A 130538-nucleotide genomic window follows, 5' to 3' on the forward strand; every position below is an offset into this window, starting at 1 on the left:
TGAACAGGTTGTAGTATCCTTTGCCCTGCCTTCATGGGCAGTGATTTTAGAAGGATTTAGAAATGCTTGTACTGCCTGGCCAGTTGAGCATCATCCCATGCACCAGAAGGTTGCCAGTTCAATTTCCAGTCAGGGCACGTGCCTGGATTGTTGGCTCTATCCCCGGTAGGGGTTGTGCAAGAGGCAGCCGATCCATGTTTCTTTCTCTCTCTCCCTTCTTCTCTCTCTAAAACCAATAAAAACATAAAGAAAAAGAGAAATGTGTGTACTATTTAGGGCGCAAGAAAGTGGAAAGGTAAGGTGGGGAGGCTGTTACAGAAGCCTCATGAACAAAGATGAGGGCCTGACCTAGGGGTGGTGGGGATGGGGCTGAGGGGATATGTTTGGAAGGTATTTAGGATAAGGGACTGGAGGACTTGGGGAACAGTTTGATGTAGGGAATATGGGAGAGGGGAAGCGTCTGGGAAACGCCCAAACATTAGTAAGAGGAACAGGCTTATGTCATTCAGCAAATACTAGTGGGGAAGGTGGGCAAAGGGTGATCAACTCTTTAAACAGGCAGAACAGACGAAGGGCCTATTTTAAAGGCATAAGAGGGCAAAAGGACAATTAATTTTGACTGAGGGGACCAGGGGAGTTTTCTCAGTGGTGTGAATACATAAAGCCAGCCAAGATGAAGCGATGTGGCCATAGGCACACGTTGACTTGTTCTACCTCTACATGCAGAAGTCCAACTGCTTGACAGGGCTGGGCTTGGCACACGGGGCCTGGAAGGCCAGGCCACGTCTGCACTGTTGTTGGCACTGGGGGCCACTGAAGGCTTCTTAGTTAGAGGGCTAAGATCACAGAGGGTTTAAGTGGAGTCATTCCGTCTGAAGATTGAGGAGTCAGGAGGTTGGAGGCAGGAGGCTATATGGGGAGAGACATTGAGGACCTCATTGAGGGCAGGGAGAGCATGCAGGCTTGGAGTTCGGAGTGCATGTGTGTCTGCAGCATTTATTTCATCGGGAGGTAGGGTGGGATGTGGAATCTGGAATCGGTACAGAGGGAGAATACAGCCCCTAGAATGGGGCTGTGGTGGGTAAGTAGCGGGGGTGGCAGGTGTAGTGGTGGAAGGCGGAGTTGAAGGTGGCTCGGAGACCCCCTCTCAGAGGGGCCATTGCGTGACTGGGTTTGCCTTAGCAGCAGCAGTGGTCTTCGGGACCTAGCTCATTGTTGACCTGGGGACTCCCTGGGCCTGGCAGAATCAGTCGACCTTGTCTTCAGTGGTCAGAAGCCTTCTTGTTCTGTGCCCTTTGCCCAAACCATCCATATGTTTGTTCCGTTTGGTAAACCTAGCTTAAGTTTCAGCAAAAAGAGGTGGCATTGAAATAAAAGCCACATACTTACCACTCAGTGACAGACTCAATTTCAACAGCCAAGTGCATTGTCTGATGGGGTGCTTCTCCTTCCCTTCCCCCAAAATCCACCCAGTGGAGACTCGAGAACAGAGACAAGCTGCTGTGTAAGTTCGGATTTGATAGCAGCTCAGTTTACTGTCTGCTTTTTGCACAATATTTTAATTTTGGCAGCAGTCAAGGTCTGTGGTAGAAGCTTTGAGACATTCGCCGGTGGACTGTAGAGTCCTTTTCGGAAGGATCTCCTGGCCTCCTCTGCTCTTCTCTCACTCGCTGGACATGAGCAGCATGTCCCAGTCGGCCGAGGGCCCCTCTTCCCCTCGTCTGCTCCAGGCTTCCTCCTGCCTTTCCTTCTGGCCTCTGCTCTCTAATAAGAGATGCGGTCCCTTGTAACACTCTCTGTATTACAGTCACCTTATGCTGCTTTGTGTTTCTTCACAGCACTTCACTCCTTGACATACTACATATTTATTCGTCTCTGCCCGTCTCCCTCTGCTAGCACGCGTGTTCCTTCAGAGCAGGGACTCTGTGTTGTTCATTATTCCATCCCCACTGCCAGGACAGCCCTCACGCATCACAGTTGTCCTGTATTTGCTGAATCAGTGACTGACCTGATGGAGCCATCGGTTGATCAGTCTGCATATTCACTGCAGGTTCGTCTGTGCCTGGCATGTGGTCGGCGCTCTGTGGGTGACTGAATGAATGAATTGGCGTGTGAATGACTGTGTGATGAGCTAGTCCCAGCATTGTTGAATAAATGAATGGATGAGTGAGCGTGCCCGCCTCTTTCTGCGACTGACCCTTGCTCTATGGGGGTGTCCCCAGCGTCCTTGTTTGTGAAGGCCCAGATGTATGTTCTTGAGTGCGTGAGGTGGTGGCTTGTGTTTGATGATTCAGCCATTAACTTACTCTTTCTCCGTATGTCTGCCAACCGCCAGGCTCTGTAATTAACTTGCTGTAATTGGGCTTAGAGCTGAATTTTTCATTTTAAAGATGCCATAAACAGCCGCCACTTGTGATATCTTGGTTTTTAATGACGACCCTGCCAAATAGAACATGAGGACGGAGGTACGTGTCTGGGAGCAAAGGGGCCGTCAGCTCAGGCCTGGCCACAGCAGCGAGGTCAGGTGGTGGGGCCTGGGAGAGCAGTGGGTCTCTGCTCCGGGGTGCCCACCCTACGCAGGCAGAGCCCCGGCGTGAGTGTGCGCATCTTCCTCCAGGGTCGCGTTTCACCCAGCGATTTGGGGGAAATAACCCTTATATTGAAACAAATGTGAGTGTTTGTTAGAGGGGAATCCGACAAAGCTTGGTGGCTAAGCGGAGGGCTCTGGAACCAGACTTCTGGGCTTGAATCTGTCCCACACTCACTTGCTTTGCGGTCCTCGTTCCTTGCCTTTTAAGCTGGGAGCCTGTGACGCAGGAGAGCCTGTGGCACGGGGACCATGTTGTCAGCATTCAGTGAGAGCCGCGCAGCCTCTGTCACCGTGCCAATCACACGGAAAGCAAACAAGGGCTAATGTTCTGTGCCGTTGCTTGACGTTTTTAAGATAAAAGAGGAGGCAAATGAAACTTTATTCTTGCAGTGAAACTGCTTCAGACCTGGCCTCCAGGGATGAGTGTCACTCACTTCTGCCATATTTGTGATGGAAAAGTTAGCAAAGCATCACCTTAAGAAAACCAGCACATACAATTGCCTAGTGTGCATGTTTTCACCAGATCGCCACCCAACCCTGTCTTGGTCTTGAGCTGTCACAGAGTTGAGCTGTTGTTAATGACGTGCTAAATTAACGACGCTTACTTTCAGTACCTGCTGTCTTAAATACCTAACTGAATAGCAGGTGGACTTGAAGGAACCTACAGGTTTGGATAAAGGATTGCCATTTAAGGAATGCCAGTCCTTAGAAAAGCTTGTGACTTCTCTGAGCGCGTTCACATACATTCTTTCCATTTCATCCTCATAACAGCCTGTTATTCATCAAGGTAGAGAAGATGTCAGAGTGGAAAGAATCTTCAGTAACTCTTGGGTCCACCTCTTCCCTCTGATTCCTGAATCCCTTTTACAGCATCCCATTAGTCTCTTGGTTTCTCCTAGAGATGGGAAGCTCCCTACCCAAAATGCAATCCAGTCTCGCTCCCTGTAACTTCTGCCCCCTTTGTTCACCTTGTCTTCTGAGCATACCTGATCTGAACACTTCTTCCGCATGTGATTAATGTTCTTTTTGGTATGCAGACCTTGTGACTGAGTGTTTCTACAGTTTTTTTTTCTGGGAACATGACTTAACCATTTAGTAGCCCTTCATGGGGGTAAGTCTTCTTAACCCAGTATTTATCAACTGCAGGTCACAGCCCATCAACTGATTGTGAAATCTCTTTTAGTTGATTGCAACTGGCAATTTTTTCCCCCAGTGAAATAAAATAGAAAAGATGATCGGAGTGTTGCGCATCGTCAGCTTGCATATTACCTTGGTAAAACATGGGTTTCGGTTCGTGTGGTGTGTGCTACTGTTAACTTTATCTGTGCATTATAACTGTTTAAAAAGCCGCTGTTTTGGACCCTCTCACAGGAATTTCAAGTTGCTTCATTTCTGTTTAGTCGTCATCTTTGTCCTTTCCATGGTTGAACTTGCTTCAGGTCAACTAATTAAAATGAAGTTGCTGTGCTGGGGGTTGGATCACTATTCCTTTAACTCTGAAACGCCTCTATGAGGAAGAGCAGTGGGCTGTTGGGGTTAAATAACAAGATCCATCAAAGGCCCTGCCCTGTCTGCGTCCCCACCGCTCTTCAGTGCCAGGAGCTGGTGGTTGAGCACCTCGGGAGCTCTGTGCAATTGCAGGGCAGGTCCCTGGAGAGCAGGGTTTCCTGGAAGTTGGAAGGGCCTCCCTCCTCTGCCCGGGTTCTTGGGAGGAGCGTGGAGTGGGGACCAGCCTGCACTCACACGGCTTCTTTGTTCTCCGAGACAAGCAGGAGAGGTGTCATCTCGTCACATCTTGGCCTGAGAAATGTGACAGTAACCAGAACTGAAAAGGGAGGGGCGGAAGGAGCAGAATTGAGAGTCCCGCAGAGTTTCAGATCCTGAAGTCCCTGTGTGTGTTGGGGATGGGAAGGTGGCTGTGGGGGGAGGGGATTCCTGGGACAACAGCTGGGCCTCAGAGCCCCGGTCCTGTGCCAGGCACTTTTCTTTTGTGACCTCATGCAATCCTCACATTGTGTTTCTCTCACTTTGTCATCCGGGCCTGACGGAACCCCTGCACTAGTTAAATCCGACATCCCCAGCCCCCAGCCCTGCACCTGCACCTGCCTCACCTCCCTGTGAGATCTGTACCGCTGACCACAGGTGGGCTGTGGTCCTGGGGTTACTGCTGGGGTGACACAGTAGTCCTCTAATGGATTTGTTCTCCCCTCCTGGACAGCTATTTAATAGCTTCTCTCTCTTAGACTTCTCCTCCCTCCACCTGCATCCTTAGTTGATGACACTCTTCCCATTTCCCTGCGAACCTCTGAGAACTTGCAGAAACTCCTGCCTCCACGTCGGGCCCCGGTGCAGGGCCAGTCCCAGCTGGTGCTTCTCTCCCCATCAGTTCCTTCTCCTGGTCCGTTTTCCCTCCAATGCACACGTTCTGTAACCGCCCAAACACACAAAAACACTTGCCCTCATTTTCTGTGTCTGAGCCTATTTTTATAATAGTGTGATGCATTACCCAATAATGTTTTGATTAGTGAGGGACCACGTGTACAACGGTGGTCCCATATATTATAATGGAGCTGAAAAATTTATGTTGCCTGGTGATGTCACAGCCTTTGTAATGGTCTGCAACGCATTGAAATTGCTTACAGTGTTCAGCACAGTAACATGCTGCACAGGGCTGTAGCCTAGGTGTATAGCAGGCTACACCATCTAGGTGTGTAAGTGCACTGTATGGTGCTCACCCAAGGACACATTTCTCAGAACCTATTCCCATCATGAAGTAACGTGTGATTGTAATGGTGATGGTGATGGGTGATGATGGTAATTAGCACATAGTATTTCACGTGTACCAGGCGTTATTCTCATGTATCATTTCACTAGGTGTGATTATTGTCCCCATTTCTCAGATGAGAAATCTGAGGCACAGAAAGATGAAGTAACTTGCCCAAGGTCACAGAGCTGATAGATGGCAGAACTGGGATTTCCGTGTAGACTCTCAGCCTCCGAGTCCTGTCTTGAGAGGAGTTGCCTGCTTGTGGTCTCCATTCTGTCTGCTCCTTTCCACTCTAAGACCTACTCACATCTTCCCCTCCCTCCTCTCCACCAAGCTGTTCTCTCAAGTCACCCATCACCCGCACGTGGCCATGTCCAATGGCCAGCTCCTTCTTCCGTTCATATCTTTTTAGCCTCTTCTCCTGACTCCTCTTCACTTCCCAAGATCTAAACGTTAGATTGCACCAGGGCTTTGGGCTCCGCCCCTTTCTCTGTCTGCATTCACTCGCCGGCCTGGGCTTTCAGCATCCACAGCTCCTACGTTCCTGCCTGCAGCCCAGCCATCTCCCTGAACCAACTCCATCTTCCAACTGCCTGCTCAGTGTTGGCTGCTCTGCTCAGGACGTCCAATAGGATCTCACACCTGACGTGTCCATGCTTCCTACCCCGCCCCCTTCACCTTCCCTGGCTCCCTGAATGGCACCTCCAGGCTTCCACACATAGAGCCTTTCAGCACACAGAGCCTTAGTCTGCCTTCCTTTTTCACACTCCAGTTCCAGCCTGCTGGCAACTCAGGCTGACTCTGCCTTCAGCGTGCACTCAGTCTCTGACCATGTTTCACCATACCTGCCCCTGCCCGACACAAGCTACCATATGTCACCTGAGTCATTCATTCATTAGCATCTTCACTGACTTCTGGCCTCAGCCTTGCCCCTCTGCCATGTATAGTCTTGACAATGTTCAGTTTTAGATACAAGCAGAGCCCTCTGGTGGCCACCATCTTGCCCTCCGCCTGCTCCCACTGTCTTCACTTCTAAAGGCTGCCCTCTGCCCTCTCCAGTGCTGCCTCTCAGATGTGCTGGGGCTGGAGTGGGGCGCTGCCTTAGGGCCTTTGCACATGCCCCGCCCTCCTGGAAGATCTTCCTAGGAATCGGCACCTGTCGCTTCCTTCGAGTCTCTGGTGCAGTGTCACTTTCTCACGAAGCCTTCCTTGATTGATTGCTGTAAACTGACAGCCTCTGGAAGCGCCCCCCTTTCTCCGCAGCACACAGCGTCATCTGACACGTATTCTGTTCATTGGTCAGCTGTCCGTCTTCCCCCATTCCCTGTAAACTGCACGAAGGCAACCTCTTGCCTGTCTTGTTCATGGCTGCATCCCCAGCACGTTCCCTGACATAGACGCTGAGAAAGTGTTTGAAGGATAGGTGTTTGCACAGACAGAGGCTACGAAGGTCTGAGAGGTTGAGTTACTGACCTGGGGCCCAGATCCTAGAAGTGCCAGGACGGGGATTGGAGCCCCGACAGGAGCTTAATTGCTCGGCATTCTCCTTTTCCTGTTAAATAAGGACAACAGCACGTAACAAGCAGGGTTGCTGTGAAGATGAAACGAATGCACGGGAAGCACTTGATAAACCCCAGTGTGCCGAAGCGATGCGATCTAACTTACTGAGAACCTTAGCTTTTGATGTGTAATTAGCAACCTACCCAGAGGTTCTTTCATGTTCTCGGGTGTTTCACTTAGGAGTAGCTGGTTCTGCTGACACGACATTACCCGTTTTCTTCTTCCTTCTGCCCGTGGTGAGAGAAGTAAGTGCACGAGTGTTGGGGTCCGTCGGCTTCTGTCTGTCTGTAGCTCTGATCCCCCCACTAGCTGTCAGTTCGTGAGCCCCCGCCCCCACCTCTGAGGCTGGTCAGCAGGGGGCGGCCCTGGAGCTGGCCTGCCTGTGGCTGTCATTGTTTGTTCATGTCTGTGTTCCTGGGGAAGGCGGTCATGTTATCAGCAGGTGCTTAGCGGGTGTCAGGAGTCCCATCTTGCACAATTTTCCCGGCAGCCTGCCCGCCCCCTGCCCCCACGCTCTGCGGCAGACTGGAGCGAAGTGATCACAGCCCCATTAGGGCCACATACCGGGCACATACAGGGAAGCCAGCACACTTGATGAACCGCAGAGCCGCCGCTCTCTCTCCAGCACACGATTTATGTTTCCCTGAACCCAGGGCAGCTTCCCAGGCTCCTCGCACGGAGCGTGGAGCAGTCCAGCCCTTCGAACGCTCACACTCTGATGATGCAGCTACGAGAAGAGAAGGGAGAGACCCTCCCACATAGACGTTCTTGTGCGGTGTTTATTCCTTTGAGTTCCTGATTTGGAAGTATGAGAAAAATGCCTGTTTTCTTGGAGCACCTTCAGCTGCCTTTTCCGAAGACAGGCGAGCTGTGGCACTTTGGGAGAGGATGGCAGGGAGAGTCCGTGGGCAGCCTCCGTCCTCCATCCCTGGGGGTGGTCTTCTGGGGGAGCTGCCACCTGCGTCTGGTGTCTGTACTTGCTTTGATTGTGCGGGGAGGTGGGGGTGCAACTGACACAGTCCACAGCCGCTTAACATCGTCACCAGGCCAGGCCACACTGTGCTCGGCGGGCACCGCTTCAACAGCCTGTGACCTCCTGGGGCCTTTCGAGTAGCCTGGCCCACCTGGCAAGTCAAGCAGGTGGCTCAGTTGGTTGGGCATCCTCCCATGCATTAAGAGGTTGCCAGTTCGATTCTTGGTCAGGGGCACATGCCTGGGTTGCAGGCTCGATCTCTAGTAGGAGACCTGCAGAAGGCAGACGATAGATGTTTCTATCTCTCCTCCTCCCTTTCTCTAAAAAAAAAAAAAAATCAGTAAACTATTCTTTAAAAAAATAAAATAAAAATAAATAATAAACACAGGGCTGATGCACAGCCCAGGTGGGCATGCAAGAAAACCTTCCAGGAATCCGGGCAGGGGTGTGGGTGTAAGGACCAGGCTTTGCATGCTGCTAAGGGAGACCGGCTCAGGAGGGCCTGGGCTCCCTCTCACACACTTTTCCTGTGTCTGCAGCTTCCTGAGCTGATGGGCTAGAACCAGGTATGGACTCTTAATTCTTAGTCCCGTCATTTCCAGGGGATGTGTTCCCAGGGACGGCCTGGCCACCTGGAGGCAGCTGTGTGGTGTGGGAGGAGGAGTTTCTGAACTAGATTTAAATCCCAGCTGGGGCCTTCTCTGAGCCTCAGTCCCCTGGTCTGCAAAATGGGATGAAGGCCACGGTCAGGTTTGCGTGTTTGTAAGGGCTTTGGGGCGGTAGCCTGACAGGTAGTGAGTGAGCCATCCAGAAGTGATAGCTGCTGTTCTTAGTTGTGGGGTGACTGGGAGGTACAGTGGGGTCACACAAAGAGGAGTGCTGGGCTTTGGAATTTGGTCTGAGTTCAAATCCTCATCTGTTCATTCGTTAAATACTAGATGAGTGCTTATGATTTTACACCGGGGTTGAAACTGTGCTGCTTTCCTACTAGTCTTTGATCACAGGCAAGTCACCATACTTTTCTGAATCTTAGTTTCTTCATGTAAAATGTGGGTAAAAATAACGATCTTGCAAAACTGTTATTCCTTCTGTGTTTAGAGTGAAATGAGCATAAGTGGTAGCTGGCTACTTTATAGTTTTTTACTATAACTTTTTCTACTCTACTATAGAATTTCTTCTATAACTCTACAGTTTGTAGGTAAGATAACTTGCCTTTAATTTAAAAAGACATATGCAGCATTACTAGTAATAGCCAAGATATGGAAACAACCTAAGTGCCTATCAGTAGATGAATGGATGAAGAAATATGGTACGTATATACAACGGGATATTACTCAGAAATAAAAAAATGAAATCTTACCATTTGCAACAAAGTGGATGGACCTAGAGGGTATCACGCTAAGTGAAATAAGTCAGAGAGAGACAAATACCATGTGATCTCACTTATATGTGGAATCTAAATAAATTTAAAAAATAAATAAACAAAACAGGAACAGACCCATAGATACGGAGAACAAGTTGACAGATACCAAAGGGAGTGGGGGAGAGGAATGGGAATTTTAAAAATTAGGATCAACTAGCAATTCCTCTTTTGGGTACATACCCAAAAGAAGTGAAAACAGGGTCTTCATGAGACATATGCCCATTTAAAAAAGGGGGTGGAACAGGTTTTGGAATGAGATTTTCATCTTAGTTCCATTATGTGCTAACCTGGTGACTTCAGAAGTTACCTAGACTTTAGTGTGCCTCAGTTTCCCTATGCACAAAGTGGGGGGGGGGGGGGGGACACAGTAAAACCAAAACAGGTGAAATTAATTTAACAATATGTTTTATCTCACCCACTATATACCCAAAATAATTATTTCAACATGTAATCAGTATAAAAAATATAACGAGATATTTTACATTCTTTTTCTTTTTGTACTAAGTCTTCACACCGCAAAACAGCTCAGTTTGGACCGTGGCCACAGCATAAATGCCACCTGTGGCTTGTGGCTGGTGGCTGCTGGGCAGTGCTGGGTTAGCAGGTCTGGGATATGGGAGCTGGGTGGGATGTGCAGTCCTGGACCTTTCCTCCATAGCTGGAACCCACCTTCTTCTCCCATCGGACCCGTGAACAAACTTGCCCAGCAGCAGACTGGTGAACCTGCCGCAGGAAAGGAGGAAACACGGGGGGATTTCATTATCTGTGGGTCATGTGGTGCTTCTCCACTGGACACGTCTTCCTGGATAGCAAGTTGCTATGTGCCACTTATTTAGTTATTTTTAAAAATGAGAATTTTAAAAAAATTACCATGGACATACAATATTGTATTAGTTTTAGGTTCACAGCAGAGTTGTTAGACATTTATATAACTTACGCAGTGATCCCTCTGATAAGCCTGGTACCCATCGGCACCATCCGTGTGCCATTTATGGAGCATCTGGTGTGGCCTGGTCCACAGAGGTTACTAGATGCTTCAGATCATACGTGTTTTATAATTTTTTCAGTTACTCCACAAGCTGGTTTTCTCACTCCATTTTGCAGAGGAGGAAAGTCAGGACATGAGAGATTAAGTGCCTTATCCAAGGTCATACAGCTAGACCCAGCAGAGCTGAAGCACAACCCTGATTTCAGACCCTGTTCTTACCTCTGCGCCTGCTGTTTCCCTAGTAGGACCCATCCCATTATAGTCCCTAATTTGAGAAAAATACACATAAAGAATTTAATGTATGTGTATACACACACACACACACACACACACACACACACATCAGTATTTATACATACACATACACATATATAGAAAAAAAGACTGGAAAGCTATAATCGGAGAAAAATTATGACGTTAACAACAGTTCCATCAGAAAGGATGTGTTCCCACACTTTCTCTCTGCCTCCCTGCCCCCACATACTGGGGACCAGTTGGAATGTCTAGGGCTGACTAGTTGCCATGAGTGTTGATGGGGGAGGGGGCAGAACAGGTGGAGTTTCCTTAGAACTCAGCTGTCTGTGACATCTTCCGTTTCCCTGGTTAGGGACCCAGAGGCAGTGGGGTGGCCAGATGGCGGCTGCGGTTGGGAAGCTGGGACTCACCTAGGGTCTTCTCCAACCTGCCTGGGCTGTTTGGTGGGAAAGAAGCCAGGCTGTGCTGGGTGAGCCTCACCCTTGCCTTCCTCTCTGCCGGGGCCTGGTGAGCAATGACGTGGCCCCACAGTGGGTAAAGGGCTGGGAAGGTATGTGCAGCTGGCACAGAAGGATGGGACTATTTAGGCTTGGGGGTCAGGCAGATGTGTGTGTGACCTTTGACCTCGCCACTCGCTCATTTTGTGACAGTGGCAAGGCTATGGATTTCCCATTTGTAAAAGCGGATTCATCACGTTAGCCTGGGCTCTTTTCATTGGACGATACAGAGGTCCACTGGCGCCACAAGAAGGTATCGTGTGAGACCTTTCCCAACTCTGTCTTCCTCCTCCCACAGTCAGTCAGATGTCAATGTCATCTTCCTCATCGGTGGGACAGGCCCCCCGCTGCCCTTGGGAGGACAAACGGGGCACACAGCATGCTGTTACAAAAGCCTCGTTGTTAGAGGCGTGGTGGCAAACACTGCTCTTCTGCCTCTGAGAGCTCCTGACTCCATGCTAGTCTCCCGGGAGAGTAGGACGAACATTTGTCTTCATTTTTCTGCCCCATGTCCAACACCCACTCCTTCTTTGTGATTAGAAAACACTCCACCTACGATGGAGGTTGGAAGGCTGGGCTGGGGGCAGCTGGGCCTCGGCTCCGCTGGCCAGGTGTGCATGGGAGCTGGTGATGCTGCAGAATCCATCCTGGAGGCAGTGACAGCCGCTGCGTCAAGTTTCCAAGGGTAGAGGCGGTGGCCTCAGGGCCAGCGGCTCCAGTGTCCAGCGTCCAGGTGGTGCTACAACCTGTGGCATCCTCGTGGCCTATGGTGTGAGTTGGGCCACTCAGTACACACACACACACACACACACACACACACACACACAATTTATTTTTCCTCTAATTGATTTCAGAGAGAAAAAGGGAGAGGGAGAGAAACATCAATGATGAGAGAGTCATTTGATTGGCTGCCTCTTGCATGCCCCCTACTGGGGATCGAGCCTGCAATCCAGGCATGTGCCCTGACAGGGAATCGAACCGTGACTCCTGGTTCATAGGGTGATGTTCAACCACTGAGCCACATGGACTGGGCGAGCACTCTGTTGCTTTTTAAAGCTAAGAGTCAGACTTGTATAGACCTGTTGCTCTGTAGTTATCCTGGGTTTTATTCCTCCCCAGACCCCTGTCTGCACTGCTTCACCACCCAGGCACCCTCCCGGGGCCACAGAACTTACGAGAACCCTGAGCTGAGAACCCTAGGTTAGGTGGGTGGCAGGACCACAGTCTTCGCCGTCTCCGTTCATTGACTGACCCAGAGTCCACTCTGGAAGGCTGGTGTGGGTGGTAAAGGAGCCAACAGAAGATGGGAGAAGCTGGTGCCCCCAAGCCCTCTTCAGGCCCAGGGAGGCTGCCCTGGCCTGAGAGCAGGCACCGGGCAGGCGGTCAGCCACGGGCCTGAAGTCTGCAGGTTGCCTGCGGTTTGATCCTGGAGCTTGGCTGGGGAGACTGGAATCTAGCACAGCAGCCTAAGCAGTTAGAGCCTCGGAAAGGAGAAGTGTGCCCCCCTCCGGGGAATGGAGGCAGTGAGGTGAGTGCTTTGGCAGCGATTGTGTTTCTGTGGAACTCAGGGCCTTGCTCAGCCGCCAGCGGGGCTGAGAGGCGCTATCTCAGCACAGCTGTGACCCATTCGACGGCGGTGTTACCCTGGTATGTCCAGCTCCCCGCCCGCCCACACTTAGGGGGGCTGAGGCTGACCTCTGCTGTTCTTAACTCCTTATAAGCTGCAGATATTTTCCCCAGCTTAGCGTTTGCCTTTAACTTGACGATTTCTCTTTCCTTTCGCTCCATTCGTTCTTGATCGTTGTTCTCTCTGCAGGAGGTTCTGTGCCTTGACCGGAGGAGTGTGGCCCTCTCTTCGAAACCCTCTCTGGACACGCCCGCCTAGCGTCCCCTGGGAAAGATGCGGCAACTCAAAGGGAAGCCCAAGAAGGAGACGTCCAAGGACAAGAAGGAGCGGAAGCAGGCCATGCAGCAGGCCCGGCAGCAGATCACCACGGTGGTGCTGCCCACGCTGGCCGTGGTCGTGCTCCTGATTGTGGTGTTCGTGTACGTGGCCACGCGCCCCACCATCACTGAGTGAGCCGGCGGCCGGGAGAGCCGCGGAAACGTGGCTGGCGTCAGCGGAGATTTTCCCGATGCTGAGCTCTGGGCAGGAGCACCTGTCTTCTCTGCTCTTTGACTTGATTAAAGTTTTTCCACTTTTCTTGGGAGGGCATAGGGAGCGTTTTATCAGTGAATGTGCCATACACCTTATGGTCCACTTCATGTGCCTTTCAGACTTCAAAGCGGTGTGTGTGTGTGTGTGTGTGTGTGTGTGTGTGTGTGTCTTTTTCTCTCCTAAAACCCATGTGCAGCTCCCCCTGGTGAGAGGAGGGGCGTCGGGATCATGAATGAGTTGGAATCAGTGCTCACCCCACCCCCATTGTTTCAAACATGACTCTTCCGACATGTGTCCACAATTTCCAAAGGGACTGTATTTCTTCTCTGTGCTTAATGTGATTTTAAAGATGTCGACTCAAAAGTGAAATATTTATTTTTCGAATAAAGGAGATGATAGCCTTTAACCACTGGATGTGTATCTGGTTTTGCCAGAGGCGCTGTCTGTCCCCGCGGCTCCTGCTCTGGGCCTCAGCCCCGTCCCCTGCACACCTCCTCTGAGGCTTTCTCCCCCACCCCACCCCCCCTCCCTGCTGTGAATCACTTCCAGGAAAATTGTGCATTTTGACCACATCATTTTAAGACAGAGAATCTGGAGAGGGCAGCAAGGGTGTGTTAATTGGTCTGTCTCAGCAAAATAAGAGTTCTAATTGGAATGGTGCTTTTTACAGCACATAGCAAACAGCGAGGAAGCGGTGCCTGGAGGGGAAGGTCAGGTTGGGTTCTGTTCTGGCTGAAAGGATGCAAATTGTTGGGTGGGCCACTGAGTGTCTGATGCAGCCTGGCCATGCTGGCAGGGGGGGTCTGTGTTGTATCCTAAAGACATGGGTAGCTCTGTCCTGATTGCTGATGGAGCAGCCCCTTTTTGGAAGTCAGATTTCCCGGACTCTGCTGAGTGCCGGTTCTCCTGTCATTGTTGATTACAGAGAGATCCGGGGGGGGAGGGTGTGTGTGTGGCGGGGTAGGGGGGGCGCGAGAAGAGCTGTTCTAATTTCTAATCTCGGAGGCTGCACGATGTGCTCACTGATGGCCAGGCTGTTCCTGAGAACGTGGGGCCTCTCCGAGTGGGTCTCAGGAAGACAAAGCAGCTGTTGAAAGGAAGGACTCCAGCTGATACTCGGAGATCCTGGGCCTGGCAGGGCTGACGGGCTCTTGGGCCTCCCAGTGGGAGACACCGTGCCACCTTGCCCTCCCTCAAGTGCCCGTAGCCCTGGGAAGAGAGTTATAAAAATGATTGTCAAATGCGAAGCTGATCGCATAAAGTTCCTCTTAGATTTCTATTTCCATCCCCTTTATGTGGTTCTCTCAGGAGCCTCAGGGCTTGTTGGTTTCATTCAGCAACACACACAAAAGTAGCGTAATACGGTATCTGGCATGTACCCCTTGACCTGCTTCAGCAACCCCCCCCCCCCCCCCCCCCCCCCCCCCCCGGCCACTCCTGCTCATTCACCTCCACTGCCTCGCACACCCAGACACTCACATGCATACCACATTGGGTTATTTTGCAGCAAAACAGGAGATGGGACTTAAACCCAGCCAGTCTGGTTTCCGAGTTCATGCTCTTCATCATTAAGATCTACTACCTCTTCATACTGACTTTCTCTACTCCACTCTCCCAGTCTACAGAAACCTTTCCTGTCCAGGTGTGAATGAACTCTTTTGTTTGGGGATTATGTATTCCCAAATTTTCATGGGCTTTTAATGGGCCCACCCCCTCTGGCTGATGGCTGATCTCTGTTCCCAGGTTTGACTGGCAGCAAGCACGTTCCCGATGTCACCCTGACTCACTGTGCATGCACCCATCTTCCCCTCGGTCCAGTTCCCTCCCCCAGTAATCTGCAGGAAATGGACCTGTGGTTCCCCTGGGGAGTGTGAAATGGCAGCTTCCTGGTGAAGCTGCCCAAATGACATGCCTGTAATGTCTGGTCTTCCCTTTGCTCCTTTCTTATTATTAATAACTAGCTAATTACAATGGTATCAGTATCATGCCTAGTACATTTTAGGTGCTCAATAGCCATTCCCTTCCTCCTTGTCTGTGTGTTCAGCTCACAGAATGTGCATACAGGCCTGCCTCCGGAGGCTTTACTTGCCAGGCTCACACCACACCAACCACACCGCACAGCACCGCACAGCACCGCACCGCACCGCACCACACACCACACACCACACACCACACCGCATGTTGTATCATAGACCCTTTAGGTGCCTCTGGGTCTTACTTTCACCTCCCGTTTTTCCTCTTCATTGTCCATCAGGAGGCCTAGGGGATTTGAACTGGGTTTTCAGAAGGCAGTGACTAGATGGGCTTGGTGAAAGCAGGCTGAAAATGGACGTTTAAAAGGAATACAACTTTGACATGAGCCCCCACCTCCTGGCGGGGACCAAATGCCAATTTACTGTGAGCTTGAGTTTAACAGTTCTCAGGGTAAACAGGAGTCCCATGTGGATTGACTGGGTAATTTTTTTTTTTTTTGAGACATTAGCTTTCAGATTGGTCCCAGTTATTCAATGGCTTCAAGCAAAACTGAATAATTTACTAGCAGTTTCACAGGGAGTCACGCTGGGTTCTGCTGTAGGCTATGGGGCTCTTGGCTTTCTGAGTCCTCATTAATGAGCCTAACATTTCGTGAAGAACAAATTCCAAAAGAAGAATCAGGTTAGAAACAGGAATAGAAACCATTGTCATTCATGTAAAAGGTGTCACCTGATGTGTTTGTGTGTCTGTTGGTTCTGAAGCCAGCAGCTTAATTTCTACCTTTCAGTTCAAAGACAGAGCAGCACACGCCCATCATTCCTTCCTGCCTCCTTCCTGAAGCAACAGGAAGGAACCTGCAGCCAGACTCACCTGTAAACTGGAGACCGTAACATCTGCCTCTGGGTTGTGAGAAGGATTAAAGAGATGACTGTCAGTCCCTTTTCCCCAAAAGGATTTCACATCAATATTTACTCACTAGAGTTAGAAAAAGAAGGAAATTTCTTGAAATTGTGGCTTTTAGTTGTCTTGGTGGAAGTCTGCCATCATATGCGTGTGTATGTATGTCACACACACACACCCCTTATAGCTCTGTATTGAAAATGTCCCAGGTGGTCTGACACCTGAAGGCGTCTCCCTTGCTTTGAATGCACTTTATATTTTAGGAACCATGTCTAATTCTGTTCTCTACAATATTTACCACAGACTTGCTTAAGCTTTAAAAGTGAGACACAGAATCTTCGGATCAGGGAAACATAAGTAGCTTCCTCTCAGTCCTTCCAGAATGTATGTCCTAGAATTGCATAAGGGTTTGCACATCTGGATTCCTGTCCTGCTCTCCCCCATGCTTCAAAGTAAGTTTTGCCTCCCTCACTCTATCAGGCCTGATTTTTTCTTATGGGTCTTTTTGTTCTACAGTAGCCAGTCTGTCCTCGTCTGTTCTGAGTATTTTCTCATTATTCTGCAAGCGTATGTCTCTGACGTACCTGTAGCTCAGTGGGGTCATCTGTATTATCCCCCTGCCTGCCAGTTCCGTGGAAGGGAGCCAGTCTTTTGAAAAAGCATTTAATCCCTTGAGCTATTGGGTAATAGCAAGGAATGGAGACCAGAGCGAGCATGTGGATGCTCAGTCATGCCATGATGAAGGCTCTCTCCTTTGTCGTTCCCTTCCCTATGGTAATATGAAGGTTGTCTGTCTTGGAACTGTTATGCCCAGATTTCAAAATCCCCCAAGACAGACCACTAGGGAGCCGAGTCCAATGCAAAAGCATAGAGTTTTTTATTCAAGCTAGCTTGGTCTCTCTGCCTCCATTACTGGATGCAAGAGAGCCCGGAGTCTTGGAAGAACAAAGAATTTATAGGGCTCGGGGTTGGGGGGTAGGGGGTGGGGGCACACTCTGACCACTGATTTGGCCAATTCCGGGGGCTAGTGACGCAAGGGCAGGGTGCAGCTAGGATCTGGTTACACAAAGACAGGGGGGGTAGCCAGCATACTTTTGGCCTTGGGCTAGTTTCCCCCGCTTTCCCATTGGCCGAGATAAGGGCAGGCTGAGTAACTGATACATTCTGCGGCTTTTTCTTGGAAGAGGGGTTAAGGACACAGCTATCAGTCCTGTTCTGTCCTTTCAGAACCCCCTCTAGGACTGAAACTTTTCCACAGCCTGTGAATATTCCTTTTTGATATAAGGCACAGCTGGCCACACACTGAACACCTCATCTCTTTCAGAACGTATATTAACCTTTTGGGATTAGGCCTAACTCCCAGGGCATAACTCGTTTGGATTGGAATAAATTAACACCCACTATGAAATTCTTTTGCAGTCTCCTCACCTTGAAACCCCTGTACCTCAGCTGCACTACTAGCTCAGGGGAGGGTCTGCCCATTTATGTCATCTACCCAGATTCACCAGAGCCATTGAAATTCCCTGCCTCACGCAGTCCTCTAGGTTGGGTTTTAAAAGATGTAGCAATATATGTAAAATATATATTTAAAGCAAAGATGTACTGATGACTGAACATTTAAGAGATGGAAAAAGATATGTCAGGCAAATTGAACAAAAGCCATGGTGGCAATTTTAATATTAGCAAAACAATTATAAGATGAACATGTCATCAGGGCAAAGGGTGACATATACTAGTAACATAATAATACATGATCTTATGATCGTGGTTATGTACGTTGCTAACAATACAGCCTCAAAATATACAAAATAAAAGATTATAGACAGACTAGAAATAGATCAGCACTTTTAGTTGGAGGTTTTAAGATACATAAATAGCCGAGAAGAGCAAAGATTAGAATATTTGAATTATAAAACTAACTTGATCTAGAATATAGATATAGGTCTTTTTACTCAACAGAATAAACATTTTTTAAGGGCATACATGGGCTAAAAAATAATAAAAATTGGCTTAACCATTTTTTAATTTGATGAAAACTATAAACTCACAGATTCAAGAAGTTAAACAACCCCAAGCAAGAACACACACACACACACACACACCCACATCTAGATACCTCAAGGTCAAATTGCTGAAAATCAAAAATAAAATGTAGTGGAGGTAGAAGTTAGGCCTCAAACTTCTCTTCTATAGCATTTAGCACTAGAAGAACAACGCTGACAATTCTCAGGAGGGAAAAGCCTGACCCAAGACTTCTTTTGTGTTTTAACTTTGTATATTGTTTATTTATTATTTAGAGTGCAACTATGTGCCAGGCAGTGTTCTTGGCATTGGAGATACACCAATGAGCAAAACAGACACACATGACAGAAACATAATTGAGACTTTAGTTCACCATTTTCAGCAAATGAAGAGAAAGTGAATAAAGGATACATGTTTAGAAGACCCAAACATCATAAAAGAGATCTGACTCATAAATGTCCAATTATGTCCTTTAAAACATGTTTTTTTTTCAAGCTCTAGAAACATCACAAAAATTATTTATTTGCTTATTTAGTGTTTGCCTACTTCCTCTAAATTATGAGCTTTATGAGATGGGAAGGGACCTTGTCTGTCTCATTAACCCCATTTCCCCAGGGCTAATAGTGACCCATAAATATTTCTGAGTAAGTGAAAGAACACATTCATAAAAGGGAAATACAAATGGCCAGTAAACCCATGGTGGGGAAAAAGCACAACTTTATAAACAAAGGTATTTCTGTTCAAATAGTAATAGAAAACCATTTTACCTATCAAATTGGCAAAACTTTCAAAAAGTACCATGCTCTCAATCCTTGGTTTGTATATATAATTGCATACCTAGATAAGGTGTCATCTCCGCAAAATGTCAAGCAACACAGATAACACAAATAGTTCTTTCCAGTTCCCAATCCCCACATGCAAACATCCAAGATGAACCATGAACATCAGGAAATATACTACTTGTGTATGTCACACCCTAGCTACCTCTCTACTTCAGTGGCCTGGCCCCAGGCAGATGGCATATCATCCTGATGGACCCACAGCAGAGGTTGACCTCCTCCTACATGGCCCCGGGGCGCTCTCTGCTTAGCTGTTCTTGCCCGTAGCTGAGAGTCTGCCCCACTCAGCAGCAATCAATGGAGTATCTCCTCCAGCCTGGCAGTTGTAAAGTTGCTACATGGGACTCAAAGAACATTTTTACATAGCAATAAAAGTGCATATTTTATGGTTAGAGTTACAGATTGTTCCAGGATTTTAGAACCTCGGAGTCAGTCTCTTGAACTACTGGTTCAATCTACCTCTTCCTGCAGCACCCTGGTAGATTCTGATTAAGTATCTAGGATTAGGAGAACCTACAACTATCGACGATGGGTCCTAGATGCTAGTATTAGCAAAACAAAAGTCAAGGGGGGAAAAAGGAGGGACGTATGTAATACTCGTTGTAATACTTTAAGCAATAAAACAAAATTTAAAAAAAAACAGGAGAAGATTCCATATCCGAATAAGGATATCTTACTGTACTTCTAAGCTAGGCTCGGGATCTGACCCCCTGCCCACTAGAAAGTAAAGCATCTGCAATAATGACAAGAATTAATCTCAGCTACACCCAGAATGAGAATTTGAGTCTATGGGCATGAAGTATATACATCAGATGCCAGGGATATATCATCCCAGCTCTTCACTGGATAAGAATGATGACCAACCCAGATGTCATGTTAAACCCTTGACATCATGACGTGTTGGCTCAGACTATGATTATTTGAATAAGGATCCCTGATCAGTGATAGAGAAATGAACGCATGACACATGCTCCTTGCTGGTGATACAACAATAGTAAAGGAAAAGGAACTGAATTCCCAGGGGTCGGCGTGGGCGGGGGTGGGGGGGTGGGGTGGTGGCGGGTTGGCGTGGGAGCGGAGAGAAAATAGAGAGGTGTCATCTCCGCAAAATGTCAAGCAACACAGATAACAAATAGTTCTTTCCAGTTCCCAATCCCCACATGCAAAAATAGAGAGCAACAACAAAGGTGGAAAGTGAGTGAGTGGTAACTGGCTGAGCATACTTGAGAATGTTGAATTATAAACTCTCAACAGAGCATCTAAGAATCAACCTAACTTTAACTCAAAGCTCAAGAGTTGATACAACCAGGTTCTTCTGGAAGGAATTGTGAAGGTGGAGCTAGAAAAAAGGAGATTGGTTGAAAGTTAGTCTACACAAAGAACCCAGACTTTCCCCCTAAACCTGGCAAAGGCAGGTGATTCTTAGGAGAAGGTATCTTGGCGGGGGCACCAGGTGTAGTTGGAGGAAGAGGTCTTGTACTAAAAGTCTGAGGCTTTGGTGATATACACATCAAGTGCTGAGATCCCAGCCTGTTCCCACACCTAGCCCCTGAAGGATTAGACCCTTCAGGTAGAAAGTAAAGCACCTTCTGCAGATAATTTAATAGGCCCGAGGGGAAAGACCTGGAGACACTAACATTGTGGGCTACCCAAAGAAATGATCTATTGGGTTAGCCTTCAGGAAAGACCTGGACAGTAAAACTCTACCAAGCCTTACCCACCCCTGAGCACAGAGCTTTTGAGTGCCCCACCCCTATACAATCAGCTAAGGATCACAACGCATTTTTTTAAGAGGCCAAAATAAAGAAATAGTTTAAAAGCAATGCAAAGGAAACAGAGACTGCACCTAATGACTGAATGATAATTATCATATTGGATCAATGTAAGGTTTCTAATATGAATGTGGGAATATAGGTGTTTTAAAGATGGTTAAAAAAAATTTTGTGCTGCACGGTGGACAAAACTGAGATCGTCAGTGGAAATACTGAGAAAGTTAAAATCAATCTTTACAATTCAAACAGAGACCTGTTCAAGAAACAATCATATTGATTTGACCCACAACAGAGTTGATTGAAACAAATACCATCCTGGGAGTGAGAATCCGGGATGTAGGAAGGTAAGAGCAGTGCACAGCTGGAGAAGATGAGCTCACGGTGCTGTTACGGAAGCAAAAGAGAGAGAGGATGTAGCAGATTCCGAAGGCAGAGGAGTGACATCCTCGCTGCTCTTAGCCCCTTCATGTTAGTATTGGGAATGGACACGTACCCTGCAGAAAGCCACGGACGGCATCATTATGAGAACTAATGACTGAAAACACAGTGCAAGACCTCTGAGTGTGTGTAGATCTCTGTATATTTTTAGCTTCTAAAACACCATTGAACGAACTCACAGTGTTCCTTGGTGTTTGCTTTAGCCTATAAAACTACGACAACCTGTGGGCCAAATCCAACCTGGTACCTGTTTTTGAACAGAAAAGTTATTTTTAAAATGAACCTTTTCATTTTGAGATAATGGTAGATTCAAATGCAGTCATAAGTCATAAGAGAGATCCTGTGATCCTTAAACTACTTCCCCCAATATTAACCTCTTCAAACCTATAGTACATATCTTAGTACAACCGGGATATTGACAGGGGCACAGTCAAGGTACAGGATAGATTGCCACCAGGACGCTCCTGTTTCCCTTTTATAGCCACAGCCGCTTCCCTCTTGCACCCACCCACTCATGGTCCATAGCAACCACTAATCTGGTGTCCATTCCTATAATTTTGTCATTTTAAGAATCCTATATAATAAAAGCCTAATATGCCAATTGACCAAATGCTGGAATGGCCAGCAGAATGACCAGTTGCTATGACAAGCACTGACCACCAGCGGGCAGATGCTCAATGCAGGAGCTGCCCCCTGGTGGTCAGTGTGCTCCCACAGGGGGAGTGCCGCTCAGCCAAAAGCTGGGCTCATGGCTGGCGAGCGCAGCTGCGATGGTGGGAGCCTCTCCCGCCTCCGCAGCAGTGCTAAGGAGCAGCAAGCAGGCGGGCGGTAAGGAGCGAGGTCTCCCGGACTGTGAGAGGGCGCAGGCCAGGCTGACCCCCCCCCCCCCCAGTACATAAATTTTGATTTTGTGCACTGGGTCTCTAATATTATATAACAAAATGTGATCATTTGGGCTTAACTTTGTCCACTCGGCATAATTCTCTGGAGAGTCCTCTAAGTTTTGTATGAATTAATTAGTTTCTTTATTAATGAATAGTATTCCATAGTGTGATGTACCATTTTTTTTTAACCATTCACCTTTTGAGTGGTTAAAACTCTCCCAAGCCTCACCAATAGGCACAGGGACATGTGTTTTGTTTCCCAGTTTGGGGCCACCATGAGTAGAGCTGCTATGAACATTCACATACAGGTTTTTGTATGTGTGAACACGTCTTCACTTCTCTGGGATAGATGCCAAGTGCGATTTCTAGGTCATATGGTAGCTGCCAGACTTCTCCAGAGTAGCGGCACTGCTTTACATTCCCACCAGCAATGTGATCCAATTTCTCTGTGTTCTTGCCAGAATTTTGTGTTGTCATATTTTCAATTTTTAGCTATTTTGTAGATGTGTAGTAATATCTTATTGTGGTTTTAATTTGCGTTTCCCTAACATCTTTTTATGTGCTGATTTGCAACCTGTATATTCTCTTCAATGAAATGTGTCCTCATGTCTTTTACCCATATTCTAATTGGATTATTTATTTTTTGCTATTGTGCTTTGAGAGATTTTTATACATTCTGGACATATAGTTTGCAAATATTTTGTCCCAGTATCTTTTATCATTCTGCTAACAGGGTCTTTTGTATAACAAAAGTTCTCAATTTTGATGACTTCCAATTTATCAAATTTTCCTTTTTACGAATTTTACTTTTTCTTTATGTTTAACAACTCTTTGCCTAGCCCTTGGTTCCGTAGCTTCTCTCCTATGGTTTTGTCCTAAACATTTCATAGTTTTACATTTAAGTCCATGATCCATTTTTTGTATAATTGATTTTATAATTTGTTAATTACCCAAAAAGGTTAATTTTTCTATAAAGTATGTGATTCATGAAGAGGCTGGCTATACAGAGCAGCCCCCAAATACTGAATGATCAGAGGGGACAAAGAACGAAGCGGAAAAGTCCAGCATGTCAGATTAAGGAGTTGTGATGGGGAACTTACTTGCAGGAACGCATTCTGGTAACCGCAGGATAAAATGGATACCTGCACCATTCACAACCTCCCCCACTCCCACCCTCAAGACCACTGTTTTATTCCCCTAAGACATGCACCTACCTATTCCTAAAGGGATGCAGGGGTGATTGAGGAGAACAAAGGGAGAAGATGCCCGGGCTCTGGTGCCAGGGAGAGTTAAAAGATAACTTTGAAGGCGCCTTTCCCCAGAGAAAGGACTGAAGGTGTAGGGAGGATTAATGGGGTAGTTCTGATTAACCTGGAGTCTTTCCACATCTTTCAGAGTCTACCTGTGGAGAAGGGGAGGGCAGCAAGGGTTCAGGTGGATTAGTTTTAAAAGGGAATCAACTTTTGAATATGGAGTCAGATCTATCTACACAGGATGATACTGATATGTCTTATGTCTTGCTTGCTTTCCCTATATATTAAGTCTTAAAATTGGGTAGATTGAATCCTTTTTATTCTTTTTCAAAAAATGTTTAGCTATTATAGTTCCCTTGCTTTCCACATAAACTTTAGAATAATCTTGTTTACGTGTTCCAAAAAGTCCTGCTGAAATTTTGATAGGAATTGTGTTAAACCTATATGTTTATTTTAGGAGGACTGAGATCTGTTCTATATTGAGTCTTCCAATCCATGATATATCTCTCATTTATGTAAATCTTCTTTGATTTCTTTCGTCAGTGTTTTAACATACAACTCTGCACATGTTTTGTTTGATTTCCACCTAAGTATTTCATTTATTTGCATAATTGTAAATGGTGTTGTACTTCTAACTTTAATGTCTATGTGTTCATTGCTGGTATATAGAAATACAATTGATTTCTGTATGTTTACCTTGTATCCTGCCAGCTTGCCAGACTAATTAATTCTAGGAGTCATCTGAAAATTCATGTCATCTGCAAATAGGGAAAGTTTTATTTCTTTTTTTCTGATCTGGATACTTTTTATTTCTTTTTCTTTGATTATCACACTGACTGGAACTTCCCTTACTGTATTGAGTAAGAGTAGTGAGAATGGACATCCTTTCCTTGTTCTTGATCTTAGGGAGAAAGCACTCTATTTTTCACTATTAATTAAAATGTTATTCAGCCCTGGACAGTGTTGCTCAGTGGTTGGAGTATTGTCCCATAAACTGTAAGGTCGTAGGTTTAATTCTTGGTCAGGGCACATACCCAGGTTGCAGGTTTGATCCTCAGCTGGGACATGTACAGGTGGCAACTGGTCAGTGTTTTTCTCTTACATCGACGTTTTCTCTCTCTCTCTCTCTCTCTCTAAAATCAATAAACATATCCTCCGGTGAGGATTGAAAAAAACCAAAACAAAAACATGTTATCCATAGTTGGGTTTTTGTTGTTGTTGTTTTTGTTTGTTTGTTGGTAAATGTTCTCTATCAAATTGAGGAAGTTTCCTTCAATTACTATTTTTCTAAGAGTTTTTAAATCAAGAAAAGGTGTTTAATTTTGTCAAATGCCTTTTCAATAATTGATATCATCAGGTGATTTTCTTCTTTAGTCTTGTTAATGTCTTTAGGTGGATTAAATTGATTGATTTTTTAATTTTGAAATAGTCTTGTATCTGGAATAAATCTCACTTAATCATGGTGTATAATTCTTTTTATGTATTACTGAATTTATTTGTTAATATTTTGTTAAGGATTTTTACATCTATGTCTGTGAGGGATATTGGTCTGTATTATTATTATTATTTTATTATTATTATTGGTATTGTCAGTCTAGTTTGGTATCATGGTAATTTAGCGTCATAAAATGCATTGAGAAGTCTTCTATTTTTTGGAAGAGATTGTATAGCACTTATGTTAATCCGTATTTAAACATTTGATAAAATTTTCTAGTGTAACCATCTAGGCTTGGGTATTTCTTTTTTTAAAAAATTATTGTTTAAAGTATTACATATGTCTCCTTTTCCCCCGATTGACACTCCCCCATCACTCCCACCTCTGAGGGCAAGCCCCCACTGCCCCAGTGTCTGTGTCCTTTGGTTATGCTAATATGCATGCATACGAGTCCTTTGGTTGATCTCTAAACGCCCTCCTCCCCTGCCTTCTCTCTGAGGTTGGATGGTCTATTCAGTGCTACCATGTCTCTGGATCTATTTCTGTTCATCAGTTTATGTTGATCATTATATCCCACATATGAGTGAGATCATGTGATATTTATCTTTCTCTGACTGACTTATTTCGCTTAGCATAATGCTCTCCAGGTCCTTCCATGCTGTTGCAAATGGTAAAAGCTCCTTCTTTTTTTATAGATGTGTAGTATTCCATTGTGTAGATGTACCACAGTTTTTTAATCCACTCATCTGCTGATGGGCACTTAGGCTGTTTCCAAATATTAGCTATTGTAAATTGTGCTGCTATGAACATATGGGTGCATATATCCTTTCTGATTGGTGTTTCTGGTTTCTTGGGATATAGTCCTAGAAGTGGGATTACTGGGTCAAATGGGAGTTCCATTTTTAACTTTTTGAGGAAACTCCATGTTTCCCACAGTGGCTGCACCAGTCTGCATTCCCACCAGCAGTGCAAGAGGGTTCCTTTTTCTCTGCATCCTTGCCATCACTTGTCATTTGTTGATTTATTGATGATAGCCATTCTGACAGGTGTGAGATGGTACCTCATTGTTGTTTTGATTTGCATCTCTTGGATGATTAGTGACTTGGAGCATGTTTTCATATGTTTCTTGGCTTTCTGAATGTCCTGTTTGGAAAAGTGTCTGTTTAGGTCCTTTGCCCATTTTTGATTGGATTGTTTATCTTCCTTTTGTTAAGTTGTATGAGTTCCCTGTAAATTTTGGAGATTAAACCCTTATCTGAAATAGCATTGGCAAATACGTTCTCCCATGCACTGTGCTTTCTTATTGTTTTGTTGATGGCTTCTTTTGCTGTGCCGAAGCTTTTTATTTTGATGTAGTCCCATTTGTTTATTTTCTCCTTAGTTTCCATTGCCCTAGGAGCTGTATCGGTAAAGATATTGCTACAACATATGTCTGATATTTTGCTGCCTATGGAGTCTTCTAAGATTTTTATGGTTTCCCATCTGACATTTAAGTCCTTTAACCATTTTGAGTTTGTTTTTGTGTATGGTGTAAGTTGGTGATCTAGTTTCATTTTTTTGCATGTATCTGACCAAATTTCCCAGCACCATTTATTGAAGAGACTGTCTTTACTCCATTGTATGTTCTTGCCTCCTTTGTCAAATATTAATTGAGCATAGTGGTTTGGGTCTATTTCTGGATTCTCTGTTTTGTTCCATTGGTCTATTCTTGTGCCAGTACCAGGCAGTTTTGAGAACTGTGGCTTTGTAATATAGCTTGATATCTGGTATTGTGATCCCTCCAACTTTGTTCTTCTTTCTCAAGATTGCTGTGGCTATTGAGGGTCTTTTTTTATTCCAGATGAATTTTTGGAGAGTTTGTTCTAGGTCTATGAAATATGCCATTGGTATTTTAACGGGGATTGCATTGAATCTATAGATTGCTTTGGGTAGTATGGACATTTTAATGATGTTGATTCTACCAATCCATTAACATGATATGTTCTTCCATTTGTTTATGTCTTCCTCTATCTCTTTTTTCAATGTCCTGTAGTTTTCCAAGTAGGATATTTCCTTTTGTTTTTTTTTTGGTAGTTTTTAAATTTATGAGTTCAATATCCTCAATAGTTTTAGGGTTATCCAAGTGCTCTATTTGATGTTGAATGGGTGGTGGTAACTCGTATTTTTCAAGGATTGGTCCATTTCAGCTATGTTGTCAAATAAATATTTGTTTTCATAGCATTCATAACAGTGTTGTTCATAGCATTCCCTTTATTATCATTTTGATTTTTTTATTTCTGCAGGTTCTGCAGTAATATCCCCTATTTCATTCCTGATATTGGTAATTTGTGTCATTTTTTTCTTTGTCAGTCTTGCTAGAGATTTGTCAATTTTATTGATTATTTTTCAAAGAATCAGCTCTTTTTTTTAATTGATTTTCTTTATTGTTTTTCTGCTTTCAATCTCATTGATTTATTCTCTTTTTTATTTCTTTTCTTATGCTTACTTATTATTTTGCTCTTTTTTTCTAGATGATTGAAATAGGATCTTAGATTATTGACTTGAGACTTTTAATCTTTTTTTACAATATTTTTTTTTATTGATTTCAGAGAGAGGAAGGCAGAGGGAGAGAGAGAAACATCAATAATGAGAGAGAATCATTGATCAGCCCCCTGCATGTCCCAACTGGAGATCAAGCCCACAACCTGCACATGTGCCCTGACTGGGAATGGAACCATGCCCTCCTGGTTTATAGGTCAATGCTCAACCCTTTATATTTATTTATTTATTTATTTATTTATTTATTTATTTATTTCTCTTTTTTAATTAAATCTTTATTGTTCAGATTATTACATTTGTTCCTCTTTTTTTCCCCCCCATAACTCCCCTCCTCCCAGTTCCCACCCCACCCTCCGCCCTCACTCCCCACCCACTGTCCTCATCCATAGGTGCACGATTTTTGTCCAGTCTCTTCCCGCATCTCCCACACCCCTTCCCCCCCCCAAGAATAGTCAGTCCATTCCCTTTCTATGTCCCTGATTCTATTATAATCAACAGTTCATTCTGTTCATCAGATTATTTATTCACTTGATTCTTAGATTCACTTGTTGATAGATGCATATTTGTTGTTCATAATTTGTATCTTTACCTTTTTCTTCCTCTTCCTCTTCTTAAAGGATACCTTTCAGCATTTCATATAATCCTGGTTTGGTGGTGATGAACTCCTTTAGCTTTTCCTTATCTGTGAAGCTCTTTATCTGACCTTCAATTCTGAATGATAGCTTTGCTGGATAAAGTAATCTTGGTTGTAGGTTCTTGGTATTCATCACTTTGAATATTTCTTGCCACTCCCTTCTGGCCTGCAAAGTTTCTGTTGAGAAATCAGCTGACAGTCGTATGGGTATTCCCTTGTAGGTAACTGAGTTTCTTTCTCTTGCTGTTTTTAAGATTCTCTCTTTATCTTTTGCTCTTGGCATTTTAATTATGATGTGTCTTGGTGTGGTCCTCTTTGGATTCCTTTTGTTTGGGGTTCTCCGTGCTTCTTGGACCTGTAAGTCCATTTCTTTCACCAGGTGGGAGAAGTTTTCTGTCATTATTTCTTCAAATAGGTTTTCAATATCTTGCTCTCTCTCATCTTCTGGCACCCCTATAATTCTGATGTTGGTACGCTTGAAGCTGTCCCAGAGGCTCCTTACACTATCCTCGCATTTTTGGATTCTTTTTTTCATTTTGCTTTTCCGGTTGGATGTTTTTTGCTTCCTCGCATTTCAAATCATTGACTTGATTCTTGCGCTCCTCTGGTCTGCTGTCGGGAGTCTGTGTAATATTCGTTATTTCAGTCCGTGTATGCTTAATTTCTAGTTGGTTCCCCAATATAAGATCGAGGGTCTCATTAGTTTTCTTGTAGATCTCATTAAGTTTATCGGCGGCTTCTTTTTTTTTTTTTTTTAATATATTTTATTGATTTTTTTATAGAGAGGAAGGGAGAGGGATAGAGAGTTAGAAACATCGATGAGAGAGAAACATCGATCAGCTGCCTCCTGCACACTCCCTACTGGGGATGTGCCCGCAACCAAGGTACATGCCCTTGACCGGAATCGAACCTGGGACCCCTGAGTCCGCAGGCCGACGCTCTATCCACTGAGCCAAACCGGTTAGGGCTATCGGCGGCTTCTAAACAGTTCTTGAGAGACCTTAAAAGTGTGGTTCTGAACTCTATATCTTCCATTGACAATTTTGTCCTGTTTCTTTGTCTCCGCATTTTGTTATGCTTCCTTGGTGCACCCCCTAGTGGTCTTTGTTCGCAGTCTTATAGTTAAATCTTGATTGTTGTAGCTAATTCCAGGGAGGGTTTGACCTCCAGGCCAAGTGGCTATGAGAATCAGCTGTGTCAGCAGTGAGAGAACTTCTGTCCTCTAGGGAGGTGCTAATCTAGCCTTTGCCTGAGGCTATCCGGCAAATGCCTCTGTGCAGGGCTTGGGCGGGGCGGGTCGCACAGGATCAACAGCGTGGGCCTGAGAGAGCAGTTATGGCGGCTCTCAGTCCTGTCCCCAGGGGCTCTGCCTCTCTGAGTTCCAGCAATGGCTGCAAACCTAGGAGAGAAAGCTGCACTCGCTCTGACCGAAGCCAGACAGTCCCACTTCTCCCGTTTGAGTCTTGGTCCCCAAAGACTCGCCCGGATCTGGAGCTCAGAGTCTGCGACTCCCTCCCGATTGAAAACGCCAACCGCGCCCTCCGCCGCCAGCCCGCTCCGCGCACTCCGCACCTCAGAATTTGACTTCAGCACTGCGCCTCCTCTGAGTGTCCATGTGCGTTTCTCTTTCCTCCTAGTTGTAGGACTTCCACTCAGCCAGTGTTCCTGTGGTTCTGGGTGATGTCCCTTCCGTCTTTTAGTTTCACTTTTGAAGTAGTTGTTCAAGGCAGCAAACTCCGGCGTTAACCTATGCCGCCATCTTGGTTCTCCTCCCCTTTATATTTAATATAATTATTAATCAGGGCTTTAAGTCTGATATTTTATTTATTTTTATTATTTTCGTTTTTAATTTTTCTGTTTAGTTTTTTCTGCTTTCCTCTTGGTTACTTAAACATTTGTAGAGAATTCTATTTTGACTTATCTATAACATTTTTTACTGTATTTTCTTTTGTAGAGCTTTTTTTATTGGTTGTTCTAGGTTACATTACATACACATAACTTATCACAATCTTTTAGTGTCATTTTATCAGTCCCAGTGAGGTGTAGTAACCTTACCTCCTTACTGTCCCTTTACCCATAATTGTAATTTAAAATTATGAAATAATTATAAATTAAATATTAATTGTACATACACTTAGAATCACATAATAAATTTTCCTTAACCAACTAGCATACTTTAGAAAACGAGAAAGGCAGTGTATTGTATTTAACCATATTTTTATTCTTTCTTGTGTTTTTTATTTCTCCTGATGGTCCAAGATTTCTTCTTTTATTTATTTACTAGTGACCCAGTGCATGGATTCGTGCACATTGAAAGGAAATTAATTAGAAGGTGGCTAGCAGGGTGGGACTGGGTGAGATGGGCTGGACACGTCCTGGAGCCAACCTCCCGAGGTCCCTTCGCAGGCATCTGTGGAGTGAGTGAGGTCCCTCTGGCTCTCCAACATCCCCCGAGGGGTCCTGGAGTGAGAAAGGGCACTCTGCAAAGTTGCTGTCATACAGGGTGTGGAACACAAATGCAAGTGTGCAGTGAACCAGATTTGGAGCCTACAGTGCCCCAGCAACAACATAACCCATGGCCGAAGGAGGAATTGCATGGCCCTGCGAGGAATTGGGCTCCCTCCTCTCTGGTTTTGGGGTGCATTGCCTGAGAACCGCAGCTGCCAGTCACTGCAGCTCGGCAGCTCCTGTGTTGAGCATCTGCCCCCTGGTGGTCAGCCGGATGGTTGGACACTTAGCATAGTAGCCTTTTATATATGTAGATTTTGTTTAGAGAACTCTTTTAGCAGTTCTTTTAGGGTACATCTAATGGTGACAAATTCTCTTAGTTTTCCTTCATTCAGAATGTCTTGACTTCCTCTTCATTCCTGCAGGATATTTTCACTATGTCTAAATTCATGATTATGGTTCTTTTCTTTCGACATTTGAATATATTGTGCCATATACTTCTGGTCTCCATGGTTTCTGATGAGAAATCTGTTTTAATTAAAACTGTTTTCTCTCTATAGTTAAGGTGTTGTTTCTCTCTTGCAAGTTCCAAGATTTTTTTCTTTGTTTTAAGTTTTTAGAAGTTTGACTGTAATATGTCATAATGTGGGTTTCCTTAGGTTTATGCTACTTAAAATTTGCTTAGCTTCTTGGGAAGTTTTCAGGCATTATTTCTTTGAGTACTTCTTTACCCCTTCCCTTTATTTCCTCTTCTTCCAAGGCTCCAACGATGTAATTGTTAGGTCCTTTGTTATAGTTTCATGTGTTTTTGAGATTCTGTTGATCCCCACCCCGCCCCCCGCCATTCTATTGTCTCTTGCTTGTTCAGATTGAACAATTTCTATTGTTCACTGATTGTTTTCTCTGTCTCCTCCAGTCTATTGTTGAGCCTATCCACTGAGTTTTATTTAATCTTATAGTTTTTAGCTGTAAGATTTTCACTTGGTTTTGTCTTCTATTTCTTTGCTGAAACTTTCCAGCGTGTTTACTTTTTTCAGGCATGTTTCTAATTGCTTGCCGAATCATTTCATGGTGGTTACTTTAAATCTTTGTCAGATAATTCTAACCTCTGTGTCATCTTAGTGTTATCCCCTATTGATTGTCTTTTGTCATTCAACCTGAGATCATCTATATTCTTGGTATGACCTATGAGTTTTGTTTGCAACCCGGGTATTTGGGGTATTATATCATGAGACTCTGGATCATATTTAAATTTTGTGTTTTAAGAGGCCTAGTCTGATGAAGTTCAAGCAGGGAAATGGCGAGTAGCATCATTACTGCCAGATGGTAGTGGAAGCTGTGGTTGGCATCTCATTACTGCAGGGATGGGGTGGGAGTTCTAGCAGCCCAGTAGTAGATATTTTGCTAATATCACCCTGGCTGAGAGGGGCCTCATTACTGTTGCCTACGTGGACTGTGACACTGTGATGGGTCGGAGAGGTGGCCTCATTTCCACTGTGGGGAATATCCTGATTCTCCACTAGGCCTCCACTGACACGGCCCTAGTGGCTGCCTTGGTATTGCCCCGTGGGGGCTCCATGCAGTTTCCACCCATATCACTGAGTGTGATGCCTCATTATCTGCGGGCAGGGATGAAGGTTCTGCTCCACTCAGCCTTTGGTGAAGAGTTTGGGATGAGGGTGGACATCTGTGCTGGTGTGGGTGGGAGCCACATTTTCTTTCTGTGGTATTTGGCTGAATTAGTGTGGTTATTGTCTAAACGTTTTCTGCCTTGTTATGCTGCCTCTTTCCTTGTCTTTTGTCTAAAGAGTATGGGCTTTGCTGGGGCTTTTTGTTTGTGCCCATTGCAGTTTCAAGGTGATCAGCATTTTCAGCTTCAAGCCTAGGACATGTGAGTGTATCAGGGCTATGGTGACGAAGTATTGCAAACTGGGTGGCTTACACGACAAACCCCAAATTTGAGTTGCCTTATAGTACGTCTAGTGTCTTCAATGGAATAAAAGTATTCCTTCCAAATGAAGCTATATGTTTGGCCATTAAATCCTATATTCTCTTAATTGATTATATTTTAATATGAAAAATAGTACTCTGTATTTATTTTCCAAACTCTGAGACTGCTCTTGACTCCTGCTTGTTTTTTTTTGTTTTGTTTTGTTTTGTTTTTTTGTCTTTTTGGTTTAAAAAACACACCACTATATCACAATACATATAAAGGGCTGTATATACTTAGGTATAAAATTTAATGAATTTGGAGATAAGTATATACATTAATGAAACTAGGACCACAATCTATGCTATAAACATATTCATTACCTCCAAAAGTTTCCTCCTTCCCTCTTTACTATTTTTATTGATGATTATTTTAGAGTTTCATGTGTGTGCATGTATACTCACATATATGTACACTTATTCCCCCAACATTCTTGGGTGTAACTCTTGTTAATAAAAACCTTTGGTTATAAACTAAACTTTGTATATAGCAGACTTTTTGTTTGAAGCTAAAGAAGTGTTTTAGTTTAGTTACTCATAATTTTATAATTTATCTCAGCCAACATATATGTTTCAGATTGAAAATGGTTTTAGCTCAAACAGAACTTACTTTTGGAATATTTTCCTCAAGCTGATGAAAATGAGAAATTTCAAAGCTGCAATGTTCTTGTCTTTAGAAACAGAAAAACAAAAGAAATAATCCCAAATAAGGAGAATGTTAGCTCAATTCCATTCTGTTTTATCATTTTAATGTAGAAAATTTTCTGATGAAGCGAGGTCTGTTGTGCCTACCTCAAGTGCAACATAAAGCCTACTTAGTGTGAGCCCTTTGGCCTCATATAATAATTTTTTAGGCAGTTCACCATACCTGATAGAAGACATATGGACCAGTTAATTAAAAAGCCTAATTCTTGATTTTGTGTGAAGCACACAGAGCCAAATAAATTTTATCTCTGATGGGTTCTTCCTGTTTGCGGAGCAACCATATCATTTCTGTGTGAGTAAAAACCATTTCGGAAATCGCACACCAGGCTCTTCCCATCTAGCAGAGGTCTGGATTATCAGCTGTCAGCTGCGAGTGTCAAAACAAGTGTGGTTCATTCTAACCCCTTAGGTCCTTGGGCTTTTGGTTTTCTCCTTGGCAGCGAGGGAGGAAAGTGTGCGCGTTTAAATTAAGGGCAGAGGCTAAGGGCAGTCTCTGTCATTGGGTGCCTTCCCAAGAGGGTTTCTCTGTGAACACCATGCTGAGTTTTAAGGCAGCGATTCTTTTAATATATTTTATTGATTTTTTAGAGAGAGGAAGGGATAGAGAAAAACATCGATGAGAGAGAAACATCGATTCAGCTGCCTCTTGCACGCCCCCTACTGGGGATGTGCCCGCAACCCAGGTACATGCCCTTGACGGGAATCCAACCTGGGACCCTTCAGTCCACAGGCCGATGCTCTATCCCCTGAGCCAAACCAGATAGGGCAAGGCAGCGATTCTTAATGGGGCTGTTAAAGAAGGAGAATGTTGGTCTGTTGGCAGCATCCCTTGTCCCAGCAACTCGGACTCCAGGGAGGGATAGGTCTTTGAGAGGAAAAAACTTTGATGGGCTGTGGAATAAAAAAGGAGGTTGTTTTTAGTGGTGACTTTCAGGAGGTGTGCGCGCGCGGGGGGTGGGGGGTGTACACTTGATTTTTATGTTATTTTTTATTTTTTGTAATTTTAATTTTATTTTTAAAATATTAAAAAAATAATACTTTATTGTCGAAGGTATTACATAGGTCCCTCTTTCCCCCCGAGGAGTCACTTTAAAAGCCTGTCTGTTTAGAGGCGGTGTGGTTTAATATTAGGAGCATGGACGTTGGAAGCCCACAGATTGGCCCTTTTCCACATAACTGACCTTGAGATGAATCACTCAGTTTTTTGAATCTCAAAATAAATTGGGCCTACTTCTTTAAGGGATTATTATAAATACTAACTTGAATTTAAAAGCCACAACTCACTGAAACTGACTAAAGAAGAAGTAGGAATCCAAATAGGCTTATAACAAGGGAAGACATTGAATTGATAATTAAAAGTTTGCCATGAACAAACATCTAGGCCCAGATAGCGTCACAGGGGAATCCCACCAGGCATTTGAAGAAGTGATGCTAGTTCTTTAGAAACTTGTTCAGAAAATAGAGGTGTAGGGCAAAGTTCCCAGTTTATTCTGTGACAGAAGAATTAATCCTGATATCAAAGCCACACAAAAGCATGACAAGAAAATTACTGACCACTATCCCACAGGAATATAGACACAAAAATCTTCAACAAAATATTAGACTTACGAGGAGATCACTCTATAAGTTATGTAAATGTCTAACCTGTGTTGTCCACCTGAAACTAATGTAATATTGACTATCAACTGTCACTGAAAAAAAATTTTAAATGTAATAAAAATAGTGCATCTCTTATAAATAGCAAAAAAAGTATTAAACTGAACCCAGCAACATTTAAAAAGAATTATACATCATGATCAAGTAGGATCTATCCCAAGAATGTAAGATCAGTTTATACTAAAAAATAAATTAATGTAACATACTACATTAATAAAGGATAAAAACCACATGATCATCTTAATAGATGCAGAAAAAGTAGTAGACAAAATCTAACACCCAATCATAAGAGCTCTCAACAAACTAGGCATAGTAGGTGGCAACTTCCTCAATCTGATAAAAAGCATCTACAAAAAACCTACAGCTAATATCTTTCTTATTGGGAAAGACTGAAACCTTTTCCTTGAGATCAGAAACATGATTGCTGTCACTGCTTCAATTTAACATTTTATTGGAGTTAATTAGCGCAATCAGGTAAGAAAAAGAAATAAAATGAACCTGAATGGAAGGGAGAAGTAAAAGCTATCTTTATTTAAAGACAACATGATCCTGTATGTAGAAAAATTTTAAGAAACATACACTAGTAGAATAAATGAGCTCAACCAGGTCACAGAATATAAGAACAATATACAAAAATCAATTGAATTTCTGTAAATTAGGAATGAATAATCCCATAATGAGATTAGGAAAGCAATTTCATTCCTAATAGCATCAGATAGAATAAAACACTTAGGAATAAATTTAGCAAAAGAACTGCAAGACTTGCATATTGAAAACTGTACGGTATTTCTAAGAGAAACTAAGGAAGATCCAAATACATGGAGAGACATTTTACATTCACTGATTAATTGGAAGACTCAATATTATTAAGATGTTAATTCTCCCCAAATTGAGGTTCAAACTGGAGAGAATGCTATTTTGGAGAGAATTGCCATTCTTATCAAATCCCAGCAGGATTTTGTTTTGTTTTGTTTTGTTATTATTTAGTTTTGTTTTTGTGGGTTTTTTTGTTTGTTTTGTTTTTTGCAAAAATTGAGATGCTGACAAGACGATACTAAAACTTATGTGGAAAAACAAAGGGCCTTAATTAGCCAAAACAATCTTGTAAATTGGAGGATTTACACTTCCCAATATCAAAACTTACTGTGAAGCTACAGTAATCAAGACTCTGGGGCACTGGCATAAGGGCATACAGATCACTGGAACAAAATTAAAAGTCCAAAAATAAACCCTTATATTTATGGTCAATTGATTTTTCAACAAAAGTTGAATTCAACAAGACAATTCAATGGGGAAAGACTAGTCTTTTCAAGAAATGGTGCTGTGACAATGGAATAGCCACATGTAAAAAGATGAATCTAGGTTCATGTACCATACAAAAAGCTTCACTCAAAATGGATCATTAACCTAATATAAAACCTAAAACTATAAAAATTCAGAATATAGGAGAAAATAATTGTGACCTTGAGTCAGGGAAAATGTTCTTACATACTATGCCAAAAGCATAATCTATAAAAGAAAAAATTGATGAATTGTGCTACAGCAAAATTAAAAATATGTGGCTTCAAAAGATACTATTAAGAAAATGAAAAGATAAGCCACAATCTGGGAGAAAATATATGCAAATCAAATACCTGATAAAGGACTTATTTTGAAATGTATAAAGAATTATTTTAACTCAATATAGAAGAAAAATTATTATAAAATGGGCTAAAGATTTGAATGGATATTTCACCAAAAAAGTTTGGTGAATGGTAGATAAGCATACATAAAGATGCTCAACATGATTAGTAGAGAAATACAAATTAAAACTAGGATGAAATATCACTTCACACACACTGAAATCCTATCTAATAAAAGAGTAATATGCAAATTAACCATCACTCCACCACAAAGATGGCGGCGCCCAGTCCCCTCAGCCCTGCTGCTGAAGTGTCCAGGCCTGTTGGCCAGGCAGGTGGTGGGGGAGTTAGTGGGGGGTGCCGAGGGGTGGAGCCGGCGGTCAGAGGGAGCAGGGGCAGAGCCAGTGATGGAGGGAGGTGGGGGTCTGCTGCCCAGGCCAGAGGCCTCAGGCCTGGGCAGGGGTGGAGCCAGCGATGGGAGGGGGCAGGGGCAGAGCCGGCTCCAAGGGGAGCAGGGAATGGGCCTAACCTGTCAGTAGGACATCCCCTGAAGGCTCCCAGAATGTGAGAAAGGGCAGGCTGGGCTGAGGGACCCCCAGTGCATAAAAATATTTTTTTTAAAAAAAGAATGACCCTCTTAAAAAAAAGATAACAAGTACGGGAGAGGATATGGAGAAATTATTACCCTTATACACTGCTGGTGGAAATGTAAATGGTACAGTTATTTGGGAATACAATTTGACAGTTTCTTTTAAAAGTTAAACATAAATTTACCACGTAACTCAGAAATTCTGCTCCTAGGAATCTACTAACAAAAACAAAACATCCACACAGACTTGAATATAAATGTTCCTAGCAACTTTATTCATAACAGCTGCCAAGCTGGAAACAAATGTCCGTCAGCTGCTGAAGTGGGTAAATCAGATGCCTTTTACTTGTACAGCAGAGTACTATTCATCCACAAAAAAGAACAAACTGTGTATACATGCTACAACCTGAACCACAAAAACAAGCTAAATGAAAGAAGCCAGATGCAGAACCCTACATATTACAGGAATCCATTTATATGAAACATCCAAGTAACTCAGAGAGACAGAAAGTAGCTTAGCAGCTGCCTGGGGTTGGGCATGGGAACAGGGAGTGACTGCAGATGGGCACTAGGGGTCTGTTTGGATGATGGAAATGTTCCAAAAAAGTGTTTGCACAACTTTATAAATTTAGTAAAAGTTATTGAATCATACCCTTGAAGTGGGTGAACTTTATGCTATGTAACTATTTCTTAATAAAATTTTTAATGATTAAACAAGTTTAATTTCTATTATAGTGGCTGGCACATGGTCCTTCAATAAATGATAATATTATTCTTTGAGAATGTGTTTCATTCTGAGTTCAGATCTGATGCCTCAGAGGGCAGTTCTCATTGTGTTCTGGTCGCCTTACTAAGGGCTCTATGTTCATTACCTCCTTTCATCCTCATAACAGTCCTCTGACGCAGGTCATGGTATTATGCCTGTTCTACAGATAAGGAAATGGAAGCTTTGTTTAGGTCACAGGCTAAGGCATGGAGAACCCCTTACCGCCAACTGAGCTAACCTGTTCAAATGTATGAGAACCTTTAAGACCTAACAGTTTCTAATCTGGCCATGGGGCCAGCTCGGTGGCTCTGAGCATCTCCTCACTCTATGCTTGGCCCTGCTGTTTGAAACCTTGCTATTGGAGATGAGCTGGCAGTTCAGCTGTGTGATCAGATTCTTGGTCACCGTAACAGGAATTATCTGCCTAACTCAGACTCATGTTCATCCTATTATAAGACTGTGACCGCTCTTGCCCATGTTGGGGGATGGTGATGTGCACCACTTCTCAATACGGCGTGGTTGATTCCTGTGGCGCCGGCCAAAGTTTCTGCCTGACCTCCCCGTGGGAGGTCCTGGAGGACATGAAAACTTTCCCCTCGGTTTTCCCTCAGCCAGAGCTCAGGAGGCTCATGGTCCATTCATTATTATCCTTGTAGCCTCATTATAGGAGGAAAGAATTTGGAATGTTTTATCACTTAGGATCTAGCTCCTGGTGATGCTCCAGTCTGTGGGGTTCAAAGGGTTGGACAGAGTTGCAGTTGCTAGGTGGGCTTTAAGTCCTTGGGCCCGAATCTCTATTACGTTTCTACCACATTGCTCTAGCCCTGGGGTTCTTATGGTTTCATTGGCTCTAACCAGTAAGCACATGGCTAATGTTCTATAATAGATTCCTATTAGACATTAGTTGAAATGTATAAAAGGACTGTGAAGATGCTCAGATGGTCCTATGTGAGGTCAAGTATGAGTGAAAACCTCCCCCATACCCACCAGCATTCAGGCAAATTCACAGTTTGTGCACCTTTCTGCAGCTGACAATTTGCTACATCTAGTATTTTGTCATTGTACCCTAAACTACCTCCAACTTCTACTCTTGCCTTTGCTAGAGGCATCCCCCATGTCTGGATTCAATCCACTCACCGATTGCTATTTATCAAATAGCTCCCATGGCCAGGACCTGGGCGAGGTGCTCAGGGGAGGCATAGAGGCCTAAGAATAGCCCTCTCTTCTAGGAGCTTTCAGATGGGGGGAGACAGGGGTCACACATATAAAGAGGAAATTTACGTTAATTGAGATAACGGGGTGGGGAGGGGATCACTCCACATCATTGTTAAAACTGCATTTGATTATAGATTGCTTGGGTCAGATGAATGTTTGAGGCATAGCAGGGACCTAGACAAACTCATCTCCAGGGCAGGCCTCCATAGTTAGGCAGTGGAAGCTGCTTAGCTTGATGACAGTCCCAGAGCGGGAGGTGATGGTCAGAGGCAGGTTGTGCTGAGTGTCCAGGTGATGTTAAGCGGGGGCGGGGGGGGGGGGGGGGCTCTGAGGTCCACTTAGGCAGAGCAGCTCTGTTGACAGATAAGAAGACTTGCCTGTCATTTTAACTGAAATTTGGGGATTATCTGTGATTTTCCAGCAGCCCCTCTCCCAAATTTGCTTAATTCCTAAACCAGTTAGTATGTTCCTGGGTCACTGAGAAGTAAAGGTATACACTGAGTGGCCAGATTATTATGACCACCCCATTGGTACTTCATTGGCACTTCCAAAAATACTGAATATTGACAACTTCCTAAGCAAATATTCTCAAGGTTTTATTGTTGTTATTATTTGCATAACTAATTCACTTCATTGTACTGATGGGGTGGTCATAATAATCTGGCCGGTCATAGTAATCTGGCCACTCAGTGTATATTTAAGCCATTATGAGGCAAAAGTTAACTCAGGGCACACTTCCTCTTTGAATTGACATGCAGTGTTCAACGGCCTGATTGGGCTTTCTCCTGTTTCCCTCCTTCCACTCCTTCCCTCGTGTGGTAGCTAGACTGGCTTTTGTGGTGTGCAGGAGGCTATAGCCATTGGCATGGTTTCTGTAGGAAAATGAGTTCTGTGCTAATAACAGCAAATCTGCTTCTCCTTCAGTCCCTCCCACAACGACGTCTGGGCCAACTGCTCCATGGAAGCCCTTTGGTCTGTGGAGGGCAGGAGAGGGGAGTGAGTGGGGATGGACAGCAAGGAGGCTTCCCTCCTCTCCTCTCACAATTCAACCAGAGCTGCTTAATTTTTATCTTCATTATAGGTTGGGCTTCGGCATATAATTCCTTTGGAACACCAAATCCTATTGTTAAGCAAAACATATTGAAAACCCCTGTTTTGAGAAAGCTGGTGTGAAGTAGAATCTAGTGATTTCAAAGAAGTTTGCTGTGGGCTTGAAATAATAATCCAGAGGAGCAAATGTACTGTTAGTCCTGGACAGCCTGCAGGGTCATGCTGTCTTGACTGCTAAATTCTAAGAACCTAGTAGCCTGGATCTTTATTTCACCACCCAGCTTTCAATCCTGCCTTAGTCCTGAAGAGGGCGCAGTGACATCCAGATTGAGGGGATTATAAAGATAGACGTATTTAAACTTTTGCCTTGTTTACATTTGCAGGAAGGATACAAAGGTTTTAGACTTTGTTTATGGGACACCCTTTCCCCTAGACGTTTCCCCCCCCCCCCCCCCCCCGTCTTCATAACACTTTGTGGACGGATCACGAGAATTCTCGCTTCATATTACAGTGTTTTACAAAGTATCATACTTTAAAACGATATTAATTTGTAAGAACATGTGATAAATAACTGCAAAATGCAATGGGTATTTAATTTTAAAGCGTGCCTTTAATATTTAGGTAAAACGTTTTTTTTGTACGCATTCAATAGAAACTTATCTGGCCACTGGGTAAAGCTAGCAATAAAACTACTGGTCTTAGGATAACACTGAAAATTATTTCCTTTGTGTCCAGGCTAGAAATGACTAAATAATTGAAAAAGTATGTTGATTTTTCTTATTTTTCTCACGGGGAGCTCTTTTGGGCACACTAAAGGCTTTGTACTCCTCTGATGTTTTTGTTGTGAAACATGGCTCCTGTAGGTACAGCCTTTCCACCATCTGCTTGCTGGTGACAGCTGGAGCCAGGCGCCAGAAGCCGGGCATTTCTGCCTCCCTTGCTGACCACGATTTCAGAGGGTTTCTTAACAGCTTGATTTCCAGGAGGAAGGACACTAGCCTTGCTGAGTCACAGGCTTGTTTTGGGTTGAAATGAACAATGCCATGTGAAGGCTTTTTGCGGAGATCAAGAGCTATACAAATCCACACGGTCGAGTCCCCTGAAGTGATCAGGGCTCTGCAGTTTCACACAACAATGACGCCTGTTATCTAAAGACGTCTTGACTTACTTTTCAGTACATTGAGGCTTAATTTCCTTTAAGAGAAAAAAAAAACCCCACTATAAAAGCTATGGGACTTACCTGGAGTAACTACATAGGGGTTTTTTCATCTTTATATAAATGTCATTTTAAAGAAAGAATAATGGATTATCATGCGCGCATATATGTAATGGGAATTTTATTGTTCACGACCATGCTATTACTGTTCTATAAAGATTTGACATTTGGGTTTCAAGTCCATGGAATTTTGCATTCTTTTATTAAAAACAGAGGTATTATAACAACAATGCTTTATATTTCCTTTATCTTGTTCATGTCCATGAAGCACTAGTATTGACAAGAAAGCATTAATATTTGGCACACATATTGCAGGTGTGTGGACAGCACATTCTATTGTGTTGAAACAGAGACATTACAAAGATGAGTGCAGAAACAGTAAAGCTAGGTTTTTTTCTTCCTAATAGAGGTTTTAGGATGTTTACATACCTCAAAATACTTAATATTTTTCATTTTCACAAATTCTTGAGTTTTCAAACTAGTCCTACTGGGCTGCACTTGATTTATTTACATTTGGAATAAATATAGTGCTGCCCTTTCCCTCCTTCCGTGTGGGTTCAGTGTACGTGATTCAAGTGGGAATGAAACTGCAGATTTAATCCCAAAATATTCCTAGACTGGAAAAAAAGTGCTCTTATGGAGTAGTGATGTTTCTTTTAGAGTAATTCTATAGCCAAACAATTTATTATGTGAATGCAGATATACAAATAGCGTGATCGAACAAAATACTTACTATTTTCTAGCTGCCTTACAGAAATGATTTACTCAAGAAAACAGAACAAAATTTCTCAGTTTCATTAATCAGCTTCGTAAATATTTTGCCAGAGCTTTTTTTGTTGGGGTGGGGGAACAAGTAAAAAAAGTTTGAAAGCTCATATGTGTCTATTTTGTTTTAGCTTGGTGTATTTATTGAGAGTAAATTCTGTATGTCTTTGCAGTTCATCAATATGTGTATTTAGAAGTTTTTCAAGTTCTTTTGCTCGCTTCTCTTCCTCCATGAGGAAATGCTGCGTGGCCAGGGACGCTGGGAAGGACGTGTCTGGGGGAGACTAAAGGAAGAAAGACAAGTTAGCCGAGGAGCACAAAGCCTTTTTAAATCTTCATACTTCCAGGCATTCTTCAGTCCTGGCATATTGTCCAACACTGCAACCCTTAATGAAAGAACATACCTTACGCTGAATTCCCTCTACCAGTGTAAAGCAGTCCCTAATGACATCGGCGAGGAGCTAAAACATCACAGCTCCGATACATAAAAAAGCTCTAGAAGTAAATATTACAGTGTCCAACTGCAGGTGCAGAGAGAACACAGTTACCATGAAACTTACCTAAAACATACTCCACTGATTTGCAAAGCCAATGATTTTCATCTGAAAATAGGCAACCCTAAAAAGGCTGAATAAGATTCTAGTAGAATGGGACGAAGAAAGCTTATAGAGGAAAATAATTAAGGATTACTTTAAAAGGGGGCTGACTGCTGCTAGGGAGTTATTTAGGTGAGGAGGGCGGAAGAGTGGGGAGGGCCATAGGCTGGGAGGGATCTTGTTTGTCCAATTACAGCTGAGAAAGCCTCAGTGCTGGGTGCCCAGTTCCATCCTTCAGGTAATAAGGAAGTGCTCATTTAACTGTTTGTGGCCTGTTTAGTGCTTACTCTTATCCCCTACCACACGCACAGTATCTGTGGCTGAGGAATAAAGGGTGATATTAAGTAATTTTATAGTGCTCATTAAAAATAATTTTTAACTTAATTAAAAATAAATTGGGGAAATTTGTACTCCAACCTTCTAGTTCTGTGGTCAACTTTTGTTTTATTAGGAAGAATGGGACTTTATGAAGAGTTTGGAGAGTCAGCAGTTTGAATGCAGGTGAACTTTGTCACAGAGGGGAGGGAGGGAGGTTTAGTTCACAAGTCTGGCCTCCGCCAAAGTGTATGGGTCGTGGCGGACGATAGTGAAGTACCACAATCTTATCCAAGAAATGGCCCCAGCTGTAGCTGCTGGGCCAGACACACAGTATCTTTACTGCAATAGAATATCACAGCCTTGGGTATGTGGCATGCTGCTGTTCATCTGGCAAATGCATCCTTTTAATAATAAGGAGCAGGGCCAGCAGCATTAGCACTCACATGGCCTAGCCTAGACAACAGTGCATGTCCATGTTTTTGCCCCACTATTGTGTTATGTTAATGACGCTGTTACAGTCAATTCTGAAGGATCCTGGGCCACCTGAACATTCCAAGGACTACAGACTATAAGACATCAATCATATATTAACATTAACATCATGCTAAGACCCGATGAACAAGAAGTGGTAAGCATGTAGAAGGCTTGGCAAGACAACACAGACTCCAGAGAGTGAAAGACAAGCCTTGCCAGGAGCTGGTCCATCCTTGCTGTTTCAAGGGACCTGGCATATATGGCATACGGTTCTTAATATGTTTGCTCACCTTCTTGGCGCTGTGTTTTAACCAAGGTCACCTCTCCGAGAAAGGTTGTTTCCCCACGTAGGAATTTTTCCCTGAAGTCAAGGAGGGGATGCCTCTCCTAGAAAGGTTATTTCCCCAGGTAGGAATTTTTCCCTGAAGTCAGGGAGGGGATAAAACTCCTTAACTAAGTGCCAGGCGGGTAGTTAATCACTACAAACAATCATGCTTAAGCTACATAATCTTTACTCCCTGGAATGGAGATAAGAAACGCCCTAACCTTTGTAATAGAGATTGATAGGATTGAATCAACTGGTATAAATACAGATGTAACCAGACAGAAGACAGAACTTCAGAGACAGAACTCAGGAGACAGAATTCAGAAGACAGAACCTACACGGAGCCTGGAGACAGAAGAACTTCGTTGGAGAGAACATGGCAAAAGATCCTGGACTGAACCTGACTACAGAAATTGGCAAGAGAACCTGACTAGAACCTAGTGACTGAGCCTGGCTGGAGATCTCAGACAGAACCTGGCTGGAGAACCTAGCGAGGGAACATGGCCACAGAACCTGGCTGGAGACCCGAGGCAGAACCTCTCTGGAGCTCCTAGACAGAACTTGGCTGGAGATCCTGGCTGGAGATCCTGGCTAGGCTGCTGATCAACTGAACGCTGTCTCCGTGTCATTCCTTCTTCGCCGACTCCGTCTACGCCTTTGGGAACCCCTGGACCTGCTGGGGTTGGACCCCGGCAAAGCCTCATAAGCAATTCAGGGGATTCACCCGGTGTTTTCAGGTGTCCAGCATAGCCACATATCTCCTCTTCAGCACAAACTAATGCACCTTGAATTTTTATCACTACGAGAGAAGCACAAGGAGCAGGGAATCTAGATGGATGAGGAGATGGTGCGTATCAGTTAAGTCCTTGAGACCAATTGCAATTTACTCAAGGAAAGTAGTTTATAGCTCTAACCAGATATTATGATCATCCAGAATCTTGGAGAAGCTATGCCTGAAAAGAATGAACAACATGGAAAGGATGCTGAAGGCTCCCCTTCACCAGGTGGTGCATCTACCCTGCAGCACTGTGGGTGTTGACTGCTAATAGCTCACAGCTCGCCACTTCTCTGGAGACCTGCCCCCAGTTGCACTGGACCCTCCTGCCTCATTGCAATCCCTCCTTCAGCGCATTCCCTCTCAGAGGCAAGCCTGATTGACACAGGGGCACAAAACACCAGACTTCTTGTCCTGCCGGGGAATCAACTCTGTCGTGTAATCCATGCTCCAAGCTCCTGATGAGATCAGGCTAGACCAGTGGTCGGCAAACTCATTAGTCAACAGAGCCAAATATCACCAGTACAACGATTGAAATTTCTTTTGAGAGCCAACTTTTTAAAACTTAAACTATATAGGTAGGCACATTATTATTAACTTAATTAGGGTCCTCCTAAGCTGGCCTTTGCTAAAAATGTCCTCAATCCGATTGAGGTACGTTTGCTGAGGTTGACCCCTTCCAACTCTCCCATCCACACTCGTCTTGTATACTTGTTTCGTCTATCTCCTTTCGTTCATCCTCTCTATATGTCCAAACCATCTCAACATACCTTTCTCAATCCTCGACACTACATCTTCTTTCACTCCACAGCGTTCCCTAAAATTAACTTAATAAACTTTACTGAAAGTTTTAAGTCAACTTTGCACTGTACTTGCGCGCCTGCACAAGGTATTTTGTGGAAGAGCCACACTCAAGGGGCCAAAGAGCCGCATGTGGCTCGTGAGCCGTGGTTTGCCGACCACTGGGCTAGACCAATCTTAACTGAGACCTCATTCTTATTTAGCTTTCCTTCCCTCCTCTCTCCTGCTGAGAATACTCTCTCAATAAATCACTTTCACAAGAATCTCCATCTCAGATTCTAGGGACCCTGACTGACCTCAGGCAGACAACATCCTAGATTCTCGCATCAGTGACTAGGTGACATCAATGCCATATACAGTGGGGCCTTGACTTACGAGTTTAATTCATTCCATGACAGAGCTCGTAACACAAATTACTCGTATGTCAAATAAAAAAGTGAACGAGTGAGACACGTGATGCTGGGCTGATGTTGTGGCGTTCACTGTGACGTTCGCTGCGCCAACTAGCGGTGGGGTATTTGAAGCTGGCTCATAACCCGAATTTTAGCTCACAACTCAAAGCAAAAATTGGCCGAGAGACGGCTCGTATCTCGAAAAACTCGTTAGTCAGGACACTCGTAAGTCAAGGCCCCACTGTATTGAGAAAGGAAAACAGCAAAAGGAGCCCATTAAGGATAAGGTCTTACTTATTTGTGATTCCCCAGGTTCTAGCACAGATTCTGAATTTTGAATTAATATATGAATGAAAACAATGCATTCTATTTTGAACAAAGCTGAGCTAGAGGTGACTAGGGACTCAGATTATCAAGTAGACAGTGGATATATCAGACCAGATCTCAGAAGGTAGGTCTGGATCAGAGATATAAATTTGGAAATTATAATGATTAAAGCCACGAGTTTGGTTGAAATCATCCAAGAGATGCAAATAAAAGAAGTTAAAAAACAGAATCCTGGGGAACACTTCATTTCAGGCACCCACTCCCATGGTCATGTTCTGGACATTGATAACTGCATTGTTTACTAATCAATATTTTAAGCAAACCACATATTATCCTTCTGCCTTACTTAGTCTATAGCAAATACCACAATGGTGCAATATTGGAAACTTTCCCTTTGCAACTGACAATGAGAGAAGGGTGCTGGAAATACCAGTTTTACTACTCAACATTTACCCAAGGTCCTGATCAGTACAAAAGGCAAGAAAAAGAAAAAAGTATAAAGATTTGAAAGTAGGAAAACAAACTGACATTATTTTGATTTCAAATACAAATAAATTAGAAAGAATCTCCAGGCCTGGATTACTTGTATATATTCAAGTGAGTATTTACCTGGGGAAAAAGATTGAGAATCCTACCTTGAACCATTTGTAAAAATTAATTCCAGATGTAAATCTAAATATGAAAAGTAAAGAGCCAAAGCTTCCAGAAGGAAACATAGGATAATCCTATATAATAAAAGGTGAATATGCAAATTGACAGAACAGCAGAATGACCAGTCGTTATGATGCACACTGACCACCAGGGGGCAGACGCTCAACACAGGAGTTGCCCCCTGGTGGTCAGTGCGCTCCCACAGGAGAAGTGCCACTCAGCCAGAAGCCGGGCTCACAGCTGGTAAGCAGAGACGCAGTGGCAGAAGCCTCTCCCACCTCCAAGGCAGCGCTAAGGACCCATCGGGGGATGTCCACCTGCTGGCTTATGAATATGATGTGCATGAATGTCATGCACAAATGTTGTGCACCAGGCCTCTAGTATTTTTATAACTTTGGGACAGGCAAAATTTTTAAATAGAACATCTAAAAATATTAACTATAAAGAAAAAGATGCATAATTTTGTATTAAAATTAAGAACTGTGCTCATAAAAAAAATAAACAAAGGAAAAATAAACAAATGGGATGACATCAAACTAAAAATGTTTCTGCACAGCAAAAGAAACCATCATCAAAATGGGAGAACATATTCACCATTTTACATCTGATAAGGGGTTAATTTCCAAAATATATAAAGAACTCATACAACTTAGCAAAAGGAAGACAAAAATGGGCAAAGAACCTGAATAGACACTTCTCCAAAGAGGACATACAGATGACCAATAGACATGAAAAATGCTTAATGTCACTAATCATCAGAGAGATGCAAAGTAAAACTACAGTGAGGTATCACCTCAAACAAATCAACAAGTGACAAGTGCTGGCGAGGATGTGGAGAAAAGGGAACTCTAGTGCACTGCTGGTGGGAATGCAGACTGGTGCAGCCACTATGGAAGACAGTATGGAGTTTCCTCAAAAATTTAAATATGGGACTGCCGTTTGACCAGTGAACCCACTTCTAGGAATATATCCTAAGAATCCCAAAACACTAATTACAAAAAATATATCCACCTCTGTGTTTATAGCAGCATTATTTATAATAGCTAAGATCTGGAAACAACCCAAGTGCCCATCAGTAGATTAAGAGATATAAAAAGGTGTGATGCCCTAATCGGTTTGGCTCAGTGGATAGAGTGTCAGCCTGCGGACTGAAGGGTCCCAGGTTCGATTCTGGTCAAGGGCATGTACCTTGGTTGCGGGCACATCTCCAGTAAGGGGTGTGCAGGAGGCAGCTGACCGATGTTTCTCTCTCATCAATGTTTCTAACCCTCTATCCCTTTCCCTTCCTCTCTGTAAAAAATCAATAAAATATATATTTTAAAAAAAGGTGTGGCACGTTTACATAATGGAATATATGGTGCTATAAAAAAGAAGGATCTTCTACCTTTTGCAACAGCATGGATGGACCTGGAAATTATTATGCTAAGTGAAATAAGCCAGTCAGAGAAAGACAAATATCACATGATCTTATTTGTGGAATCTAATGGAAAAATAAATTAATGAACAAAATAGGTCCTGCCCTGCTAGCGAGGCTCAGTGGTTGAGCATCCACCTATGAAACAGGTCATGGTTTGATTCCTGGTCAGGGCGTGTGTCCAGGTTGGGGCATGCAGGAGGCAGCCGATTAATGATTTTCTCATCATTGATGTTTCTAGCTCTCTCTCCCTTCCTCTCTGAAATCAATAAAATATATTTAAAAAAATATATTAAAAAACAAAAACCCAAAGAAACCCAAAATAGGTCCAGAGGCACAGATGTATGGAACAGACTGACAGATCTCAGAGGGGGAGGGGAAGAGATTAACCAAAAAACTTATATGCATATATGCACAGCCCATGGACATGGACAGCAGTGAGTGAAGGCCTGGGGTGGGCAAATTAGGGACATCAAAGGGTGGGAAATTGGGGACATCTGTAATACTGTCAACAATTTAAAGAAAGATTAAGTGAAGAGGCAAGTAAGAGCGAGAGAAGATATTTTCAGCACACACAATCAACAAAGGGCTTATATCTAGAATATATACGTAAAGAACTTCTACAAATTAATAAGAATAAAGATAATCTAATAGAAACTTAGGCAAGAAAATTGAACAGACACTTTACAGTGGAAGATATCAGAATGGACAGTAAATAAATGAAAAGGTGCTCATCCTCAGTAGTCACCAGAGAAATAAGAATTAAAACAACAATAAGATGTTACTAATCACTGACCATAAAAGCTAAATGTAAAAAGACCAACCACTATCATATGTTGGAAAAAATATAGAACAAAGAAAACACACATTATCTCATGTGTTAACTCAAATAGTTAGGAAAGCAGCTTGGCAGTACCTCTTAAAGCTGACCTTATGGATATCCTGTTACTTAGCAATTCCGCTCTTTAGGTATACACCCAATGGAAATTATACACTTGTGCAACAAAAGATACATACAGTGTTTTCAGTAGCATTGTTGTAATAGCCCCACACAGGCTATAAATGTCCATCAACAGTAGAATCATTGTCGTATCATTGCATGCAGAATTTATATACAATGGAATACTATAGACTAACAAAAATAGATAAACTATAGTATGTAAAACAACATGGATGATGAATCTAATAAACAGTGTTGAGCAAAAAAAGCCTGAAACACAAGAACATACCATTTATATAAAATTTACAAATGGCCACAACTAACTTATTATATTACAAGTCAGGATAATGGTTATCTTGGGAGCAAGTTGAAGGTGTGACTGGAGGGGGGCTTCTGGAGTGCTATGGCTGTCCTATTTATTACCTGGGTGGTAATTACATTGATGTCCCCCTTAGTGACAATTCATCAAGCTGTCCAGTTCTGATTTGTGCATGTTTCTGTATGCATGTCAGAGCAACAGAAAAGATTTTTAAATGGGCACAAAAGATCACCTGTAGCTCTTTAAAATATAGAGATCCTTGAGGACTCATGGAATGTCCAGGGGTGAAGTCACAGTAATTCTGGCCTGCTCTAGAGGTGAATACCATTGATTGACATATTTCATGGAACATTATGGCTCTCTTTTCTTTTGTAGATAGGCATGGCCAAACCACTCAAGCAGCAACGCCTTTTTAACAACTATGTACACATCAGTATATCGGTATCAGTGTAAGCGTAATCACCTCTTAAAGAAAAAAAAAATCCAGCACCTGCAACTCACCAGTGGGAATACTTCTTCATCACTAACCAAAGGACTTGTCATCTCTTTAATTTGAAACGGCAAAGGTGGCAACGGAGGCGTTGCACTTCTATTTGGCTCGCAGTCTGGGCTAAGCCTAAGAAAACAAGGAATGGTTGTCAATGTTGCTACCAAGGGCACCTGTTTGCTTATGTAGCTAAGGATTTTAACTTCTCTGATGTCTAACTGGAGGAAAATACACCAAATGTTTGGTCTTGTTATCTGGGTATTTCTTTGATAAAAAGGCGAACAGATTAAGCAAACAAAGCAAAACAAAATTTATAGACCCAGACAACAGTATGGTGATTACCAGAGGGAAAAGGGGTTGGGGGCAGGTAGAAAAGGTTATAGGAGGGATAAATAGTGATGGAAGACTTGACTTGGGGTGGAGAACACACAATACAATATACGTATGATGTATTATAGAATTTTACAGCTGAAACCATATAATTTTATTAATGTTATCCCAATAAATTCAATTAAAAAAAATAATTCCAAACTGGGAGCAGACAGAGGCAAAGGGAGATAAAGGCAATGGAAGAGGTGTGGAACCGGAGGAAGGGGGGCCGAAGACAGGGACAGATGGGAGGAGTGTAACCAACAGCAGATGGAAGGGAAGGGGCTGCCAAGATAAGGGCCCAGGACAAACAGAAAAATAATTAAGGGCAATAAAAATAAAAAATATCTATACTAATAAAAGGGTAATATGCTAATTAGACCAGACGTCCTTCCGGACAAAGCCGCAGCTGCAGATGGCGGCTGCTACTGTGAGGGCCTGGTCAAGGCTCAGGCAAGCGGCAGATGGCAGCTGCTGCGAGGGCTGGGCTGAGGATCAGTCAGCCGCAGCAGCCAGCAGTGGCAGCAGCGGCAGCAGAGTGATGGGGGCGGTGCCTTCCCCTGATCGGCCGGTTGCCTCCCGCAGAGGGAGGCCAGACTGCAGTTTAGGTCCGCTCCCCATGGGGAGCCATCAGTAGGACATCCCCTGAGGGCTCCCGGACTGTGAGAGAGGGCAGGCCGGGCTGAGGGACACCCCCCCACCCAGTGCATTAATTTTCATGCACTGGGCCTCTAGTATAAAATATAAAAGGTATTTCTTTGAAAATAATTTTCCTGATGAATAATTTCTACTTAACTTAAAAGACTTAGAATGATTAATAATGAAGCAGAAAACTTTGTACCATAATCGATAAAAATATTCTGTCATCCTTATTGCCTACATTGCTTTCCTCTCTGTTTTACTTTTGTATCTCTTTGCCACTTAATTAAATAACATGGAAACCAGTTTGAGAAAAATCTCAAAACAGCTAACAATACTGCCCTTGACAGTTCTAAATAGATAATTAAATTTTTTATTTTATTTTACGTAACCTCACTGGCTTTTTAACAGAATTATACTTTTTAAAAATTCTAGAACAAGTCATTCTCATTCCTTTAGGAAATAATACTTTAGAGCATCTTTTCAATTTAAATAGTCTCCTAAACATCTCCACACTGTTGACCTTGAGCAGGTGCTTTTATCTGTTAGTTGAATGTTTCCACGTATAAAAAAAGGTGTTTATGAGAATTGACCTCCACAATTTGGATGAAAGGCACAGTGCAGAATTTGCTGCTTGTGTTAAAATATACGGTTGAAAATGAAACTGAATAAAATACCAGTGGGGTTTTAAATTTTGGTATGCTGACTAAACAAATGAATAATGAAACAAAGAAACAAACCAATTTACCCTAAAATTTTACCAAAAAGGTCTTAACAGTATGGGCTGTTTGGGACTAAATAAATATATTTCTGAGTGTTAACTCATGAAAATGGGGTTTAAATTGAATAAAAATCATCAAAGACCATGAAAACATAAAAATCCCCTCAACTTAAAATTATTTTCTTTTACTATTAATTCAGTCTCTCCATAGGTATTGATGAACCATTTTCAAAGCTTTCGTATTTTAATTTCACACAGTTCAAAAAAAATGTACATCATTTTTCCCTGTTCTCATCTAAAGACCATCTATATAGACTTGTTTCTTATTATGCAAACAGCAAACATTTTCAAAGCTATGCAAACAAACAGCAATAAAAGTTAAGTGAGGCATCTGTAAATTAGTCCATAAAAACAAACACAACATGTGTCCCATTTTTACTTATCTTGAAATACATCTTTTTTAAAATTCATTCTCCCAAACCATAATTACCATGGAAACAAAACAACAAATGAAGCTGAAATAACATGGTTTATGATGTGCACAATCAGATGAAACATCCCACAGTCAAACAGAATTATAACAATTGCATAGTACATCTGCATAGAACCTTCAGCTGCACCATTGGACTGAGGCCACCATTTATACTTCAAAGCACAGTGGCAAAAGTGAGATAATTATAGAAGTGATTCAAGAAATCTCTCTCTCTGTAATCTCAATTATACAGAGATTTCTGGGAAAGTATTATTTGTCCTAAATTATCTAAATAATTATCTCAATTATCCATTTTCCTTTGGATGCAGAGATACAGTTTGATGGTGTTAATGACTAAAATTGATATAGGAACATTCTTTTTATTGTAAGATCAATGAAATGCAGAGATTGAAAGGAAAGATTACATTATGAAGTAAAGTGCTTTTGCTTTAAATCATCTTTATAAGGGACACGTTCTTCTTCTAGAATCCAGCTATTCAAATACTTCATAAAACCACCTGGCATAAAATGCTAAGTAGATCAATGTAATAGCCATCTTAAAAATTATTTCCATTATCGTCTCCACTGGCCCTCTTTAAGGCCTCTGCCTGCAGTTCCCAGGAGGGCAGGATCTGATCGCTCTGTTGGGGAAAACTGGACCCGCTTGAGAGTTGGAGAGTTGAGTCAACTCGCGGCACAGTTTTCAGAGCTGTCTGACTGCTCATCCAATCCTGGCCCTGCATCAGTGTTCCCCAGGCTACAGGATAATGTGCCCAGCGTGGGGCAGGAGCCCTGCACAGCTACGCTGATTACCTGCTTCCCGCCTCACCTGCTCCCTGTTCTATGGACTCCTCATTATTTCCTGGCCTAGAATGGCTCAGCCTGCTATGTTTTGCTTTTATGAGTAACACCATGGCACAGAATTTTCTCACCTTGCTTCGCCTCTAAATGACTGTTTCTTGACAAGGGATCCTGTGAGAGTGGTTATGACAAACCTGGTTATATGGGTTTTTAGTTTTAGAAACTTTTATTAACTAGACTTGAAGCTATCTGAATGGCTAATGTTTGTTGGTTACTAAAATTTTTCCAGTACATAATTTCACTTGAAGTATATATATATCTTAGAGATAAAACTCCACTTATTACAAAATTGACTTGCCATTAAAACTAGTTACATATTAATAGCTCTGGATACCACCCATGACTCCAAATTAGCTTATAAATTATTCTAAGCTTCAAACTCTAACTTAAAAATTAAAAAAAAATTCAATACATCCTCACCCAATTAAATTACATTTTATTTATAAATGTTTTTAAAGTGCCAAATTACTGTGTTATTGAAAAGAAATTCCTTTGGAATATCATAAAATGCTTCACGTTTTAAGTGGATTAGCATGAAAAACGTATTACTTCTAATAGGGGTGAAAAGCAACAACAAAACCTGAGCTGCCTGAATACATTGAAGTTTATTTTCATACTGAATCATACAAATCTTTTTAGTTAAAAGCAGGAAGTGGCTAAAAATTAGAGTACAGGCTTTAACATTTTGTGGAACATTATCTTCCTATATTTTTACCTAAAAGCCTTTTCCTTTCTCAACTAGTTTAATAAGACCTTTTTGCATCAGCCATTGATATGTAAATATAACATGAATTTTTGGATTTTTTAATGTCTAACAAATAGATATATAGCTTTTACTCTTTGACTTGGCTGAGCTGAGCTGTGAGGAAGAGAAAGAATACTTCATGTTTCACTTGCTAACTGTAATGGGTATGTGCTGTACAGTTCTCCACTGGTGAGTTCAGTGTCCTTGCATCGCAACAGCTCTCCCCACAGTGCCTGTTACATGGCGATAATTTATTTGGAACATTTGAAATGCTGTTTCTGTTAAAAACCAGGTCACTGGAGAACACTGAAATCAGACAAGGCATTAAAACAAATTTAATGAAACTCGCAGCAAACGAGAATGGCAGGACGCAGGCTTTGCAGCAGGCACGCTAGTCCACACTGCTTATTAAATCATTTCCTGCTGAGCACTTTACCTCTTAGGCTGCTTTCTACGTCCCCTACTGCCTTGTTTTTGTCAGGACCTTTCGCACATTCTGTACCGCTTGACAAAGAGAAAAAGGGGGCAATCCAAACAATAGAAAACTTTAAAAAATAATACAAGGCAGAGGACCTGTCTTTTTGTTTAACTAACAACACCTGGTACCTTCATCTAAGGCTTTCGAAGTTTTTTCCAATGAACAAGGTTAGGAAACAATGTCTGCACCTAATGGGTGCTCTAACATACCTAGGGAGACCATTTATAATATCTCTAGGGGTCTGCTTTTCTCTCACAGTGAGAAAACTATAGACATGGGTCATGATGACACCCATGGAAAAATGAGTCCACAGATTAGGGAAGCACTTTGCAAAGGGTTTGCTCTATATTAGAGACTAGATTCTTCCACCCAAAGCAAGATGTGCCCATGTCAACTGGCCACCATAACTGAAAATCAGTGCTGTCTTGGAGGGGGGGGAGGCATGCCAGGTTCAGCTTTGTAACTAATTTACGGTAGCAGTCTACCCGTTTCACTGTTATATTTTGAAAGCTTTTGACAACACAGAATTTTATATAAAACAATGGACCGACACTATTGTTTTATCACTATGAAATAAGATGTAAAATGAAGAGGAAGTGTGTAAAGTTATAATTTGAATTGTTTAAAGATAAATTTCAATGCCATGTTCATACATTCATACCCTTATACAATGGAGCCAGCATACCTATATTCATTTTTTTCTATTTTTATTTGGTTTTGATAGGCATACTGCACCGGTTCTTCGTAGGTGCTGTGGTTAGCCCACACTGGTTTTCCATTGGCATGAAGTTTTGCAAGATCACTCCGGAGCCTTTCATTTTCATACTCCAGTTTGTTAATGGACGTGTACCTTGAATGTTCCCTGTTAACGCACTCCATGCTCTAAGAAGAAAAGAAACCATCACTGAGAAAAGTGTTCCTCGTAAGTGATGCATATTTTCTGTGCGTTTGGAAAGACCCTTTCATTTGAGTCAAGTGATGTGGCTGTATTCTGTGTCCCTCCTCAATGCCATTTCCCACCCTCACCTCCTCATGACACAGATACGCAGTGACAGCTGCGGCTGAACACATTGCAATAAAAGCAACACATGCACTACTGCCCATGTTCCAATAGAGAAAAAGGCTCACTCATGCACCGTATTCTCTGTCTCTAGAACAAGTTGGCTAGATTTAAGGGTTTTGTGTTTATAGGGTGTTGATTAATAATGAACATTAGTAGTAATGTTCCATTATTAATTGACACATAGATTCAATTTGAAAATTTTTTCTGATTAAAGTAACACATGTCATAGAAAATCCTATATTGGTTTCCCACTGTTGGGTGATACAGCAGGTTATATACTAAATCCATACAGACTGGGGTCTGATTCTGGACCACTCTACACCCTTCATCTAACAGTTGAGATTGTGCAGTACCATACAGTATTGAGCAATGTAGTTACATGATCAAGTGTTACTAACTGATATGGGCAACCCAGTTTTAATATGTCTTCAGAAGAGAATAGGAAACATATTTAAATCACAAGATAAGAGGTTGAGAGCAAGAAAAAAAAAGATTTCTGATGCTGTTTGAATTAAATGCTGTAAGAAGTTTCCTAGCCAGGGACTAAATTTTTCTTCTCCCAAAGTTTTAAAAAACATTATATATTCTCACATAAACATGCTTTAAATGACTCTACATTGTCCTTTCTGGTCCTGTGATTCGAATGTCTGTAAATTGTGCAGTTGCTAATTAAACAAGAGTTCTCTACTGTTGGAGTATTTTAGCATAAAAAACGTACCGTGTATGAGACATCTGTTCTGACGCTCCCAATTCCTATGGTTAAACGCCTATAAGACTATAGATGAGTAGTATGGCTTAGAACTTTCATTTAGAAGTTTCTAAATTTAGGCTTTCAGTGCATTTTGTGGCATGACACCTTAGGTATTAAAATCAGTACATATTAGGTATTCGAAATATTTACCTACTTGTTTTGGTTTTTGTTTCAAAGGATAAGCCTTCCTACTACAGTTTCTGTTTACTACCTAATGGATGCAGTGGTTCTCAACCTTCCTAATGCCGCGACCCTTTAATACAGTTCCTCATGTTGTGGTGACCCCCAATTTCATTGTTACAAATTGAACATAATTAAAGCATAGTGATTAATCACAAAACAATATGTAATTATATATGTGTTTTCTGATGGTCTTAGGCGACCCCTGTGAAAGGGTCATTCGACCCCCAAAGGGGTTGCGACCCACAGGTTGAGAACCGCTGGATTAGAGCATCTTATAAATATGCATAAAGGTCTCACTTTTAAATGAAAGGAAACACTCCTGAGGGCAAACTTCCCCAAAACAATACAGAAAGGGGATATGCTTACATGGCTTTCGGCTACGGTGCCCTTTGGGAAGGAAGGTTATCAGAGATATTTCTCTGATTGTTAAGCCCTTGCCTATAGTATGCTTCCACAGAGCTATACCAGTGCAGATAAGAGAGTCATGTGAGTCTGCTTTAAGAGAGAAAGGATTGTGTGTTCTAAAATTAGAGTACATTTGTGATAAATATAAAGGAGGCAGAGTCCTATATAATGTTGCAATTCACAAGGGAAATATTCATCTGAGCAGGTCTGGTTGGAAGAGGTCATGGAAAAGATTCAGAATGTTGCTCCTAAAAAGATAGCTACTATTCAAAATGTATAATCCTTCATGCTCTGCTGCTCAATTATAATTTTCTTCAAGTTTTCTTATTAAATTAGATTTTATCTGTGACTCCTTTTGGCCCAGTATTAAGCTAATTAAGGATAATAATAATGATTTATTAAAAAGCCCACAATTTCTAAATGTACCATATTTAAACAAGTGTTGTGAGCGTGGCCTGGAAGAACTACACAGCTAATGCATTTACATGATTTATATTTAAAAGCATATTCTGCCCTGGCCAGTGTGGGTCAGAAGTTACAGCATCAGTTTGTGGGTCTTGGGTTCGATTCCTGGTCAAGGGCACATTCCTGGGTTGCAGGTTCTATCCCAGCCCCAGTTGGGGCATGTGCGGGGGGCAACCAATCGATGTGTCTCTCTCACATGGATGTTTGTCTCTCTCTCTTTCTCCACCCCCCCTTCCCTCCTGCCTCTCCTTCTCCCTCCTTTCCTTCCCTTTCACCCCTCTCTTCCACTCTTTCTAAAAGCCAATGGAAAAATATCCTCAGGTGAGGATTAACAAAAAAGTAAAATAAATAAAAACATATTCCATTTTCCTTGACAACAATGGTTTTTGACCTCTCTCATTTCATGTGTTTCTTAAATACTTCTCTGGCAATTTCAGGAATATATCCTTCACTAGATGGTTATCATGTGAAAATAGGCATTGCTTAAATTCTACCTCTGTATTTCTGATGGCTTATTTTTAAGCCCCTTATCTCAATTTCTTTTTTCTTCTTCAAAAATTTAGGATTCTACAGTTTTAATCCATTTCTTTATTCTTGAAATGGTGAAACCCCTGGTGCCTACATACTCTCATTAGGCCAGTTGAATTCACGAGGTGTCTGAATAATAGTATTTTGTATGCGCACTTATTTTAAATTCATGTATGTTCAAAAATAGTAGTTAGGCTAACAAAGAATTTATACAGAACTGGCTTTAGTCATATTTTATGGTTAGTATGCTGGTTTTTCAGGCTGTTTTAGGTACTTCTGAGGGTTCTCATTTGTTATGCTATTATTTTATTTAGAAAATTTTATGGGTAGTGAAAAGCAAATTAGTCTTAAAAATTACCCTACATTTTGAGTCCTGATTAAATCTGGTTTTATGACACTTTCTTGAAAAGAGAGAAACTTTAATAACTATAAGTACAGGTCAAGTAAATATGGAATCACAGACATTACCATGATAGACTTGATTCTTTGTTAGCTGCCCTGGAGCAGAATAAAGCTAAACACCTCCCTTTTCTCCATGCAGTTAAGTTTTTGCACAAATTCCAAGAATCTCACTGAGGCCTGAGGAGAACCTGCAGACCGGGTGGTCCATCCATCAGCACAGCCTCCAGAGGAGAGGGGCTGCCCGGCCCCAGCATGCACGGGGCAGTGCTGGCGCAGGCCTGCTGTTCCTGCCACCGTGAGTGCCTTTCTGAAGTCCTTTTCCTGAGCGTAAATTAGCAGGGACCTTCACAGTCAGTCGAGCAGGAAAGCTCCCAAAGCTCCAGCTATTTAGAAATAACTTACCTTAATATCAGTAACTTCACTTGTCTAGAAAGGAAAAAAAACACTATTTTAATATTATCCAAAATACCACATATTTTAAAAGACATAAAAATGATGATGTACATATTTTTTTCCTTGTCTGATGTAAAATTTCAGCACTAATGATTTAATTCTGCATTTACTTGTTCATTTCAATTATTTCAGAAGATATTAACTAATATAACAGTGGAATGAATTTAACACATAACAGGAGTTTTCTTCATGACATCTTTAAACTGAGTGCTAAGTAAGTGACATAATAGGTTGTAAACTCTTAAAGAGCAAAGAATTCTACTAAACTCTTTTTTTAAAATTTAATAGACACTTGAGATTTTTCAAAGTCGATTCTAAATCTTCACATACAAAGAATAGGGAGCAGTTATAAAATCAACTTCTTTTATGAATTATAGTCATACATAAAGTATATACAACTAACTACTATTTTAATAAGTATCACACTGAGTGCCATACATCCATGGTATTCCATTTTATGATATCCAATTAACCAATCTTTAAACACATTTATATTGTATATGTATGTGCTAAGTGCTACAGAGGTAATTAAATATGAAAAAGAGACCTTCCATTCATGGAGAATACAATAAAAAATTGAGTCGTTTAAACTAACATGTATGAAAAAATAGTGAATGATATAAAGTGTAATTGTGAGTTAAATTATGTTTCGCCAAGTAGGAACTCAAATGCTTTTTAATCAAGGAATAGCAACAACTATTTGGACTGAGATCACGTAGGAAGTGAGATAAAATGAGGCTCTTCTAATCTCTTTAATTATATTAGCAATGGTTTCCATGGTAATTTATTCATGCTTCTTAGACTACAGGTGAGATTCATAAATCCACAAATATTTATTGATCCCTAACTATATCAAACCCTCTATGAAGAAAAAGTATTAAATATAATCCACTTCATTTCTAAAGAATTCTATGGCTGAAGAGACAAAAATACATGTAAATACAAATTTTTTTTTAAAGAAAGATAATTCAAAATATTTTACAGCTAAGAGTGCTAAAGAAAGTCAAAGAAAGGAGAAATAAATGGAGCCTAGACTGGTAGGAGACAAATACATGGAAGAGTTAAAATTTAATCTAAGTTTATAAATCCAAAAGCTATTAGTTTAAAATACTAATAAAAGAAATAATCCCATTGTGTGTCAGATTTAAGAAAACAGAGGGAGAGACCTAAATTGTACAAGCTGAGGAATAAGAAAGGAACATAAACACAGAATGTAGAAGAGATGAAAAGAATTGTAGGATATTATTACCTTTGATAATAAGGAAAAAAATTGGAATAGATAAAGATTTCCTAGAAAAATACAAATTTCAAACAAAAAAAACCCCACCAAGATAAGAAACCTAAGAAGAAGGGAAAATTGAATACAACAAGTATCTTAAAAGAGAATGGAAAAGTAATTGAAGATTTACTGCATTGAATGTCCAGATGGTTCCACAGCTAAATTCTTTCTACCTTTTAAAGAACTGATATTTCTAATATTACTTACACTATTTTAGCCCACTCATAAAGATGGAAAGCTCCCAATTTATATTATAAAGCCCACATAATGTTAAAACAAGTAGAAAAAAGAGAACTATATACAAATATCATTTATACATACAGATCTTAATTTCTAAATAAAATATTACCACATAGAATCCAGTAATACATCAAAATGGTTGAAGTATAGCTTTTAAGGGTTGTATTTTGTCAACCCCTCATACCTCAGAATGTGACCTTATTTGGAAATAGGATCTTTACAGAGCTAAGCAAGTGAAAATGATGTCATTAGGGTAAGCCCTAATCCAATATGACAGGTATTCTATAAAAAAGGAAAATTTAGATACAGAGAAGGACATGCTAGGAGGGAAGATACAAAGACATGGAAACAGGACAGCCATGTGAAGACAGCTGACTGGAGAGATTCATTTGTAAGCCAAGGATTGCCAACGATTGCTGGCAAATCACTAGAAGCTATAGTCAGGCCAGCAAAACTCTCCCTTCCACGTTTCAGAGGGAGCATGGCCCTGTGGACCCCTTTGGATTTCTAGCTTCCAGAACTGTACAATAAGTTTGAAGCACCCAGTTGGAGGTACTTTGTTACAGCAGCCCTAGCCACTGAATCCAATGACCAACAATGTTTACTCCAGGAATGCAGAGGTGGATCAATATTAGGAAATATCTGCCAACCATAGTCTGTGACATATCAACAAATTAATGAACAAAAACCACATCTATACTAATAATAGAGGAATGTGCAAATTGTCCGGGACATTGTCACAGTAACAGTAACGACCAGCAGGCTGCCTGGGGCGACAAAGCCGGCAGTGGGGGTTAGTGAGGGATGACCAAACAGCTAAACAGCAGGCTGCGTGAGGCAACCAGGCCAGCAGAGGAGTTAGTGAAGGACGATCAAACGACTGAACAGCAGGCTGCATGGGCGACTAGGCCGGCAGGGGGAACAGTTGGGGGCGACCAAGCCAGCGGAGGGGGCAGTTAGGGGCAATCAGGCCAGTAGGCAGAGGCAGTTAGGGGTGATCAGGCTGGCAGGGGAGGCAGTTAGGGGTGATCAGGCTGGCAGGGGAGGCAGTTAGGGGTGATCAGGCTGGCAGGGGAGGCAGTTAAGGGTGATCAGGCAGGCGGGCAGGTGAGCAGTTAGGAGCCAGCGGTCCCAGATTGTGAGAGTGATGTCTGACTGCCAGTTTAGGCCAGGATTGGGCCTAAACCGGCAGTCGGACATCCCCCGAGGGGTCCCGGATTGGAGAGGGTGCAGGCTGAGCTGAGGGGACCCCCTCCCCAATGCACGGATTTTGTGCACCAGGCCTCTAGTGATGTCATATATACTGAAGAGGCATTTAATAAAAACTAGCAGCAAATCTTAACTCTAAGTTAAGGATAAAAAGATATAATAAGAACCATAAATCAAGAACAAATATTATCTTAAACAGAAAACACTAAAATAATTTCATCTAAAATCAGGAATTAGATTAATTTGTCAGTAATCACTATTATTATTATTTTTAAAAAATATATTTTTATTAATTTCAGAGAGGAAGGGAGAGGGAGAGAGAGAGAAATATCAATGATGAGAATCATTGATTGGTTGCCTCCTGCACGCCCCACACTGGGGATTGAGGCCGCAACTCAGGCATGTGCCCTGACTGGGAATCAAACCATGACCTCCTGGTTCATAGGTCAATGCTCAACCACTGAGCCATGTCGTCTGGGCAGTAATCACTATTATTTAATATTAATTTGCAATATGACAAAAATAATTGATGTGAACAATAGAAAAGAGATAAAACTTTTGTTGATACAATTGTATATATCTTAAAAAACAAGAATCTCAAGGAAAATGCCTACTAAAACTAACAGATAATTTGGCTTTTTATTTTTTTCTATATTAGCAATAAGTTCTTATGTGTGGAAAAAAATGTTCCACTTACAACAGTGACAAGATTTATAAAATACTAAGAAATAAATTTAAAATAAAGGCACAGAACCTATACAAAGAAAACTATAACATCTTATTGAAGAGCATAAAATAAGAAGTGAAAAAATGGAAAGCCATGTCATATTCTTGGATGGGAAAATATACTATCATAAAAATACCAGTTCTTTCAACATTAATATATAAACTTAATTCCAAACGGAATCCAACCGGAAATTACCAGGAGAAACTAGATAAATTGAACTTAACATTGATATAAAAATTTAAATTGGGTTTCTGTTTTCTGTCACATGCAAAATTACAATTCAAACGGATTAAAGACTTAGATGAAAAATGTAGATACTGTGTAGTCATTGGAAGAACCTTGTTATTCAAGAAAGGAAATTCAGAAGTTAGAAACAAAAAGATAGACATGAGTGACAAATAAAAGTTTAAAACTTATTGTATGGCAAAAGGATTTGTAAAAAACTTACAAAAAATACATTTAGAAAAGTGTTACTATTGACAAGAAAAAGACAGCCCAACAGAAAAATGAGCAAAGACTATAATTAATTTACAGTACATTGCCAAACAAATATAAAAAAATATGCACACTGTAGTTAGGGAAATGCAAATTAAAGTTTTATTGAGAAATCACTTTACACCAATCAGACTGACAAAAATTTAAAAGAGCTATAACATATACTGCTGGCAAGGATGAAAGACAAAGGTAAAAATATGATTTGACAACAAATGTTATTTTTAAAAATATATTTTTATTTATTTCAGAGAGGAAGGAAGAGGGAGAGAGAGATAGAAACATTAATGAGAGAGAATCATTGATTGGCTGCCTCCTGCACACCCCCGACTAGGGATTGAGCCCACAACACAGGGATGTGCCCTTGACCAGAAATGGAACCATGACCTCTTGGTTCATAGGTTGACACTCAACCACTGAGTCACGCCAGCTGGGAAACAAATGTTTTAAAATTAAAACACACATCCTTTGATTTAGCAATTCCATTTTTACGGAGTTATTTCAAGATATATGCATAAGGATTTTTTTTACAGTATTGTTTGTGCAAAAACCCAGAAACAGATTTAAATTAATTATGAATTAATTAATTCTGAAAAATAGTTGAATAAATGTTGATACATTCCCATCATGGGATATTGTTAAGCTGTTATACAGAATGACACAGATCTAAACCAGTAAGGATTTGCAAAGGATATTATTGTTGAGTGAACAAAAAAACAAGACACAGAAAAGTATGTGTAATGTAATCCAATTTTTAAAAAATGTTAAAAACCCTAAATAGGTATATGTATGTATATATATTTACACACATATATGAATTCATATATATGAAAAAGTATAAAATAACACCTACTGAATAGTTAACATGTGTTATCTGGTAGATGGAGTATGAGGTGGCATAGAGACATGAAAGGAGAAAGGGAGAAGCAAGAAAAAAAGACTGCACTAGAAATCATGAGTATATAAGTTATGATTCACTTTATTAAAATTATATATTTTACAAATAAGTATGTAGTTTTTTCCTAAGAAATTAGAAAAAATCAAAAGATGTTTTTCTACTCACTTGTAGGATGTTTATGATATATAGTCAAAAGGCAGAATAGTGTATAGTATACATTTATTTCTGTAAAAGAACACTCGACTCATCCCCTGTATATGTGTGCATGAGCAAAGAAAACGCTACAGAATATTACACTGGATCTCTCAGGAGTCGACACTAGGACTGGGTATAGAAGTAGGAATAATTAACCTCTTCTCCGATTTATTTCATTTAAAAAAACCAAACACAAATAAATAAACTGTACAGGAGTCAGAGTGAAGCAGACTCAGTGGGGGCTGTAAAGACACTTTTTAAAAGAACACAAACCATTTTGTGAAAGAAAAAAAAGCAACACTCATGGGGGCAGGGTACAATTTAACTTGTGTGTCCAGTGTTCAGAAATAAAAGTCCTGGGTATCACGAAGATTTTATGTAACAGCTAGGGAAACCACATACACTTTACTTTTATCCATCTATAGTACTCTAATCACAGGACCCAAAACCGGGCCCAAAGAGGGGGGCGAATGCTTCCAGAATGCATCTACTCTTTGCTGCTAGAATATGGACTATTTATTATGAGAGCAAATACCTACTACTACAGAAATACAGCACCATGACTTAAGAAGGGACCATGGGCAATGCCTAACCCAACTTCTTTATTTCACAACTGAGAAAACTGAGGCCAGGTTAAGCAATTACCATACTCATCTCTTATCTTCCCCCTTCCCTGAACAGTAGAAAAATATTCTATTTCAGAATTTTCCTTTAGAGCAAATTAGTGGTAAATAAGTAACAATGATATTTCATTAGTTCAATAAATAAGCGTTATCCTATCTCTCTCTATATAAAAGCCTAAGTGACCATTGCACCCGAATGGATGAGTGAACAGGCTTGCATGGGGCGACCAGGCCGGCAGGGGGGTTAGTGAGGGGCAACCAAACAACTGAGCAGCAGGCTGCAAAGATGGTGGCACCCATAGCCAATAAGGAGGGAATATGCTAATTGCTGCCACGCCCTCAAAGAAGGCGATGCCCACAGCCAATAAGGAGGGAATATGCTAATTGACTGCCACACCCTCAAAGAAGGCAGCACCCACAGCCAATAAGGAGGGAATATGCTAATTGCCATGCCCTCAAAGATGGCAGCGCCCACAGCCACAAGATGGCCAACAGGAGAGGGCAGTTGTGGGTGATCAGGCCAGCAGGGGAGGGCAGTTAGGGGCGACCAGGCTAGCAGGGGAGCAGTTAGGTGTAGATCAGGCTGGCAGGGGCGTGGTTAGGGGGTGATCAGGTTGGCAGGCAGAAGTAGTTAGGGGCAATCAGGCAGGCAGGCAGGCGAGTGGTTGGGAGCCAGCAGTCCTGGATTGTGAGAGGGATGTCTGACTGCTGGTCTAAACTGGCAGTTGGACATCCCACAAGGGGTCCCAGATTGGAGAGGGTGCAGGCTGGGCTGAGGGACAACCCCCACACCCCCAGCACGAATTTCATGCCTCTAGTTTACATATAAAAACCAATCCTCAAATGTTATATTAAACAGTTGAATTGAAAGGCACAGAGACTATTTAAGTTGCCTTGTGTAAACCTGTGGAGCCACTGGTTAAAATCACAAGGTCAATTATCAATCATTCACTTACTCATCCTTTTTATGCAACCAACATTCCCTGAACACTTACTATACCCCTGATGCTGTGAGGTGATGGTGATACAAACGTTAATAAGACATGATCCCTATTCACAGTCCAGTGGGGAAGTGAGAAACTGCAAAACAAGTCAGACCAAAACACAAACCAGTTTTGGATGGAAACTCATTCTGACTGGAATTTCAGGGGCGGCTTCATCAAGGGGAAAGTTGATGCTTGAGTCAGGCCATATAGGATATAGGATTTCAGAGGCAATGGCAAGATAAAAAGCAAGGAAGTTTGAGGAAATGATCAGAATTGAGCCCAATCCAAGAAAAGAATAAGGGAGAAACCAGACATTTAACTATTTTGGCCTGAAGATAAAAGTAAGTTTAATAGGTGTGCAAGATATTTGCCACCCTGCAGGAAGTGCTCAGCGAGTAATGTGAGTAAACCCTGACCAACCAAGTCATCTCTGTTTAATTTACTGAATGATTTCATCATATTACCATGTACCGTCCAGGGTCTAAATCTCCCATCATTCCTTTCAGATGTGTGTTTTCAGTTCTGACAGCTTTATATTTCATATCTGAGACCTGAAAAGAGATTAGTAGGTAAAAGTGAATGTAAACTTTATAATGAAAGCTCATGATTCAATTACGATTAATTTTACATTGTTAATATGAGTCTTTCCTACGTGGAGTGAAGGGAACACTTCTTCGGCAAGATTATCATAAATCAGGAACTCTCATTTGGTTCTCCTGTGTTTGGTTGGCTCCACTTTACACTCCTTTTCTGATCAGTGCTAAGCTAAAAATAGATAACTTACAATAATGATTCATTTACATTTTTCTTTCCAAGTCTCAAATTCCTTTCCTCACGGCTATTTTCTATTGTATGCAAATTACCAACTGAAAATCACAATTTTAAAAACATGTTTGAATAACTGTCTTCACCACCTGATTTTTACAATATGCAAATATGACTTACATGGTTAATTTTGTTTGTTATGATATTTCTGCCAACTTTCCTTTTTTTTCCGGGTGGCTACTTCATTTTGTCTCCTAATTTAATTTTTCCTCAGATGTCTTCCTACTTGACAATACTTAGAACACAATATATACCCTTTTATTTATCTAGAATTCATTTCTATATAAAACAATTCTTTTAAAAACATTTACTTCTGTAAATTACAAAATATATTCCCCTTGACAAAGCCTAAAAAAATATAAGAATATAATGGTGAAAGTAAAAATTCATAATTCAATGATCCAGATCACTGATAACATGTGTAAAATATCCCAGGTACAAGCAATGCTACTATCGCATCCATGCTTTTTTCCTGCATATTGTACAAATTAATCAGTTTAAGGCTTATAATTGGGCAGAGGCTGAATCTTTTCTTGATTTTATAATACACAGGTTTAAATCGCCATGCTATTTCTGAAGTGACCCTTAAATGCCTTGAAAGTTATTGAATGGGTCTCTCAAATCCTGTAGACTTGGGGTAAAAAAAAAAAAAGGCAGATAAATCCTATGCTTGGAATAGCAGATTATCAATTTGATGATGAATAAGGGGTTAAGGGAATTTCAAAATAAATAGGATAGAAGGGAGGGAAAGAGGGATGACAGGAGGGAAGGAGGATTTGGAAGTTACTTGCAGAGTTTTAACAGCAGAATGTTATAATTGCTATTCCCCCGCCCCCCATGAACCATACTGTACATTGAGTAGATGTTTAGTAAATATAAACTAGTTTTCATGTTTCAATATCCATTTTTTAAAACCTTAAAATAAGTTACATAAAATGGGGGTGAGAAGTATACAGGAAATACTGAAATAGAGGCTTTTTAGAAAGATAAAAATGTTAATGGAAGGAAACTATAGAAAAAAATTCAGAAAGAAATCTTGGACTAGAGCATACTGTGGGAGGTGATCAAACTAAGGGCCACAGAAAAATTTAGGATGAGGTTTAATGAAATTATCTTGTGCTGTTGCTTATTTCCCTGGTTGTTCCCCCCCCCCACCTAGATTTTGGGTGTCATGTTCTCATTTCATTTGCCTCTAGGTATCTTTTGATTTCTTCCTTGATCTCATTGTTAACCCATTCACTTTTATTTTTAAAAAATATATTTTATTGATTTTTTTTACAGAGAGGAAGGGAGAGGGATAGAGAGTTAGAGTCACCAATGAGAGAGAAACATGGATCAGCTGCCTACTGCACACTCCCTACTGGGGATGTGCCCACAACCAAGGTACATGCCCTTGACTAGAATCGAACCTGGGACCCTTGAGTCCGCAGGCTGACACTCTATCCACTGAGCCAAACCGGTTAGGGCTCCCTGGTTCTTTTTTGATGACACTTTGCATCTCCCAAAGGTTTTATGTGACAGAGCATTTCTGTGATGCTCGTCTCAGAGACACCACCGAGGGATGCAATGCTTCTATCAGTCAATAATGAGGGCCGCTATCTGCCCTGAGCAAGAGAGTGGCCTGGACAGGGCTGTCCTCCGCTCCCATACCTGTTGTTTTGCTAACATTTTTTCCTTGATTTCCAGCTCCATCTTTAGCTGTCTCTCCAGAAGGGCAGCTTTCCTCATGATAGTTGCTATAGTGATCTCCTTCTGATGAAGCTCCTCCGTTAGGTCAGAGATCTCGTTCCGCATTCTTTCCTGCTCACAGCTGTGGTGCTCTCCCTCCTGGCAGAGATGGCTCCTTATCTGCAGCAGAGAGAGTCCAGGGAACATTAACGAGTCCTGTCATTTGTAAAGCAGCTAAAAGCTTTTACTGGTCGCGTTCTGTCTTCTTACCCTACCTTAAAACGTAGGCAGGCCCTCTCCACCCCCATTTTCTGGTCAATGCTAAGTTAAAAACAGATACTTACAATAATGATTCGTTTACGTTTTTCCTTCCAATTTCAAATGTTCATTTCTGACTTCTATTTTCTATTGTGCATAAATCATCACCTACTGCTGACACCAGTTTGATAGGCAGGTGAAGAAAGTAATATCAGACATTCTCCTCCAGCTCTCATTGGTATACAAAAAAACTGCACGATGGATGTGCACAATTTTGTGAGTTTGGACCCACACTCAGGCTACTATCACCACAATCAAGGTAATAATCATATGCATTAACTGCAAATATTTCCTTGTGTCCCTTAGTTATTTAATTAGTGTGTGTGTGTGTGTGGTAACAACACTTAATATGAGATCTATCTTCTTAAATTTTTACCTGCACAACACCTATTGCTAACTACAGGCACTGTGTTGTGCAGCGCATTTTGGGACTTAATTCATCTTGTAAAACTGAATTGTATGCCCATTGAGCAGCCACTCCTGAGTGCTGCGGTAGAAGAGCACTGAACCCACGATCTGGAGCAAGCAGTTTTTAGGGAGAAAAAATTGGCTTAGAGAGGGTGAGTGATTTGCTCAAAGTCACAAAGCTACTAACTGACAGAGCCAGGACTATAACCTAGGACTCCTGGCTTTAAATTCAGTACTTTTTTTTTTTTTTTTTTTTTTTACTAAATTGTGCTGTACTTTTTGTGATTAAATCCTATGTTTTTCAGAATCATGTTATGGTAAATTTCAAACTTAATGTGTCCATGAAAACATATCACCTCCTTCCTTAGCCTGTGGAGCCTCGTATTCTCAATCTCAGCTCAGGATCACCTTGGACTCCTCCCGCCCCCACCCTCCCCAATCCATTCAGGCAGCAAATTCTGTCTCTTCTGTTTCACTCTCTCTTAAATCTCACCCCTCTTCTACCTAGTCCAGCCTCTTACTGTCTTCCTATATATCATTCACTGGCTCTAATTCTTGGTGTTCAGAGATAAAGTACACAGTCACTAATCTCAGAAACCACAGTCCTTTGGGAGAAACAGAAAAATTAACAGTTACAACACAGGGTCACAATAGATATCAGCAGTGTATGGTAGAGGCAGAACGTAGGAGGGGGTGGGTACTGAACCCAGCCTGGGATGTCAGGGCAAGATTCCCAGAGGAGGGACATCAGACTGATATTGAAAGATAAACGGAATCCAGATGGAAGACAGAGATGGAGAAGGCTCCCAGGCAGAGAACGCAGCCCAGGCACAGGGGTGAGTGCACACTCAGAACCGAAAGGGGCGTGTAGCGGCTGGGACTAGGTGAGCTGCCAGAAGTCAGGCTGCAGAGTCACGCAGAGGCCGTCCTCAAGAGACGTAAATGAATTTACCTCAGGGCACTTCCCTTTAAAGTAGATATTCTTTCATTTAGTCTGTAAACATTTCAGGATGTCTCTTTAAAAGAACAAGCGCATCCCCCTATCACTCTCTTTTTAAAACATAGCCAGAATACCACTAGAACAGGGATGGGCAACCCCTGGCACGTGTGCCAAACATGGCACACCAGTAACTTTTGCTGGCATGAGAAACCCTCTCTTACAATCTTCCATTTACAATTTTTTTCTTAATATCAACTCTTTTATTTTTCAGATAAATTCAGTGTAGGTGCATCTTAGATAAATAAATAATTTTACATAAAAAGTTATCTTAAAGACCATAGACATGGATTGATGAGAGCGGGGAAGAGCAATTTCTATGCCTTTGCCTTAACTCTCCCTGCCTTCCTAGATCCGACCAGTGTTTTGGTTTCATCCACATACGCTTGTGAATCTTTGTTCTCAGTGATGAATTTTGTTAAGTCTCGTAATAGGAGTAGCCTGACGGATGAAAGTAGTAGCTCGTGCATATCTCTGAAGGCCACAAAATATAAACCTGATGTAAAATCTCTGTCATCAGTGATGCAGCAGCAAAAGTCCCACTGATAATATCAAACGGAGTCATAAAGTTTTCTGTCGGACTATCAGTGCACATGTATACATTAAAAAGTAAATGTATTTTTCATCATCATATACTACGTTTTTGTCACTTGAATGAATTTTATTATTTCTTCAAGGTTCTTCACATATGTACACCTTAAGAGATATCAAGTAGGCGTAACATGTTCTCAAAAAATTAGGGTTGGCATGCAAAAGAATTTTGAGTCAGAGATTTTGCTGGTTTGGGCATGCACTCACAAAAAGATTGCCCAACCCTGCACTAGAAAGTCTTAAAAATATTAGCAATTCCTCAATATCATCAAGTACCCAGGAAGTACTCAAATTTAAAATTATATCAGAAGTGTAATGCACTTTTAAAAGTTTACTTGAGCTGAAACCGGTTTGGCTCAGTGGATAGAGCGTCGGCCTGCGGACTGAAAGGTCCCAGGTTCGATTCCGGTCAAGGGCATGTACCTGGGTTGCGGGCACATCCCCAGTGGGGAGTGTGCAGGAGGCAGCTGGTCGATGTTCCTCTCTCATCGATGTTTCTAACTCTCTATCTCTCTCCTTTCCTCTCTGTAAAAACTCAATAAAATATATTTTAAAAAAAAAAAAGTTTACTTGAACTGAGATGTAACTATGAGCTGCGCCTTGCCACTGGGTCCTCTCTTTTTAAAGCCTCTCTTTTTGTATGTGTCTGTGTGCGTTCTAAGTGCTCTACATACATCATCTCATTTAATCCCCACACAGCTCTCTATTTCGCAGATTAGAAAATCAAGTTCACATAACTGCTTGCAGTCACATTCTGGTGACAGGCGGTCTGATTCCAGGAGCGACACTGTGCTGTGGACCCTCTGGGAGCGGAGCCCTGGAAGGTGGTCCACACACGGAGAGCTAGAGTGGGGTGCCCTGATGTGGAAAGCAGGCATGTCCCACAGGCAAACCCGACCCAGCCCCAGGCTAAGCTACCAGCCCTCATATGATTCTATTCTTATCACTAATGCTTTCCGAATTTCAGAGTTGGATGTGACCTGAGAAATCACATGGTCCAACCCCATCATTTAACAGATAGAAAAAGAAGACCCAGAGGGCAAGGAACTGACTGAGTCTACGTTATCCAGCTCCCAGGAGCAGAAGAGGAGATGAGGAAAGGGAAGGACAGGTGCCTCATCCTGAGGACGATGTTACAAGTCTCCTTTCATCTCCCGTCTTCTCTCTCCAGGCTTTTCCTTACAATTTTTTTTTTTTTAAATAGGTTGTTCTGTAGTTGGTCCCAGTTTGAATTTTGCTGTTTGCATCCCTGTGGTGTAGTTTACCTGTTTGTTTTTTTAATGTTTGAAAATGAATATGCTATAGTGAAAGTGGAGTAAACTGTTTTTCCCACTTAGTTATTAAAACAACACGCTGTACTGCAAAACACCCCTCTAAATGAGATTAACTTGCCTAGCTATAAATAATTGTTGGCTTTATTAAAAATGTCAACTTTATCACAAATAAATGATTTAAACTAGTTCTATGTTAAAAAGTGAAGATACATAATAGATGGCCCTTGTTGGTGTTATCACTAGAGAATGAAAATGCTCTCCACAATCACTGCCTGGAAGCTAGAGCTGTTTATGCACAACTCCTCTGCTACCTTTTCTGCATGGCAGTGCATGATCTACAGGTCACCCAGAGCCTAGGAAGAGATTTGTGCCTTGTATTCTCTCCTTCCATATCAAAACAGTGTAAAATCAGTATAGTCCTTATATTACTCAAAGTTTTATTACTCTTTCTAGATCTATGAGGTCAAGAAGAGTGTAACTACACTTTAGGTGGCTTTAATCAATTATCATAATGTATCCACTGGAGACACCAGAAGGAACAGTGTTTTAAAGTTATAGTTTTACCTGCCCGTAAAATCGGTTGGGAATATGTGAAAAATATAAGGAAATAGTCATTAATTCACATCACCTTTCCTACACATCATAGTTGCCTCACAGTCAACTCTCTGGGAGACAGGATTTATCTTTAACATCATCGTATTTCCTACAGAAATAAGCAGAATAGCTAGTAGTCCTACTAGATGCTCAGTGAGTGTTTATTGATTTTATACAAACAATAATTGAAGTTATGACCCCCATACAATGATGGGAGATCTGAGCCTTAACATTAATGAATTCATTCTCAAATAGTTATTTTCACTTATTGTGTGTCCGGCACTGTGCTGGTAATTCACAACTACACCCAGGTTTTTCCTACTTTTAGCAATTGTTTAGATTATACAACACTGGATATTCGGTGTGATCGTCAAACCTAAATAAAGAATCAGAGGAGTGAGTAGTAGCTGTGATAAACTCATGGAAGAGAGCCACTACTGGATTTTCCTAGCGGGAGAAGAGAATATACGTTTTGTAGGAGTTAAGAACCACAGTGCCCAGGTCTTATTCATCCTTGTATTTTTTTCTTTTATTGACTTTTTACAGAGAGGAAGGGAGAGGGATAGAGAGTTAGAAACATCGATGAGAGAGAAACATTCATCAGCTGCCTCCTGCACGCCCCCTACTGGGGATGTGCCCGCAACCAAGGTACATGCCCTTGACCAGAATCAAACCTGGGACCCTTCAGTCTGCAGGCTGACGCTCTATCTTGTTAGAGCCATCCTTGTATTTCTAGCTCCTGGGAGAGCACTTGGCACATGGTAGGTGCTCAGTGACAAAATGTGGGTGTAACCTGATACAATAGCAGCCAGTGTCTACCAGGTGCTTCCTCTGAGCTAGGCAGACCCTGTTCTAAGCATTTCACATGTATTACTTCTTTATGGATTTTAACTTAGGGAAAGAGTATGAACTCTGAGACAGATCACCTGGATTCAAATCTGGCCTCTGCCAGATTAGTCGTATAATATTGGGAAAAATTACCTACCCTTAGCTTCCTCCAATATTAAAAGAGAATAATAGTAGTACCTACCTTTAAGATGGTTGTGAGGAATAAATGACTTAGGATTTGTTAAGCCTTTAGAACAGCTCCTGGCACCTGGTAAGTGCTATTTAAGTAGCTCATTGGAGCCTCATCACAACCTTAGGAGGTATGTACTTATGATCCCATCCCCATCCTAGAAACGTGGACCCTGAGCAACTCGCATACACAACTCCCACTTTCCTCACTAACATGTGGCTGATGCCCATCTGTGGACTCATACTTCTTGCTATGAGCTCCCTCTCACGGAGCTACAGGCCCTCCACATGACACAGGCAGTCTCCCGTGGCTGAGTGATGTCCAAGTGTTTGTGGTTCTTACAGCAGCACACAGAAGCATGTCAGTGTTAGCAGCTTGGAGAAGAATATAGAAGGGAAAAGAAGGGAATGACGGCCTGGAAGAACGGAGCTCATTATTTTCCATACCTTAGTCAGTTCTTTCTCATGATTTGGTTGATCCGGGGTCAGTGAAAACAGTTCTTTCCTTTTCCTTTCTGGTTCTTTAATAGAAGGTGAATAAGATGATTCAAGTCTACAAATCCAAAGGAGGAAAAATTAAGCTAACTTGATAAATTGTTAGCATTATGTTGTTAATTTAGACCATCACAGATAGATTATTAGTTTATTGGGATCATTTCTAGGTACGGAAATTGCAAGTTACATTACATTCAGATCTCATAAGTATTTACCTATTTAACTGAGTGCAAATGTTTTTAGTTGAAAAAACAAACAAAACAACCCAGCTAGCAATTAATATGGAATTTTAATTGTGCATTAGAAATTAGCAGAATACTTGGTTTACATATGGAGATAAGATTTTTGGATGAGAAAAAAAGCCTGTCTCCTATAATAAAATAGCTTGAGAACCATCAGAAAAGGAAATACACCTGAGTTGCTTCTACAGCATGGGAAGAAACTATGTCAGCAGGAATCTGAGGGAGAAACCACTCCATAAAAGTGTTCCCAGATGATTGAATCTGGCAGGCTACTCAGAGAGAGCTCAACTACATCTATTCTTTGGCTGTTCCATTTATAAAATGGAATTGCAACCACATACGGATATAGAGAGCAAAAGCGAGAATTGGTATAAAAGGTACAATTTCCACAGGAAGCTTGGAGTAGTATAAGCAGGTAATGTGTACATCAGGGAAGTTGGTAAAATAAAACCATTAAAGCAGAACAAATAAAGATAACTAGGTAAGGAAAGCAGTGTGCGTTCTATTGCCTGACTAATCTGGTAGAGTCCCGGGTTCTGAGAAATGTACCCACTTGTACAATTTTAGATTTCCAAGAACTTTGTAAAAGGGTCCACAGATCAAAAACTTAAATCACATAACCAAAACAAAATCTGAGAAAAATAACTAATGAAGAGATTAAAAATAAAGGGATATTTTAAAAGGTACAAATTAATAGTGATATCCTTGAGATACATGTGTCTAGACTGGATGTGCATTTTTAAAGTCAAATATACAAAGTGTCCAAAAAATGTATACACATTTAACACTGATAGCTCAATTTATGTTTCTCTCTTTTCAGATTTAACCCATTGGAATTAATAATTATTCAATGTATATATACATTTTTGGGGGACATCCTGATTATGTTAAGTGTAGAAAACAGAATATGGAGTATATATGCTGCTATAATGTCCTCCAGGAAAAAAACAGTGTCAACATTTTTTGTATATTTCTTTTTTTACTATGCATTTGTATACATACATACACATTTTCCATACAATTAGAATGTACTGTACATATTATTTTCAGCCTTCTTTTATTTTTCACTCAGTAATATATTGGGAGCATTTTACCCAGTATTCTCCTAAAATGTTATTTCAAGATCAATCTTAAAATTTTCTTATTTGCTATGATTTTCAAATTTCATTTGAAAATGAATTTTCCTTTTTTCAATTCTTCCTAAGGAGTTTTAGGGAGTGGAATGCTAAACTGAATGGTAAAATCCTCATGATGATCTTGTAAATTTGAGTGAATAGAACAAATATCAAACTTCAACGTGGACAAGTTCATAGAAGAGAACAATAGTCATGCTAATGTAAAATGGTAACATAAATATATAAGGGAACTATCATTTGTCTCGTAGGAAAGGAGTGTCAGAAATATATATTTTTTTAAAAATATATTTTATTGACTTTTTACAGAGAGGAAGGGAGAGAGATAGAGAGTCAGAAACATCGATGAGAGAGGATCATCGATCAGCTGCCTCCTGCACATCTCCTACTGGGGATATGCCCGCAGCCCAGGTACATGCCCTTGACCGGAACTGAACCTGGGACCTCTCAGTCCGCAGGCCGACGCCCCATCCACTGAGCCAAACCGGTTTCGGCAGAAATATTTTTAATAACTCTCCAGAACATAGCCCAAGGTGCTTCAACAACTGACAAAAAGAAAAAGCTAACAAAATCTTAGCATTATTGAGAAAAGTTCTGATCATGAATAAAAACATTACAATGCTATTTCTATAAAACTATTGTATGTCTACTTCCAGGGGTTGCTTCACCTTAATACAACTATAAAGAAGAAACAGAGTCCAAATGAAAGAAACCGAAATAATATAAAAATAATATAAAGGGCAGGACCACATTCATATGAGAACAAATTAGGATTAGAAACTTTCAATGGGAACGATGAAGGCTGAGAAGACTATGTTCAAATCTAAAATAAAATAGAAGCTGTGAAAGTTAAATAACTGTTCACCAACTCTCAGAATACTGGAACTGAGTAATACGATCCAAATGAGAAAGATGTAGCTTGGAGACCAAAATAAAACCAACATAAATAGAGGATGGCAACTGGGCATAACAAAAGAGTTGTATTGGCCAAATATGTGAATAATTGCAAGATTTTAGCTTAAATCATGAATTGAAGGAAAGTTGGCTATGCTTGGAATTTAGCACTGGCCTGTAAGATAGCTGCACTTCACAAAAACACGAGACATGGTTGAGCAGTTTGCTGTTCTAGGAAATTTATGTTTTTAGGCATGTACATTCCTTGTGCGAAGACATTTCTCACCAATTCACTACACTGGAACAGTGCCTTGCACATAATATATTTCCAATAGATTTATTAATGATTGGTGATGATAATACATAGCTTGTATACAGAGCACTCAATAATGCTGACCGCCCAATAGGAGGCATTCTACCATCCTTGGTGAGACATACAATAGGTCATTTTTAAGAATCTTAATTTGCCATTTTTGTAAAGGGTAGACCTCAGGCAGGCAAGTACCACAACTTTGAAGAAATAATTGTTACCTTTAAAACAATGTAATCATCTTTCAATAAAATATCCCTCACCATTTGGCTATTCATTTTTAAAAATCCTATCATTGGTCTGGCAATAGCCTTCAGAATTGAGAAGGATTCAAGTTCTAATGAGAATTAGAACATCAATGAATGGTTGGAATCATCACACTGTCTATTCACAAGCATAAATATTTAATAATCTCCAATAGTCCATTTCCTTTGTGGTTATGGAATATGCAATATCTGTCTGATTTTAAAAGGGGAAAAAGATTTCTAACAAAACCCTTAAATGGAACCGATAAGGTGATGAATGTGGATGCAAAATTAAATACAATATTTATAGGTGAAAAAGTTAAGTTTATAGGCAATCAAACTAAAGGCATTTCAAAAATATGAAATAAATCTTATTTATATTTATATATAATTAAATATCAGTTTTATAGTATTGTTTTAATAACATCCTGAAGAATAAAAGTTCTAAGAAAATTTCTGACTCAGTATAACAGATAAGTATCCATAAACCAGAACATGATATATTTTTCTAGGTATTAATTTTGAAGATAAAATAACCATTAATTTTATTCTTAATATCTAATAATTAACAGCATGTTAATACAAAACAAAGAGACTTTTCTAGTTTCAAATATAAAATTCTTAAAAAGTCAAACAGTATATTTTGAGCAGTTTCAGGCTGCTGAATAGAAAGAATTACCTTCTTTTATTTTCTTGAGCATTTTGGCACTCTCCTATTTTTAATAATTCTCTGTGCAACTGCAGTCGTTCCATTTCTATAATCCTCAAGAGATCATCACGTGACTGTAACTCACTTTTCACCTCTGAGAGTCCTGCTTCCATGGCCTCAATAAAAACATCAAATATTTTTAATGCTCATATTTGGATGTCATGATGTATAATAACACACTTTAAAATGTTTAACATCTACGAACCAGCCTAATTTCAAATGAACTGATTGATAGTCCTTTGCTGGCTCTGTCTCAGAGAATTTCATTCCTTCATTAATTTTTTCCAACAAATATTTACTGAGCTCTTATTATGCACTCAACACTGAGGATACAGACAGAGAATCTGTCCTCAGTGAGCTGACAACCCAGTGATAATGACAAAGAATAATAAAATAATCACACAAATATGGTCACACTGTACATTACTTTGAAAGAGGAAATAAAAGTATGAATAAAATATCAATGCATAAAATGTGGATAAATGCAAATAATTCCCAATTTAAACTTGATGATAGCCAAGAAAAACATAATTTTAAAGCTGGCCAACCAAGTAAATGACAAATCATGGTTCCACTGCGGTCCAATGGTAGCCCTACTTTAGCTGGTAGCTAGAAACACCAGCAATCCTGTGCGTCCCGTGTTTTATTTTGTTAGCAGGAGAGACTTGGGCAAGTTTAAAAGCTGTTAGGAGAGAGAAGGGGTAATAGTAATGGTGACAGGTTCCTCAGAAGGTGGGTGGGATGGTTCCCAAAGCACAAGTGGACGTACTGCCTAATGCAAATACTTCCACATTTCCTCTTTTGCAATAGGAAAGAAGGAAGATGGAATCTAGACAAGTTCATGCATTTGGACATGGGGAGATAAGACAGTGGCTACCAGGTGACTTCTCTTTTCCTTATGAAGAAAAAAGGAAGAAGAATTGGAGGTGGGGGTTTGGGAGTTATTTTTATTTATTTATTTATTTATTTATTTATTTATTTATTTATTTAAATATATTTTATTGATTTTTCACAGAGAGGAAGGGAGAGGGATAGAGAGTTAGAGTCACCAATGAGAGAGAAACATCGGTCAGCTGCCTCCTGCACACCCCCTACTGGGGATGTGCCCGCAACCAAGGTACATGCCCTTGACCGGAATTGAACCTGCGACCCTTCAGTCTGCAGGCTGACGCTCTATCCACTGAGCCAAACCGGCCAGGGCTGAGAGTTATTTTTGAGAGTGAGAAAAGTCTGAAACCGTCTGCATTGGGAATGGGAGAGTTAGCGAGCTGGAGCGACGCAGTAGGATTCCTGGTAGCGTTGAGTTCTCACGTGAGGTTGTGACCGTGACCTGCTGGATTTTCTCCAGCAGTACTTGACTGTCCCCTGGGAGAGAGGAAGGGCAGAGTCCTTGCATATCGTCATGTCTCTTCCACTGAATTATACAGGGAAACGAGTATTTATTAAGCATGCCTGACCCTGTTCGTGAAACCCATTGCCATTTTTGTAGATGAGTAAGTTGAGGGCCAGACTTGGTCCAAAGTTACACAGCTCCTAAGTGACAGACTTTGTAATAGAAGTCCAGATTTTTTTGTTTACTACTCCAGCCAGAACATTCGAGACACAAAGATAATTTGTTTTATACAAACTGAATTAGATCTGTAGCTTACTGGTAAAGACAGAGTGGGGTGTTCTGAGGGCAGGAGGTTTTCTGCTAATAAAGGCTGTAGAAAACACTATAGATATTTTTTAAAGTCAGTTGTTCAATAATTCTTAATATATATTTGATAACAGATTTATTCAAATATAATCCACATACTATAAAATTCATCCATTTAAAGTATACAATTCAGTGGATTTTAGTATATTCATAAATTTGTGCAAGCATCACTACTATCTAATTCAAGTACATTTCTATCACTCCCAAAATGAACCTAATACCCATTAGTAGTCACTCCCCTCCCCACAGCCCTGGCAACCACTAAGGTATGTCTGTCTCTATGAAATTGCCTATTCTGGACCTTTCATACAAATTAAAACACACTATGTGGCCTTTTGGGACCGGCTTCTCTCACTTAGCAGAATGTTTTCAAGGTTTATCCATGTTGTAGTACTTCATTCCTTTTTATTGATAAACTAGAGGCCCAGCACGTGAAATCGTGCACAGTAGCCTGCCGCTGCTCGCAGCCCCACCCACCCGCCCGCTGCCGCACTGTGCTTGCAGCACTGCCCACCCACCCGCTACTGCTTGCTGCACTCGCTGCCCTACCCGCCCGCCATCCTCCTTGCTGTGATCAGAGCCTGTGGGCCACAGGGGAGATACTGAGAAGTGCTCAATGCACCTCATGGTGACTGGTCATTGGTCGTGCTGGTCGTCATGGACACTGGCTTTTTATATATATAGATAATATTGAATTGTATGAATATACCACATTTTATTTATTATTCAGCATTTGATGGACATTTGGGTGTTTCTTCTTTTTAGATATTATGAATAATACTGCTTTGAAAAGATATGTACAAGCTTATATGCATGGATATATGTTTTCTTATTCATTAATTTTTATCCAAAAATTCCTAGAAATATAATGGTGTACACAGTATAGAACTTATGCATTCCCAGATAAACTTTTTTACCAAAGCCTTAAAATTTACATTATTTTACAGGAGACCTAGAGACCTGGTTCTGTGAAGGAGTTTATTGCAATATCTTAGCCCCAGAAGTTCCTGGCTGGCTCTGAAAAAAGTATAAGAATATGTTCAAACTAGAGGCCTGGTGCACGAAATTACTGCATGGGGGTGCGGGGGGAGGGTGTCCCTCAGCCTGGCCTGCACCCTCTCCAATCTGGGAGCCCTTGGGGGATGTCCGACTGTCGCTTTAGGGGGCTGAGGCAGAGGCAATTAGGGGCGATCAGGCCAGCAGGGGAGAGCAGTTAGGGGCGATCCGGCCGGCAGGGGAGAGTGGTTAGGGGCGATCAGGCCGACAGGAGAGAGCAGTTAGGGGCGACATCCCTCTCGCAATCTGGCACTGCTGGCTCCTAACTGCTCACCTGCCTGCCTGCCTGACTGCCCCTAACCCCTCTCTCTGCCTGCCTGCCTGATCACCCCTAACCACTCTCCCCTGCTGGCCTGATTGCCCCTAACTGCCTCTGCCTTGGTCCCAGCCACCGTGGCTTTGCCCGGAAGGATGTCCGGAAGACGTTCAATCTAATTAGCATGTTACCCTTTTATTAGTATAGATAGGTGACTTAATAGTCTTATTTGGATAAAGCGCCTGTTTCAAACAGTGGGACTTTTAGATAAGTTTAAAATTTTAAAATAAAAGAAATGTGAAACAATAGATTAGCAAGTAGTAACACAAATTAATCTGATGTGAATATCATCCATTACTTTGCCCAGCTGAGGAGAACTACCTGGGCTCCTTGCTTTGCAAATTTGCCACCAGGGAGCGATCTAACATGAAGCTGCATGTAGAAAAGTGGGCCCGCCTCCACTTGGGCAGTGCGACAGGAGTCTCCAACTCCAGGCCAATGACTGCAGTGTCACCTCGGCTAGAGTTAACAGAAATTCTGTGAAATGTCATAACAAGGGAGTCTATTTGTTCACTGTTAATGAAAATAATACCTGTAAGAGTAACGCTTGGAGATATCATTAAGGGGAAAAATGCTTATTTATTGTGATTTAGCTCTACAAGGAGGGGGATTTATGTTAAAATTGAAATTCTTCATAATACAAATCAATAGTAATGATTTGATACATTTTTCTTATATGATTAAATATGAAAAAGTTTCATTAAAATTGACAACAGTATGGAAATTGACTTAAAAGAGGTCAATTTAACCTCTTTGATAAACTGAGAGTTGTTTTTTGACTTATGCAATATCCCTTTGAATTCAATGTTAATAATATCAAGTTGACCTAAGAATTAGTGAATTTACTTAACTTAGATTTTAAATTGGCATGCTTTTGCATAAAAGTTAAATCAGTTATTTTCAATGTGGATGCAAATATTCAGGAAAGTGCTTTTTTGGTATTTGTTTCAGATATTAGAACACTTCCAAGTCTGTTGGGAACAACTGGGGTACGTAGAGCTACTTTTTTAACTGTAAATTTTATGAAATCTATGTACAGATGAGGTATTTAAAATGAAGACTTAGTATCTAAATTGAGATATGTTTTAAGTGTAAAATACCCATCAGATTTTGAAGATTTAGTATGAAGAGAAATGGGAAGCATCTCATTAATAATTTTTACATTGATTATATTTTGAAATGATAATACTTTAAGTATATGTTTGTTGAAGAAAATATATTACTATTATATATTAATCTCACCCATTTCTTAATAATTCTTTTAATGTATCTACTAGAAAAATCCAAATTATATTTGTGGCTTGTCTTATATTTCTACTGGATAGTGTTGCTATAATATTTGATGACACATTAACAAGCAAACAGAAAGGGGTCCAGTTTTTTTTGGCATAAATATTTGAAAAAATTCAGAACAATTTATTTGTCATTAATCACCAATGGGAAATATTGCACACTTTATAAATGTGAGTGTAGTGCAGCATAGTGATTAAATATATTCAATGAAATTCATATGTACACTCACACATTTCAGTGTTGTAGAAGGACATTGAGAAGATGTGAGTCATGTGAAAATTCAGATCACATGGCTTTAAAGTGTGTTATAAACTAAAGAGAATTTTATATGCAATAAGTGACAGTAATTCAAATTGAAATTATTGTGTTTTTTTTAATTCATGTGCAAAATGTGGAGCACTGTCATATGACAGTTTTGCAAAAAGAAAAACTTCTTTCTAACTACAGCACTGGTTACAGTAATTACTTACCTCTAATTATTCCCATTTCATAAAATACACATTTTGTAAAACAAGCTTAAGGCCCATCTGTTTAGTTAGAAATTTGCCTAATGGTTTGAGAGAAGCTGTGATTTTATTTTTTTTATTATTATTTAAAAAATGTATCTTTGTTGTTGAAGAGCATTACAGATGTCTTTCCCCCCCTCCCCATGTAGCCTCCCTTCCCTCTCCCACCCCCTTCCCCAGGTCTTCACCACACTGTTGTCTGTGCCCATGGGTTATGCATATATGCATATATGTTCTTTGGTTAATCTCTTCCCACCCACCCCCCTTTCCCTCTGAGATTAGTCAGTCTATTTCATAGAGAAGCTATGATTTTAAACCTTCAAATCAGCTACCAAATAGCAAATAATTGATATCTTATCACTTAATATTTATTCTAAAGCAAAAGAATGAAACATAAGTAAAATTTGGAAATAAAACAGAGAAATGTCCAAATGAAAGCATTATTTTCAGCATTTTTCCAAATGCACCAAAAATAGCATTCTCCTGGGAGTAGAGATCTTATCTTGAGTTTTTAAAAACCAAATTGCTTCTCAAGAACTTTTCATTAGAATTAAATTGTGTGTGTGTAACAAATACCCTAGAATAATTTGATTTATTTTTTAACACATGCAATTCTTTTGTAAAATATAAAATGAAAATTCTTAGTTTAAATTTAATAATGTTCCTAGATCCAAGGGTAATTAAATTATTTTTTAATGAATAAATGTTTATAAAAATAACTCTGGTAACGTTCTCATAGAAATTGGTGGACAATAAATCAATAACAGTCACATTAAAATTTATCACAAAGTAGAGTTAGAGAATTACTGGTGAAGAATATGAGAAAACTAACATTTCAAAATTTAAAGCAAAGTTACTCAACCCAGCACTATTTACATTTTGGTCTGTATTATTCTTTGTTATGAGGGTTGTCTTGTGCATTGTACGATGTTTAGCAACATTCCTAGCCTCTACCCACTAGATGCCATTAATAACCCTTTTCCCTGTAGTGACAACCAAAATGTATCCAGGTATTACCAAGTGTCACCTGGGGAGCAAAATCACCCCAGTAGATAACTACTGATTTCAAGGAAAATTATAATGGTTAGACAATTAATACTGTTATTTTATAACCTTTAGTATAAATACCAATAAAACTATATGTCACAATTATATGGACTTCTATGAATAGCTGGGTTTTTATTTTGTTAGGATATATCCAGGGACATTTAATAAATTATTAAGTACATTAACACATGTATACATAAGGAAAAGTCAAAGTGGGTAGCATGGACTTTCCTTTGCCCAGACAACCCACAGAGCCTTCTCAGGAGTGGTGTAAGGCCCTGGAAGTTTGAATAAATCTTAGGTTGAGGGGTGAGTCTATCCTGTTGATCTTGGCTCAGGAGGGCAAGTCAATGGAATGATATTGCTAAAGGCCAGGGTGACATTGGCCATCTGGTGGTTTGAGTTGTCTCACTTCCTCTACCTGTTCAGACTTTCAGGTTGCACTTGCTCTCTCCCTGTTGATAGGTGTGTGTCCGTGTGATAAGTGTGAGAAGCACAGGTTTAAGACAGTTACTTGGAGAGAGGGTTGAGATCATAACCTGAACTGGGAATGTTAATTTATTAGTGTTTCTCAATGGACACTCTTCCGCTCTTTGTAACATATTCTCTTTTACAAGACCCTCCAATGTCCTTTCTGGAGAAGTATAAATGATTGAGTACTGAGATGTAAAAGGGTGGGGTTGCTCAAGGAAAGCATTACAGAAAGTTAGTAATGCTTTCCAGACAGGGCAACAAGAGGCTCTTTCTAGAATATGGAATAAGAGCAGCGACTTTTTTTAAAAATTTGTCTTTATTATTGAAAGTATTACAGATGTCCCCTTTGTTTGAGAGCAGCAATCTCTATCCTGCAAGTGAGTCAAGGCCTGAAAGCGGAACCTTGGCCTACAAGAGGGAATGTTCTGAGATGCTGTAAATGCTGCATCTATTTGTTTAAGAGGAGCTATTGTTAGTGAACAAGCTGAACCTCACCGGAGGGTAGAACCAGAATTATGAAATATGTTCCAGGCAAACTAAAGATTTCTAGGGACCAGCACCCAAAAGGCTTCAAGAGGAGACAAAGAGAACTCTTCAGTTTGTGCGGGATAACCTGAGACCTAGAGGAGAATATTCAGGAAGCACCCAGAAAAATAACCTATTGATTATGATCCTGGTGCAGACTCCTGCAGTACAAAGACAGCTGCATAAAGTAAATTTCGGAATCTCAGAGGGAAGGCAGGGGAAGGTGGGAGGGTGGGAGGTAATCAACTAAGTTGTCTTTAAATCAGGGCCAGAGGCATGAGCAATTGTCCGGTACCCAGGAAAATGAAGGGGAAGTAGCTCTGAAAGGGAGAGATCCTTTCAGAACACCAGCAACCATGAATGCCCAGCTTCAACAGGACTAGGTAGGCTGACTGTGGAGCTAAACACTAGAAACCACCTAGACAACTTCCAGAGCAGGAGTAAGGGCTAATCTCATTTCTATTATAGTGAAGCCAGAGAAAACTTCAGGAATACCCTTTCTATGCCCGGAAAATGTATGGCTTCCTTGGTGTTTAGTATTTGTGGTTTAGCTTTGTTTGTTTGTTTACATCTGTATTCTAATTTGTATTAGAATAACAAACCCCTCCCAAACAAAGCTGGAATTGGGGCTGGGGGAGATGTATTTCTCTTAGAAATGCCACAGAATAGGAGAAGCTGGCAGCCTTGTGTTCTGTCTCCTTGCAAACTTGGGGAGAGGGAACATCAGAAGAGTAGATGCTAGCAGAGAAAGAAGTTGAAGGACTAACGGCTTACATAATCCCCTATATAATGGAGCAGGAGGGGCGTGGGGGAGTGAGGGGTTGGCCCAAGACTAATAAATGACCCTGGGAGTTGAAGCGGCAGGAGATCCTGAGGTGGAGTATCTTAGAGAAGAAAGTGGAGTCTGCTCAGGTAGTGACCTGAAAAAGTATCCTCGGCATGGGGAGGGGATGAAGTGGGACTAAGAAATAGGCTAATTGAGGAAAGAGGCTGAGCATTTGGAGGTGGGCGGTAAGACCTAGAAAGGGAGATAGAACCACAGAATGTCTCATGTACTAGTACATGGGATACCCATGAATAAGAAACGCATATTTAGTCAAATTCGTAATGACCAATTTTGATGAATGCGGTATAACTTCAGTGGTTGCAAAAAGTAGAAAGAAAAGAAAAGAAATTTTTGAGTTAAGAAAATTAATGCTCGGAAAAACCATCAATCACATCTGTCAGTGTGGAAGTTAACAAAAAACAAAGAAAAAACAAACAAATTCCAGGCTACTGTTTGAGAAATGATGATGGTAAGGTTAACGATGATAAATTACAGAGAGTGACCCCTATGCTTCTTAGTAGGATTATTAGAGTATTGCACCCTTCGTGATTTCCTGGATCTCCAACCCAGGATTCCTGTAAGCCAAAGAGGCACAGGGTCAGAGAGTGAACAGGGAGGACAGAGGGTGGTGTGTGGTTAAAGGGCCCTGGTTTTTAGGTCTAAGGTCTGTGAGTGGCCTCTGTTACCCTGCACTGGTAGTAAATCATCATTACCCCTCTGCAGAACCAAGGTGCTCTAGTGGGTAAAGTGCCTATGGGATTAATGAATTTACTCATCAGGTGAGAATTCGTCACTAAGAGGAAATATGAGCTGAATTTACACATGCAATATAAACTTAGCTTTGAGTTATCATTTATATGAATCATGGGTAAGATCAGTTGAAAATAAATATATATTCACCTGGCACTGTCTTTGGTACATTTTCAGTTCCTGTAAGAGCTTCTGATTTTCATCTTGTAACTTATTCCGGCTTAATGCTATTTCACTAACAGCTGATTTTAGTTTTTCAATAATGAATTCATCTCTTCCACTTGTTTCACAACTAGCATCTGGCTCGCATATCAACGGAGGAATTTCAGAGCTGCTGTCCCCTTCCATGCACTGTTTTTTACCATTTAGTTGAGTTTGGTAACTTTGTGCCTGTTTCTGGGGGAGATGAAAATTGTGAAAATTAAATGGAGAATATCATATTTAAGTTTACATAAAGAATGATAGAGCCCTGGTCTGTGAGGCTCAGTTGGTTGGAGGTTGTCCCATATACCGAAAGATTTCAGGTTCATTTCCTGGTCAGGGCACATACCTAGGTTGCGGGTTTGATCTCCAGTCAGGGCATGTATGGAAGGCAATCGCTAGATATTCTCTCACACCAGTACTTCTCTCTCTCTCTCTCCCACTCTCTCTCAAATCAATAAGCGTATCCTCGAGTGAGGAAGCTCAACAATTATTTCTGGAATTTTTATCTAGCAAAAGAATAACATTAGTATCTAAAGATTTTTTTCAAGTTTCAAAAACTTTAATAACAAAAAAAAGACAATTCCAAAAATAAATGCTACACAAATGAAAGCTTATAAAAAAGTGAAGGGTAATCATGAAACAAAACCCCTCACTATCAAAATATACTAACATCTAAAATCTAATGATGTTGAATATTCACATTCTGGGAGAATGTAGCTTATAATAATATAACTAGTGAAGTAGTGTTCTCCATGATAGGCCTGTTTCAAGATATCCCTTAATATAATTACTTTTTAAATCGATATTTTCTTAAACATCCATTTCACAATTCATTTAAATATTTTACATTCATTTATAAAAACACACTTTCTAACAACAGGTTATTCTGGGTTTAAATAATAATGAACCATGGTAAAATGCTTCAGTGATTTAAATGCTTTGCTAATGACTACAGCCATCACAGATTCTTGCACACTTATATAGCTACTGCATAATCAGAAGAGCTAAAGATATTTGTTACAATATTGTAATAGCATAAAAGTAGAAACAACCTGAATGTACATCAATAAGAAAATGATTGAAAAAATATCTATTATATACTAAGGTATGTATGGTATATCTACTATGTACTATGAAATACTACGCAGAATTAAGTAGAATTTTATGTAGTAACTCAAAATAATATCCTTGGATTATTTATTAAACAAAGACAAAAAAATTAAAAGGAAAAAATGTAACTTTCACACAAATACATTTTTTTACATGTTTGTACAAACAAAAGAAAAAGTAGTAAAGATAAATACCTAACTGTTAATAACAGTGTTTATATTTAAATGGATAAAAATACAGTACGAAATGAGGTTTTTTATTTTACATTACATTATTTTGTACTGTTGAATTTGGGGAACATGTATGACATATAATTCAAGTAACTTAAAGAATGAAAAATAAGTATATCAACCAAACAATATCAGCTTTTAAAAAAAATCCTCACCTGAGGATATTTTTCCACTGATTTTTAGAGTGAAGAGAGAGAGAAAGACAGAGAGAAATATCCCTGTGAGAGAAACACATAGATTGGTTGCCTTCTGCATGAGCCCTGTCCAAGGCCCAGGCCAGGGAGGAACCTACAACCGAGGTATTGGCCCTTGACTGGAATCGAACCCGGGACTCTTCAGTCTGCAGGCCAACTCTCCATCTACTGAGTCAAACCAGCTAGGGCCTTATTGGCTTTAATAAAAATGTGAAATTCCTTAGCCAAGCATTAAAGATGTATTACAATCTGCATCCAACTCACCAGGCTTACCACCCGCTACTCTTCACCACCTCCCACATGGACTCCCAGCCAATTAAACCATTTTCCATTCCCAAAATTTGCTTTTTGCTCTCTTGCTTCAGTGATTTTGTCCCTGCTATTTCCACCACCTAGAATATATTCTGTCTTGTCTCAGAACATATCCATTCTTCCAGGTTCAGGCCCAGTCCAACCCCTGCTGGAGGATGTTTCCTGGCTGAGTCCAAATTTTTCTCTTACTCCTTTGACTTCTAAAAGGATTTTGATCCTTTCCATTCATTTGTCATTGTTATCTGTAAATCAGGACATGCATTATCTCTGTGTCTAAACTGTAAAGTTCTTGAGGGCCCGGACAAAGCAACCCTAGACTTTCTAAGTGACTTGTCCACAGGCATGCAAAAACATACCGTAGTAACAATGGGCACTTTTAATAGCACCATCTTTTGAGACATGTTAGACTAAACTCACTGTTATAGATATTTCACGTACTTTAACCAATGTTAGACCTGCTCTGGTTATTTTCTATTAGTTGGCATTTCTACTTGTAAAAAGATTACAAGCTGAATGGCAAAGATAGCAGTATTTAACCTCTAATCTCTTCTCATTTAGAGGATAGTATTAATGTACCTGAAATTGATTGCACTTCTCAGACAATATTTTTTGTTGAGCATCTAAAGAAACCAGATGAGTCTGATATAGTATCTCTTGCTTGTCCCATTCTCTTGATTTTGTTCTAAATTCCTTTAAAAAAAAGTGGAGGGACAAACATAAATTGGAGAAAATTATTCATTTTGAAGCACAATGAACAGGGCTTCTTTCATTTGTACATCTTCATTTTGAGAAAAAAAAAGTGCATTTCCCCATTACAAAAACAGATCAAATCATCCATCTTGGATTTATTGCTAGATATATATTAATTTTTACTAGGACTTTGTTTAAAAATTAAGCATTTTATTTGTTAAAAAAAAAAAGCTTACTAATAAGGAAGTTTCGAGCAACTTTTTGCACCCAGCATTTCCTTTCTATTTCCTGAGCTAACACCAGGAGTGTTTTCCCTTCTTTCATTCTCTACACTCAGTCACCAAACCCGCTCCTTGTTTTTTCTATGGGACGGGGCTTGGACTGATTTAGTCACTGTCCCTGTGGCTTTCAAAACATGAAGCCAAGATCAACTCATCCTTGGGAACAGACTCTCAGGCCTCATTTAGGCAGCACCAGCTGGGCTAGCCTGGGGAAGAAGTGTGGAACCAGCTTGATACAGCAAGCTCAGTTCTTCGAGTTTTTGCTCAAATAGTGTATTCAGGGAGCATGATCATCTGTTCACAACTTAACTCTAGGATATGGCTTTGGGAATGCCAAAGAAAACTTCACTGCTCCTCAATTTTGCCTAGGGTTGGCCTCTGTATCTTATCTTCCTATCCAGGCTGTAAGCAACTTAAGGGTAAGGGCTACTTATTTCATTACTTTTGTATTCCTCATAGTGCCTGACAAAGTGCCAGACACCACTTATATTCCATGAACATACAAACAAAAGCATGGTATTAATAGTTCCTAGAATTTAAGCATGTCTCACTAAATTCTGCAAAGAAAACAAAATGGTTGGAAACAAACTCTATAGCTACTAAGTCTTTGACCATATATTATTGCATATAGATACATGGCATGAATGTATTGATGTTTTCAATGATTAATTCAGTAATTTTTATTAAGCGCCTAGTGCCAACCAGGTACTGTGAAGAGAATTTGGAAATATTTCATGATTACATTTTTTGAAAGAAATCAAGGACTATGTAATAAAGTAGGGAAATATACATGTAAGTAAATAAAAAAAAATACAGTATAAGTACAATATCAGTGGCACATAAAAGCCATGCAGAGGATGTCATGATTATTTCAGCCATCTCCAATAATATGTCAAATTTGAATATTTCATTTGGTCAGAGTCATTGGTGTTATTTTGGAAATTGGCTAAAATGACTGGGTTGGCTATGTTGGAAAGTAAATTTACTTATTTAGAGAATTAAAGCTATATCTTGTTTAAAATGAAAAGGAGATAGCATTTCATATTTTCTGTAGAGATTTGATTTTAAGGGATATTTGGGAAATTTTTTATTTTATAAATCTACAAGTTCCAAAGTAATCGGTGAAGAAAGGCTATAAAGTAGGAAGCTTTTATAGTAACTAAAGGTGACCTGAGATTGAATGGTGGTAATAAGGTTGGAGAAATATGGATAGACCCCCTTTTAAAGTATATAATATTACTTTATGGTAAATAGATGATAGTTGACCCTTGAACAACATGTTGATTTGAACTGCATGGCCCAACTTACACATGGATTTTTTTTCAATAAATACTGTAAATGTATTTTCTCTTTCTTATGGTTTTCATAATAACTTTTTCTTTTTTTAGCTTATATTGTAAGAATACAGTATATAATACATATAACATACAAAATATGTGTTAATTAACTACTTGCGTTATCAGTAAGGCTTCTGGTTAACAGTAGGCTATTAATTACATTTTGGGGAGAGTCAAAAGTACATGAATTTTGGCTGCATGGGGTGAGGTCAGCACTCCCAACTCCCTAGCTGTTCAATAGTCAGCTATATATTAAGGTAAATGGAGACAGTTTATTTAAAGTTATTGACTTTGATTCTGACACTCGACAATTTAAAATTTGGTACATGAAAACAGCATGCTTAGTAATAGTAACAAATTTACAAAATTTGGTTCTAGTAGAAAATAGGCAAAATTTCAAATCAATACAATGCACAAAAATTGATGTTTACTTTTATTCTAGAAAGGAGCCTTTGAAGTCAGAAGTCAAAATATTAGCAAGGATTTAGATATTTCATATCTTTCAGATAATACTATTTAGCATCACTGACCCAACAACCTCAATCTTGGAAATAATTATTTCCTAACATGCTTTAGGAGATAGGAGCAACGACCTCAACCACTTACAAATTCTACAACAGATAGAAGTGAGGCCAAGCAAGGCTAGAAATGTGTCACAGACATGTCAGCTGGTCCTGGCTTCCTTGGTCTTACAGCTGTATTGGTTTCAAGATTAGCTAGTAAGCACCTGCCGGAAGCCGGTCCATCTTTGCTGCTTGACACAGTCGCGGCTTCCAGCAAGCACCAAATATCCAGTACCTATGGGGCCTGAAGAGACCTGGAGAGCTTTATGAGGATTTTTGTAGGGACTGGTGGTCAGTTCAGGTTCCAGAGAGTCTGCAGACTTGCCTGAGCCTTCTGAGGAAGTTCTCTGTGGCTGGAAAGCCTTTTCTAGGCCTTTAAAGTTGAGAGTGGGTCAGGGTTATTAAAATTAGAGTTTCTAGTGGACGCTACATTATTTTATTTATATATTATTTTACATATTTACACACACACACACACATACACACACACACACACACACACATTTAATCCTCACCCGACAATATTTTTCTATTGAATTTTAGAGAGAGTAGAACAGAGAGGGAAAGACACAGAGAAATATTGGTGTGAGAGAAACACATCGATTGGTTGTCTCCTGCAAGTGCCCAGACCAGGGCCCAGGCTGGGGAGGAGCCTGCAACCAAGGTATGTGCCCTTGACCAGAATCGAACCTGGGACCCTTTGGTCTGCAGGCCGATGCTCTATCCACTGAGCCAGGACTATACACATATATTTTAATCCCTCTACTAAACATTGAGAAATGGAACAAACATTTCCTTAGTAATTACTGTATGTCAAGGACTCTACAAGCCTCCACCTATAGGATAGTTTAAACTATTTATTGTGAAAATTTTTATACTTACATAAAAGTAGAAAGTATAACAAACTTCCGTGTACCCTTCACTGGTTTAATTACCTTTGGCTTGGTCCCATTTATTTCACCTCTCTCTTAACCCTTTTTTGTGGGGAGTGTTTAAGACAATATCCAAACCTCATGTATTTTCACCCCTAAATGTTTCAGCACACATCTAAATTAATATATATATTTTCTTGCATAACCACAATGTCACCTGTAAGATATTTTCGGCCCCATTTATTGATGATGAAATGGAATCTCTGAGGTTAACAACGTGCCCAAAGGTCACAGGGCAAACACTAGTCAGTCATGACCTGCTTTAAGCTGTAAACTGTCCTGTTGTACTAGAGCGCACTGCTTCCCATTGCTCTATTACTCGAGCAGCGTATAGATGTTTGTCCCAAAGGAAAAGCTTAGTTGCAGACGGAAACTGGAACAGCCCATCTCCTACATGTTAATTTTTCGCATGGCTCTAAGTAAAAACAGTTGCGTGAAGTGTTTCCATAATTATACAATTAAACTGAAATTAAACTGAATCCACATAGTGTGCCTAAAAATTTTTGTACAAATATAAATGTCATATTTTGTGACTAATTTCCACTATAATTTTATGACATATTTTATGTAAGTATTTAGTTTCCTAAATGTAAAAAGTGTACACATAAAGTAGTTAATGTTAACTTAAGGTTTTCTTTGTCTGAACGAATGTGGTTTTCCCATTAACCCGCATGAGAGTCAGTCAGATGGGTCACCAGTGGCCCGACGGCTGCGTTTTCCGTGAAAGCACCTGTGCAGACGGTGCCCATCTTTAGCCGTCTCCCATGAGACTGGTCTGTTTCTAAAGCCAGTTCAGTTACCCCACTGCAAGCGCCGGGGGTTATGCGCGCTGCATTTTCCTAGAGGGTCAACTGTACTTAGTGGTAGTCATTTCGTATTAAAAGAGTGTGTCCATCATTTAGTAGAATACAAAATTTGCAGGAATTTAAAAACTCAAATCTCAAACTTCCAACAATGTTATTGTAACAGGCTGGTTTTAGGGCTGTGATCCAAGATTTTTTTTTTTCTGCTCTTAAAAATATTTAGGAGGAGCCATGGCCGGCAGTGCTCAGTGGTTAGAGCACCGACCTGTGCACTGGAGGGTCTCAGGTTCGAGGGCATGTACCTGGGTTGCAAGGTTGCAAGTTTGATTGCCCCCCTGCCCCTGGTTGGGGCATGTGCAGGAGGCAACCAATGGATGTGTCTCACATGAATCAACGCTCTCTCTCTCTCTCTCTCTCTCTCTCTCTCTCTCTCTCTCTCCCCCTCCTCCTCCCTCCCTATCCTTGCCCTTCTACTCTCTCTTAAAAAAAATCAATGGAAAAAAATACCCTCACTTCTTGGGTGAGGGTTAAAAAAATATATGTATTTAGGAGGAAAGTTTAAGAAGGATTGGTCATGGAAGAATGAGATGATAAAGTATCAAACCAGGCAATGAAATTTAGATAGAAGGAAGAAGGAGATGAGAGGCACTGGAAAAGGAAGGGGGAAACCTGGGCTGGAACATGAGGAAGAAGAGAAAGGACCAGATGGGAGATTCCTAAGAGTTCCTGCCTGGGTGATTGGGAGGTGCAGAACACCATCCACAAGGGGGAAGGAACTGAAATCGTTGGCTGGGGTTTGGGCTTGAGAACAATGAAAGAAATTGAGTGAGATACCACAATAAGGGTCAACTGGAGGTGAATTAGTAAACAACTGAGCGGCACTGGGAACTCATCTGATGTCAGGGAACAGGACTTTGTAGTAGATTCTCTATCCACTGTTACATGACCTGTAGGCTGAGTGCTCAACAGCACAGGGAAGGAAAATAGCTGGCTAATTTTTCCAAGGCTGGAACGTTAAAGGGATAAGAATGAGTGCATCTGTGACATAGTGACATGTTAGACCTTTCAAGGGACCGAGATTTTAGACATTCTAGGGGGGCAGGGGTTGGCAAACTTTTTGACTCGAGGGCCACAATGGGTTCTTAAACTGGACCGGAGGGCCGGAACAAAAGCAGGGTACGGTCTTTTTTTTCAATAGTTTTATTCATTTCAAACGGGCCGTGGGCCGTAGTTTGCCCACGGCTGTTCTAGGGGATACGTGGTGGCTAAATTGGAGTGGCACTACCTCTTTAAAGAAAAAGTCCTGACACTTCACACTCTGTTCTGAAAACTGCTGTGGGGCTTTACTGGGATTTAATTCCTAATAGTAAAGTAGGAATTAAAAGATTTATTAGATATTTGCTCTAACAGACCCAGGGATGTCCTTCAATTTCACTCAACGTCTGCAGTTTCTTTTAACTTTTTTTTTCTTTCCAAAAATGCTGATATGTGTGAAAGTTGATTAAATCAAAGTGCCTGAGTGGAAGGTACACTATGAAAATGTATTCAATGAGAAGTTGATCTGTAATGGTGTTCATTGCCATAGCTGCACATGCCGTGTGTACATTCGAGACAAATAGCCCTCCCCCCGCCACCACCACCACAAGGAAAATCGATCTTTAATACACGTGAAGAAACTAAGAAAACATAGCTCACCTCTAATTTCTGGTTCAAATTACTTGGTTCAAAGGGTGTTTCTTCTTTGAGATGTGGTAACTCTTTTCGTCGAAATTTATTTTGTTTCATCTGGTGTAATCTCAGTTTTTCAAAGCTATTAGTTAGTTTGGAAAACTGTAAATAATAGAGAATGTTAACATGTTACGATTACCGGTAATTCCTAACTTGATTTCACCAGAGTTCTTTCCTGGTGTACCTCTTTGAAAATTTAAGTCATGATTAGAAAATGCAGTAAAGCTTAAATGTTCCAATTAGTGCAAACAGAACCAGTTATTAAAACTAACTTATTGAAGCTGAACACAATTCAGCTCCCAGGTAAATTTGGGATTTCATTAACTGCACAGTTAAACAGTGACTCACTTGATAAATGTTTTGTTCAGTTTGGCTTATCCATATGTAGTAAAGCTCATAATTTTAAAAAGTCAAGTGTTTTCCTTATTTTTATTTAGTGCCATCTTGTGCTGCCAGCTTTAATTTCAGTGTCTCAGTCTAGAAAATAACCAACTTATACTTTATTCAGGAGAACGAAATACTGAATTTAAAAGATAGAAACAACAGAAATTGTTTACTCATGTTGATATAAAGTTAAGGAAATTTAAATATCAAAATTGATAAATTTCTCTTACCAAGAATTCTTTTTATAATTTAGACTATTATATTTTTGTTTCCTTTTTTTTCTGTCAAATAATAAAAGCAGCATGGTTTATCAACATCTGTGAGCAAATTTCTGTATGTTTACAAAAGATTTTTTTTTTGTTTTTTACTTTTTATTTACAAATAATTATAGATTCACAGGAAGTTACAAAGATATTACAGAGAGGTTCTGAATCCTCTTCACCCAGTTTCTCCTAATATTTACACTTTAATGAACTGTCCTATATAATAAAAGGCTAATATGCAAATTGTCCCCTCATTCAGGAGTTCAACCAGGGGGGAGGGCCGGCTGGCCAACCCCCTGTGGTCCTTCCCCTTGGCCAGCCCCAAACCTAATTGGGGTGGGGCCAGCTGGACCCAACCTGAGCACGAATTCATGCACTGGGCCTCTAGTGGTATAATATCAAACCCCGGAAATTGACATCAGTCCAATATATTTTTATTGCTCACTATAATCCCATGGTATGGATGTAACCACAGTTTCTTTTAATCATTCACATATTGAAACATTTCAGTTATTTCCAGTTTGGGGTATTATAAACAAAGCTATAGACAATGATGCTACTTTATTGATTATTAAGTAGTCACTTCTGCTATCTTTTTTCTCATATAATTAAAAAATTGAGATATAATTCATCTACCATAAAATTCACCCTTTAAACTATATAATTTATTGATTTTTACTATGTTCACAAAATTGTGCAACCTTCACAGTAATTTCAGAATATTTTCACTGCTGCAAAAAGAAATGTCATACCTATTCATAGTGACTACACATTTTCTCCTTCCCCAAGCCCCTGGTAACTACTAAAATCCACTTTTTGTGTCTATAAATTTGCTTGTTCTGATCATGTCATCATGATGGAATCATCCAATATGTGGTCTTTTGTGTCTGGCTTCTTTCTCCTAGCATAATGCTTTCAAGATTCACCCATATTATAACATGGACCAGTAAATACTTCGTTCCTTTTTATGGCTAATATTCCATTGCATGGACATATCACATTTGTTCATCCATTCATCTATTTATGAACATTTGGGTTATTTCCACTTTTTTGGATATTGTGAAAATGCTGCTCTGAACACTTGTACAGGTTTTTGTATGGGCATATGTTTTTATTTCTCTTAAATATATACTTAGGAGTAGTATATACTCCGGGTCATATGAAAACTCTCAGTTTAACTTTTTAAGGAACTGCCAAACTGTTTTCAAAATCATTTTCCATTCCCACTGGCAACATATAGGGTTCCAATTTCTCTATATCCTCATTGCACATGCTATTGTCCATCTTTTTTATTATAACCACCCTAGTGGGTGTGGAGGGATTATTTCATTATGGTTTTGATTTGCATTTCCCTCATGACTAATGATGCTGAGCATTTCCATGTGCTTATTGGCCATTTCTATATCTCTTTTGTAGAAATGTCTATTCATATCTTTGTTTTTAAATTTTGTCATTTGTCTTTTTATTGTTGACAAGTTATTTTTAGATTTTGGATACTGGTCACTTATCAGAAATATAATTTGAAAATGTTTTCTCCCATTTTGTGTGTTGTCTTTTGACTTTCTTGATGGTATCCTTTGAAGCACAAAGGTTTTACGATTTTGATGAAGTCAGGTCTATCAAACTTTTCTTGTGCTTTTGGTGCCAAATCTAAGATACCGTTGCCTAATGCAAAGTTAGAAATATTTACTCCTAATGTTTTCTTCTAAGAGTTTTACAGATTTAATTTTTACAGTTAGGTCTTTGATTAATTTTGAGTTAATTTTGTTTATGGTTTAGGAAGGTTCCAACTTAATTCTTTGTATTTTGTGGATATTCAGTTGTCCCTTTCCTGTTTGTTAAAAAGACAATAGTCTTTTCCCACTGAGTTATCCTGTCACCACTTTTGCTTTTTTTAAATTAATATTTGCCTGGTGTGTTTTTCTATCTTTTTACTTTCAATGTACACACATAGTTCTATTTGAAGTGAGTGTCTGGAATAGAGTACTGTATAGGGTTGTGTCATATTTTTTAAATTTACTCTGTCATTTCTCCATCTTTTAATTGGTATATTTAGACTGTTTTCATTTAATGTAATTATTGATGTTAGGGCTTAAGCCTCACTTGTTTTGTTTCATTTGTTCTCCAGTTTTTGGTTTTGTTACCGGGAAACCTGGGTTTGGACTGCCTGTTGCTATGTCCAATAATGAAGGCAGGGTTGAATCATATAAGGCATTTATTGAGAAGGCTAGCCAACCAAGAAATTAGGGCACTTACAAGCATCAAATCCTGCCTTACAGTAAGGTGCAGGGGACAGGATTATAAAGGGGAAGAGGGTAGGGTGAGGCTGGAACGGGCATCAGCTATTGTCCTTAGTCATTGGACGATGAGCTAATGTTGATGAGATGATGTTTTGACTCCTGGTGGGTCTGCCTGACCATGCTTATCGGTTCTGCTTGCTGGATTCACAGCTGTGTCACTCCTCAGTTGCTTCGCACAGGCCTTGAAAAGGAAACTTAAGAAAAACTTAACCCCCTCTTCACATATGAGAAACTTAACCCCCTATTCACATAAGTATATGTGTTCTAAGATTTAAAATAATATGATTATTTTTCACATTAATTCAGGTGCTCTATATATAATTATAGGGCCCCCCTATTAGTTTCTCTCTTTTAGTTTTCATGTCTCCATCTGGGTTAATTTACATTTTTTAGAATTCCATTTTAAATTACCTATAGTTTTTTTTAATATATCTCTTCATATAGCCTTTTAAGTTGTTGCTCTAGGTATTATGTTATATGTACATTGTTATATGTACATATGTACAATCTCTACTGGTGTTGAGATTTTGCCAGTTCAAATGAAGTATAGAAATGGTATTTCTCTTTATGCCCCTTTACTCTGATCCATTTATAACATTGTTGTCTTAAGTATTTCCTCAACATACATTAAGAACCACATTAGACATTGTTTAAATTTTTGCATCAGCTGTCAAACAATTTAGAAAACTCAAGAAAAGTCTATTATATTTAACCATGTTTTTACTCTTTCCAGTGCTTTTTCTTTCTTCCTGATGTTTCACGATTCTTTTCCATTTCCTTTCTGCTGAAAGAACCTCTGTTAGCCATCCTTTCAGTGAAGGTATATTGGTGACAAATTCTCTTAGTTTTCCTTCATTTGAGAATGTCTCAATTTCCCCTTCATTCTGAGACATAGATTTCTTGGACATAGAATTCTGGGTTGATATTTCTGTTCTTTCAGAAATTGAAAAATATTCCACTTCTTTCTGGCCTCCATGGATTTGGATGAGAAATCTCCTACCTGAATTGGTTTTTACCCTACAGGTACAATGTTACTTCTCTCTTTCTGCTTCCAAGATATTTTCTTTGCCTTTTAGTTTTCAGAATTTTGGCTATGATGTGTTCTTTTGGTGTAGGTGTCTTTGGGTTTATCACGTTTCACTAAGCTTCTTGAGTCTGTAAGTTTACATCTTTTGCCAAGTTTTGAAACTTTTCAGCCATTGCTTCATTGAATACTTTCTCATTCCTACCCTGCCCTCATTTCCTGGGACTCTGATGACACAGATCTTCAATCTTTTCGTATAGTACTACGTTCTGGAGGTTACTTTTCTGTTAATCTATTTTTCTCTCTGTTGTTCAGATTGGGTAATTTCTATTTTGCTGTTTTCAAATGATTATTTTCTCTATCCTCTCCATTCTGCTTGTAAGCCCATCCATTGACTTTTTTTTTTTTTTTTTTAGTTTGGTTATTGTATTTTTTCAGTTATAAAATTTATAATTGGTTGTTCCTTATAGTTTAACTTATTTGCTAAAACTTTCTACTTTATCATTTGTTTCAAGTATGTTTGTAACTTGCTCATTGAAGCATCTTTATACTAGCTGCTTTAAAATCTTTGTCAGATAATTCTAACATCTGTTTTAACTCACTATTGGCATCACTTGATAATCTTTTCTCATCTAAGCTGAGATCTTTCTGGTTCTGGTAAAGTGAGTGATGTTTTTATTGAAACCTATACATTTTTGGGTATTGTGTTATGACACTCTGGATTTATTTAAGTGTTGTGTTTTAGCAGTCCTCTTCTGATAACATTCCAGCAGGGAAAACGGCATGCTATCTCATTACTTCCAGCTGGCAGTGGAAGTCCAGGTCTTGGCCTTAGTTGGTAACCCAGGAAAGGTGCTCCTTATTGATGTTGAGTGGCAGTGGGACTTCAGGTTGAGGCGCGTAGGTGCCTTGTTACTGCTTCTCACACGGCCTTCAGGGATACTGTAGTGAGGTTAGGTAGCCTTGTTCTCACAGAGGGGTGGTGAGCAACCTGACTCCTCATTAGGCTTCCACATACCACTCCAGAGAGGAGGAGGAGGCATGCATCATCACCGGCAGATGAGCATAGGAATCTAGGCTCTCACATGGTCTCCACAGACACTATGGGTTGGGTGGTGGTGGGGGGAGTGGCTTTGTTAATGCCCAGTGGTAATGAAATTCCTGGCTCTTCACTCCATCTTTGATACCTCCCAGGCAGGGGAGGGTCTGGGCTGGGCTAGTCTGTCTACTGAGTCTCTGCTGGTGGGATGGGTTTGGGGTTGTAGTCTTTTTTCTGGCGTGTTTGGCTGCAGTAATCATGTTTAATCTTGCGAGGCTGTCTTTTCATTGGTCTTTTGGCTGAAGAGAGAAATCTTTCTTTGGGGCTCTTTTTGTTTGTTTGTGCCCACTGGAGTGTCTAGGTTGGCGGCTTCTCTGTTACTCAGTCTGGGACATAAGAGGCAAGTAGAGATCCCAGGGGACTCACTCTCATGTTGTTCCTTGGGTCCCATGGTCCTAATTGTCTGTCTCTTCTCTTTACTTCTCGGAGTCTCCTTATACTGTTATAAATAATGTCCAGGGTTTCTAGTTGCATTTAACAGGACAGATAGGGAAAAGTAAATCTCCTCCAGGTTTATAGAAGTGGAAATCTCAAAAAAATTTATATATATAACAATTTTATTATGGTTAGAAGGAAAAGAAAATATCCCCTTGGAAAAAAAAGCAATTTCTACAAGAAAGCTTTGGCAGAGTTGAGCTATTCAAGGCAGAGAGCAGTAAAGTGTATCCTTAATGTATTTTAGAAAAATGAAATTGTAAATAAACCAGGAATTTCAAAGAAGGAAGCAGTAGAATAAGCTAGCAAGAACAAAAGCATGTTTGCCACAAGACAGCATTTTCTGGTTAAAAAATGACATATTACTAGCTATTATACAAACCAAGTCAGTACCTAGTACTTTCTTCTCTTTGCCTTTTTACTTCCTTCCCTCTTTCTTTCTCTTCTGTTCTCCCTCCCTAATTCTCTTCTTTCCGTTCTTTTAACCAGAGAAGAAAAGAGAAGCAGAAAACAGCAGTGGAAGCAGATGGTTCAACAATAATGTAATGTTTCCAAAGTGTGTTCTTTGAAACACCTGTTGACGGTGTTTACCTTGTAATACTGTACTACAGTATTAGCAGGCTTGGGTTTAAAAATAAAAAGGGTTCCATGGTCAGATATGCTTAGAAGATGATGGATTTAAAAGGCTACATGCATGTGTTTAAAGCAGGACTTCTCCCAGCATCTAATATGCTAATATGCACTATGACTATCCAGGAGCAGAGTAGTAGACATTTCCTACACTCTCAGTATTAGCCTTTCACAGGACAAAGTTCTGGAAATTGCAATGAAGATATTTGTTGGTTAGTCAGCAGCCAGGCAAAGCATCAAGTGTCTAGGATTCATATACTAAATGACTGTTCAATACCTGTAAACAAGGCCCAAAACATTTTAACAACAGGCTTAAAAAAACATGCAAGAAATTAAAGATTTGGCAAGCATGACTGAACTAGTGAAATATAACATAGAGATCATATTCAACTTGTATCTATATATTTTCAAACTTATTCCAGATCAGTTATAGTGATTTCATATTTATGTTGCAATTTTAGAGCTTTATCTTTATAGAAAATGCAAGGTTGATTCACATTAAGTGTTAAATGTTTAGTGTTAGCCAGGAAAAACCATGTTTCATAATTCAAGCTACCACCTAGTGGCAGCTATTTAAATTGCAGGCAAAATGTCTAAGATTGATAAGATCATATCTATTACATGACATCAAATGTTTCATATTCCAATATTAATGGCTGGTAACCTCCCTAAAAAGGGTACTTACGGAAGAGCATTAGCTACTTTGGGCTCCTTTAACTATATTATCATTTATGAAACCTTTGCACTCCAAAAAATGTTGGTTGTAAAGTACAATTTCAAGATCAAAGCATATTTTCCATTGATTCACTTATGAAGTAAGCAAGGATGTATCATCTACTAGCCCAGAGATGCTCAGATGATTATCACCTGATGTGTTATCTGGGTTGGGGAGAGAGACTGTTCTACGGCCCAGGGGAGATATGGGAGTAAATCGGAAGGAAAGCAGTATCCCTCTCATCACGTGTGCAGAGCCCTATCATTTCTGAAACAGCCTCCCAGTAACAAAGTAATAAAACCCAGTTTTGTTCTGTCAATGATCTACTTCGTAATAGCAAATGTGCACATTTTAAACTGCCGTAGAAAAAAGGACTTCCTATGAGGGAGTAATGACTCTGAAATACTAATTTAGTTTTTATTGTTGTTGTTCACATAGCTATTTATTGTATAATTAACCAATAAGCCACTTGGCAAACAGAACGCTATTAGTCTAGCAGTGTGCTAACAGTTAACGAGAAGATACAGAGCGGACAATCTAGTAAAAGACAAAATCAATGCATCTACAGCAGTGAAAGACAGGGCCCAACATATAACCTCCGGGTAAAATACGAGAACTTTTACTTGCACTTAAAACAACCCATTTTAATAAAGTCAACACAACTTTTATAGGTCAAAACATATATCAAAATGTGTGATATTCAATGAACGAGTCTCCTTACTTGAGCTTTTAGGGTTTGCAGTTGTCCTTCATAATTCTGTGTCATTGCTAAGTTACATTTTTCCAGACTGTCCAACTTCTGTCTAAGTAATCCCACCTGCATCGAGAATAAAATTTAATTTTGATTTTACTAAATTTTGCCTGACAAAGTTAAAAAATGTGCAAAAGAGAGGTACAATTCAAATAAAACTGCTGTACCAGACCAAGCATAAGTATTGGTACTAAGGTGCTTAAAATAGCCATTAATAATTAAATTCACAAAAAACAAACATTGCTGGCACTGTTCCACTGGGCACACATCGGGACAGTACGGTGTGGATGTTTGGCAGAAGACCCTCATCGCCTCGCATTTCATATTAAGGCGTGGGATTTACTTTGCACAGTCTTCTTGGCGGGCTTATGTTATCGGTACGCGGGCAGAAGCCCTACTGGCACTCTTCAGCTCTTCCTTTAAGCCCCACTGCCTTCCGTGGGAGCTCTGCTTTGGCAGGACGATGGAATAATCATTACATTTTTATAAGAACTAACATAGGAAAAAAATGTCTGACAGGATTTGGCTTACAGAGTTTGTCTGCTTGAAAGCAGGGGAGGCGTCTGTTTACACATCTGTGCCAGTACAGGTGTGGCAGTGAGAGAATAGTCCTCGCACAGGTACCGTGAAGGGAAACCGGAGCCAGTAACTCAGTCAACTACACCAAACAATGACATCGCTAGCTATGCCAGAAACCAAATTCAGGGAGAGGCCTATACAGGGAGGAAAGTCGCTGCTGAACACATCGACCGCATTTGATTAGTAAACATTTCTCTTCTGCCTCGTCCCAAAGAAAGATTCACAGACACGGAAGTCCACCCTAGGTAAAGCATGTGGCTTTCCTGAACTCTGCAGGCCTGAGCGCATCACACATTCTGCTACAGCCTAAGCGGCCTCCCAGGGGCTGAGGGCTCGCCTCTTGAGTGGGTGCCAGGCACACACTCACCCTCCCCGCCCCCCCCCCCCCCACGCATACACACACACACACACACACACACACACACACACACACCCTTCACCAAACTCTTGACATTCCACTTCTTTTAGGACATATTTTTCTAGTGGATTAGAAAGTGCAAATGCTCTTGAACTCTGCCTTGTCCAAGGACCCAGCTTTGACAACCATGTTTCTACAGCAGCAAAAGCACTGACATGTTACCTTGCCAGCAATATTTATTGCACGCACGTACTGCATGCTTACTTTCCTAGATGGCATTGATACTATATTTCTGTCTGCATCAGCACATTTTTATGGGTTTAGGCTTTGTCACTTATTTTGATAGAACACATTTAGCACATTATGACAGGATTTTGAGCAATAATTGCTATTGCTGATGCTGCATAAAAACGATGTGTAATGAAAAATAGTCTGATAGACTAAGTACTATTTATAATAGTCTGAGAATTAATGTTTATTAATACAAACATTCAGTACCTCTTGACCCTTCTGATCCAAACAAGTCTGTGCATTTGCCAACTCTTGATCCCGAAGATCTAACCTTGTCTCCAAAGCTCGCATCTTCCTCTCCCAGTCCAATTTCTTGTTGCTGACCATGATGTCAATTTGTTCCATTAATTCCTGAAGCTCAGCCTCACAAGGAGAAGCTCTGCCAATTATAGAAAAGGAAAATACATTTTTAAAAAGCTAAATGTGAGGTCAAGAAAAAATTATTACCTGGCTCTGAATAAATCACTAGTTCTTCAAATTGTTAAATTATGTAAGTAGGAAGAAGCCTGAAAGCTAGAGGTGTTTTTTTTTGTTTGTTTTGCTTTGTTTTGTTAATCCTTACCTAAGGATATTTTTCCATTGACTTTTTTAGAGAGAATGGAAGGGAGGGAAGGGAGGGGGAGGGAAAGAGAGAAAGAAACATTGATGTGGATGTGAGACACACACATTGACACATTGACTGGTTGCTGGGGATCGAACCTAGAACCCAGGTACATGCCCTTGACTGGGAATCTAACCCACATTGTGTGGATCATGTCAGAAATAAGTTTGCAATAAAAGTCAGCTCAATAAATAAATAAATAAATAAATAAATAAATAAATAAATAGCATTTTTAGAGCATACAAATTCTAAGGAAAATTCTCAATATGAAAAGTGGTTCCATGTTCTTCCATGTGAATATCCATGTACCTATGTACATCATAGCTTGAGGTTTGACGGCAGGCAGACTGGGACTTCAGTTGTGCCTGTCAGGGGCAGAAGAGCAAGCCCAGTCAAGGCAGGGCCAGGTTCAAGGGTACTGCCTGGTTCCAGGGCCGCTGCTCCAGGAGGGGAACTTGGTGTGATCTGGTTAATGTCAGTTTGGAAGGAATCTGATCAGGCAGGTGTGGGCAAAGGAATGGGAGTCTTTACACAATGGGGATACTATTAGTCAGAGGTGGCAGTATCTCAGGTCTCTGAGGGTCTGCTGTGTTTGAAACAAAACCCTTGGTAATAACTACAATTATGGAGACTGAGAGTTGGTGAGAAGAGAGGTTGCTGGGTGCTTCTGGGCCGGGTTCTCCTTCAGAGAAGCTGAAGCATAGCCCAGCCAGCCAGCACACACATGTCCATGTTAGAAAAGCAAAGTTATTTCTCATCCATTCAATGCTGGTGATGGGCTTCTGATATATTTGTGTAGCTGGGGAAAGTCAGGCGGAGAGGCAGGTGCAAACTGACATTTCCTCCATTTGATTTCACCAAATCAGAATTTTAGGGTAATTAAGGATCATTTAGCATTTTGAAAATACGGAGGCCCAGTGAGGTCAAAATCACACAAATGAGCGGCAGAGCCAGAAATGGATTGTAGGCAGCTGCTTCCCATCTTAAGCCCCTTCCTGCATTCCACACAGGAAAAGACATGTTGGTGTTTTTAATAAGAACTTGCTTGAAGTACATAATGCAAATTAGCTCCATTGCAATAGGGTTAGAACAGGTATTAGAACCCAGAGAACTCAGAATTTCTGGAGTTGCTTTCTAAAATACCCAGAGTCAACCCAGACAAGGGATGTCCCTTTGGATGCTTATTCAACAGCAGAGCGGTTTCAAACACAAAGTGCCAGCCTTAGCATTCCTGGGATAAGGCCCAAAGACTCTCAAGTTTTACTTAAAACCTAAAACAAATCCGAGGAAAGGAAGTACTAGTTCCTCTATAAAAAAACAACAACAATAGAACAAAAAGAATAGTTTTCACACCATTTTCTTTTTCATAACAACATGTATCAGTCTTTACTGTAAATACACTTTGCTTATTTTTTCTGCTAGTATAAGCTCTGAAAGGAAAGGACTATATCAGTCTGTTTATCATTATCTCACCAGAACTCAGCCCAGTGCCCCAGCATGTAACGGATGCTCATTGCAAAATGAACAAATGAGTTCTTTTCATCACTATCTTATTTTAAACTATTTTAATTGATTTCAGAGAGGAAGGGAGAGGGAGAGAGAGATAGAAACATCAATGATGAGTGAGAATCATTGACCGGCTGCCTCCTGTATGCCCCCTGGCTGAGCCCACAACCAGGGCATGTGCCCAGATCAGGAATGGAACTGAGACTTCCTGGTTCATAGGACGATGCTCAACCACTGAAATGCAGCATGGTAATGGAACTAAAATATAGGCCCAAAGGAAAGTATGGCATAATGTAAGTTTCTCAATCAATATTGTTAAATGAATGAATCTTTTGTTCTCTGGTTAAGACTATGCTGTGTTGCCCTAACCGGTTTGGCTCAGTGGATATAGCATCGGCCTGTGGACTGAAAGGTCCCAGGTTCGATTCTGGTCAAGGGCATGTATGTACCTTGGTTGCGGACACATCCCCAGCTGCGGGTGTGCAGGAGGCAGCTGATCGATGTTTCTAATTCTCTATCCCTCTCCCTTCCTCTCTGTAAAAAATCAATAAAAAATATTTTTAAAAAAAGACTATGCTATGCAAAAGTTAGGATAGACTACTCTTGGGGTGAAAGGACTTTTACAACCATCTAGTTCAACTACCCACACAGGGTCTGCATATCTTCTATAAATGTTTCTTAAGAGAATCATCTATCATATCCCACTGATCAGATTCAGCAGGTCTAGGACAGAGCCCAAGATATCGAGTGATTCTAGTGCATGTTAAGGTTTGTGATCTGTTTTGCAATAGCACTGCCACAAGGTCATCCAGCCTATGTCTGAATTCTTCCATTAGTAGATAACCACTGACTGAGATCGTGTCCAGATGAGTTTTCAAAAGTTATTTCCTATACTAAAGAACTCTTTCATCCACTGGTCCTAGTGTGATCCATCAGGACTATTCAATATAGTCAACCTTAGAGTTATCAGTATGATGAATACAGTTACCAGTGTACCTCCAGGTTCTCCTGCATCTTCTCTCCTCAGTGCTCCATATTAGAGGCTGAACATACAGACAATGGCCAGAACACATGACAACAGACTCAGACCCATAATCTCTACAGCAATGGTCCTAGAATGGTCAGGACTTGGTCAATGGCTGACAGCTTCCTTAATTTTTGCCCCCACTTCCAAATCAGGACCAACTAGAGAAAGCCAAATATGCTTCCCAAATCAATCATGTAAGATGCCCCACTTCTCACATCTGGCCTCCAGGTTCTCTGTGCCAGCAGCCTCCAATCAGAGCAAACCTGAAGCTTTTTGTTCACCATAGAGCTTTTCTATTCTCCTGCCTGCCTTTGAGTCTCTGCCAAATGCAAGTGATGGTGGCTGACTCCCTTTCTGTAACGAGCGCTGAATTAAATAGGCTTCATTTGTACTCATTTGGGTGGTCTTTGTTTATTCCCTTCAATTGCCCATAAGATTTTTTTCCTCTACCACTCACTACCTAGCATACTGCCTGGAAAATACTAGATGCTTAATATACATGAGTTAAATGAGTGAAAGAATGAATGACTACAGTAATACTTTCAGACTCTTCATAACTCCCAGTGGCTCTCCTCTGAACATGTTCCTGTTTGTCGATTTCCTCCTTGAAATATGCCAGTCAGAACTTTCTGTATGATCTAAGCATGATCTAATCAGCTTGGAGAGGGACTCTCACATCCTTTGTTTTAGGTGCCATATATTTTTATTCAAGCAGATAAAGATCAGTTTGAATCAGGGAGGGGAGAAGGGCAAAGCATACTTTTCAAGGTGCTTTTATCCTTGTCTAAACACCTCATTTCTTTGCCATACAAGCTATGAGTAAAGCCGCCTAGTCACTATCTTTTTTTTTTAAATTAAATCTTTATTGTTCAGATTATTACATTTGTTCCTCTTCTCCCCCTCCCCCATAGCTCCCCTCCACCCAGTTCCCCTCCCACCCTCCGCCCTCACCCCCCTCCCACCACTGTCCTCATTCATACGTGCACGATTTTTGTCCAGTCTCTTTCCGCATCCCCCACACCCCTTTCCTCCACAAGAATAGTCAGTCCACTCCCTTTCTATGCCCCTGATTCTATTATAATCACCAGTTTATTCTGATCATCAGATTATTTATTTCCTTGATTTTTAGATTCACTTGTTGATGGGTGTGTATTTGTTGTTCATAATTTGTATCTTTACCTTTTTCTTCTTCTTCCTCTTCTTAAAGGATACCTTTCAGCATTTCATATAATACTGGTTTGGTGGTGATGAACTCCTTTAGCTTTTCTTTATCTGTGAAGCTCTTTATCTGACCTTCAATTCTGAATGATAGTTTTGCTGGATAAAGTAATCGTGGTTGTAGGTTCTTGGCATTCATCACTTTGAATATTTCTTGCCACTCCCTTCTGGCCTGCATAGTTTCTGTTGAGAAATCAGCTGACAGTCGTATGGGTACTCCCTTGTAGGTAATTGACTGTTTTTCTCTTGCTGCTTTTAAGATTCTCTCTTTGTCTTTTGCTCTTGGCATTTTAATTATGATGTGTGTTGGTGTGGTCCTCTTGGATTCCTTTTGTTTGGGGTTCTCTGCGCTTCCTGGACTTGTAAGTCTATTTCTTTCACCAGGTAGGTGAAGTTTTTTGTCATTATTTCTTCAAATAGGTTTTCAATATCTTGCTCTCTCTCTTCTTCTGGCACCCCTATAATTCAGATGTTGGTACGCTTGAAGCTGTCCCAGAGGCTCCTTACACTATCTTTGTGTTTTTGGATTCTTTTTTCATTTTGCTTTTCCGGTTGGGTGTTTTTTGCTTCTTCGTATTTCAAATCTTTGACTTGATTCTTGCAATCCTCTGGTCTGCTGTTGGGTGTCTGTATAATATTCTTTATTGCAGTCAGTGTATGCTTAATTTCTAGTTGGTCCTTTATCACAACATCGAGGGTCGCACTAAATTTCTTGAGGGTCTCATTAAGTTTATCGGTGGTTTCTAGAAAATTCTTGAAAAGCCTTAAAAGTGTGGTTTTGAACTCTATATCCAGTAGTTTGCTTTCCTCCATTTCTGTCATTTGTGTCCTTTTTCTTTGTCTCAGCATTTTTTATGCTTCGCTGTGTCAATAGAGTGGCTTTCTGTACTAGGTGTCCTATAGGGCTCAGTGGCTCAGCCTCCCCAATTGCCTGAGGTAGACACTCTTGGTGCACCCCCTTGTGGGCTTTGTGCACAGTCTTGTTGTAGTTAAGCCTTGATTGTTGTAGGTAACACTGGGAGGGATTGACCTCCAGGCCAATTGGCTGTGAGAATCAGCTGTGTCTACAGTGGGAGAACTTCTGTGCTGAAGACACCGTTCTGGGGCAAGACTTGCTTCAGTGGGGCTTTGGTGCTCACTGAGTCTGTCCCCTGAGTGTGTTCCTTATGGATCTGAGGAGTTGTAATTGGATGGTCACACTCTGACCACTGGGTACACTGGCTCTTGGATCTAAGGAGGTGCTAATCTAGCCTCTGCCTGAGGCTACCCAGCAGAAGCCAGCTGTAAAGCAATGCAAGTTTCCCTGGGGCCTTGGGGCAGCTGCAGTTTGTTAAGTAATTTTCAGATTACAAAGGGCTGGGCCTTTCATATGCAAAAGCCTCCATGCACAGCTTGGGCGGAGCGGGGGTCCCAGGGGATCAACAGGGCGAGCAGAGCGAGCAGTATCGCTGCTCTCAGTCCTGCCCTCAGAGGCCCCAGCAGTCGCTGTGAGCGCCTCCCAGAGAAAGCTGCCCTCGAGTTCCGACCGATGCCAGACAGTCCCGTTTCTCCTGTATGAGTCTGGGTCCCCAGAGACTCACCCGGAATTGGAGCTCAGAGCTTGAGACTCCCTCCCGATTGAAAAAGACATTTGTGTGCTCAGCCGCCAGCCCTCTCCGCATGCACCTCTGCACCTTTGTATTTTACCTCCTCTGAGTCTCGGTATGCTTTTCTCTTTCCTTCTAGTTGTAGAATTTCCACTCAGCCAGCCTTCCTGTGGTTCTGGATGATGTCCGTTCCATCTTTTAGTTGTATTTTTGAAGTGGTTGTGCGAGGCAGCAATCTCCGGTATTTACCTATGCCGCCATCTTGGTTTCTCCCGCCTAGTCACTAACTTGTGCTTGTTTAGTTATGGGGGATGCACAAGGGCAGGGCTTTATATTTTCCTTATTAAAATTTAGCTTGATAGTTTCAGCCTCACAGTGTGGCTCGTCATGACTGGTTCGTTAATGAAGCAAATATTCATTAAGTGGCTGCGGTCCACTATGTGAGGAACTGGGAAGAGAGAGACACAAGATCAACTGCCTGTGGGTAGACACCTACAAGGCAGGCAGGAACAATGAGAGATGGATGAATAGGAGGGGAATAGAAAGGCAGATACTGAATTCAGACTTGGATGGTGGGCTATCACAGCAGCTTTCCTAAATGAGGTAACATCTGAGCTTACATTTTGAGATCCTGTTTCTGTCAGATTTTATTCACTATATCTCCCAGTTTGTGTCAGCTGCCCATTTGATAAACATTACTTGTTTTATATATACATGTGTTTTTCATACAAGTGATTGTACAATGCCATGAAGGAAGAGATGGAGGACAGAGTCTATGGCAGTGATGGCGAACCTTTTGAGCTCGGCGTGTCAGCATTTTGAAAAACCCTAACTTAACTCTGGTGCCGTGTCACATATAGAAATTTTTTGATATTTGCAACCATAGTAAAACAAAGACTTATATTTTTGATATTTATTTTATATATTTAAATGCCATTTAACAAAGAAAAATCAACCAAAAAAATGAGTTCGCGTGTCACCTCTGACACGCGTGTCATAGGTTCGCCATCACTGGCCTATGGCATTTCACTACTACGCCCTTCAGGTGACAGTGATCCACTGATTATGCCTTTCCTTATAATCAGATGCAAATCCACTTAATTAACCTTACAATTCCACCTCCCCCCATAAAAATGTCATGAAAAGCTCTGCAACATATGATGCCGGAGCCCCAGTACAGCTCTTTCTGTGAGTTCCCTGGTGCACAGCCTATGAGCCCTGTGAACCAAGGCGGGTCTAGTGTGCCGTGGGCAGGTGTGTGCGTGCTGCATCCCAGCGGCCACTGCTTCCCCTCTGGGGGCTCATAAACCACTGATAATCTCTTCCAGAGTCTTAACTAAGATTCCTTCTTATATCAAACTCATTTTTGGGTCAAATTTAATATCTCCTTTAAACATTCAACTGCCCCATCTACTTGTATACCTGTCTCTCCTCAGTTTTTAGAGATAATTAATAGCAGCAGCTGTCTGAGTAGCATCAATATTTGCTCCTAAATCTAGTGAAATATAAAATAAAATACAAAGGCCTTAGTTTAGCCCCCTTCTCAGATCTGGGCACTAACATTATTTCTATTTTCATTTGTTCCTTTAGTCAAATGCTAACCCTATGCTAATTATTTTCCTGCACTTCCTCTCATGGATCCTCACAACATCCCATCAAATACCTTATTATTCCAACTTTAGAAAAGTTGATTGAGGAGCTAAAAAAATAAAAGAAACCCTCTGAATCTCTCAGCTCTGGAGACTGGGTGGATTGTGTCTGATACATTATACTAAGACACACACACCATGGCTCTTATTATTTTGGGGGTTTGTGTCTAACACACTACAATAAGACACACACACCACAGCCCTCACTACTTATTGGGTTTATCCTCGGGAGCAGTAATCAAGAGAAGGATCCAGGTCAGGACAGAGGTCTAAATGCCTTAAACCAGAGGGGCGGGGGCACACTGAGACTTGTAGCATGATAACCAGCCTGGTGAGCCTAGAGTCAAAATATCATGATATCAACTTTGGAGACAAAGAGAGGGCAAAATAGAAAGCTGATGTTTTAAATGGAGGTAGTAGTGGCGAGTCTGTGGGAAGGGGCAGGGGATGGAATGTGGAGAGAGTCATGCCTAGTGAAAAGGCCAGGGTAAGATACATGGGCCTATGTGTCAGGCCAGAGGCCTACAACATAATGGGCTTACATGCAGGTTCCTATTAGGCAACCCTTCGTCAGACAGGTAGCTCTGGTGACCATAGAACCTGCTATTGAAACCAGGACAATTTTGAAATTGAAAAGGGCGCTTGTAATAATTATGCGAGCAAAACAGGTGTAAGCAGTGATTGTTCTGGGAAAACTGGGATGTAGGTCAGCCTACCCGTCACCAATCTGGAAAGTAGAAGTGGATAAAAGGTCGGTAAAAAATAAAAAAGTGAGTTCAGTTGGGAACATGAGAGATGTCTGAGTAGAAATGGGTCTTCAGCTCAGGAAGAGAAGAGGAGGATTAAAGGAGAAATGTGGAAGTGAGCATAGAGTAAGGGGAAGGAGCGAGGAGGAGGAAGCATAGAGAAAAGAGTAAGAGGAGACCATTTCATGGGACACAGAAGAGTCTAAGAAAATGAGTTTCCAAAAGGCTGATGAGCAATCATATTAGGGCTTAACTTTTTCAAAACAGTTTAATGAAATTCATTCTCAAATGTTTGCATGTACATTTGTCTGAGTTATATTATTCTCCATTTAGCTATACTAGTAAGTATAGTTTAACTTTTCTGCGGTGGCTCACACACCCTGTGCTGCACATCAAATACTGTATCACACGAGAAACATGAACAGAGCCGTGGGTGAGACTCCAGGAGGAGCCCAGAACCACTTCCGCAGACACGTCTGTGACATTAGCCAACCCTTTAGTCACTTGCCTCCTGAAACAGTACAGTGAAAGTTATTTCTTTTTGACTTTTAGGTCATAGTTTCATGGTTACCCTTGTTCAAAATTAATTACAGAATTATAGCTAAAAGTGGCTTTTCCTCAAACACTTTTCTTGTTGTCCAAAAAATGTTATTTACTTCATGTTAGTGTTTGCTCACTTAGCAACATTACAACTCCTATTTTTACTGCCTATTTGAGATGGTGGCTCATATTCAGACCATTCTTCTCTCTCATTTGCAATAACCTTAATGTTGGGGTGTGGAGGAGATACAAATCCCACTACCTCACAAACCAAGCTTCAATGTACTTATAAAGGCCTCATTCTAAAGCCTTCATCATAATCTTCAAAGGAAGATTTTTATAGAAATAAAATGCAATGTGATAGCTTCCAAGCCTCTATCAATACTTTATTATAATTCTACACACATACAAATTTAAAATTTCCTTTTTCATGTTCTGGAAAGAATGGAAGATCTGTTAAAATACCTACATTACAGGTAAACTTTTTCTAAAATAACTATCACATCCTAAGTAACATCTTGGTTCACAGATTGAATGAGGTGAGAAGACAGTGAAATATTAGCAGGCACTAACCTTCTTTCTTCAGGGTTATTTTTATAATTATCTAGAAGCATAAGTAACTTCACTATCCTTGTAAACATATATCTGAAGTATTTCACATTACTACATAAAAAGATATGATACAATTAATAACAAACAAATGTTTATCTACATGTGCATTAGGTTGGATTCTATAAGCCAATTGCTAGGACAACTAAAATTCCCTCTTTCCAAAAGGTCTATATGATGAGAGACTGCAGTATTAGTTCATGTGAGGATAGTCATTTTACCATTTTCTATTTAAAACTAGAGCCAGTTATTTCACTGGATCCTTACAGCAAAAAATTAGGCAAACATTGATAAAATCTGTTCTTCCAATGCTAGAAAACTAAGAAATATACTGTTTCCTGGATATTGGAAATTTCTAATGAACCTTCTGATGCCAGCCTGTTCTGATAACTTCCAAATCTGTACCTTATTCTTATCTCCTATGTGGCTAGTTGCCCACCCAACATTCATCCTTCCTTCCATACTAATGGAGCTCAGATGTTATTCAGAGTGGAATTGTGTCTAGTTAAAACACAACTACATTTCTCAGTCTCCTCTGGGGCTAGGCCTGGCCATGGAACAAAATCTGGCCTGTGAAATATAATGCAAGTTGCTGTGAAGCTATTTAAAAGAGGGACACAGCAGCTGCTGTTAGTGTCCTACACATTCCTCACACTCTCCACTTCAAGGCACTCAGCCTGGGGTCTAGTGGACAGCTTAATTAGTCTCTCAAAGGAATCTTTCCCTGCCTTTCCTTCCCTCCCCGTTCCCCTCCCTGTCTCCCTTCCTCCCTTCCCCCCTCCTTCCCCACTTCCCAATCTTCCCACTCCCTTCCTCCCTAGTTTCCTTTCTCCTTTTCAAAATCACTCATTGATTTTCTATAATCACTCAGCACGGTGCTAACATTGCAGGATCTACCTTCAAAGTTGTATTTTACCCCAGGTCTACTTCACCTTTCTTCTTCAGAGGCACAAGAAATTAGAAGTTGTCAAATTTAATTACTCTGGAGAGGAGTATGTGTGGGTGGGTGGGTGGGTGGGGATAAAATATGATGGGAGAAGAAAAATGGGGTGTAGTCTGGGGCATTCAGAAGGCAAGAGAATCAATCAAATTAAAAAGAATTTTCAGTGTGCAAAAAGAATACATTTCTACAATTTATTAAACTACCAACATATTGACTTATATTCGAATTATTTTATACACTATAATTAAAACTGTATTTAACTCATAAAAAACCATATAACCTGTTATCAATTAATATACTTTAGAGTTGGAAAGGACACTTTCAAGGTTAAGAAAGACACATAGAAGAGTAGTGCTTTAAAGTATTTTTTCTGAATTCAGATGTGAGAAGTTATGCTTTAATATTTATCTGCTTGGTTTCTTTGAAAATATGACTTTCACAGCAGATAAAAAATTTGGCAGATCATGTAACAGTACCTAGATTTTTAGGAAGGATTTGACAAGATTCAATGAATGAGATCAATGGCTAAGATGTAAGTCACAGAATAAAAAGTAAATGATTCAGTAGAGAGAAATGAGACTTTTGGTAGAAGATGGATGAATACGCATTTTATCCCCTTCCAAAATCCTACTAAAAGAAAGTGAGGGGGTCTTTTCAACCTATGCAGTCACACCGACAAGGACAAAAATGAAGGGAGCTGGGAGGAGAGGAAGCCCAGAAGCAGCCCACGTAGGCATTTCTGGAAGGAGGGCGTAAATGCTGGCAGCCCAACTTATACCCTCCCATCAGGAGAATTTAGAAGAGCGTTTTCTGGCTCTGATCAGCCTGACACTGGTCACCAAAAGAGACTAGAGTAGATTGATGACCATACAGTAAAGACCCCTGTCACAGAGCCCTGCCATGTACATGGAGCTGCCTGTCAGCTTTCAACTCTACCACCCTTGACTAGGAACAGGCAGTCAGGGACCACAGCCATTTGAAGAAAACCATTCACACAAGTAGGTCAAGTACCAACAGAAAGACATTTTTGAAGTAAATTATGCAGAAAGAAGAAAACTTCAAAACATTTGTAATTAAGATACTAGAGTTATCAATGCCAGGACAAACAAAATGTACAGGAGATGAGAAATAATCACAGTGTATTATACGGCTCAGAGGTAAAGATCGTTTAGAAAGTCATTATGAGACAAACAGAATATTGACCCAACTAAGAAGAATCTGAAGTGTGTGTGTGTGTGTGTGTGTGTGTGTGTGTGTGTGTGATGAAAAATAACCATTGTGGATGTCAGTAGATGATGTCTAAAACTGAAAAATCAAGAAATAGCACTATAAGCATGTTATTTAGAGAGATGGAGGTAAATACCCCCAAAAAAGTGCCTCTGGGCAGGGAACAGGAGGTAGCTGTTTTTTGGTAACTGATAAAAAACAAAATGACTTTTTAAACTTGGTACATGTATAACTAAGAAAAGAAAGATCTCGATAAATGTTCTTTTTCAATTCATATGTGCATCCCCATATATAAGGAAATTGACTTTAAACATTTTAAATTTTAATTAATTATTTATTTTTAAATTTATCTTTATTGTTGAAAGTATTACAGATGTCCCCTTCCTCTCACCCGCCCCCCCCCCCCCCCCCCATTGATCACATCCACCCCTACCCCATCCCCAGGCCTTCACCACACTATTGTCTATAATAACACTCCAGAATTTGTACATTTGGGGACTATATGTATGTGTTTCATTGACTTTAGCATTGCTTAATGCATTTGTGGAATTGCCATTTAGAAATACCCGTCAGATATAAGTGCATTAAATATAAGCTTTAGTAATCTTAAATATATTAGACTGTATTACACTTTGGCTGGTGGCTCCGCCTGAACCCTCAGGCAGCTGCAGATGCACTGTAGTTGGTGGGCAGATTTCTCTATTTGAATTCTCTGGTAGAGTAGCAGAGGCTGGGAGAAAAGTGGAGCTGTGGAGCAGTTGTTAGAGGTTGGGGAGAGGCACAAATTTAAGGGTGTGAAGAAATACACTGGAGCCATACCCACCGAATAACTGATTGTAACGTCGTTGCTAAAAGGATCAAGAGATAATTTCAAACAATCTTATTCATATTTTAATGAGTCAAGGGTATGTTGCATTGATTTAAAAAACAAGCAATTTTGAATGCAAAAGGAACAACAAAATAAACATACAAAAAAAGAAATACTTGGAAATATAAACATGGTTGTCTACACTAAAGATCTCAGTAGTGGCAGAAAAAAAAACCAGAATGAAATCATTGCTGAAATAAAAATGAGAAAACGCAATAAAGTTCTCCGTGACATAGAGAAAAAAAGACAATGATGAAAATTAAGAGAGAAAGAAAAAGATATAGATATTCTAGGAGATAAGAATGAAACAAGACAGTGGAGACTAATATCAAATAAATAGAAGAAAATTTCACTGAGCTGAAGAAATTTGAATCTTTAGAGTAAAAGTGTTTAACACGTGCTATGAAAGATTGTTAAGAAAGGATGCGCCCTAACCTGTCTGGCTCAGTGGATGGAGCATTGGCCTGCAGACTGAAAGGTCCCAGGTTTGATTCCTGACAAGGGCATGTGCCTTGGTTGCGGGCACATCCCCAGTGGGAGGTGTGCAGGAGACAGCTGATTGATGTTTCTCTCATCCATGTTTCTAACGCTCTATCCCTCTCCCTTCCTCTCTGTAAAAAAATCAATAAAATATATTAAAAAAAAGAGAAAGGATGCATACCTAGAAAGTTTTTCTGACAAATTTTAAAATTCTAGGATAAACAGAAATCCTATAAACCTCTAGACATTAAAAAGAAAGAAGGAAAGAGAGAGTGAGACTGCTTTCGCTTTTCCATCTGCAACACTCAATTCTTCAAGACAATGGGAGTCATGTTACAGAGTTTGTGTTTAAAAGTAAAAATAAGACATGTTAAAAGTTAAAAAGCAAATCACCCGCATTCATTTTTATGAAAAGATTACCTAAGAATATACTTCAGTCAAATTAAAAGTAAATTCAAAAATTTCTTAAAATTAGGAACAGGGAAGGTTTTGTATATAAATAATAGTAATAACAATGCAATTAAACTTATAGCTGTTAAAAAGGATTCTTGAAATAAGAAAGGAATAAAATAACAAGTAACATTATCCTATGTATAATAATGTTTATAAAAATTAATAGCAACCAGGAACTAGAACTCCAGATTATTTCTTATAGGTGGGATAAGGGAATGTGGAAGCAAAGGCGTTACTAAAGTTAAGTCTAGTTATGGTTGAGGTAATTTAAAGTTATAGTTAAAATTCAGTATGCCAAAAGAGGAATCAAAATTAAAATGTTTGTAAAAAATGTAAGTTAATAACTTATAAGATGTAGAACTTGTAAAGGAAAAAGAAGGAAAACTAGATCAGACTAGCAAATGTTGTGAAGTAAAAAAGGGTCAAATGTTAACATTAATGATCATAAAATTCTCTGTTTTAATGATGATTCTCTAATTGAGTTATTTATATTTTAAAAACTAATCATAGGCTATTTATAAGAGACACAATATGATATAAAAAAGAATGAAAACAAGGAGATGAATAAGAGTTGTCAATATCAGTACCAGGCAAAGTAGAAGACAGACAAAATAACGTTAACTCATACTTGTGAGATATTTTATAAAGCAAAATCATATAATATACCAGGAAGATATAGTATCCATGGACCTCAGTACATTGAATAGAACATGAAAATATGTAAAACAAAAACTGCTTGAAATACAAGAATAATTGGATAAAACTATAATTATATAAAGATGTTTCGTAAAATTTTTTTTGACAGATCAAATAGACAAAAGTCAGGTAATAATGAATTTGAAAAACATAATTTAAATTTAATAATAATAATTAAAAGGTTTGATTATATATGTATGATATTCTTTATTTTTTTTACTTAACCAATAGAGAATATACATTTGTTTTCAAATGCCCAGAGAACATTTATAGAGGTTGATCATCCAATAGATCACAAGAATAATCTTAATAAAGCTGAAATATCATCTAGGTCATAGTCTATGACCATGGTGGTAGGGAGATTAGAAAGTAATAACAAAAAATAATTCTCTCCCCACTGGAAGTTGTATTTCCTAAATATCTCTTAAGCTAAATAGTAAATCAAAATGGAAGTAATAGGCTATTTCGAAAATGACAGGATGAACACTGATCCTATGGTCCATAGTAATGCTGTGCACAAGAGGAACGTGAGCTTTAATGTTTTTATTATTTAAAGAAATCATTAAATCCAGACTCATAAATAACTGAACTATAATTTTCAACTCAAAATTCAGAGCAAGATAAATAAAATAGATCATAAAAGGACAAATTAATTAGTAGAAATTCATGAATAACAAAACAAAGCAATATCTAGATATGGTTCATTCTCTCTCTCTCTCTCTCTCTCTCTCTCTCTCTCTCTCTCTCTCTCTCTTTCTCTCTCTCTCAGGAATATTTATTGAATGAGAAGGTGCCAACTAAGAAGATAGGAGACTTAGTGGTGCCTCAAATCCATCTAAAAAAAAGTAGAGTACAGGCTTCTTTTATGTCAAGGGAAGGGGGAAACAGGAGTGGCAAGAGGTGATTGACTACAAAAGACATCTGGGTGCCAGCAAGGGTCCAAGGAAGATTGTACTTAGTCTGTTGACCCTAGTTGATGTGAGTTCGGTCATGAGCTTCCTGCAATTCCTTGATAAACAACACATACTTCCCTTATATCCTGAGATAGTATGTATTGTTTTTGTAAAACTCAAGCCAAAAGCAGAATCCTTCTAATGATTAATACGTCTACTAGTATATGCAAGACTAAGCAGAAGCTACTAAACAGAGACTTGGAATCAGAAAATCCTACCATTTCACTCTGTTACAATGCCCCCTTTTTTCTTGTCCATTCCTTAATCTTGAGGAAAATAAGACAACTGGGTCTAGGTTCAATTAAGAGAGAGGATTAGCTTTAAGATGAAGTCAGATTTGCCTGCCCAGTGTGCCCCTCTTATCTGGCTCTTACAATCTCACACACCTACCTCTTCCACAATGGTCCCTGAGCCATAGAGAAGGCATTCTGGATGTTTCAGACCAAAAATAAAGAGTAACTTTTGTTATTGTGTTCCCCAGGATCCTAACCATGATGAGCTGGCTGCTGCTCAAACACTTCCTAACAAGAAATTGAAAGTGATCCTATTATCTAAGGACCTCTGTGTCAAGGATTCTACGGTGAGTCCGATTTGTTCAGTGAAGTGGGTGCCCTAATCACTAGAGATTATGGAAGGAATATCCCAAGTGGGAAACACATTTCCTAACAGTTTCTTTCCCGTTGAGAGGGCATCAGTCTTGTGGCAACGGAAAGCTTCAATTGATCTGGAAAATATATGCACAAAAACAAGAACATACTGACAACCCAAACTAAGTGGCAGCTGAATGAAGTCCAGCTTAAGTTACTATGGCGGATAAGGATGCAAAAGCCAAAACAACAACAAAATGCCAGGGAGCGGGTTAACCAAGCAGCCATCTTTGGTTTCCCATAGTCCAGACTGTTCATTTAATTTGCAATCATTGTTTACCCATCTTAATTTCTTTCATTTAGGAACAGCCTTTTGCCATGTTAGAACCTTGGGCTGGCAAAAGTGTAGTAATGAAGGGCCCCCAGTTCCTGCCAAGGGCACATGCCTGGACTTTGGGCTTGATCCCCAGTGTGGGGTGTGCAGGAGGCAGCCAATCAATGATTCTCCTCATCATTGATGTTTCTCTCTCTCTCTCTCTCTATCTCTCTCTCCTTCCCTCCCTCCCTCCCTCCCTCCCTCCCTCTCTGAAATCAATAAAAATTTAAAAAACATTTTTAAAAAAAGTGATAGCTAGAATTATCCAGACTTGTGCAGCTTCCCTTTAGCCTGATGTCAAAGTCATGGTCTGAGCAGAAAACCTGGAAGTGAGATACCTGAAGTGGTTTGACTAGTGCAAAATCAGTCACAGTCAAGATAGGCACACTAGCACCTCCCTCCCCACCATACCTCCTCCCCACTCAGCTCTGGGGTCAGCCAGTGGCCAGTTAGCTAATGAAACAATAGTAGACAGAGAAACCTTGGTGGTGCTGGTGTCATGGAAGGGGTGGGGATAGATATTTGTGAAAAGGAATTTAATTTTTTATGATGGTGAATGTTATACCAACTCTATTCCTGATCTCCAGGAAACTTTCGGTAAAATATCCAGTCTTGTTGCTGTGTTGAGGCGCTAAATCTGTTTCGAGGCTATGCTTAAGTGCTGAGTTCAGCCTTAAGGAGAATTGTGGAAGGTTGGACTCTTGGTACAGCAAGAAAGGGGCAAGCTGGCCAGGAACTGCTGCACTGTGGAAACCCAAGAGCACACGGGGCCCTTGTGCACAGCCGAAGCGCTAAAAAACTCACCCAAAGTTTGAAACAGTGATTTCCACTGCAGATCCAGGTCTAAATTGGAGACTCAAACTATAGATCCTTAAAATCACTCGGATTTCTCCCGCATCCTCCTCACCAAAAATAACTGGCATATCCTTCTATTAATACTAAATTTCAAAAGTCATGTATCGCCAGGACATTTTTGGCATAGTCAAGTACCAATTTATTAAATAGAAATTTCTCAGCACTTACCCCGCTGTATTATGGGCTTGGTTCTCCATGTCGAGAAACTGCCTCTGGTTGATATTTCTCAGTGTTTAACCTGTAAGGGGGAAAAATGGTCTAGATTCTTAAAATGATAGGAACCGTTATTAACCTAGAAAACAAGAATTGCTTCTGGTAAACCATTTAGTATGAGTTTTTCTGAATGTAATGCTCTTGGTTCTACAAACTGTAGAAACTTGCATGTGTGTGTCTCCCCATGCGTTTGTGACGCTGGCTTAGTGGTGAGTAGATAATTGAGATACTTAATCCAAGTGGCATTCACTACAGAATAGCTTGGTGCCAGGTCCATGAGATGAGTAAAATAGAATTCCTATTTTATTCCAGCTAAATGCTCCCAAACTTCCCTTTCTTGTGGATCCTCTACGGTTGCCGTTATTGTTTATTTGTAAAAAATAAAAAAAAATTATGAGTAAATTTTTTATTTGGCCCTTTCTGGGTTTTGTCAGAGATTTAAAAGAAAAAGACTAAGAATTCCCTAAAATTAGGAATCTCACAATTCCTCAAAGACCCTGTAGGCACCTGCTCACCCTTGGGTGTTAGTATTTGCCCAAAGTTAAAAAAACAAAACAAAAAAGCTTTCTCCAGCAACAACGTCTTCATGAGGATAAATGGACAAAGTATTGAAAAGGACTTCAACTCCTCTGAATTACTGAATAAGTCAATTAAATAGCCTTCAGGGGGGTAGACAGAGGAGGAAGACTCCTGGGCTGATGTCACTCTCAAATCAAAGGATTTAAGAGGAACCCTGGATTGTGAGTGGAGAGGAGGGGCGAGGAGTAGGGGTGGGGAACGCCAGGTGAATAAATTCATTTGTAGGTCTCAAATCCTTCGCTTTCACATCAGGGGAACTGAGGCACAGAGAAGCCAGGTGATTTACCCAGGGCACACACCTAGAACCTCGACCTTCTCATTTAGGGAGAAACTGCTGTGGATCTGCAAGGACCATCCCTGCAGCCCGGGCTCCCTCCACCCGTCGCGCGCCCCAGCAGCCACCCCCGCCTCTTGCCGCGACCCGCGCTGGGTTCAAGGCCACCCCCAAGGGGCAGCCGGCCTGCTGGGGTTCCCCGCGCCTCTTGGGCATGTCTGGCTGATGGGACGAGGGTCGGGGGGCGAGGCGGGGCCGGGGAGGCCGGTGCGGGTTACCTGCGCTGCAGCGCGCCGCACTCTCGGGCCGGGTCTGAGGGCCAGGAGCAGGATCGCGGGGTCCCCGCCCGCCCCGCCCAGGTTCCCCGCCTCTGGCTGCCGCGCTCCCGCCGCCCGGGCCTCCCTGCCGCGAGGTCTTGGCCGTTGTGGCCTCACCCCCTGGGCCCTGGCCCGCCGCCGCTTGGCCACTGGTTGCCATGGGGACGCGACGCCTGGGGGTGGGTGAGGTGGGGGATGGGGGCAGGGATGGGCGCACAGGCGGGAGGCGGCGGCGGGAGCGGCTTTCGGATGCTCCTCCTCCGCGGAAACCTCCCCCTGGAGCGCGCCCTCCTGCCCCCCACTTTTAAGTCTGTGTCTGCTCGCTAGATGAAGGGGTCCCTGAGACCACATTCTAGTCCTTTCCTATTTGTGGCTCCCTCTGCCTAGTCCGGTGTCCGGCACCCAACATGGGTCCTAGAAGTATTTATTGAATGAATGAAGGAAAGGAACAAAATGTGTGTGTGTGTGGGGGGGGGGGGGGGGGGGAATGAGTTGCGGGGGGAGGGGGGGGATCTGCATTCAAGTGTCTAAAATCCCCCTGGCTCTCCTCCCTCTTAACCACATTTGAAATGGTTTGAAAAAGAAATAAACTTGGGGTAAAGGGAACTGTCTTTTCTAGTCACCAAAGTGTCTTCCAGTTGGATTTCTTTTAACACAACATCATTCAGTGCACAGCTACTCTGGTCGCGATAGCAACAGCAACTATACCCGCGGTTCCCATACAGCTGTACCTGCCTTTCCCATACAGCTGTGCCCGCCTTTCCCATACAGCTGTGCCCGCCTTTCCCATACAGCTGTGCCCGCCTTTCCCATACAGCTGTGCCCGCCTTTCCCATACACCTGTGCCCGCCTTTCCCATACAGCTGTGCCCGCCTTTCCCATACACCTGTGCCCGCCTTTCCCATACAGCTGTGCCTGCCTTTCCCATACAGCTGTGCCCGCCTTTCCTATACAGCTGTGCCAGCCTTTCCTATACAGCTGTACCTGTCTTTCCCATGCAGCGCATTGGGTCCTTAGAAATTCTGCAAGTTAGACTCCTTAGGAGAAGCGGACAGTCTTGCCTCCCTCTTAGGGAGAAGGAAATAGCTCCTTAGTGGGATGGAACACAGAGTGAGTGATTCTAAATTCTTTCCATTTCATCAAATTCCAAGAATAATTGATGACAGAAGCTCTGTCTCACAGTCCTGATTTTGAAGAAAGATAGGAAAGAATATGTACATGTATATGTACGTGTGTATGTTATATATTGAGCGATATTTTTAAGCACTTGAATTTTGTGTTTGGAAAAAAAAAAATTTTTTTAATCCTCACCCAAGGATATTTGTTTCCGTTGATTTTCAGAGAGAGTGGAAAGGAGGTGGGGAGAGAAAGAGAGAGAGTGTGAAAGAGAGAGAAAGAAACATAGATGTGAGAAAGACACATCAACTGGTTGACTCCCCCATGAACCCCCAGTGCTGGGGGATCCAACCTGCAACCCAGGTAGGTGCCCTTGACCAGGAATTGAACCCGTGACCCTTCCGTGTGCAAGCCAGGGCTGGAAAATATTCTTGCATCTATTTTAGGAACAGAAATCCTTCCCAATAATACAGTCGATTAATTTCTAATTCCTAACATCTTCTATTTGCATTCCACTTTCATAACATTAACAATTTGCTACTTTAATATGACTATTAATTTAAAACCAATGTCAATCCCTTCAGGTTCCACCCAAATTAAAAAAAAAAATTGGCTGTTTCTTGACAAATGGAGTTTCATGGATGAATTGTGTAAAAGCAACTCGCGTTATTAGTTCTAATAAGTGTTTCATAGCTCTCATATTATGATTGAATGAAGAGAGTGATAATTTTATCTTAACTCAAAACTTTCCATTATTCTGAAAACCTTAGTCTTATTTTTTTTTAATCCTCACCTGAGGATATTTTTATCCATTGATTAAAAATATATATATTTTTATTGATTTCAGAGAGGAAGGGAGAGAAAGAGAAACATCAGTGATGAGAGAAAATTATTGATCAGTTGCCTCCTACATGCCCACACTGGGGACCAACCTGCAAACCAGGAATATGGCCTGACAGGGAATTGAACCATGACCTCCTGGTTCATAGGTCCAAGCTCAACCATTGAGCCACACTGGCCAGGCCTCCATTGATTTTTTTTTTTTTTTTTTTTTTTTTTTTTTTTTTTTTTAGAAAGAGAGAGAGAGAGGAAGGGAGGGAGAGAAGTGGGGAGAGAGAGAGAAACTTCCATGTGAGAGAGACACCTTTATGGTGTGGGTTATGGGAACTCCTTAATAGTTCCCATAGGCAACTGATTGATCTCTCATTGATGTTTCTGTCTTTCTCTCCCTCTCCCTTCCTCTCTCTGAAATTGATGAAAACATATTTAGAAAAATAACAGCATATTTGAAAAGAAACCAATGGAAATTCTAAAACTAAAAAAATTAACTCTTTGATAGTTTTGCAAATCATCTTTGTCACTTCTTTCCTTTCTGAAATTTATGTTGTCTCCCGCAACTGCCCTGACAGGCTATAGGCCAACACTCTAACCACTGAGCAAAACCAGCTAGGACCTTAGTCTTCTTTATTCTTGTCTAAACTGAATGGGTCAATATATTTATTCTGACCAGAGGAAGGCAAAATGGAACTAGGAACAAAAGGTAATGAAGTTTCAGGATGCCCAGTGTCACTCACATTGTTTAGCTCTTTTCCATTGGTCAGTTCATACTTTTATGTTCGCTAGTTCCTTAGATGCTCAGAAGTACCATGTGACACTAGTGTAACAGGTATTATAGCTTCTTTTAAGCAGATTAGCAATTTAAGGTTTAGAGGGAATAAAGGATTTGTCAGAGACAATACATCTAGTTCAAGTGCAGCTAAGAACCAAAATCATCTTACTCCAAGTCTAGTGCTCTTCAAATGACCCCAAATTTCATGTTGAGGAGGTTTCTTTAGCAGTCAGAATCTTGCAGAGGTAACTACAGATGTATTTAAAGCCACGTTCTCACAAAAAAGAATGGGTGTGGGCAGAGCTTGCAAAGCATAAGTATGTGAGAGAACACTTACTGTGATGGATTTAAGAAAATTTAAATATAGAGCAGAACCCCACCTTCCCTTCAATTTAATAGAAATAAAGGCTTTCATTTCAGGTTGAAACTTAAGGCTTGCCTATATCCCCACTCCGGAAGTAACTGCAAAGAGGAATTTACCCTGAAATGCACCTATTATTAGATCTCTTCAGGAGGAATTAATGAAGAAAGCAGAAAGTCCCTGAGTATAAAGGAGAGGAAGAGTGTGACCAGGGTGCTGGTGAGAGCTCAGTCCTGAAAGAGAATTGGAGGACAAGTAAAGTCAGAATAAGACATAAAATATAATCAGAAATGGCCAAAAGAAAGTGTATGAGACATATATGGCTGAGGGATGAGGAAAACCAGCAGAAACAGACCACAGAGGCTTCAAATATTGGAATCAGACAAAGATTATTAAAAATATTACTAGTAAGTTTTTAGAACAATAAAAGCCAAGATAGAAAAAAATCTGCAGGGAGCACTAAATATAAAAAATAAGCTGGCATTGCCTGGCCGGTGTGGCTCAGGTAGTTAGTTTCGTCCCCTGCACCAGAAGGTCACCTGTTCGTTCAGATTCCCAGTCAGGGCACAGACCCCCGAGTTGCAGGTCGATGCCCAGTGCGGGGCTGTGCAGGAGGCAACTGATCGATCTCTCATTGATGTTTCTATCTTTCTCTTCCTCTCTGCTCCTCTCTCTGAAATTGATGAAAACATATTTAGAAAAATAACTTAGCATAATTGAAAAGAAACCAATGGAAATTCTAAAACTAAAAAAAATTAAATTGCTGCCCTCGGTGGTTTGGTTCAGTGGATAGAGCGTCAACCTACTGACTAAAGGGTCCCAGGTTCGATTCCAGTCAAGGGCACATGCCCAGTTGGGGGCACGATCCCCAGTGGGGAGTGTGCAGGAGGCAGCCAATCAATGATTCTCTCTTATCATTGATGTTTTTCTCTCTCTCTCTCCCTCTTCCTTCCTTTCTGAAATTAATAAAAAAAATATATTTTTTAAAAAGTTAAATTACTAATAACCAAAAATTAAAACACAATAGGTATGTATAACATTAGACTTGATACAGATACAGAGAGAAATTGTGAACTGGAAAACAGATTAAAAGAAAGTTTCCAGACTATAGGGAAAGACAAATAATGACAATATTTTAATATGAAGGTTTTACAATATTATTACTATTTAATAGAATTATATGTTCTTAAGAACATAAAAATAGATGATATCTGTGAAAGTAGTACGTGCCCTGGCATATAGTGGGTACTCAAGAAGTATTTGTCAAATTTGAAATAAAAAAATAATAGTTTTGCAAATCATCTTTGTCACTTGTTATAATTTCCATTTCTCTGTCAACATGTTCAAGTTTCTCTTTTAATTTTTTAAACATATTTATCATAGTCATTTTCTATTTTGTGTCTTATAGTTCCAATCTCTAAAATGTTTGGGGTTTATTGCCGCTAGCTCTTACTCATTCATGTTGTTTTGTTTTCTTGTCTTTTATGATTTTTGACTATGAGATAATTTTTTTTGGGGGGGGGGGTAACTTTATTTCTGACATATTTGAGGCTAGGATTGAAGTTGGAGTTTTCCGGAGAAGATTTAAGTTTGCTTTTGAGAGTTGCCTCAGGGCATGGCCAACCCCAAATCACTTTACATTAAATTCTTGACAGGATATTTTTTTTTCAGACAACGCAGTTAATATGAATGAATGAAAAATAAGTGTTAGGTTCAGCTTATGATACAAACTCCCAGAGAAAGAATGTTTCCTCACCCAGTGCCAAAGTCAAGATGGGCATGTTTTCTGCTATTTCATTTTTATGACTTTTTTAAAAATAAGATTTTTATTTTAGAACAGTTTTAGATTTATAGAAAATGTATAAAGATAATACAAGGAGTTCCCATAACCCACACCCAGTAGCCCTTATTAACAACACCTTACCTGAGTATGGCTCTTGGTCATGATTAATAAACCGATGTCGATATGTTATTAGTAACTGAAATCCATTCTTTATTCAGATTTCCTCACTTTGTTGTCGTTGTTGTTGCTGCAGGATCCCCTCCAGGATGCCACGTTACATTTACTTATCATGCCTTCTTAGCCACATCTTGGCTGCGACATGTCTAAGAATTTTATTGGTTACTATCTTGACACTTTTGAGAAGTGCTGGTCAGATAATTGTAGAATGTTCCTCCATTGGAATTTGGTGTTTTTCCCATGTTAGTCTGATTATGGATTTGAGGGAAGAAGATCACAGTGCACATCCTATCAACATGATTTATGACTGTTGATGTTGATCTTGGTCACCTGGTTGAGATACTGCTTGTCACGTCTCCCCACTGTAAAGTTTCTCCCCCTTCCGTTTCCATTCTGTCCTCTTTAGACGGATGTCACTGCGTGCAGCCCACGCTTAAGGAGTGGGGAGTTATGCTCCATCACTGTCTTCAGGGTAGAGTATAGAATTTATTTAGAATTCTTTTGCATGGAAGATTTGTCTCTTCTCTCCCATTTACTTATATCAGTATGGATTCGTGGATATTTATTATATACTTTGAATTTTAATTGAATGCTAATTTATTTTATTTCTCAAATTGTCCCAGCTTTGGCCATTGGGAGCTCTTTCAGTTCATTCCTATTTCTCTTTGCCATACCCTCTTAGTTGTGAGTTTTAGTTTAGTTTAGCTTTTTTATGTACTTCATTACTTTCTGATATTATAAGATGCCCCAGACTCATATTGTATATATATATATAATTTTTGCTTTGGTCCCAGAATCAGCTATTTCTCCAAGGAGTTCTAGTTTCTTTTACTTAGAAATCAATCAGAAACCAGGGTCTGAGCACTATCGATAGGTGTGGTCATTGCTACTGTGTGTCATCGATTCCGGGCCCTTTTAGCTGACAATGCAATGAAATATATGTGTCTATACTAACCCATGTAATTTAGCAATATCTATAAATATTTCTGTATGTAACCATTCATTTCTTGATTAGGCTAAATATGAGTTCCCACTCGAGTCTATCATACACATAGATTATTCTAGCCTCCTCCCCTTTTAAATTCCTACGCCAACAGTAAAAAACTGGCTCCCACCATCTACCATTTAACTTAGTTAATTGTCCAGCTGCAGCATGTAGGTACAGCAGTATTAGCATTGTTAACCTGTAACCTATGGGAAACCACCTTATCAATTAGAGCACAGTTCTTATGTGCAGTTAATTTTGCCTTTGGTCTTACAGCTTTCACTCATTTCCAAAGTCATTTAGGTGAGTACCTTTTCCCCCATCTCTTTCAATAAGGGTATGTCATATATTTGTAATACAGTTAGATTCTTTTGTCACAAACTGCCTCCCACCCTAGGATCCTCCAACCTCCTAAGTAATATTTTTTAATTTGTATACTTTAAGGTTTACTCTTTGTGCATCATTTACTTTTTTTTTTTTTTAATCCTCATCCAAGGATATTTTCCCATTGAGTTTTAGAGAGAATGGAAGAGAGAGGGAAAGACAAAGAGAAATATTGATGTGAAAGAAACACATTGATTAGTTGCCTCCTGCACAAGCCCCACCAGGTCTAGGTCAGGGAGGAGCCTGCAACCGAGGTATGTGCCCTTGACCAGAGTTGAACCTGGGACCCTTTGGTCCACAGGCTAACACTCTATCCACTGAGCCAAACCAACCAGGTCTGTGCCTCATTTACTTTTATAGTGAACGTAGCCTTTTTGGATCCCAGTTTTATGCTGAGGTCTTCTGTTGGAATCCTAACCTGGTCTGGCTTTGAGCTTTCTATCCTATTGCTCTTCTGCATGTAGCCATCATAGAATAAGAGAAATACTCAGAAATATTCAGTATCCACTCCCTTGTTAGAGTTCTTGCTTCCACTGGGTTTTGAAATTGATTGGTTCCATTCTCTCATTCCAACTCAGCAATCTATTTACATTTTACATACTATTTTTGGTTTAATGAGTGTTGTTCAGGGTATCTAATCAAACATGCTGTCAGAAATGGAACTTCTTTCTATGTTATTTAAAAATTTCCCATATTCCAGGATATATAAATATTTTTTTTAAGTTCCCTCACCTCTTTATTGGTGGAAAGGGTGAAGTTTTTGAATGGGTTAAATAAGTAATGCTCCAACATCAGACTCCCATCGGCTATAAATCGTGATGCTAGTGAAAAATTAAAAAACACAACATAGCCATTTATAAAATAAGAGAATATGGCCTTAAAACATATTTGTAACACAGAACTTTATATTAGGAAGTATGGTTATTGTTATTTTGTTGTTGTTTAATGTTGTTGTAATGATTTCTGTGAGTTGAGAATTACTTCTGTGCCTCTCTGAGGGTCACGTTTTCTGGTTATCCTACAAGCAATGGTTAACATGCAGTTGGCTGAACAAAACTGAGCTAGAGATAGATGAAGAAGTACTTCCAATAAATATTAATGAATAAACATTCTGTCACCACCGTGAGCGACTGCAGCACCTGTTTGAGAGAGATACCAGTGTTTTATCCATTTCAGTGTCACCCTTCAACGATCATGTGGAACAACACGCAGGTTGAAGAGAAATGGCTTGTGGCACCCTCATTACTTAGGCTTGTGCTGCAAGACTGCTCATCATGTCGCCGCCATTATACCTCTTTTTGTCCCTGGGATAAGGCATGCTAGCATTGTTGCCGGTGCTGCTGAACATGGGTTGTTAGGCCTGTAATCAAGCATTATTCTAGGAGGCATCCAAGTTGAGCATTGAGGGAACATGAGCTTGCCACATTCAACAAGAGAAAAAGAAAACCCAGACATTATTTTTGCTTTTGCTTTTCCTGGACTGAAATGATGAAAACTCTTAGACGTGGCTCAGAAAAGGAAACAGTGAAATGCGGACCATGAACTCTAGCTCAGGGTGCCTTCATTACAGTGCCGCTAACTCCCCTGTGGTTGCATTCTACAGGGCTATGGTTCTGTGCAAGGCTTGTTAGAAAACAACTTTTGACAGTTGTAGGGGAGTTATTTTCTCTTAAAAATAAATTTACATCATTCTGATGGAACGTTTTGGAATGTCGTCGGAAAAGTATCCTCACCTTCAGTCTGTGGTGACCTCAATGCGCAGAAACCCAAATTAACACTGAGAGCTTTTAAATTGCTTTGTGAAGAAGGCATCAATCTCATTATCCTGGAGTTGTGTTAAAATTCATTATGCAGTCCTACTTCTGAACGGACTGGGAGAATTTTCTCAGCTTGACATAAATCCTTAGATGGTAGAGACTGATAATCATTCTGAGAAAAAAATCACACTTTCTTTTTCTTTTCATAGTTAAACATTTCAATTGCATTTTCTCACGTTAACTGGGTATGAGTCACTTTCCCTTGATGGCTGAATTGAGTTTGTAAACCCATGAAGGAAAGGAAACTGTTTATTCTTCTGAAAAAGAATCAATAGCAGTATGGAGTGCCTTCCAAGCAGGAAAAACATATAATTTCAATGTTCATCATTTTAAATTGTGGAATTCTTTTCTTGAGCCCTCCTTTTTCATTGCACATACAATATGAGAAAACCACTATACAAATGATTTATATCTAAGAAAGTCAGCTGAGCATTATTGAAAGAATGTGGCTTTGAATTTAGACAAAGAAGAGTTTGAATCCCAACTCTATTGTTTAATAACTATACCTGTGGCTAATATCTTATTAAATACTAGAGGTCCGGAGCATGAAATTCGTGCACAGGTAGAGTTCCTAGGTTTGGCTGGTGATCAGGGCCAATCGGGACCTTCCTTCCCCAGCTGCCGGCTGCCCACCAGGGCCTTGCTTCATTCTGCGCCAACACGCTGGTGGTTAGTGCATGTCATAGAGTGGTTGAACTCTCAGTCAGTCAAACTCCCAAGGGGACAATTTGCATATTAGCCTTTTATTATATAGGATTAGTTTCCTCATTTCTATAGTGGGAAACAACAATACTTATAAGGCTATCTATAATAAGAAAAGCATCATATGCTAATTAGACTGGACATCCTTCCGGACGCCATTCTGGATGAAGCCAGGGCTGCAAGGGAAGCCTGGGTCCTGGATGCTGGAGGGAAGCTGGTGCTGGCAGCCAGGGGAAGGAAGGCCTACTCTTGCACAATTTCATGCATCGGACCCCTAGTAGTAAATATTAAATTAAGTCAGTATGTATGTAATTCACTTGTCATATAGTAGGTACCCAAGAGTAGTTGGAATTAGCATCCTTATATTATTGTTACTAGTATTATTATTGTAATTATTAGTTGTTACATAACTATTCTGCTCTATTGAAAATATCAGAGAGAAAAATATATGGTCACTTTCAAAAACAGAGTAGCCTGAACAAGTTATAAGATAAAGTTTAGTCATAGAACACTTGAATGATATTTGAATAGTGATAAAGGGGGAGAGAAATGATAATTTAATTCATTGGTTGCTAAGATTTCTTCCCCCATCCCCCAATTAAAAGTCAATCTCATGGGATTAAATGAAGACTTTCTGAATATCTGAATTTCACTTATTCTATCATTCATTCACTCAAAAACTGCATGTTGATGTAATATGAAATATATTTTAGGCATTGTAGAAGAGGAAAGACTAGGTGATAGAAGAGTGCAAACAAACTTATCTAAGATAAGCAAGGTGCTTTTTTTAAACCATAAGCAAAAAAGATGCTCACCCTCATGAAAATTTAAGGACTACAAATTAATAAAAACATCAGCTATTTTCTCTCATAGGGTTGAGAAGAACTAGGAAGACATTTCAAATTGGCAAAGATATATAGGCACACTCATCCACTGTTTCAGAGAACATAAT

At 40.4% G+C, this 130538-nt stretch overlaps 1 protein-coding gene across 1 annotated transcript; it reads right to left on the reverse strand.

The window, feature by feature from the left end:
• Nucleotides 1-42028: 42028 nt before the first annotated feature.
• Nucleotides 42029-119466, reverse strand: DEUP1 (deuterosome assembly protein 1). Its single transcript, XM_059710648.1, has 14 exons — nt 119438-119466; nt 102557-102728; nt 101092-101187; nt 93488-93622; nt 87763-87876; nt 85287-85532; nt 76615-76760; nt 73064-73169; nt 67400-67597; nt 65389-65475; nt 58225-58248; nt 54756-54907; nt 49755-49869; nt 42029-42205 (listed from the first exon to the last, which is right to left on the reverse strand). Exons 1-14 carry the CDS (start codon nt 119464-119466, stop codon nt 42029-42031), a joined length of 1797 nt encoding a protein of 598 aa, XP_059566631.1.
• Between the last annotated feature and the right edge of the window lie 11072 nt (nt 119467-130538).

This window comes from Myotis daubentonii, chromosome 9 (genome assembly GCF_963259705.1).
Source record: "Myotis daubentonii chromosome 9, mMyoDau2.1, whole genome shotgun sequence".
NCBI classification, from domain to species: domain Eukaryota; kingdom Metazoa; phylum Chordata; class Mammalia; order Chiroptera; family Vespertilionidae; genus Myotis; species Myotis daubentonii.

Coding starts and splice junctions, on each gene's coding strand:
- DEUP1 (XM_059710648.1), bottom strand. CDS start 119,466: ATGGAGAACCAAGCCCATAATACAGCGGG. Junction 102,729..119,437: donor CAAGCCCATAATACAGCGGG/GTAAGTGCTGAG, acceptor TATAATTGGCAG/AGCTTCTCCTTGTGAGGCTG. Junction 87,877..93,487: donor ATTTGAACCAGAAATTAGAG/GTGAGCTATGTT, acceptor TTTTTTTTAAAG/GAATTTAGAACAAAATCAAG.